Source organism: Colletotrichum gloeosporioides, assembly GCF_011800055.1.
Source record: "Colletotrichum gloeosporioides strain Lc1 chromosome Unknown consensus_38, whole genome shotgun sequence".
In the NCBI taxonomy this organism is placed as follows: Eukaryota; Fungi; Ascomycota; class Sordariomycetes; order Glomerellales; family Glomerellaceae; genus Colletotrichum; species Colletotrichum gloeosporioides.
In genome coordinates this window covers 108,352-242,348 of record NW_025544683.1, presented here as the reverse complement: position 1 = coordinate 242,348, position 133,997 = coordinate 108,352, and the positions used below count along the sequence as shown (strand labels likewise).

Sequence of the window (133,997 nt, the reverse complement as noted above, 5' to 3'; positions counted from 1 at the left end):
TCGTCTGCACCATTGCAGCGATGTGCTCAACGCTAGGTGAGCGGGTTTTGGGGCACGGTGGCCAGGGACTGACAGGACCTGCCACGGTGCCACTGTGGTTCGTTTAAGTCTATGCTGCCCGGGCAGAAAACTGAAGATTAGTCCAGCGCTAGTGCCGCAAATACGGACGAAATCGTACATTCCCCCCAATTCTCCTTCGGGACTGGCTGGGTTCTGCCCGCCCAGAGACCTGCTGAGTCTTGGCACTGTCGCCCCTTGGCAGAGTGCGTCAAATGATGCGTGATCTGAAGGGAACGGGCACTTTCGGACCTCATCTACAGCGAAGAAGACTAGCGACGAACAGGATGATCGCAGAGGAACGAGGAGGCTCAAGAACAGCCATGCAGATAGGTGATGGAGATGGTTCTCATAGATAGTCGGCCGTTTCTGGAGCATCAGCTTTCGCATGTTCAGCCAGATATCTTGTCGGGGCGGTAGACATACCGAAAGCAATGGCAGTCCCCATACCGGATGTTGCGAATGGAGCCGAAACATTTGATCCTGTGACGTCACGCCGGGCAACGGCTCTAGTACCGCTCCTAACCTAGGTAGACGGCGGCGCACCCTTTGCCCCTGCAGTCATGTTTTCTTTAGGAAGATCTCTGGCCTGGGCCTGACTCTTGCATCCTGTATAATACAAGCTTCCTGTCTCATACGAACGAGGCGGCTGTCTAAGATCCAACCATCCAGGACTTCTCATTGAGGCCGCAGCGTCCCTTAATCCTATTTCTTTTGCACCCCTAACGCTTGGCGCTCTTATATTCTCCCATCCATCCCGCTACTCCGCCACACAGTTCATCATGGCAACAGAGCCAGAGTCCAGCAGCTCCAGCAATACGCAATTGCAGCCGGTTGAAACGAAGATGTCCTACTCCTATGAAGATGAGAAGGGATGGCGACGCTGGAGGGTTCTTCGTCCCGGACGAGGTATCTACCATGATATCAAGCGAAGGTTGCCATACTACTGGAGTGATATCGCCGACGCATGGACATATCGCACCGTCGCAAGTACAATCCGGATGTACTTTGTGAAGTAAGATGACGCTTTCCAACTGTTCCTATATCGAAATGTAGTTAACCGGTCCAGCCTGCTTCCAGCGATTGCATACACTCTCGACATGTACCGAAGAACTGGCGAATTCTTCGGTGTCAACGAAGCACTCTTCTCGTCAGCACTTGCCGCCGTCGTCTTCAGCACACTCAGCGCCCAGCCCCTGACGATAGTTGGCGTCACCGGCCTGATCTCTCTCTTCAACTTCACGATCTACGACATCATCAAGATTTACGACGTTTCTATCTACCCACAATTCATGGCTTGGACAGGAATTTGGGCTGCAATTTTCCACTGGCTGGTTGCAGTCTTCAACGGATGCGACTACATGCGTTACGTGACGGACTTTTCTAGCGAATCCTTTGGCTTGTACGTGGGAATTATCTATATCAGTAAGTCATCACCCTTGCTATACATGGCACCGTTTATTCACATCATTATAGTCAAAGGAGTCGAGGAACTAGTCAATGAGTTCACGACTGAGGGCAGTGCTGCTGGGTACTTGGCTTGCTTGATTGCCATACTCTATTTCGGAACAGTCTACGCGCTAGAAAAGCTTGGCTCTAGTACTCTCTGGAGAGCGGGTTTCCGAGGCATTCTTGCAGACTACGCCTATGTCGTAAGTCGTCTTCAGATCATCTTTCCTATAATTGAATGATTGCATGACGTCCATTCCCACAGTTTGCTACGGTTTTCTGGGTCGGCTTCTCCCACATTCCAGGACCTTTAAAGGACGCACACATTATGAGAGTTCCCATAGAGACAGCGTTCCATCCCACACAGCCCCGAAACTGGCTGATCGACTTCTGGAATCTCGATGTTAAGTGGGTGTTTGTTGCCATGCCTTTTGGTTTCCTGACCATGTTGCTATTCTACTACGACCATGTAAGTTGCGACCCGAGATATCGAAGAAACCATACTAACCACTTCATAGAATGTCAGCAGTATTACGGCACAAGCTCGCCAATACCCACTTCAGAAACCTGGCGGGTTTCATTGGGATTTCTTCCTTCTCGGGTGCACCACTTTCGTCGCAGGCATCCTTGGGCTCCCGATGCCGAATGGTCTTGTTCCCCAAGCTCCAGTTCACACAGACTCGTTGACAGTCTACAAGACAAGTCTGAAGATCATCCCGACATCAGAGGGGGAGTATACTGAGATCCGCCGTCCAATTGTCAGCGCAACTCATGTCGTCGAGCAGCGGCTGTCGCACCTATTGATGGGGCTTGCCCTGATTGGAACGATGACTGGGCCTCTTCTTGTTGTTCTTCACACAATGCCCGCCGCGGTCTTCGCTGGTGTATTTTTCGTTGTGGGAGTAGGTTCAACGTGACATTTCGCTTCTTTGGATGATAACTAACAAGGATCAGTGGGGGTCCATCGAGTCAAACTCCATCTTGCAGAAATTTGTGTTCCTCCACGCCGAGAAACGGTTCATTCAACGCGACGAGCCATTGCTACAAGTGCGCCGTCGCAAAATTTGGCTTTACATTATTCTACAATTCGTGGATGTTGCGGCGTGTGTAGCCATCTCGCACACCCTTGCAGCAATAGGGTTCCCGGTTCTGATCATCTTGCTCATTCCCATGAGAGTTGTGTTGGTACCAAGATGGTTCACTCAGAAGGAGTTGCGGATTCTAGATGACTTCACAGCGACGAACAAAATGGTGTTAGCGAGCTTAGGTGGCAAGCCCGGCCTTCCTGGTGGTTCTCGGGAGGAGGAATGGGGCTTGGAAAGACGTGTCAGCGAGAGCAAGCATGGTGTGCCAAGACAGAGAGCTGGGAGCTTGCACCGCTAAATTTGACAAGAATACGCGAATTATTGTTCCGAGCATCAGTAATCAGAAAACCAAGGTTCTGTGAAGGATCTCAACGGGGATTACATAGATCTGAAAAGGTTTGGCGTTGTCGGCAGCTGTGATCAGTGTAGTAGTTCACTCAATAGAAACGGACATGATTCTGCTCTTTCAGGAAATACCATATTAGGGAACATCAAATCCGTGAACCTTCGACAATTGCAAATCAGCGTCATTGTCTGTCTGTACAAACAGCAGAAAACGATTACAAACACAACGAATTTCAATTTGTTTCCTGCGCAGTTACGATCACAATCAATCTCTATCTGGCATGAGGACACTTTTGCTCAACTTGGAGTCCTTTACGAGCTGGAGCTTAATGTTGACCAATCATGGAATTGTTGGCTTCGCATGCAAACCAGTGGCCCGCTGCGCTACCTTTGTTCCTATGAAGACGTTTCTACCGTCTCAAAAGAAGTTGGAAGAATCATTCCAATCACATCAAATCACATGTGCCATCATCAATCAGTACCATAATTCAACATGTCTTATACTCCGACTACCCACAGCGCAAGCTACGCGGCAATTTCTGCTACAAACCCCTCGATCTCCACCGCCGGCAAAGTCGTCCTCATAACTGGAGCCGGATGTGGGATTGGACGCTACTTCGTTTTCATTCGCTACAGCCGGAGCAAAAGCATTGATTCTCCTCGGCCGTTGAGTGGAGTTACTTAAGCAAGTTGCAAAGTCAGTTCATGAGAAAGGCCTCAACACTGGAACATCCTGCTACGTTGCTCATATCTGCAACGAACAGGTTGTAAAGTCTACGCTGAGCCAGATAGTTTCCGAGTTCAGACGCATTGACATCTTCATACACGCAGCTGTAGCCCTCCCGCCCCTGGGCCCTCTAGCAACAGTGGCCCTCGACGACCTCTAGAGGGCATTCGAAGTAAACATCAAAGGCTTCCTGACTTGGGCTCAGACTATGTTGGCTGTTACCACCTCGGATCAAGAACGTCCATCTCAACCGGTCCTTATCGTCCTCAACACTGCCGGAAGCATCATGCCTCCGCTACCAGGCATGCGACGGGTATGCGGTAAGAAAGATGTCCTCTTTGAAGCTATCAGAGTAAGTTGCTTTGGAGAACAAGGACAAGTTGCGAGTCATTTTGATGCACCCAGGTCTTACCCAGATTCCGATGGCTGAAGAGCTTGAGAAGGCAGGACTCAAATTTCCGTATGACGACAGTACGTGCCGACCGACTTGAAGGAGCTCCCCGTCGCTGAAACGTTCAAGTCTCTCTTCCCGCAGACTTTCTCGTCTAGGCCGCCAGCCAAGAAGCGGCTTTCCTGGATGGGAAACTTGTTTTCGCCAACTGGGATTTGGAGGAGCTCAAAGCCAGTGCTGGGAAGATTGAGGGTGGTGCAGGCCCCAGCTTGATGCTGCGAGGCCTGTGACGGTAGCCATCGACGTTTGGAGGATCGTCTTGTGAAAAGGTTACTTACGCTGATGCTTGATACTAATGCAGAATTCGCAGTATGCCAAGCTCGAACTCTACGCGTTGGGTGTGGTAACCATGGAATTTGTCGAGACACTCTCCGCCGTACTGCCCGGGCCCTCGACTCTTCCCGGAAGCCGAGTGGGTCCTTGGTCGCCTTTCGGCGGCACGGGCTTGACGGACCGGGCGGCCGGCATCAACCAGTTGAGGTCACATCTTGTTCGATGGACCCGTAGCGCGGAAACCATCCGCGGATGTATGTATCATATATACCAACTTGAAGCAAGTATCCGTCATTGCAGGCGCTTTTTCTGGGGATACTTCATTCAGTCAGACTTTTCAGTGCCAGTGAGAGAATTAGCGCCAAGGCGGCGTCACTGCAAAAAGCACCCGCGGCACCGTCAGTGATAATTAGATGTCTACCAAAACATCCCCTCATGACGCCTGAAGTGAGATTCAGCGTGGTTAAAATTGTTGACCCGATTGGCCGTGAAAAGCGTCTTTCTTTGAAGTCCGCCTGGTTCATCGTGATTCGCGACCCCTGAATGATAAGCGGCGCTAGAGAGCATAGTGCCGGACGTCAAAGGCATCTATGGATGTCTAAATCCCTGGATTACGATCAGCACTGCAGTTGATTGGCGCCAATATTTAGACTGCCAACCAACCAAACGGTAACATGTAGCGGTTCGCAACGGTTTCGCGCATCTTACTTACCGAGATCAACGGCAAGCCGTTTTAGTGAAGATTGTAGATGCCTCGTATTTCTCTAGGTAGCTTGCAGCTCACACTAGCCGCTTACCTACATCTGTGTTGCATTCATGTTACACGACATTGAAAACCCCGCGCTGGGGACGCATGAACACAAGATGGGATTCGTCAAAGTCAAGCAAATGCAGCAAGGGTACAAATAGCTCACGAACTCATCCTTGAAGCAATATATGCAACCAAGAGTTGGGGTAGTCCGTTGCGGCTGTTGTATTCTCATCAGGCTCCCTTCGCCCTCGCATTATCAACATGGATTGAGTTTGCAACGACTCAGGCCGAAAGGGAACCAGAACAAACCGGAAATCGGCTCCGAGTCACAGCGTTGACCTACGAGGATCTCCGCGCCATTTTCTTTTTTGCTTCTGGTCTGGTGCCTGACTATTGGCACCGTTGTGCGCCACATTTTTCGCGCTTGGTCGTTGAGCTGACATCAAGCTGAATATGCCGGCCGACGCTTGATTTTGCGGGCTAGGGCGAAGACCCGCGACCCCAGGTCTAAAATCTGACCGCATCGAGCGAAAACTTCCCCGAAATTGCCAGAGCACGGCAACTACAACCAACGTGCATGGACTAGTGTTTTTCGTTTAACCAGTTTGCGTAGTCGGAGCGCTGCTCCTTCGCTCTAGAACGAAGTCATCTGCCGCGTCAACGCTGGGACACAGCAACCGTTACCGTGGGGTTGGAAACTTTTTTATTCAAAGCGATGCGTCCTCCGGAGAAGGCTCAACACGCAACTCTCTCAGCCGCAACAGAATCCACAATCCTGTTCGGCAATAAGCTGCAGTAGCCATAATCCGAGGCCGCATCTGAGCTATACATCTAGGCCGCGATAGACCCTCACAGCAATAGCTGTATATAAAGAGACAGGAACCTCCTCCTCGTCTCTAGATAATCGCCAGCAACACACTTCTTCAACTTCTCTTCTCCGATCTTACAAATTGACACATCAGCCTCAGGTCTCAAGGCTTTTACTCCAGCCCGACAGCTCAATCCCAACTTCAACATGAAGACTTCCACCATCACCACCGCCCTGGCCTTCGCCCTCTCTGCGGCTGCTGCTCCCGGCGCTGACAGCTACGGAAGCAAGAGAGGCAAGACTTGCCCGACCAACACCGCCCAGCCTGATGGCACCCTCGGCAAGTCCTACGTGAACACCAGCCTGCTGGTTCCCATCTCCAAGAACCTGCCCAGCGTTGCCTTCCCCGCCACCAAGATGGCGATTGTGACCCCCAACGACGTTTGCACCGTCTTCAACCTCGACTTGCCTGTTGCTCAGACCCAGGGCAAGGTCTGCAACCTCGTCTTCGATTTCCCCTCGTACGACCAGCAGGCTCTCGGAAAGTACCTATTCCACGGCCCGGGTACATTCCAGTTCACTGGTTACGCCATCGGCGCCGGCGCCGTGGCCGGAGTCACTTCCTACAACAAGCAGCCTGCGCCTGGCCCGAGCCCTCCCAACCCTCCGCCCACCATGACTCCCGGTCACAGCTACGTAAGTCCTGCACTGTCGTCCGACATGGTTCATAAGCTAACATCATAATCTCAGATCGTCAACAGCGCCCCTTGTGGCATTCCCGCCAATGTTCCCGGCACTGTTACTGTCTCTGGCAGCCTTTGCTCCCCCGACACCGTCTTCTCTTTCCAACAGAGCAACGACGGCTGCCCTCTTGGCTTCTATGTCGTCCTGACCGATGCTTAAGTCTTCTAAGGCACATGTTGAAGCAAAGGTCATGACCATGGATATAGATCGAGCTGGAGTGTGGTATGCCATGTATCATATTGACAATACCTGTACATATGGCCTTCTGGAGGGTAGATAGTAATTTGTAAGATCTGGTTATCTTTGTTTGTCATTGGCCTCGCAAATGGGAAGCTTTCATGGAATGTCTCTTATGACAAGTTCATAACATACTCTTTTTTGTCTGACGAAACTATTCAATGGTGGATTTCACTCCTCCTGGCCACGGTCTAATTGTAGCTTACAGACGTGATACATGTAAGCCGAAGGTATCACTGATACAGCCAGATCCAAGACCGCGACTTATTGTTTCCCACAAATATTATTTTCGAGCTCCAATCGAAATCTCTGTTCAAATAGAAAAAGGGCGAAAACGAAACTTGGAAGGAAAAAGCACTCCGAAGCCCGAGGCTTTCCACTAGGCTTTCCCCCGTGTCTCGCAACTCTCAGATCGTTCTGTGATCAGAGCCTAAGAAGACGCAGCAGAGTGCATGCACCGTGGGGCGTAACTCGTATTCATGGCGCGGAGCGCATAGTTGGGGAACGGGTCAGGGTCGTCGGGGTTCGCATTGTTCTGCACGCGATAGACCAGCGACTGTGGATAGAACTGAGCTCGGCGCCCGCCGAGTGAATCCGTAAGATTTAGGTGGTATCCATGCGAGTCGTGATCTCTTCCCGAGACAAAAGTGAAGTTGTAGTAGCCATCGGTGCACCATCCCGTCCAAGTGGGCGGAATCGAAGGGCTGTGGTAGTTGTCGCCGCTGCTGGACCTGCAGGACGCTTGGTTGATCATGGCGCCGCGTTCGGTAACGATTCCGACTTCGAAGCTATAGCTTGTAAATGAAGATTTTGGCCCTGATCCAGCATATAACTCGTCAATTTTGTAGAATGTGGAAGCTTGGCGTTGCTCGCTTGCAGGTGCGGCGGAACCAACAGCACAGAGTACTATGAGAAAACCGATGTGCTTCATTTTATCATTGAACCCGAAGGTGGTTTGGGATGGAGTATAACTGAGAAGTCTGGTCTCTGAATTGTATGAAAGGCAGTGACGATGGACGAGATTTCTGGCTATTACATATTCATGTTAGAATTTGACAAGAATACGGCCAGATCATGTCAACCCTCATTTCTCTTGCCCTTTGGTCTCTTGACTAACGTAACGTCTTTGTCGCGGTACAGAGTGAGACTGTCACTCGTTGGTTGCAGGCTGTGACGTTATTAGTGACCGCTAAGTTTCTCGGGATGGCCGATGGTGGCGATGTTCAAAACACAATACGAGAGTCGACAAAACAGCTGCATCGTCTATGAAACAACCTACATCATTCCAGAACTTCGTCACATATATAGAACGGCGGTGCTAGGTAAAGGGCAATGTTTGTGCAATAAGTGAGACTGGAGTAAAGAATTTGCCTACTCAGTTTTCGAAACTGTGGAACCGGCTATGATTAGTTATTGATTGCACCGACTCTGAAGATTGCGTGTGCCCTAGTTGAGCTGCACTGAAATACCGCACGCTCACTCAACAGCTTGGTCACACTATGCGAGATCGTAGCACGCCCACGACTCGCTTAAGTCGCGGATGACATTACTTCAAAGGTTGTTCCAAACCACACCTGATTACACAATACTTGACGTTACACGTCAAGTCCATAGTTCATCCCCATAACTATAGGCCGGTAGACCAGCGATCAAGTAGTTATGAGCTATGGAAGGTTACATATAGTGGCTTGTGATGCCAACTTTCAAAATGGGGTGCCTACTGTGTCATCGCAATCATTGACTGTACATATACCAGGCCCTACCCTTTTGGGCCACGACAGCCTAATAGCAATCAGCCACTTTTGTAACACATTTCTGACTGTATTTTGAAAGTGGAGAGTGTAATCATGGAAAATGGCTGAGCGTTGCCGATGCTACTCTGTTGGCGGGTAAATGTGTAGCATGACACTACACAGAGCGCCCCTTCCCGAACCGCTGGGGTATGATTGAAGCGCTTTTTCTATGTCGATCATTGTCACGAAATGGCTCGCAAATCCCCTTTTCCGGACTGAATTGACAAGAAATTCACAACATATCATTAGATCAAGGTAATCTCTATTGGTGGGATTTGTATTTGAAAATTCACGGGAGTCAGCCCTGTCTGTCCTTTTATGGCGTTCTTCAGGTTAATTGACGTTCCCTTGCCGGCACCCGAGTTGCCGACCTCGCGACCCAATGATGCCGGTGCAGAGTCCGATAGCCTCGCATCAACCGCAAAGAACCCGAAAGATTCGGTCATGGCCAAGAAGTACTACATAAAGTCAGAGGATATTCCCTATGACATGAATGATGTTTGAACTCTGACTTCCATCACACCGGCTCTTATTTGGGGATCTTCACCCTTTACCACTAAACGATGCGGTCTTCTATGCTTTTTTCGGTGGTCGTGATGGCACTCTGTGCCATGGCGCAGACCTTCACCAATCCAATAATATGGGAAGATCTCGCCGACAACGAGGTCCATCGAGTGGACGATACTTTCTACATGACGGCTTCGACTATGCACTACTCGCCAGGTGCTCCCATCCTGCGGTCCAAAGACTTGGTCAACTGGGAGTATTTCAGCCATTCGGTGCCTTCCCTCGACTGGGGTACCAAGTACGACCTGGTCGATGGTCAGAGAGCTTACATCAAAGGCATCTGGGCATCTTCCTTTCGTCATCGGGCGAGCAACGGTCTGTGGTACTTTGTTGCTTGCATCGAATTTTCAAAGACGTACATCTACACGGCTTCGAACCCTGCCGGTCCCTGGACAAGAGCGGGCACGATCGAAAATTGCTACTACGATGTGGGTCTGATGTTTGACGACGACGACACTCCTTATGTGGCTTACGGCAACACGGCTATTTCGGTTGCCCAACTGTCGGCCGACGGTCTTTCCGAGGTCCGCTCGGAGGTTGTATACAACACTCCCAGCAGCATCGCTGCTTTGGAAGGCTCTCGCATGTACAAACGAAATGGCAACTACTACATCTTCCTCACCCGACCGCCTGATGGGCAATACGTGCTCCAATCCTCCAGCCCGTGGGGTCCGTACACGGTCAAGGTGCTTGCTGACAAGCTAAGCCTTACTGCTGTGCCTAGTGCGGGCTCGCCTCACCAAGGCAGTTTAGTTGATACACCCAACGGGGACTGGTACTACATGGGCTTCGTGGATGGATATCCAGGAGGTCGCTTTCCAGTTCTTGCCCCAGTTACCTGGGGCAGTGATGGATTCCCGTCTCTGACACTAGTGAACGGCCAATGGGGAGACTATCCATACCCTCTCGCAAAAGTTGATGTCCAAAGTTCTCTCGGCACAGATTCTTTTACGGGAACGACCCTTCGTCCTGAATGGGAATGGAATCACAATCCTGACACAAACGGCTTCACGGTAAACGATGGACTTACTCTCCGTACTGTCACTATCACGTCCGATCTCTATCAAGCCCGAAACACTCTCAGCCACCGCATTCGAGGCCCCATCGGAACTGGCACACTCCGTCTTGATGTCGCCAACATGGCTGACGGCGATCGTGCTTGCCTCGCAGCGCTGCGCGATCTGTCTTCGTTGATCGGAGTTGAGCGTTCCGGCAACGCGTACAACATCATTCTCATGGGCGGTATCAACATGAACTCGGATTGGACGACGTCTTCCACCGGCACGGTGGTGCAGCGGCAAAGCATCACGCTAAGCAGCTTGAAGGAAGTCTATCTGAGAATGGAGGCAGACATTCGGCCTGGCGCAGCTGGCAATGCCGTGTTTAGCTACAGCACTGACGGTCAGACCTTTACGACTCTAGGGTCGTCGTTCTCTCTTCACAACGATTGGCAATTCTTTATGGGTTACCGGTACGGAATCTTCAACTATGCTACGAAAGCTTTGGGAGGCTCTGTTCGAGTTGTGTCGTTCACCACCGCCGCGTAACGAGCAAATGACTCGGGCTTCAAGAGCGCAATTAATCTTTTCCCACTTCATGTACATATCTTATCGGATTTTCCTGAGTAAATATCACTGCTTCTGTCTCAGTCAATCAGCGTTGCACTTGCGAAGTGTGCCGATCACCCAGATCGATGCCACCGGACCACGTTGTTGTCCGACGATCAGCAACTTCAACGTCTCGGCCCGAAGCGGGATCATTCGATTCATCGTCCTGGAATTCGAACCTCGGCCTATGAATCACCCCCGAATTTAGGCGCGCGGGGTGCAGTCACTTTCTGCCAGGGCGGAGAACGATTGTGTCATTAACAGATCCATCGTCAATTTCCAATGGCTAAGCTGCATCCATACTACATCTTGTAAGCTCATAGAGCCCGTAATTCAAGCTGTCAAATAGCACGTGAACCCATCGGGTTTGACGATCCCCGGTTCGCTCCGAAAGCTTCACAAAGCCTCATTGGTGCGCATCCTTGATTTACTAAACCTTGACTAGGTTCATCCCCACCTCAACCCCAGATCTCGACGGCACTTAGCCATAAACGCGGGGAGGGTAACATTGCTCTCGGTCGAGCTGTCCCCGACCCAACGGCTATTCTTCCACGCACGCAGTATGAGGTCACATTGTCAATTGCGCGAAAACAAAGCACCCCAGACGCGCCAATGATCACGGGGTCGTACCTGCACATGCCGCTAGCTATCCCCAACAGGGCCACTCTACCGGCTTGGGGGTGGATTCCAATCAGATGTTTACGAGTCACGAATCAAGCTTCCTCCCATACAAGCTGAGCTGGTGATGATGTTCTTGATTGATGCTTGCTTGGCATGACGATGGAAATCGACCCCTCTCAAGCTTCAATGGCAAGATATATAAGCTACCCCGCTGTGCGGAAGCTACGAGTTCTGATCCCCTTGCAAGGCACTTGACTCCTCCCCGTCGGCCCTCCCATTGTCTCGAATTCAGCCCGGTCAATCCTCTCCGACCCGACAAAATGAGGTTTTTTGGTGCCGCCGTCGCTGGCATCGCCATTCTCCTGTCCCTTCAGGTTGCAGCGAGCCCCCTTCCTACTCCTGTCGAGGCTCGCCAAGCTACCGGTACCGTCTCGAACAAGGTCATCTTCTCCCCGCCGACCGACGCCGGCTGGGTTGACCCTCGCGTTCTGTACGCTCGCACCATCCAGCTGAACTCGGGTGACCTGATCGCCACTTGGGAGAACTACTCCCCGGAGCCTCCGATCGTCTACTTCCCCATCTGGCGCTCTTCCGACGGCGGTAACAGCTGGTCGGAGATCGGACGCGTCCAAGACACTGTTAATGGCTGGGGTCTTCGCTACCAGCCCTTCCTTTACGAGCTCCCCGAGGCCTTTGCTGGTTACCCTGCTGGCACGATCCTGCTCGCTGGTAACAGCATCCCCACTGACCTCAGCCTGACCAAGATCGACGTCTACGTTAGCACTGATGGCGGCGCCAACTGGGAGTTCCTGAGCAGTGTTGCCAGCGGTGGCGAGGCCCTCCCCAACAACGGCCTGACTCCTGTCTGGGAGCCTCATTTCCTGTAAGCAACAAGCCACTGGCATCCCACCCTGAAAACACTTGCTAACGGCGCTTTTCTTACAGCCTTCACAACGGCGAGCTCATCATCTACTACGCCGACCAGCGCGACCCCAATTACGGCCAGAAGCTTTCTCACCAGGTTACCTCGGACCTCAAGTCTTGGAGCGACCCCGTCGACGATGTGAACGACCCCAATGCCTACGAGGCGCGCCCCGGCATGCCCGTCATCACCAAGCTCCCCAACGACGACTTCATCTTCGCCTACGAGGTCTGCGGCACCGACGGCTGCCGCGTGCACTACCGCTTGACCAAGGACCCCCTCAACATTCTCGCGGCCCCAGGCATCTCCCTGGTCTCCAGCGCCGGCACCCGCCCCGTTAGCTCTCCCTACGTCGTCTGGACCCCTCTCGGTGGCGAGAACGGCACCATCATCCTTAGCGCCGGCAGCCAGTCCAACATCTTCGTCAACCAAAAGCTTGGTGACGCCAGCGCTTGGGTTGAGCATGCTGTTCCTCAGCCTAACGCCTACTCGCGTGCTCTTGAGATCCTCGGGGATGGCAGCCAGCTTGCGATCATTGGAGGCGGAAGACTGCCTCCCAGCAGCACCAACCAGGTCAGCATTAGCGTTGTTGACCTTAATGAGCTCCTTGGCTTGTAGATGCCATGGAAGTAGCGTAATATCATTGTAGAAAACGAAGAGACGCGATATGATATTTATACATAATTGGCCCATCGTAAATCATCGGGGGTATCTCCACACGTGCGACATCAAAGATCTACCAGCATCTCAAAAAGGCATACCTAACATTACACCCACAATGGCGGCGAATGTCCAAGCAGCGGCAACCATTCCGACTCTGCCACCAGAGGTTGTGACTCTCAAGCCAGCGGCACTGCTCGAGCCTGTCTCCGTGGGACCAGCCGCGCCACTGCCTGTCGTAGAGCCCGTGACATCAGACGCTCTGTACACCAAGGTAACACCTTCTCTTGCTGCGATAGGAGCGTACATGTCCGTGTAGTCACGGTCACGGTCGAAAATCGTTGTGGTAGTCGAGTAACTGTCGTCCGGCGGATATGTTCCAGTGTAAGTAAGAACCTCAGCGGTAACAATTGTGTTGTTGTAAGTGAACGTGGCGTTCGCAAATGTGTAATACTTGTCCTCGGTAGCCAACTGCGCGTAGTTGCACCCCGTCATCGGATCTCCAAAGAGTGACGAAGGCACATTCGAGTAGCAGCGACCCCCGCCCATGACGTCTGCTGTGTATCCCCTTGGCTCGATGTTAGATAATCAAAACGGCTCTCCTGATCACAGGGAGGAGAGCACTTACTCGGGACAGCATACAACAGCCGTTTCCCCATCCCCGAGGGCCTCCATCAAAACATTGTTTGGTGGGTTCGATGACAGCATATCCTGGTACCAAGGGTCGGTGACGACCGGAGGCACAAACGCACCAGAGGAGCTGACATCTCCAGCACCGTTCTTGGCGGCCACCCCAGCAGTCGTGTAACCCTGTGGGCAAGCGCTTGCTGGTGAAAAGTAGTAGATGGTCCCTGCATTGGCGAGGTTGCTGGCACTGAAGGCGGAAGACCATGCAGTGTCAATGGCCTTGCCAGAAGGGTAGCAGTCTCCATAATTACGGGTTTCGCATTTTTGAGCCCATTGGGGCCATACGAGGCCAGAGTCGTTGTATGCGATATAGAGCTGGGGCGACAGCGTGGCACACGATGCTGGCGGTGTCCAAACAGTGGTCATGGGTCCAACGTTGCTAAATACATATTGAGAAAGCTGTGTCGAGGTAGCGGACGGCATGCTGGGCGACTTGGGCGCGAATCGTCAGTGCTCTCTGAGTTTCTCTGAGTATTTGGATGAACACTGAGATGTCGAGAAGAGCGGAGAAAGGTTTCTGCAGAGGGAAGCAGGACAGTGTCTTTTTAAGCTGTAGATTTAAGCATGAAAATTAAAGAACCAACCGGGCTTGCGGCAACCCAAAGCTTGGCAACGATCAAGCCAATCTCATCGCCCAGTCTAGTTCATATGATCGTGCCCTCGCCCGAGAAGGAAAAAAGAGACGCATTCCGGGCGAAGAACCCTTGCTCAGTCGGGCCGCTAGCCGCTGTGCCGCACTAAACATGCCAACACCACAGGGCTGTGTTGGTTCTAAATGCCTCGTGACACATGAATTAACCAACCGCGATTCGGATTTCCAGCTCAGTGAAAACGCGTTCGGTGGCTCGGCGATATCGAAGCTTTTTGCGACTCTTAAATAGTGGTCGATTCGACGTAAGAGACCGCGTTTCGGGCGCAATATCAGCACTAAACTGCTTTTCGAACAATCAAGTGCTATTGATGAGACCTCTCTGGAAACTGAACTCAACTAAAATTTTAGAAACCCCTCTTGCCCAACCTGCGGCACAGCCGTTAAGCGAGATGACCTCGGAAGCAGCGCTTCAGGCTAAACTCGTTGCCTCTGCTGCTCGTTGGAAAGACGAAGACTTTGCTTCTTACATAAGCTTGAGTCAATCACGGATACGATACCCGAGCTTCATCATTCTTGTTTGTTATTTTTCGCGTCCCCTTGTCTCCAGTATCAGTTGTGAGTTGAGAGCAAAGCCAGGCTGAAGTAGGTTCGCGCAAGTCCGGAAGTACTGTTTGAACTGTTTCGGAAGATTCGGTATCAGGTCAAGGATTTAAAATGTCATTCGAGCTCGAATGTCTACTTTACAGCACCGTTCTCAGCGCGATTTTCCGCTTCATGTCTTCGGGCTGAGAAAGGACATGAGCCTCAATAATCCTCTAAACTTCATCACTCCAATTGGCGTGAGCCTTTGGAAGTTTACAATGAAGCTTTTGATTCCAGTGTAATATCTGACGAAGCCTGACCGATGATGGTCGAAAAGGGATCTTGCAGTAATTCAGCCTCCGTGGTCGGCTTTTGGCAGCTCTTTTGCTCTTGTGCGCTGCATCATGAAAGGCACGACTTGTTATGATGAGGCCTAATTCCTGCTGAGCAGTCCTAATTTCACTATTACCTTTCACTTAATTTAAATCACGTTGCGACAGCGATAATCAAAGCCGACCTATAGAAGCTTCCGTCTCAACTGGTGAGCAATTTCCGCCTTGGGCGTTTCATTGAGGTTGAGCAACTTCTAGTTTGGATGTGCATGTAGTGTTTACGGGAATAGATCTGTCGTGGCACAAGGAGCAATTGCCAAGCGATACTTATGGTATTCTTTTCGCGACAAAAGCCCACGCGTCGCATCATGGAGATCTAAGAGGCTCGTAGTCGAGTAAACAACGAAGGGCCACGAACGTGGCATGCTTACAACAGGGGACCCAATGTTCCATTCCTGCTCAGCTAGCCCGTGCTTGGCCTGCAGGAACTATTGAAATATCGCGGGGGAATGCCACTCGGATTACTTCTCGTCTTATACGTGCAGCGTTGTGGCTGATGTCAGCATGCTCGCCCCTTTGCGCTAAGGTGACATCGGACTGAACACGAGATCTTGGCTTGAGCTGAATCGACCCAAAGGCAACCTTTGACGAACGCCAAGTGCGGAAGGAGCCAGGAGACCAATTGCCGTTGCAGCGGCCCCAGTATTGTATGTCGATGTTTTCTAGCGGCTCCGAGGGGACTGCATTAGCGACGCCCACGTCGTTCCATTGCCAAGAGTATGGCGCAAATCTCTATTTTCCAGGTAAACATGTCGTGATCTCACTCACATATAGGATAGACGGTCCCCGTCGGTCGGCGTGAAGTTTGGGCTTGCCAGGTCAACCACACTCGCTACCAAAGCCTCGACTTGGAAAAGATGGTATACTTCAAGGCACAATGTCTGTTGGCGGCGGCATGCGGCGCAATCTCTGCCGCCGCGGCGTGTACTGCTGACCTCCTGGTGGATGATTTGTCCAACTCATTCTCAACAAACCGAAACAATCTCGGCTCGTGGACGTCAGGTGAGTATGCGGACTATTTTTGAACCTTGCAATTCACTGACTTCAATAGACGATGGGAGCATGGCCAGCATCTCCGCGTCTGGCGGTATCCTGAGCTTCACGCCCAAGAGCGGAGCTTACTACTACGAAACGTTCCCTTGCCAGGCGCTGCAGACCGACTCGTACTCTCATGCACAGCTTGAGATCAAGGCACCCGTTGCGGGTGCGGCCTTTACAGTCCAGCTCTCGACGGCTACTAGCTGCTCGGCAACGACTAACACGAAGACATCTTATCGTGTCACGAGTCTTACTGGCGGATGGCAGACGCTCCGCATCCCACTGAGTAGCTTCACTGGGGCGAACCTGAACGCGGCTGTATCTATTGTCATCGAGTCGTTCTTGTCTACGGAGCAATGGCAACTTGACAAGGTTTCGTTCGTTTGCGGCCAGACGCCAACAACCTTGACTAGTGAGCACGAGTCGACTTAGTTTTGGTGTTTCTGATATTAATCATATGTTCTAGCCTCTACGCCTGCCCAAGTCACTACTACATCGACTCGATCCACAGCTATATCGACCGCTTCTTGTTCGCCGCTTCTAGTGGATGATTGGGCATCGCAGTCGCGCCTTGACTTCCTCGGGTACAACGCCCTTCTGCTGCCGACAGGTGACGATGATACCATGCAATCCAGTGTCGTCAGCAACAACCACATCACACTGACACCGAAGTCTACCGATGCATACTTCTTTTCGCAAGTCGGATGTGTAGATGCTACAACATATGGCGGTGTATCGGTCTGGATCAAAGCCTCCGCCGGCACGACGTTCAAAATCGAGTTGACTTCCAAGACGACTTGCGACGGTGCGATTACGGCAACATCTATTCAGACGACAGCCCAATTGGGTTGGACCTTCGATGGAACCGAGAAGCTTTACAGTTTCCCCTTCTCTAAATTCAGCGGACTCAACTTGAGCAAGCTGAGATCAATCGTTCTCTCGGCGCCCAGCAACGCGATCACCTTGGGCCCGCTATCACTCTATTGCGGAAGTACCCCGAGTGGTTGGGTCGTTCCCACGGCCACCAGCCCAGCAGGACCAACATCAACTGTCCCGGCACCAGCCGCAACCGCCTCTGCGCTTGTCATCGACACCTTCAGCAGCTCTAGCACGAACTCACTTGGTTTCTGGCACGGAGGCGAAGACATGAACCTCTCCTGGGGCTCCAGCCGCCTCACCATCAGTGCCCCAGCCTCCGATTACGCCTTCACATCACTACTTAGCAACGGTTGTCGTGACTTGCGCGGCTACAGCGGCTCTTACTTGCACATTGCGTACTCTGGTCACACGAAATTATCAGTCGCGCTGCAGCAGCACAACTCTCAATGCAACTCAGGTGTGGCACCATACCCCGAGACCCGGGACAGCCTCGAAGCCGGCCGGTACGCGAATGGCAACGATATTTACATTCCCATTTCGCACTTCAACATCAACCTGCAGCGTGTCAGCAGCGTTGCCATCAGAAGCGTGTACAGCACCGAGTCCTTTGTCCTGACCAAGGTCGAAATTGTCCCTTCGATCCCCTCGGGCGTGAGCATACCTTCAAAGCTTCCGTCGGGAACGCTCGTCTTTTCCTGCACAAGGCCCAATTCGTTTGCATTCGGCATCGATGACGGAAATCCAAGGTACTCTGCCAGGCTGGCGCAAATTATTCGCGACGCAGGCATCAAGGTGACCTTTTTCGCGCTCGGCGCGGTGCTCGAAGACGACTCCACGGGTATGGCCACCCTCTACAAACAGCTGAAAAGCGAGGGCCACCAAATTGCGCTTCATTCCTACACGCACCCGAGGATGGAAGAGCTTCCGAGCAACGCTGCTATCGACTGGGAGTACAACGAGGACTACAGAGTAATGAACAACATTTTCGGCGAGAAATCCAACTACTTCCGTCCACCTTACGGTGTTGAAGGCGCCCGTATGCGTCAGCGCTGGGCAGCTGCCTCGGGATCAGAGAAGCCCGCCTATCTCATTAACTGGAGCGTCGATGTCCAGGATTGGCTGTGGGCCGAGACGAGCACGCCTGAGAAGCAGGTGGACGCGTTCAACTCTGATGTTGCGAAGGGGGGCAACTTGGTGGTCATGCACTTTTCATACAACTCAACGGTTGAGTACTTCCCTGAGTTCATCAGGCAGGCCAAGGCCACCGGCAAGCAGATTATGCGGATCGATCAATGCATGGAGGACCCGAACGCACCCCCGCTGTGATTGGTGTGCAGAGCCCCAGGTCTCAATGTAGAGGACAACAAAATACGGAGTTTAGTATGGAGATAATGCCCTATGTTAGTCACTTCCGATAAATATTTATACAAAATGTTTATGGTACAATCATCAATGAGAACTATGTTGTTTCGCTACAATTTGAAGTAAAGCTTTTTCGGAACATGTCACTGCCCCGTTAGCGAGCGAGAATTTATTAAAGGTATTGATCGATCTTTTTTTTGTCGTCCACTATGGATATACGCATAACTACCTTGCTTTGAGATCCTTTCAATGCACGAAACGCTCCCCGATATGCTCTTGTTGTATTTTTCCTACTGTGCATTCTCTCACAGGGTGGGTTATGAAGCTCCCTCAACATATTTACACATAACTGAACGCTTACGTCTTCTTCTGAAATTTCATGCAAGAGTGTGATCACTGCGCCATCCATGGACATTGGCTCGTTCGCCCAGCTAGTGTGATAGACAACCAAAACAAACATACTTTGGATTAAGCCGCCAATTTAGTCAGTATTCAGAACTCTTGTCAAGCCAATACGCCTTTCCATTGATGGCAAATGTCCCCGCCGCCAATCCACACTTCGTCGTGGCCTCATCGTTGCCCGCGAAACTGTCCATTCATCTTTGCAGTTCAGGTGGGCCCGAGCCGACGCCCGAGTGCGGAATTGCGGCACAAGGCCTTGACGCAGGACATGGATGATGGAGGCAGTTCGCAGCCGAAGCGACCTTGGCTTCTTGGGCAAAGATATTGCCAGGCTGAACAACGAAGATACAGGCAGGTTCTGTGCTCGTATGGTCAGCCTGTAATTAACTATAAATAAGGGGCCATCTTCCCTGGAAGTTGACTTCTCTGTTCTACCAGCAAGACAATCGGTTCGGTTTCACTCAGTCCTGATCTATCTGCTTCATTCTTCTTCGTAAAAGTCTTCAATATGCGCGCCTTCCATCTAACTGCGTTATTGCCTGCCTTTCTGGCAGTTGAGGTGAGTATCATCTATTCAAACGCTTCGGAAGTTAGGCTGACCACGAAATGTCTAGGCAGCAGTCCTCGAAGCCCCTATCCCGGGATATCAAGTCTACGTCCCAGAATGGGAGGTCCAGGCTACCCCGGATGGCCCGACCATCCGTCTGAACGGCACTGTCGAAGAAGTCGTCGACAAGCTTCATGAGATCAACCCCGACTACGAGGAATTTCTCAACTCAACCATTGAGCAGTCCGCAGCCTTGCAAAAGCGAACCGACTTCTCAGGCACTCAAGTGTTCTGCGGCAACTTTGGCGCGGCTGAACGTGACAGATTCTTCGCCGGAATTGGCTATCTCCGGGGCATCGGAGGACGGCCCTCGAATGGTGCTGGTCCCGGAAACTGCGGCCGCGTCAGTTGCTCCTGGAGAGCTGCAATCTGGTGGTGTAATGACGTAAGCATTGAGTCCAACAAGTCCAACATGGTCTAAATAGTTACTGACGCTTTGAAACGAACAGGCCCGAAGCCAGAAGACTCTTTCTTCGTACTCCTCCATCGCCGACGGTGCGTCGCGTGTGCTTGAGGTGTGCAGGGGAGATCCCCTCAGTGGTCAAGCTTTCCACCCCACCGACTGGAACGTCGTTCTTCGACAAGACTCGTGTTGATTCGGCTTGCGTTACCGGTCTTTGTCAAGTATCGATATAACCATTTGATGCGGTCTGCTGCGCCAGCAAGCAGTTCACACCTCGTCGGTTAGGCTGATGGAGAGTTGGGGATGTCACCACGACAGCGAGAGGCCTGGACTGAGATGCAAGGGTGTGACTCGCGCTAGGATTTCTTGTTCACACACTCATTTATAAAGAGAATCGATGTAGCTGCCGAGATTCCTGAAATTATTGGAGATTTGGGCAGTGATACATCTTGAAAACTCTTCAATTACACATTTTCGTGGTAAACAACCTTCGCTATTTGATATATTATATATCTGACCGGGCAATATACATTCATTTCAATGACATGACGCTCATTAACTTTGGGTTCGATGCCACCCATTATGCCGACAGAGTCGGGGATGCGGTACACAGTTACAGACGTCAGTTCCGAACTTTGACTGTTCTTCTCCATTCCGCGAAGCTTCTCTCTCCAGGCCTTCATGTTGTTGAACTCCATCCTGTAACATTGAGTCGCGGAGGTTTACCCTTCGAGTATGGCTGGAGCATTTGCCGTGCAGGGTACGATTATTTCCGATTTCCAACGTTACGCTTGTTGTTGTTCAGGGTAATTGGATGCCGCAGAAGGCGTTGACGTAGGAGTCATTCTGCATGAGAGTTGAATATGTCTCAAGGAAGATTGCCAAATCAGTTGACTTTATTTTCCATCATCACAATCAGATTCGAGGCACCTTGATTTCTTGAAGACAATTGGAACCATCTTTTGCTATTCAAGGGACCAACAGATCGGGAAGCTAATCACTTACTTTCATGCTGTACCGCCAACCCGACTTAAGTACTCTGAACAATCGGCGGTGAGCGACATTGAATGGTATCATCAAGCACGCCGTCATCAGCGCTAATTATTGGTAACACGCCCCAATGCCAATGGAACTCGTGACTGCTGACTCCCTGCAAAAACTAGACGAAACAATCCCTATGTCGACCCGCAGATTGATGGCTTGCACCACCACATGAGGAGTTGAAGACTTCTAAAGACATTCCTTATCGATCATGCTTTGATGCAGTTGGAGGATGTCAATGATTACAACAAGACCCTCATCCGAGAACGATGTTAGTGGATGAAAAATGCGACCTGCGAAAGGCTGCCGAGTCTCGTAGAGAATTGATCATCACTGGGCCGCGAGTATCCATACGTCTCTTGGGCGCCCAAAGTTTCCCGACTGGATTTGCATGAGGGTCAGGGGGGCGTCAGTACAATGTGAAATGCAAAGCAGTACTCGCAGGTAGCCTGACTTGGCACTGAATGCTTCTTTGTAATTGAATTATCTAGTCGCAGTGCGCCTAACACAGAATGGATATCGCAATGCTTTTTCTGCTGCCAGAGTCCCATTTTCCAGATATTATCCGTATCCGACCGACATGGTGATGAATTCTTCTTCCCTTCTAACTTTTCCTTCGCAGTTTGCCGTTTAGAGGTGTACCTTTTTGACGACAGTATAACTCCAACGGGAAATTTAATAAGCTGTAATCGAATGATTTCCCGTGAGAGTCATACGGCAGTCAAAAAGGGGCGCCTTCAGGCGGCAAACTGCGAAGAAAAAGTTAGAAGGGAAGAAGGACCCTCACAAATATTGTGGTGATGAAAGGAGCGTCGTGATTGAATCATTAAATCGGCCGTGTGTGCATGACCATGCATGCATTTTTGTCCCACGCCTGTGGGTCATAACCCCAGGCACCTCAAAACAATCCCATCGCATAAAATCTCAAATTTGCAGAGCGCCGAAGGTAGCAGCAGAGAGCAGCAGGGCGCCAATGGTCATGCCAAGCGTGCTCACGCCAGCGGGTGCATACGCCCCGGGCGCAGCGTTCGCAGAGCTACTGGAGCTGCTGCTGGAGCCGCTGCCACTCGCGCTCGCCCTGCTGCCGCCGCCGCTGGCGACGATGCTGGCGCCGGCGGAGGCCGGGGGGTTCGAGTTGCCGGTGGCAGTGGCGGAGGAGCTCACGTTGCCGCGGCAGAAGACGCCGGTGTCGGGGGCGCCGTTGTCGAAGAGGCACTTTGTGAGTTCGGCGACGGTCTGGTCGATGGCGAGGCAGTAGATGCCGCAGTTGTCGTAGTAGCTGACGACGTCGGCGTCCTTGCAGCAGGCCTTCATGATGTCGGTGTGGTTGCCGCCGTAGGGCATCGCGCAGTTGGAGTCCTGGATGGGGGTGTCGTAGAGGTTGGAGGAGCAGATCGCGGTGGAGGTCGCGGCGGCGCCGGAGGAGGTGGCGGTTGCGACGGCGGAGGTGGACATTGTGGGCGGTTTGGTTTGGTTTGGTTAGATGATTAGACTCGTGATGGTGAGTTTGTGGTGTTGAGGGGACGCGTGAAGCTGGACAGCGACTGTGGATTATGAGTGAGTGAGTGATGAGAGGAGGAGATCAGTGCGGTCGACACAGAGGGGGTGACGGAGGTTTTGATTGAAAGGGCTCTTCTTTTCTTCTTCGTTTCTTTTCACCAAGTTTCACCCTGGTCAGGCGAGTCCGTTCGCATAGCACCTCCCCTTATTTAGTACCCCATTATTCTGATCAACACGAAGAGCCCGTCGAGCTCCTGTTGGATCCTTCTGGCTCCAGTCTGACGTGTGAAAGCCGCTTCCCCGGCAAGCCTTCAAGCCTTCAAGCCTCAAGCCGTTCCGCAGCCCCAGTTTTCCCTCCTTTGCCTATTAATATCGGTGTTGGTGATTGGGGGATTTGGGGCTTTAGCGTGTCAGTCGATCCCCCGTAATGGCGTGTTGTGGGGACGCCGCGTCTAGAGAGGCCTGCCAACGGTGCCACCGCGTCGTTTTTTGGGTGGTGGTGAGTTGACACAGCCACGGCTGCCCGGCAACCGGGGTACGTCGCCGTGCCACCACCGGCTTTTCTAGTCTCTTGGTACGAATAGAAGAAGGGCCATGTCTATCCCACCGCTTGCCAGGTCTTTGTCGTCCATTTGATCAGCCAGTTCGGTCCCCGTGGACTGCGCCGGCTCGTGTCGAGTATGGAGGCCAAGAGGCACCACCGCCAATCAGCGGATTCTGTTCCCCTGAGAAAAAGAACGGACGGCCTGTCATCTGAGACTTTGTCTCTCCCTGGGCTTGGGATTCAGCTGCCTGACCGGCTTGCAGCGGCAGTGTCGGGCAGTGCAGTGGGCGAAAGCCGGCTGACTACCGACGGGATGCGAGTACAGAGCACCGCGTGCGCGTGTGCATGCATGCAGGGCGAGAAAGGCTTTTTGCATCGCTAATGATGGGGTTGGTCGGGTAACCCCGAAAAAACTTGCTTTTGCGGTTGCGTGGCATCCAATCCTGCTTTGGCCCCGGTCGGCAAAATCTTTGGGGGTTTGGTGGAGTCTGCCGTTCATGCCGTGTGGAGCGGCAAATCGGTGCCGGGTCTGCTCTTTGCGTGTCCTCGGCACACTGCTCTTGCGCCGATACAAGCGGGAGGCGGCACCCGGCTGTTGCCGGATCGGCGGCCAGACGCAGGTACCAACTCTCGGGAGGGTTGGATCCATTCTCGGCCGGGACCGGGAGGGTGGGGCCGATTGCGGCACGGATGCGTTACAGCGCCGTGTTTCCTACACCCAGACCCAACACTCCTGCGTCTTTGCGCTTGATTGGTGATGAAGCTGATTGCAATGCAGATAATCCAGTTCCCTCCTGCATCATAGCATCGAAACAATACGGTCAAGCCCGTTGTCCCGACTTGGTCAACAGCCGAGCCTGTCCTGTCAACAGCGCGTCTTGCAGAGCTTTGCATTTGCATGACCTTGGCGCTCTGCTCCATGAGCAAGCTTATCTGCCTCAAGCGTAGACGCATCCTCGAACCGCTGTCAGCTCTCCGGGTGCGAAAAATTTCGAATGCCCAGCTTGTTTACCTGAACACTGTTCGGTTAGGGGCTGCCGGTGGCCTTCGCGTCCAATATGTTGGTTGCCGCATCGCTATAGAAAAAATTGGCCATTGCTTTGAACCGTGGCAGGAGCGTTTTTGGCTTTGATACCTCTGGTGAACTGCACAAGCAACATTGGTTAGCCTCTCGCAATCATAAAGGTAACGCCAACGGAGACCTAGGCGTCTGTGATTTCTCGCTCACCTTCTGCTGCTTCTCAATGGCTTTCCGCGCAAGAAACCCTTTCCGGCCTCGATGACCTCAAGGGTCTGGATATCGTCGACTTCGGTGCCATTCAATCCCTTGATCGTCTACAGCCGAAAGTGCGTAAGATGGGGACAAGAAAGACCGTGACCACTTCGATGATTATGTGTAATAACGCTGGGTTCCTTCACTGATTCGACAAATCAGCGTCTCGTAAGGTCTGACCCTGCGATAGAGGCAAGCTGCGGGAAGTCCGAGAAGCACGATATTCGATCGATGGATCATTCCTCTTCATCTTGCTAAGATGACTCTGGAGGGAGACCGGCTGGTCCGAGAACCAAGTGTAGCAACATGCTCCGCTAGTCAAGTCCCTCGCAGTACCTCGAGCCACCGTATATTAGACATCACGCAAAGTCTATCCCCGCAAAAATGTCATCTTATCTCCCACCCCATGCTTAGGCCGTAAAGAATTTCACGTCTGACAAGATTTTGCGGGTTATCTGGGGAATCATGGGGCATACGCGTGTAAGTCTTTGGGGTTCTTTCGGCCATTACTCGGCGCGCCCGCACTCGCCCCGCGTTGATATTGCATTAATGGAGAGTTGTCGTGTGGAGGAGATGAGGGGAAGATGGGGAGCGGGCGGGCGCGTCGATCCGGCCGCCCCGCCATCGGCGACGCCTACCGAAAGAGGAAATTCAGCTTGGAGGCCACATGCTGGACCCGAAATCGCCTCAGCTGCAGCGTTTCAGTTTTTACCAATGACGACTGGCGCGTTGTAAACGGCGCCTGGGGGAGCGCTGTACTGGGGCTATTGCGTATGTTTAGCCCTTGGCGTTGTAATTCCGTAGAGTCTGGTTGGCTACTAGGTACGCTCGTGTACTAAGCCCTTGCTTGTCATGGGCCACAGGATACGGCACATGGAAGGCCTTCCATAATCTGCAATGAACTGACTCGGGTTCTTTTCAGCCCCCCTCCTTTCCATTCTTTCGGCATCTACGTGGTAGATTCGTCTAAATTTGACAGCTGGGCTTGCATACGGACGGATAAGTAATGTCTCCGTAAGGCACCTCATCACGGCCGGCCGCTCCAGGAGGTCGAGTAGCAGTGGACATCCGTGTGTCCGGGGAATGCGAGATGCGTGCATGCACTGAAGTTCATCCCGAATGACCTGCATCGAGTCAAGCACACGTGGTATCATCAAAATTCACAATCTTGAAGAAAGATGTTTCTTTGGAAAAGTGGTATCTTTGATTCATGTCCCGTAATCATGCCATCCATCGCTATTGGTACAAGCTGTACTCTGTAATCAAACACCAACGCCAACCCCTGAAAATATTCTGCACACATGTCCTGATAATGATGAACGCTGTAAATGACTCAAACATTGAGCTTGGTGCTCTCCATGCCGCCCGCGCCCAGCGTCTGCCCGTGCCGCGCCGCAATCTGCTGCCTGATGATCTCCTTCTCCTCCTGCGCGGACGTGTCGTGGAACACCTCGTCCATCTGCTCGAGCGTCTTGCCCTTGGTCTCCGGGACCAGGTAGAACGCCCACACGGACGCAAGGAAGCACCACGTGCCGAAGAAGACGTACGTGCCGAAGCCGAGCTGGTCGATCATAGGCGGAGTTGCGACGCCGACGATGAAGTTGCACAGCCAGACGGTCGCGGTGCCGAGCGCCACGCCCTTGGAGCGGTGCGAGTTGGGGTACACCTCGGCGGCGAGGATCCAGCCGAGCGGCGAGTAGGAGATGCCGTAGAGGAGCACGAAGAGGAAGGCCATGGCGACGGCGCCCCAGCCGGCGGCCGGGTTGGCGGCCCAGTCCTTGGAGTAGACGCCGGTGAGGATGGCCATGATGGCCCAGGCGGTGCCGCCGCCGATTCCGCCGAAGATGGCGAGCGGGCGGCGGCCGACCTTGTCGATGATGAAGAAGCACGCGGCGACGGCGACGAGCTGGAGGATGTTGAAGACGCCGGACATGATGAGGGACATCTCCTCGGACTGGCCTAGCGACTGAAAGAGGGTGGGCGCGTAGTAGATGAATGCGTTGATGCCGCTAGGATATCTGTTAGTAAGGGGAGTTGATTTGTATTGCTTGTTTTGCATACCTAAACTGCTGGAAGAAGGCGATACCGACGGCAACGGCAGTGCGGCGCCACAACTTCTTGCTGAAGAGATCGCACCAGCCAGCAAACTCGAGAGCGAGGAAGCTCTTGCCCGGGTGATTGCGCTCCTGCATGATCTTCTGGACCTCGACTTCGGAGATGATGCCACGGTGCTCGGCCTGGACGCGGTGGTCGTCGGCAGGGAGGCGGCGGAGACGGGTGAGGGACTGCAGAGCCTCCTGAGGTCGGTTGACGAGGGCGAGCCAACGCGGGGAGTAAGGGTAGAAGTGGATGCCGATGCCGAGGAGGGTGGAGCAGACCATCTGCAGACCGAGGGGCAGGCGGAAGGATACTTCACCGGCCATATGGCGGGTGCCGTAGGTGATGAAGAAGCTGATGACGACGCCGGCGACGATGGAGATGGACTCGAGGACGAGGAGGGTGCCTCGAAGGTTTGGTGGGGCGATTTCGGAGATGTAGATTGGTGAGCCCTGTTGAGTCAAGTGTTAGTCTTGTGTGTTATTGAATCTCACGATGAGTGGTTTTGGTGTTTTGACCAAAGGGGTTCAACTCACCATAGCCAGAGTTCCGACACCGATGCCACCGATTGTTCGACCAGCGACCAAGACACCATACGATGGAGCCGCCGTCTGCATGATGGCTCCGATGTTGAAGATAGCCACGACGACAGTCAAAGCCCTTTTACGGGAGATCTTATCGGCGAGGGTGGGCATGAACAGACATCCGAGGAAGGCGCCGAACTCGAGCATGCCGGTCATGAAGCCCTTCCCAAAGGGGGTGGCGGCATCAGGGAAGACTGCGTGGAACTGCTCCATCACGTTAATGATGGAGATGACGCCCTGGTCGTAGCCAAAGCTGAAGCCTCCGAGGGAGGCCAGCAGGGCGGCGCCGCCGACGAAGGGCGAGTCGAAGAGGCCGCGGACGCCGCCCCGGCCGTATGAGACATCCTCGGCGGGGGTGAGGCTGATCTCGACGCTGTCGATGAAGTCCTCGACGTGCTCGCCGTGAGCGTTGTCGATGCTCTTGACCTTTTTAAGGGTCTGTGAGTCTGGGCTGGTTGACATGATCGTCGTCGATGTCGTGGCACTTGAGGGGTGTGTGGTGATGATGATCAGGATGGGATGGTGTCGATAGGGTTACACCACAGGAGGTTGTGCTCAGGTTGAAGGAATGGATGGGGGAGGGAGCGTGCTTAGAATGAGACGAAACCCAAATGTCAGGTGAGACGAAGAAGAGCGGCTCTTATATATAGTTGTGTTCAAGACTTGGTGTTGAGTAGTCAAATGAACAACCAAGAGGGGGATACCAAGAACAGGATTTCTGGGCTACAGACGGGACCCATCCGTTTACAGACTAGGGGGGCAACGCAAGTGAGGGCGCGAAGGCAGTTCGTGCCAGGCTTCTGTCATTTCCCGGCGAAGAGTACACTACGTATGGACGGACGGCACCAGCATTAACCCTCCCCACCGGCAGAGTGGAACACGGTCCTTGTCGACTGCATCCTCCCCCACGGGGAAGACACCAAAGTGTGGAGACCAACCACAACCTTCGCCAACCATCGGCGAAAGAGACATTACTACGGGAAAAGGGAACGAGAGGAGAGCACGACTCTCGGTCTGAACGTGGTGAGCAGAGAGGGTTAAAGCGAGCCACCGTAACAGGGGTATCTGGTTGGCTGCTTGGGCTGGACTGCCCACCGGCGAGTTTAGCTGCGGCTGGGCGTCATGACTGCGGACTTGTAGCCGACGTGATTCCTCTTTGGGAACCCATCGGCGAAGGCCTGCGCTTTTCTGTTCGTACCCCGGTCCGTTGTCACACTAGCGGCCATTCTTAGCCATTTTCCCACTGAACTTCTGAGACGCCGAGGACCCGGACAAGGGCATGTGGTTGGTTGGCCTTGGGGATGCTCTGGGCGCAGCGTTCACTCAGCGGAACATGGGGAGGATCAAAGATAGCCCGCGCTGTGCGTGGTTGTTGAATCAATCGCGCCCCGAAAAAAGCCTGGGGAAATCTGGTTTCTGGGGCTGACGATTGTTGTATCTTTATGAATCTGCTATGACGACATGGCCCCATAGCTCGTTATTCTTGACCGTTGTCTGGGGCCGGGGTGAATCGGGATGCAGTCCCGCGCTGGCGTAGAGATTCCGGAGGTTCAATTGTCACATTATGTGAACAGCGCAGCCAGTCCCCCTAAAGGCCAAGCTCATAACCCTCGGAATTCGCTAGTGCGTCGTGTCCCGATCTAGGCATTGATTGGCATAACCCGCGGGATTCAAGGTCCGACGACAGGCATCTTCAATGCACTCCCTTTACACAAAAGGAAGGGAAATCCCATTGACAATTGGCAGCAGAAGAGGTCACCCGCGGTCAACTTCAGACGCGATCAGCTGGAGAAGTGATATGCAGTTTTGCTAGGAGTATTTTCCCCCATTGCAAGTCCCCATCGCAATGCACAAGCTAATCAGGGAATTCCACAGATTCAGGCACGATTCCCCAGCCAAGGACAATCCCTCCTCCGATCCCGTCCGCGTAAACCGCGCTCCAGAATAGGTAATTTCCCGATTTACCCTTTGCGGAACAGGGGGGATGAACAGTCAGCAAAAGAACCAAAAAATAACATCGTCTGACTTACATGACACACACAATTGGCTGAGTGATCTGTTGAATGATGGGGCCACAACGACGGCATCGCAACTGACCAGGGCGTACGTCGGCGATGGGATCATTTGCGCCGACCCAGCTAAGCCTCATCTTTCAGTGACCCGTCTTGACCCGTGTCAGCGCAGTCAATTCGACCAGGGACCTGGCGCCTACGTCATTAACGAGCGGACCCAGCTGCGATAAGATTGCACCGCTGCGAATAGAACGCGCAGGAACAGCAGCGAAGAAGAAAGAAATGAACGACCGGGCGCAAGTTTGGATCAAACATGCGCCATGTGACCACGGAAACTGTCCGGACCATCGTGACAGGGGCAGATTATGACGACGAAACACGTTGTTTTTCCTATTCTAACGTGTCTACAAAGAGCCTCGTGACTACATCGGAAAACCCCCACGCATCTAGAACATGCAGAGAACCAGGGGTGATCTCTAAAATTTCATCATCGTAAACATTTTCCCTATTCATCATGGGTTATCATCCACGCGCCTGCCACCTGCTTGCCTGCATCTATATAACACCGCCTACAAGCGCGCACTCTCGATGCGCTTGCCCGACTCGTCAAAGTCGATCTTCTTGCCCGTGATCAGACTCTCCTGCAGCGCGCAGCCGATCTTGACGGCGTTGACGGCGCCGACGAGCTTCATGGGCGGCGCGGTGTTGTTCAGGCAGCACGCGGTGAACTCGTTGGCCTCAGTAATGAAGGCCTCGCGGAAGCGGCCGTAGTAGTCGGGCGGGATCTCGCGGCGGATGCCCGTGGGCTCGTACAGGTTGACGAGGTTGAGCTGCGGCTGCGTGTTGACGGCAATCTTGCCGCTCGTGCCAAAGATCTCGGTCGTGTCCTCCTGGCCGGCGGCCATCATGCGGGAGCAGAAAAGCTGCGCGATCTTGCCGCCCTATTTTTCCGCATGTGTTAGTCAGTCGACCTACAAGTGTAGAGAGCTGTATGGGGTGGGTTTGTTTACGTAGAACTCGACAACTGCAACGGCGTTGTCTCTGTCGTTGTGCTTCCTCAGACCCTCCTGCACGGCGGTGATGCCAATGGCGGAAACACTCTTGACGACGCTGTCTTCGCCAAAGAACCACAAAGCCAGGTCAATGTCGTGGATGGAGCAGTCGACGAAGATACCACCGCTGAACTCGGCGTAGTCAACGAAGAAGCCTGAGGGGTCGAGCTTGTCGCAGGTCTGGGAGCGGAAGACGGACGGCGTGCCTACGTCACCGCGGGCAACTCTCTGGTAGGCGTCGCGGTAAGACGCATCGAACCTGCGGGAGAATCCGCAGATGACCTTCTGGTTGGGGTTCTTGACGAGCGACTTCTCGTAGGCATCGACGACGGATTGCGACTGTTGCATCGATGGTCAGCAATGCGGAGCTCGTATCACATGGTTGGCAATAGTAGACGGGAAGATGAACATACGATATCGACGTTTGTGCTCAGAGGCTTCTCGCACAGAACGTGCAGGCCCTTCTCAATGGCCTTGATGGCCTGCTCGGCGTGCACCGTGGTCGCGCTCGCAACGATGACGGCCTGCAGCGTCGACTCCTTGCGAAGCATCTCATCGTAGTCAATGTACGTCCTCAAAGGACCGAACTCTGCGACGGCGGCATCGAGCTCGGCCTGCACCGGTGAGCTGACGGCGATGAGGTTGGCCTTGGGTGTCAGGGTCGCAAAGTGTCTGGCGTGTCGCAATCCTGTTGACCGGTGTTAGCGAGAACAGCTCACATCGGCTCGATCTGAGCCCATGAGCTTCCGCTTCGCCGAAGCTGTGGGAGCTCCCTTGAGCTCACGGGCTCGGGGGAATGCGGGGCGAGACATACCCATGCGACCAAGGCCGGCGACGGCAACGTTGAGCTTCTCTCCGGACATTTTGTGAGATTTTGTGGCTTGAAGAGAACCGAAAAGATTTCTAGAAAAAGATTGAGTCTTCCAGAGTTCAATTGATGTTGTGAAAGCTTCAGAATGGCGCAGAGACGTCTATGATGATGTAGGAGAATGACAGCGCAGTACAGAGCTCCTCCAACTCAAAGACCATGGGCGATGAAGGGTCTCTTTTAACATCGGCGGCTCCTTCCCTTCCCGGTATCTTTTGGCAGGTTCAAAACAGCTGCAGACCACAAGATCAAGCCGGTCTGAACTCCGTCACCCAAAGATGCCGAATGCCATCTTGTCTTTCGGCGGTCTGGAGTCTCGCAAAGCTGGCCAAACCGCTTTCGAAACAACACGCTCGGGATCTACTATCGGCACCACCTACCAGATGCAGTAATTTCCATCCGCTGCCCCAGATATGAATCGCCCCAAGGCCGGCGGCTGGTTTTGCGGGGGAAAGACAGCTTTGGAGTGCGGGGTAAATTGGACACTTAAGACGGGTTGGTCCTATTCTGTGAAGCGTTACAACGAGTTGTTTTCTTCTCCTTCTGGGCGCTTAATGCACGTTTTCACAATCTGAGCTTCGCCCGACCACGTTTCAACGGGGACGCGGAACCATCGGCGAACAGCGAACCATCTTCCCCACATATCAGCCCTTGCTTTCTTCTTCTTCAGCAATTCCCTCTTTGAGCAAGCTTCGCCGATGAGGCTGCTCCGCTTCCTCTCCTCCTCCTCGCTCGTCCGCCTATCCCAGCTCCCGCCACCCTTATCGACCTCCACCTCCTCGCCGAACACGGGCCAGCGACGACGGCGTAGGCGAGACTTTCCAAAGCGAGTTCGACGGAGGAATCCTGCTGCTCACATCGCCGCCGCCAGCATACCGCGTCAGCAGCAGCAGCCGCAACAACAGCAGCAGCCGCAGCGTGAGGGCCACGGATCCCGCTCACCCCACAGGAGATGCCAAGCGGTACGAAGCCTTGCGCAAGATGCAAAGGTACGTGCGTCCCTCTTCGCGCTTGGATTTGGCCTGGTCGCGCGTGACCATTTGACAGGTTCCACTAGTCTGACGTCAAAGGTGTGCAGAGAGACATGAGAAGTGTGAGTTTGAGGCCCGTTTCCTTGGGATGGAGGAGGCTCTTCCCGGATGAAGACCGATGGAATGCCGATAGCGTTCTCGGCCTTGACTCCGGCTGAAGATTCTTGGCGTTTGTCCGGTGCCATTGAGCTATGCAGGTTTCCAATTCTGACTTTGGTTCGTTCAACATGCAGGTGACGACCAGCAGCCCCGCTGTAGTCGATGTGAGAAGCGTGGTGTTGAGTGTGTTCGCCCCCAACGAAGGCCTTCTTTCCGCCAGGGCTCGACGGCCAACTACGACGGTGCATTCTCTCGGGAGCAGCGGTGGGTGAACAGCAAACCGAAAGCATGTGAGTCATGTTCTCCCTTTGCTTGTCTTCGCCAATGAGTCGGCTGACGCTCTCACGAAGTCCGTTTTGATAGCCGCAACAACAAGACAGGCGGGGGGCCACAGGCTCAGGATGCCAACAATGAGTCTCCCATCAGTAACACTACATCTCTCCCCGATCGCATAGCTGTGAACACCGCCCTCCACGAAGCCGTCCGCAACCTCTCAGAAACACCTGATGTATTGAATCACGAAAGGAGACTTGACGATGTCCAATCACAACGCCTACCAACTCCCACTAAGAGACGAAGAACCGAGACTGTTCCTCATGATGGAGGTCAATTCCTCCCAGCATCGCCATCAGGCTCCGGCACATCGGGTGCATCCCCATGGTCGACGACAGCTCTGCCCACTGGCAGAATCCGTCTGAACGAGGAACCACATGTTCCCAGTCCACACGCCACCGGTCCCTCCGTCACCGTCGATCAGTTCTCTCCTTCAGCAGACAGCTACCATCAGCCCAGCGAACACGACCCCGTCGGCGGCCTGCACACCCACCCGCCGAGCGACGGCATCCAAGAAGCTTGCCTCCTGCGTTACTTCACGGAGGAGCTCTCTCAATGGGTTACGTGCTTTCAGAGACGCCTATGCCGTGGGAAGTCCAAAGTATTAACCGTCTGGTGTAGTTCGATCTCTGCGACGAAGAGAGGCACTTCCAGCTCATCGTCACCCGCCGCGCGCGCGCGTGCCAGCCCCTACGCGACGCCACCCTCGCCGTCGCCGCGCGGCACCTCTGCCGGCACCCGCGATTCCGCACTGAGCCCGGCGGCGTGGTCATGTACCAGAATCAGCTCCTGCCGGACCTGACGCCGCAGAGCGCGATCGAGTACATGCTGCGGTGCATACCTGCCCTGCATGAGGTTTCGCGGACGCAGGACGAGGAGTACAGAGAGAATCTGGCCGCCGCCGCGCTTATTCTGCGCCAGTTTGAGGAGATGGATCCTGAAGAGGCGCAGAGCGCGACAAACTCCGATTTTGGGAACGGTATTGGCCATGTCAACTTTCTCGATATTACCAAGGCGATCTTGCGAGCTGCGCCGTCACGGTGGTCGGGGCTATTGAGTGCAGTGTACTGGGTAGCGGTCCGGCAGGAGATCTACTTCGCCTTGACGCTGGAGCGGTCTCCACAGATAACAGCGCAACCGCCAGACTTGGACAGAGATACTTGCTTCGCAAATAAGCTCATTTGGTTCATGTCTGAAGTTGCTAAGTGGAAGATGGGAGAGAGGTCAGGAGCTGAGTGGGGTAAGTCTCCCGTAACTGTTCTTCAACTGGGATGAGAATATTCATGGGTGGATCGCAGCTCTAACGCACATGCTTGCAGAGAGGCTAAGAAACGAGGAGAAGGTTTTGATCGTCGAGGCAGCCCGTCAATTCATCCCCATTGTGCAGCGGCCTGCGGATAGGTCCCAAGGTGAGATCTTTCCATTGGTATGGTACGGGTCGGACATCGAGGTCACTGCCCTGCAACACTTCATCTTGGCAAGGATGATTCTGGTGGCCGAGGATCCTAGTTTACAGTATGAAGCCTCCCAAAAGCCTGCTTTGAGAACCCTTTGCCGCTTGTTCGTTGAAAGCTAATGTACCCGGCGACGCAGCGGGCAAGTGTCCAATCGACGCGCGCAGAGAGATGCGGAACACCAAGTTCGCGCCATGATCCTCGAGCTTTGCGGTCTGGCACTGCATCACCTCAGAGCCCCGCCCAGCTTGACCACGGCGGGAATGGGTATCATGCTATATGGCGACTACTTTAATGACCCATGGGAAAGGACAGCATTGCTGGGGGTTTTAGAGGAATGGAGAAATCAGCACGCATGGCCTGTGAGAAAGGGGTATCAAGCTTTAGGTGTGTCCAATGAGTGTTAATCCAAATGGCTAGCCGGGAGCCCGGGAGACACGACGTCAGCTGCCCGGGCAACGGTTGAGGCCCTCTCAGCTTTTCCTTGTCCCGAGTATCCTTGCTGTGCCGCTTCGTCCGGGCAGTTTATTGAACCGATCCACTGTTGCAAGTGGAAACACAGTTGCAGCCCGGCCAATTGAGTCTTCCATAGGTATGCGTGTGTTGGTTACCACACCCACCAATTCCTCTCTGTGAAAACTCCCCGGAAACAACAACAGGAAAAAGAAAATGGCGTTTTGATCCAAGCTCTTCATTCATAAAGAACGAGCATCACAATGTGTAGAGTTTGCCCTCGTCCCCCTTGGTCTTTCATTCCATCGAACGGACAGGAGGAGGTCCAGCAGCAAATATGCGACGAAGACCTGGTGGAAACGGCAGTGGAAGCGGGATATTTTCATCCGCCAACTCCATGGAAGACCGTCGTCCAGCCTGCGCCCAGTCATGACGGCGCTCCAACCTTCGCCGCGTACCAAGTCTTCGAAAACACCCCAGAAGACTTGAACTCAGAAGACTTTGAAGCTACAGTCCGGCCTCTGCGTCCCCCGTTCGGTATCGTGGTCTACGACACGACGTACACCGCTCGCCCTACCCGCAGTGCGCGGCTCGCACGCGCCGTGTTTGACCGCACCTACTGGTATCGTAGGAAGCGTAACCACAGACCGGACCGGGTCGAGGTCGTCACGCTACCCCTGCCCCAGTCGTTCACAGATGCAGAGCGCGCGGAGGCTTGCATCCGCCACCACGAGGAGGAGATCCGGAGCCGTTTGTTAATACCTCACGAGCCCGAGGCGGTCTCCTGGTTTCTGCCGGGGCGTATTATGGATAACACCTACGCGCGGAGGATCCTTGCTATCAACCGCTTGGAAGAAAACGATAATGACGAGGAAGTCGAGGTAGCGTCCTGGGAGGAATCGATAAGCAACGAAGAATACGCTATCGAGTGTGAAGCTTGTATGAATCCCGAGGCGAGCCGTACTGGCAGTTTTCTTTGCATCGACTGGCAGCCCCGTAAGGAGCTGTGGCGTTCACACACGGGTCGAGGTTATAAGCCGGATATGGATAAAGAGATCATCACCCCCTGCTATGGGTTTGAGATGTGTGGGAATATCTGTATGGAGTTAGTGGATGCGGTTGAAGTCTTCTACAACCACTTTATACCCGATGGCGTACTCGACCTACAGCTAGAGATTGCCAGACGAAACTGATTATGGTGCTTTCAATACAAGACTAGTTCGTATCGCAAAGCATTCCTGCTAACTCGACTTGTTATTCACTCATTCACTCAGTAAGACTGGGAGAAAATACTGACGATGTGGGAAAGATTAACGACACGGACGAGCACGATGGGGACAAAATAGATCACATGTGGACTCCCGTCTGCATAGAAGATATCTCTAGTAAAACTATACAAGAGTAATAAACGACAACTGCGAAGACTAGATCTCCGAGGGTCGCGTCAACCCTAGGGCGGTCTATCTACAGGAGTGGCAAAGACGCAAATTACCTTAATCGCTACTGATGCCGAATTTCCGCGAGCCCCGCATACACTTTCGGGTCGAGAGATAGCAAATTGCCCTTGCTGTTGTCAATCCTTGCCGATTGATACGTTAAGCAATCCAAAGAAGTGGAATTAGGTAAAAGCCCAGCCCACCCCCCGGGACCGTCGAGCACACTCATGTAAAAGCCGATCTAACAAATTACACGAAAGGCAGCATGTGATTGAGGACTTATGTCCTTACACTTGTATTGCTGAGAACTGTCCCACACCCCATCTCATCTTCTGCACACGAAGGGAATGGGAAAATCATGTACAAAAAAGTCATTTGCCCCGCTGGCAATGCCCATTTTGCGAAACCCAAGATGCAAAATACGATACAATGGAGAGTATAGGTAATCATCTTCAATTTGATCACAAAGACGAGCTCTCTGACAACTCCCTTTCGACGCTTCTCTCTTGGTCTGCAGTGCAGACATTCGGAATCAAGTCCTGTCCCTTGTGCTCTTCATGTGGACCGGAGGACTCGCCGGAATTGGTCGACCATGTATTGCGTCACACCTACGAATTCGCACTCCGAGCTCTTCCATGGCCACCACCCATCTTACATGATCTAAACATACCACCCGGTAGCTTCAATTCGTCAAAGGGAAATACAGGTGAGATCCCACGTTGGATCAACACAGTGGCTCACGAGTCTGCTGCACGTCCAGTTCTAGATCTATGCCACTATGATAGAGCAGACCACTCCACTAAAGCAAATGTCAACATGCCTGAGCATAGCAACTATTTCCTCATAAACAGCTACTTCGACGATAGATCTGAGGATAAGTCTTCTCGTCCACAGGCCAATCAAAGCATCACTTCCAATCGGTCAGCATCTACTCGAGCTTTGACGATAAGCTCGGTAGCATTTTCTCCAAGCCTTCTTCTAGTTGCGTATGCATCGGACGACTTCGTTATCAGGATTTGGGACATCAAAACAGACGCCTGCGTAATGGCGCTCCATGGACATGAAGGTCTGGTCAGCTCATGAACGTTCATGCCGGGCAGCGGGAGGATTGCTTCCGCATCATACGATAAGACATACAGACTCTGGGACTCTGTAAGAGGCATTGCAACAGTAATTCAGGACCACAACAACGAAGTCATCTCAGTAGAATTCTCTCCAGACGGCAAGGTGCTTGCCTCTACACCAGCTGACGCGACAATCCGGCTCTGGGATGCTATAACAGGCGCACCCCGCCAGACACTTGAGGGACATTCTGATCGGGTTGTCTCAGTAGCATTTTCGCCGGACGGCCAGTTGCTTGCCTCTGCATCGACTGATAAGACGGTCCGGCTCTGGGATGCTATGACAGGCGAGTGTATTCGGATGCTTGTAGTTGCATGTGAAGAGCTGTCTGGTGGGAATATACCCGTTATAGTTCACCAGGCTCAAGATACCACGAAAGATCTTGCACAACTCTTCAAACGCACAACGCAAATCAGACGGCCAGAGGGTCAAGATCACATGATGTGCGGATGTGAGAATTGGGTGGTGGAATATCGGATTGGGAGGTATCAACGAAGATATCCCGCGAATTTAGCCGTATATCGGGACTCGAAGTAGGCTGACGGCATTTTGATGCCCTCTGAACAACGTCAACAGCCAGGCGAGAGGATTACAATTGAGCTGGAACTGGGTAGCGATCCGCCCAAGCAGGATGAGAACTCCTGCGACTTGATTACGTTTGCGCCTGCGGCATTCTGGCGGACCGAGCAAGAAGACGACCGGGAACGCGAAGACTTAGGTCATGAAGACATGAAAACCGAAGGCATGGAAGCAGTATGGTTTAATGGTCTTCATCCGACCCATACTATTCCTTTCCCTCGTGGCGATGAATACCGGAAATTTGTTGCATTGGTAACACGTCAGGAGATCAAGCGTAAACCTTTATCCAACAGCACAGAGTTTCGCATTGAGCGCTGCGTCATGAACGATCACACTTCCTACATACACGGTAATGTTCAGCTGTGGCATCTGCTCTCAGAGCAAGAGTACGACAGTCGGTTCGGACGGACACCTCTCTCTCCTGCCGTAGGCAGACGACCCAGCTTTGCCAACATAAAGCCTAAAGGCCTTACTGACTGGAAGCTGATGTTTTGGGTGCACCATCCGTCAACTAAAGACAGAATCTGCGTGGTTCTCGACATTGGAGAGAAGACTTGGAAGCTGAGCGACAAACCCGGCAGCCCTCGAGTCATCATCAAGCAAATGCACTTGTTACCTCTGAAACCGAGAATTCGCGCAACTGTTTTTCTCCAAACCGTCTCTGAACGACGAACAGTTGAGGAATACCCATTCATTCCCATTGACGCCCTAGAGCTTCAAAATGCTCTCCAGGAGAAAGTCGTTAATAAGATGGAGATAGTGTTTTCTTCTGCAGAAGGCAAGTACATGTCTGGAATTTCAATTTCTCTTGGCATGAAATCAAGCTAACTCGTATTCACTTTCTAGAAAAAGCCGAATTCCTACGCCGGCTGAAGCAATCTGGATTCCTGCCGCAGTAGGAAAGTCCTCAGGAAATATGCGCATTGAGGTATAAGACACATTATAGCAAATAATCGTCTCAAGACGTACTGGAAGTTCAGCAAGTCAGTACATAAACACTCCTATGTAGACTATTCGCCATTAAAGTATTTCATTCAGTCTCAACTTTCATCTACAGCATTCCTACTGGATCTCACTATCAAATGGCATGGATACGAGCATAGGAACGGGTGATCTCACTGGCCTTGGGATTTGTGGTTCGTTGGCATTCTTCAGTAATCTCACTTATCTTGAATGTCTGTTTGAAGTATTGAATTTGCTACTGCTTAGCAAGCATCCAAGCTTCTGTGAGTAGACACCGCTTCTATAAAGAGTTCTCTCTGTTATCGGACGGAATTGACCATGCCTGAGGTATTCACTCATGAGGCAGATGTGTTGCTCGGGAATCGGATATCGACTACAAATACGGCTCTGGATGACTTTTCATTCTCTATCTATGTATTCGAAACGGAGTGGGAACAACGACAAATTTGAGCCGAACCATGGCCACAAAATTTGTCGTCTCAGTCCTCGTGAGGGCTGGAACTTTTATCTCCCCATTGCGTCCTTGGCTGGCATTTGGCGCTTTTGATCTTGCAATCTAGTGGTGGTGCCCACCATTTAAGAGTTTGTTCACGTTGCGAAACTGCTCAAGACTCTGTAGCAGACTTCAAGCCTGTTCAGATATTCTTCCACTTCTAGGCAGCAACATGCGTGGGAGTGGATCAGTCCGTTGGTCCCCGTGCAGAGCAACGTGAAGAGAGACCCATCAATCCGTCAACACGTTTCCTCTGCCTATAAATTGACACCACCAACCAACGAAGAAAACAAAAACACCTTCACCACAAAACAACAACACCGACAAGCACAAACAAACCCCTCAACTTCTCACACTTACACCTCAAATTCAACCATGTGCCTAATCTGCACCCGCAATATCCGCCGCAACGACGGCTGGAAACCGCCCCCGCTGTCCGAAGACGACGAAGAAGACGACAGCCCGCGCCCAGGCTCCTACACCATACCACCCCAGAAAACAATCGTCCAGCCCGCGCCCAGCCACTCCGCCCACCCAACCTTCGCCGCCTACGAAGTCCCAGAACCAACCCCTGAAACAGAATCTGCCCTCCGCCCCCTCCGTGCCCCCTTCGGCTGCGTCGTCTATGACACAACCGCCACCGCCCGGTCACCCCGCACCGCCCGCCTCGCGCGCGCCTTATTCGACCGCACCACCATGTGCCGCCGCATCGACAAGTCCCGTGACTCGCCAGACCGGATCGAAGTCGTCACCTTCCCCCTGCCAGAGACCGCATCAAACCAAGAACGCGCAGAGGCGTGCGTCGCCCACTACGAGCGGGAGGTTGAGAGTCGTATGGCCATGGCCGACAAGGCCGAGTTGGTCTCGTGGTTCCTGCCTGAGCGCTTTATGGACAGCTATTACTCGCGAATGATCCTGGCGATCAAGAGGTTCGAGGTGGACGACGATGACGACGTTGAGATCGCGTCTTGGGAGCCGGCGCTAACTCGGGAACGTTTCGCCATGTCGGTGAGAAGGACTGAGAGCCGCTATGGCAGCTATCTCCTCATTAAATGGTTGCCCCAAAAGGAGCTATTTGCTGAAGTCGACAACCCGGGTTATACCGCCCAAAAACGTGTTGTCTGCGGTGGTGAGTTCGCATTCGAAAATATTGGTTCAGGCCTCAGGGACGCGACGAATGAAGTTGCTGTGTTTTACTACCACTACGTCCAAGATGGTTTACTCGACCAACATCTAGAAAACGCAAGAGCGACTCGACAGATTTTGTCAGATAAGGCAGAGGAAGATCATCACCAACAGGGTCAAGACATCAAATAATCAAGCAGCTGATGGCCACGGAACAGCTATGAGTGAGACTGAAGCAACAATCAATTACGTTATCTGAGTTCAAGCGGTATGACATGTTTCGTCCTGAACCCGTAAAGTCTGTACTGCTGCTCTTTTGCCAAAACCCACTCCTCCAACGTCCATAATTCATACATGTCAGTAACGTCGTGATAACATTAGACCCTTCGACTCTAGGCCTTCGCACCAGCGCAGCCTCCGTTGTGTCCATCGACCTCGTCATTACAGTCAGCATCATGATCCGCGACCGCACGGCGTCCTATGATCCTGCTGCGCTTCATGTACCGGTTGGCCATGCTCTTCTTTGCAGAGCCATACCCAGTGAGCCCCTCAGGAGGAATGACGGGACCCGGCCCCATAAGCGGTCCAAGATCGGGAAGACCGCCATCACCGTTGCCGTTGTCAGTACCTGCGGGCGCGTTGTTGCCACCAGCCCCAGAGTCCCTTGCTCCCAGACCGCTGCCGTATCCACCATCCGGGCTTCCTTTTGGCAAGGAGTTGATGATGCTCTGAAGAAGAGCCTCCAACTCTGCCTGTGATAATCCAGGGGGAGTGGGCGTTGGTGGAGGTGTCACTGCAGCTGGTGGGTTACCTGCGGGAGCTGGTGCTGGTTGGCTCTGGGGAGATGGGGCTGCAGGCACGGGATTGTTCGCAGGCGCGGGGGTGCTCGTGGGTGCCGGTGTATTTGCAGGAGTCCCCGCGGGCGGGTTGCCTTGAGGTGGAGATGAAGGGTTCCCGGAATTCGGGTCGCCAGCGCCACCATTGCCTCCAGAACCATTGCCGCCGGAGCCGTCGCCAGCATCGCCATCAGATGGCATGCTCAGCGCTTGACCATCGGCACTGTACACGGTGGCGGCCCAGTCACCTCCGCAAATGTCTGTAGACAGACCGTCGCAAGGCTTGTTGCACTGCTCTCTCGGAAGACGCTCTGCGATTTGGAACATGTTTCCACACCAGCACTCCGTTCCGTACTCTGTACCAGCAAGCTTGAAGCCCATGGAAGCGCAGTGCTCAATGCACTTCTCGTTGGACATGCTACCAGCAAAGTAGTCTGATGGGTCGCCGTCGAGTGTTCGGATGTTTGAATCCTTGAAACAGCCAAGAAGCTTCCAACCAGAGCAGTCCGAGGCAGCTTTGGGTGCAGCATCGTTGGGAGCGGCGTTGCCCGAACCTGCGTTGGGATCTCCAGCACCCGCACCCGCACCTCCGTTGCCAGTTGATGCCGGTGAAGCAGGACCAGTGTTGGTTGGTGTTCCATTGCCAGTCGGTGCTCCTGAACCAGAACCTGCGCCTGCTCCATTGTTGGGGTTACCGTTGGCAGGGTTTGCCGGCGAGGCGCCGTAATCAGACAAAGGTTTTCCGTCACCAGAGTTTCCTTTGTCGTTGCCGGAACCATCTGCAGGAGAGCCACCATTGCCAGCGTTGCCTCCAGAGCTGGCGTTGGGATTGGGAGGAGATTGTGCAGGGGACGCTCCATTTCCATCAGGGGAGTTGGCCGGTGCAGCATTGCCAGAAGTGTCAGGCGAGCCGTTGCCAGAGCCATTCCCTGAGCCATTACCCGCGCCGGAATCGTTGTTGGGATCAGTAGGAGGTGCGCTACTCGGAGGTGCTCCAGCCCCAACACCGCCGGTAGGTTGGCCACCATTGTAAGTTGTGCACGGCGTCGTTGCGGCGTTGGCAGGACCAGCATTCGCGGGCGTAGCAGCGGGATCTCCGGTACCAGAGCCTCCATTTTTGTCACCCGAGCCATTGCCAGAACCATTGTTGGGATCCTTGGCTGGTGGGTTGCCCGTACCTGCGCCATTTCCAGATCCATTGCCCGTTGGCTGACCTCCGTTTGCCGTAGAGCAGGGTGTCGAAGCAGCGCCATTGCCGTTGCCGGAACCGTCGCCGGGAGGCTTCCCGTTGCCTGGGTCGCCATTATTGGGACTTCCATTGCCGTTGGCAGAGCCATCATTGGGGTTGCTTGCTGGGCTACTGTTGCCATCTCCATTTCCAGATGTGTCCGTCTGCTGAGAATCTTTTGCCGTGGAGCAGGAAGTTGATGAAGCCCCATCGCCATTGGAACCGTTACCGGTACCGCTTCCAGAACCGTTGCCGTTGCCGTTACCATTCCCATTGCCATTTCCGTTGCTGTTGCCATTGCCATTGTTGGAGCCGTTGCCAGAACCGTTGCCGCCATCTCCGGGAGCTGCGGTAGGTCCAGGAAGAACGAAAGCAGTCACGGTGGTGATGACTACATTGGCCGGCCCGTTGGCGCCTCCAGATACCATGCCTGCGTCCGAAGGGGCACAGTACCAGCCACCTTTGCAGTGATAACAAGGCCAGCCCATTCCGCACGGAGCAGGTACCATTGGCGTCTCCTGAGGGGGGCAGAACCAGCCGTCGAGGCATTCCGAGCATGAATATCCCCTTCCCGGACAGGGACAAGAACCAGAGGGTGGCTTGGAGGGAGACGCTGGGCATGCTGGACATTGAACCACTGCAGGGCAGTCGGAAATGGGGATGACCGGGGTGGATGGCGGAACGTTTCCCGATGGTGCAGGGGCTTCTGGTTCTTCAACAGAAAAGATGCCGCCGGACTGACTTGTTGGAGATGCTCCAGAGTTGTTGCCTCCACCTGGCGTCCCAGCAGGAGCTTGCGAAGGGGCTTGCGAAGGGGCCTGTGAGGCGGCTGGCGAAGTTTCTGGGGTGGCGGTTATTGAAGGGCTCGCTGCAGGTGCTGAAGGAAACGCAGGAGCAGGAGCAGGAGCAGCTCCATCCGACTGGCCAGGGTTCGCAGAAGCAGAATTGGCTAGGAAATCATGTTAGCTTTGTTAGTTACCTCCGCGTGATGACAATTACCAGGTGCAGGCGGTGTCGCCGGACTGCCCGATGGTGCGGGTGGCTGACCTCCTCGATCGGTGTTCTGCGGTTGGCCGTTGCTCGGGCTTGAAGTCTCAGGGCGAGATGATGATGCCGTGGGTGCAGGACTTCCACCTCCGGCAGAGGACGGAGAAGCCGGCGAAGACTGGCCATTGCCAGCTGATGGAGAGATGGGTGAGGACTGACCACCGGAAGACGGAGCAGCAGATGGGGCAGCAGAAGAGGCAGCAGATGATTGTTGTCCGCCAGCAGCACTTGCTGTCATTGAGGAACCTTGAGAGGTAGCTCCGACAGCTGGAGATGACGGAGAAGCACTGCCTGTGTTTCCATTCGCTGGCTGAGAGGCAGATGGCGCAGACGGGACTGATGTGGATGAAACAACAGCACTTCCACTTGCCGGCGTCGCGTCCGACGCAGGAACTCTTGACGACCTCGAAGGAGCAGCAGAGCAAGGGACGGCAAGAAATGTTGGAATACCCTTGGCGATGTTGACGACAGTGCACAGCTCAGACTCTGTTGCATCTCCCAGAGTAGTGACCGGGCTTGGAGCATCTCCCACAATTGGGATCGCAGTGGTGGCCTCGCTGACAGCTTCAGAGACGGAAGCTAAAACACTTGATAAGGCGGTTGAGTCGTCGGGAAGCTGTGGTGCGTTGAGCCCACCGAGATCCGTAGGAAGTGTCGATGACTCTGGTAGGATGACTGTGGCCGCACCCAAGTTGCTGCTCAAATCCGGTATGACGGGGTTGGTGAGAGGATCGGAGCTGCCGATAGGGACCATAGAAGTCATGATATTCTCAGAATCTGTCACAGCAGCGACAGCTGATGGCACTGAGGTAGGTGGGTTGTTCAGGAGAGATGTCGCGGCGCCAACAGGTTGTGTAAGTGTGGCCATGATGGTGGGAAGATTGCCGTTACCAGGAGCCTCGGTCACGCCAGGAATGGGGACTGGCAGTTGACCACCAGCTGAGGATACGGGAGGATTAGGTGGTCCTGTAACGCCCGACAGAATTGACGGCACGACTGAAGCTACACTGCCGCCAACGCTGGCAGCTGCATTCACCAGACTCTGGACTGGTGTTCCATCGATGAAGGTGCCAACAACATCGCCAATGTTGACTGTTGAAGCTGCGGGAGCGGCAGCGCCTCCTGCTCGTCTAGAAGTCAGGGTTGCGATGATCCCACCAGCATGGCTTGTGATATGGCTCAAAGCGCCGTCGACGACGCCACCAATAGCACCGAGAGGGCCTTGTGGTCGATTGTCGCCAGCTGTAGGAGCTGCAGGAAGAGGAGTGGTGATGGCTGGCTGGTCTTGATTGGGAGCTGGAGCAGATGGACGAAATATGCTACCTGGAAGGGAGTCGATGCCGAAGAATTGTCTGCGTTCAAGATCTGGATTGCTTTTGGCGACGAGGTTGGAGTGGTCTTCCTCCAGAATTGGCTGGACTGCCTGGGTAACGGCAAAGGCTGTGAGAAGAGCCAGGACGATCAGACTGATGATGACTGTCGTCTGCCTCTGTCGAGGCGTTGGTCCCGAAGGACAGGTGGGCCACATGATGGGCGATGGGGGCTATCAAAGCACGAATGGAATGAGTGAAATGACGAGATTTGTTCTGATGAGGACTGCCAGTGGGAATGAAGGTTCCAAAACCGGGTTCCAAGAAAACGAGCCAAAATTGTAGCGAGAGTGGGATGTGAGGAGGTCGTGTGGTGATGTTGATGGGAGAAGAAGAGGAGACGTCGGGGGGATGGAGAGGCAGACGGATGATATACTCTGCCATGACCGAACCTGGCAGATTCCAGGTAAGAACGCTTTCAGGAAGGCGTCATGGAGGCAGGGAAGCTATCCGTGACATGATGGGAAGGGGGTGCTGCTCTCTTCCCTGGGGTGGTCGGGTTAAAGAAGGAAGCATTGCGACCAAGGGAAGGAGACGGAGGTTGTACCTGTTGCCATGAAGGTCAGGAGGTAGGCAAGCCTGCATTTGCACCTGCTTGATGTCATCTAAATGGCTACTGGGGAAGTAATTCCTCCGCACACTTCCCATTCTTTGCATTCGTCAGAAGCAGTAATGCCTCGTTTGATGTTGCCCTGTTTATTGACTCGAACCGCCGGAATGAAGGCCATGACTGCGTGGTGCTGCGAACCCTCATCCCCGCCGCCTGCTAATACCAGCTCTCCTATATCTCCTCAGCCAGCTCTGCAGATGATGAATCTGAAGGTCACTTACAGAATTCAAAGCGGCCTTGGAATCGTACAAGGCAGCACGATTATCGACACTTATTGAGTAACAATTTTTACTCAACCGATGCCTTGTCCAAAATTTCGTAGAATTCTCACCGTCTATCCGAACTGTCGTTATAATCGATGCTTCGCCAATGCCAACATTGGATGCCTCCCATAGTCTTGATAAAGTCTCTCCAGCGCGGTCTCTCTCTCATCTTTCGATGTCTGTCTCGGCTTCCCCGGATCTGTCGCCAGACGCGCTCTACCCCCGAAAAAAGCAGCACCTTCCGTGACGTCTATGCCTTCTCTTCCTTGCCCCATCTCTGCGTCTCGTCGCCGCCCTGCCAGTCCTTCTCGACGTAGCCAATCTGGCTCTTGACCTTTTGCACGGTGTCCTTGTCACCGGTGTTCTTTCCGATGTTGTCACTGCAAGACTCATTAGCATCAACACCCCTGAAGCCTCTCTTTCCCGAAGCACTCACCTAATCTTGATGGCCGGCTTCCCATTTGCGGAGCTCAGCTTAATCACAATATTCAACGGCACAGACTTGGTGCCCGTCTTGAGGTGCTTAAAGTCATTAGTAAGGAACGTGCCCACGCCAAACGTCGGCGTGAAGCCCGCCGCCTCGGAAATGGCCTTGTACTGCAGACACTTGTCAATGTCCAACGAGTCGGAAAACACCATCGTCTTCTTCTCCGTGATGCCCTGGCTGTCGTAGTACTGCCGCAGCATCTTGACGTAGTCCGCCGGGTCGCCCGAGTCCTGCCTGACGCCCTGGAACAGCTCCGCGTACGTCTGCAGCGTGCCGTCCGCCTTCTTGAACGGGCTGTCGTTCTCCCCGTCCAGCGCGCGCACCGGCTGGCTGAAGGAGCGCAGGAACTCCTGCGTGCCGAACGTGTCCGTCAGCGCGATGCCGAGCTTACCGCCGAAGCACCCGACCCAGTAGCGCAGCGCCAGCTCCGTCGCGGCGCGGTAGTCGTCGTGGATGGCGGCGATGCCCATGAACCACTCGTGCGCGACGGTGCCGACGGGCGGGATGCCGAAGCGCATCGCCAGGTGGACGTTGCTCGTGCCCGTCAGCTTGCCCGGCAGCGCCTTCTTCTCGCCCTCCTTGCTCGCCTTGACGAGGCCGCGGAAGACGAGGGCCTGGGTGTGGTAGTCGCGGCGGCGGCGGGTGCCGAACTCGGAAAAGGTGCAGCCGGCCTCGAGCAGGCGCATGCCCTTGTCGAAGGCCTGCTCCTCCTGGCCCTCGTAGCTCCAGTCGGTGTCCATAAAGCGGAAGTAGGCCTCGGAGGTGAGGGCCAGCAGGGGGATCTCGTAGAGGATGGTCTCGAGCCACGCGCCCTTGATCTCGACGTGCAGGTCGCCAATGTCGGAGTCGGCGCCCGTGTCCTCGCCGACGGGGTGGAAGGTCGCGATGGCCTGCTTGCTCGGGTGCAGGCGGAATTCCTTGAGGAAGTTGACGTACTCGTCGGTCAGGTAGGTGCAGTGGGTTTTGAGGAAGCGGTACTCTTCGTCGGAGAGGGAGATGTTGCCGAGTTCTGGTGTTGCGCGTGTGGTGAGTCAAATGTTCAATCGCGCATCATGATGGAGGGGCAGGGAGTCACTCACTTCGGATTTGCTCCTGCAGCCAGTTAAAGGCGGCTCTCGACAGCTTCTTCTCGGGTGTGCGGTTTGTGAAGGCATAGGTGACGGGAACGTCTCTGAAGTACTTGAAGACGGCGCATTGCATCGTCAGCTTGTACAAGTCGGTATCCAGGAAGGATATGACGCCCTCGGGGAAGGGCGAGGAGCTGTTGAAATCCATGGTCGCTGGTTGTTCACAGACGTGGCGCGGGGTTGGCGTGCAGAAGTATCGTTGGTCAATTCGTCGTCGCTGAGGGGATGCGACGAGAGCAAAAGTTGGAGTTTGCGCGCTGTGCAATCGGAGAAGAATCTGCAGGCGAGGTCGGACTCCGGGTGTGACGAGCGGCGCGCGATCGTGACAAAGCTCGGAGGGGGTGGAGGGTGGAGGGGTGGTGAGGAGGGGGAGGGGTAGCACACGCAGCGGTTCAGTGTTTGGTTTGGCGGGAGGATGACGAATCGGCGGGACTCGGCAAGCCTGAGCTGGGAAAGCTGCAACCGCGAGAGAGGCTAGCCAAGGCAGTTATCCCTAGCTAAGCTTGCTGATTGATAAGGCGGCGGGCGGGTTGGCAGGGGTTGTGAAGTTTCAATGCGACTTTTAGGTGTCGCAGTTGAGATTCAGACAGCGGAATGAGGGGCGGAGGGGGGCATGAATCGCCCTTTTTTTGTGGTTGGTTTTAAGAGCTGTATGGAGACACGCTGATGTAATTCTGAGGCTCGTTGTTTTGAATCCAATGTTTTCAGTAAACCTTTCCTCGCTACCTTGAGAGTCTTTCAAGTTAGTTGAGGCAAGTCTTTGAAGAGAGATAAAAACCAAGAGGTACTTTTGCATTCTGACAATTGACACAGGCCATTCAAGTTGCGGAGATGGCCGCATTCAATGACAAGCTCGGCGCTTTCCACCACCTGCATTCCAATCGTTGAACAGTCAGCCCGCAGCTCGCATTCAGAACTAAGGCGACTTACCTAAGATATGGAACCTGAGGTGGTGGCCGCTGCAGAAGGGGTCCCATTGGCAACCGTCAACTGGTGGAAGCCCAATGACGCGCGGCACTGTCACCTCCTGTGTTTGCAACGAGAGAGAACACTATGCCGTATGACACCATGCTCAATTCCCTTGCTGATAACACTTAAACCAACAAACAGAAACTCCCGATGGAGCCCAACACTAAAACAGTGTCCGTTTGAATAAAGCACAGCCGCAGCAATGCACGCAATCACCAAGGCACAGAGAGAATCAGCCAAGTCCCTGCTTGGCCGTTGCTTGGCCCTCTCTCGGTCTCATCCTCTCAGATGGCCTCCCGCCGGCGGGGTGGAGGGGCACCCCGTGCACAGACCACACCTTAATTATTTTTCATCGCTCCGAACGCCGACAAAATTTTGGCAGCCGTAATTTTTTTTATTTCTTTTTTCCCCAGACCAGCGACGAGGCAGAGCTGCGAACCCAAAAAACATCGCCAGCCTCACAACCCCCCACGACGACGACGAACCGCTGCCTCACTCTCTACGGGCAACCCATACCCTCGATCGAGCTCAATTGATACCCTCTCTACTTCTAGTCGCCCCGGCCAGGAGGCCAAACCACACACCACAATGGACCTCCACCGCTGCCGCTTCATCGCGTACCCTCCCTCCGCCATCAACGCCCTCGCCTTCTCCCACCCCTCCGCCCGCACGAAGCAACACTCCGCCCTCTCGCGCCTCGCCGTCGGCCGCGCGAACGGCGACATCGAGATCTGGAACCCCCTCAATGGCGCCTGGCTCCAGGAGACCGTCCTCCGCTCCGGCGCAGACCGCTCCGTCGACGGCCTCGTCTGGGTGACCGACCCCGACGACACCCCCTCCGCCCCCGGCGGCACCGCCATCCCAGGCCGCGCGCGCCTCTTCAGCATCGGCTACACCTCCGCCGTCACCGAATGGAACCTCGAGACCGGCCGGCCCCTGCGCCACGCCTCCGGCCAGCACGGCGACATCTGGTGCCTCGCCGCCCAGCCCCCAGCCTCGCCCTCCGACCCCGTCACCCGCCTCGTCGCCGGCACCATCGACGGCGTCCTCGCCCTCTACTCCGTCGAGGACGGCGAGCTGCGCTTCCAGCGCATCCTCGTCAAGTCCCCCACCAAGAAGGTCCAGATGGTCAGCATCGCCTTCCAGTCGCGCCACACCTTCGTCGTCGGCTGCTCCGACTCGACGCTCCGCGTCTACGACATCAAGCGCGGCTCCTGCCTCAGCAAGATGACCATCGGTCCCGAGAAGGACCGCAAGGACGCCGGCGCCAGGGAACGCGCCGACATCATCGTCTGGAGCGTCAAGACGCTGCCGTCAGGCGATATTGTGTCCGCCGACTCGGCAGGCCAGATCTGCATCTGGGACGGCAAGACGTACACCCAGGCGCAGCGCATCCAGGGCCATCGCCAGGACGCCCTCAGCCTGGCCACCAGCGCCGACGGCTCCGCCATCATGAGCGGCGGCATGGACCGCCGCACCGTCCTCTACAAGAAGACCTCCGGCAACGGCGCCAGATGGGGCAAGGTCTGGAGCAGGAAATACCACGAGCACGACGTCAAGGCCATGGCCTCGTTCGAGAGCAGGAGCGTCAGCATCGTCGTCACAGGAGGTAAGCTTTCACATATTCCCGTCACACATTCCATTAACAGAGTCGCTAACTGAACCCCAAAAGGCCCCGACGCCTCCCCCGTCGTCCTCCCGCTCAAAGAACTCGGTCGCGAGAACCACAGAACCCTCCCGCACCTCCCCCAGACGCCCCCCCTCGCCAGCGCGCCCGACGCCCGCCTGCTCATCAACTGGTGGGACAACCAGGTCGAGGTCTGGAAGCTGCAAAACTCCTTCGACGGCCTCTTCGGCGACGGCGTCGCCCCCGCCGACAAGGACAAGGACCTCGACGCCAACCGCAAGCTCCTCAAGACCATACTCGTCAACGGCGACTCCTCCATCTCCTCCGCCGCCATCACCCCCGACGGCTCCCTCTGCGCCGTCGCCACCCCGACCGCCCTCAAGGCCTTCCACCTCCGCCACGACGGCAACCCCACCAAGCCCTCCGACGTCGCCGTCTCCACCATCCCCGTCCCGGCCTCCTTCGCCTCCAACGGCGCCAGCAAGGTCATCCTCTCCCCGGACGGCGCCTGGCTCGCCGCGGTGCAGGACGGCTCCAAGGTCCTCGTCGCGCGCATCACGCGCGACGCCGACTCCGGCGCCGTGGCTATCGAGAAGCCCCGCGCCGTAGCCCGCCTCCGCCGCAACGTCCCCAAGCACCAGTCCCACGGCGGCCTCGGCAGCTACGAGAGGACCGTCGCGCACCTCGCCTTCTCCCCGGACAGCCGCATGCTCGCCGCCGCCGACCTGGCCGGCTACATCGACACCTGGGTCTTCGGCACCCCGTCCCCGCGCGCTGAAGACGACGAGGAGGAAGATTCCTCCTCCGACAGCGACTCCGACGATGCTGCCGCCGACGCCACGGAGCGCTGGATCCGCAACCCAACCGCCTCCCTCCTCCCCAAACTCCCCGCTACCCCCGTCGTCCTCTCCTTCTCCCCGGACCTCGCAACCACCGCCAGCAACACCCCAGAGTACACCCTCGCCGCCGTCACAACCGCCTGGCACATCCTCATCTTCAACCCCGCCGCCGGCTCCCTCAACGCCTGGTCCCGCCGCAACCCCGTCTCCCGCCTGCCCGCGACCATCCGCGAGACCCGCGACCTCGCCAAGGGCGCCCTCTGGCAGGGCCCGCGCGTCTGGATCTACGGCATCAACTTCCTCTTCATGCTCGACCTCTCCCAAGACCTCTCCGCCCCCGTCGCCGTCGCCGACCCAGACACCGCCGTCGTCGTCCACGCGCACGCCGCGGGCACCAAGCGCAAGCGCAAGGGCCCCGACTCCGGCGCCGGCTCCAAAATGTCCATCGGCGCCATCGTCCCCGCGCAGGTCGACCGCTTCGTCGCGGCCAAGGGCACCAAGGAGTGGCAAGACGACATCGAGGCCCGCGCCCCCGCGGACGCGATGGACGTCGACTCGGACGCGGACTCCGCCGACGACGCCGCCGCGGGTTCTGATTCGGAAGAGCCCGAGTCCGGCCTCGCCACGCTCCGCGGCCGCCAGGAGGAGCCGGAGACGGAGACCCAGGACGGCGCCGGCAAGACCCGCTGGTGGCACACGTACAAGTACCGTCCGATCCTGGGCATAGCGCCGCTCTCCGGCACCGGCGCCGCCTCGCTCGAGGCCGTCCTCGTCGAGCGGCCGCTGTGGGAGGTGGACCTGCCCGAGAGGTACTTTGGCGCCGACGAATGGGAGAGGTGAGAGTGTGTGTCCGACACGCTCTGCCCTGCCCCTCTGGCCGACCAACCAACCTCCCCTCGTGGGCACGCATCTCAGCGGGGCGCTCATTTCCCGGGCAGCGTCATAGGCACAGCTGGGAAGACAGGACCTCCGAGGAGGAGGAAGAGGGTGGAGGGAGAGAGGGGGGGCTTTGTTCGGTTTGCCGAGCGAGTACGAGCCCCCAAAGATGTGGACGCAGAAAGGCAGGTCAGGTCAGGTCAGTCGCGCAGGATGAATGGCCAGATCGAAGCCCACACAAAATCTCGGTCAACTTCGGCGCTACCCTTTCCTCCTCCTTTGGTGCGTGTTTGTCTATCTCTCACACACCCACCTCGATGGGCTGGGCTATGCCTCTCTCCTCACCGCCAATAGGCGAAGGTGAAAAAGAAAAGAAAGGAAAATCAGGCATAGGAAAACAGGAGGGAAGTTTAAAGGATCGCCGTTACAATTACTCATGTTTCTTCGTTTACTTTTACGTATCTAGTTCGTCTCGTTGCTGTATCATACGGTTGTCTACCAATATCCTTCTGTAGACCGAGAGACACACAGCTACAAATGTCGTCAAAATTGGTTAGTCATCATGGACAAGGGAGTTTTTCCTCACTTTGGGAGTAAATATGCAAGAAAAGAAAAAGAGTGGGAGATGTACGCAAAAAAGGGTACGAGGCGTCGGAAATCCTCGAAGGGAGGCCGCGTAGTCTTGCAGTCTTGGCGGTGAAAGGGGGGAGGGCCAAAAGTAGTTGTGTGCTTGGCTCCATCAGCCTGCCTGCTCTGTAGGTGGCCCATCCAACCCCCCGCATGATCTCATCCGCGTCTGTTAGTAGTTCTCAAAGATATGAGGGTAATGGCATTAGAGAAAAGTCCTCTTATTTTGAAACATTCTCAATAAGATTGTCTGCCTCCTCGAGCTCAGGCCGCTGAGACTGAGTGCGAAGTTCTCGTGAGATGTGTGCCGTTTCCCGTCCGGAAGATGGGCGCAGACGGACGACAACACTCCAAGTGGGCGAGATGTCTGATTCGGGAATCCAACGTTGGCCATGAACCTACTACACAGGCCCTTCCATAAGACACAGTGACGCTCGCCTAGGCCTGACCGCCCCGCGGCGGACGCAACAGGTGCAAAAGCTTGTCTCGCCGTCCCGGCGTCCACAGACGGATGGAACAGAGGGGGAGGAGGCCAAGCCCTGCGTAAACCCCCATCACCCGGGCTTGTCCCCATCTCCCCCGGGCGAAGCCCGATGACAAGTCGTCTGTGGGCATTGTCCGCGGGAAAAGAGCCAGGTTGACAAGCTGCTCGCGCGTAGGGCGCCTGCCTCGGTGTGTCCATCCCGCTAAATCGGCACGAGATCCCGCCGTAGATGGCAGAACTCGCGTTCACCGTGATAAGCCTGGGCAGTCGAAAAGATGATCATCCCATGTCTGGCTCCGGCCAAGGACCACCACGTAGGCCATGGGTCCCGGAGGCGGCGCAATCCAAACGGACTATCAAGGGGAGCTTACGAGTTTAAGCTTCAACCTCGCCTTTCTCCAACCTTGACGCCGCGTCCTTGTCGATGTTGACAAGCTCCCTCTTCCCGGCACCTTGTCATCCACCTTCGATACTCTGACAGCTAGAGTTAAACGAGGCTTGCAACGCCCGGGAACCCCGTGCTGTGCCGGGATCTCGATACACTGGTCCGAACATCGTCATTGCCGTCCGTAGCGAAGAAACAAAATCCGCTCTCCCCCTCCCCCACGATTCCGGTCTCTGCTGCTGCGTCATCCGTCATCTCAAAAAGTTCACACCGTCGGATACAGACGGCAGACGGGTAGAGAGTCAGAGGCCCATGCTGCCGTCTACGCGGTGAAATCCATAATCCGACGATCAGTCTTTCATTATACGGACGAGCGTGCTCAGAAAACGGGATCAAATATCCGCTTGGCGTCGCGGCCAGTGTGGGGGTCGTAATCAACCCGTACGTCTGCCTGTACTTAGTACGTAGCGAGTCCGAGGCACCGGCACCGCCGCGTCCTCCCACCGGGATGTATCCGTTTAAAGAAGATGACCAGCTTAGTCACACTTTGAGAAGACCAGATATCTGAAGAACCAAACGAAGGGGAACCAGGGACAAGGGCAGGGAGTCAAGTCTTTTGCCCATGTTGCCATGCTGGCTTGTCCTCAAAAGACCATCTTCCCTTGTGAACCGATACCTTAACATTCTCGCCAACGAGCGAAGCGAAGAAAAGGCCGCCGGGAGCGGGTATCGACGAGGCTAATACGGATAGAGCAAGGTAGTCTACGACTAGCAGACTGTTGTGTCTCTCTCGCTGTGGTCCAATGTCTGATCTGCAAGGATGAGTAGGAAGGGAAGGGTCTAGGGTACGCGCGTCCCGCCTCGAGCTTTCTCTGGAGCACCCCCCTCCCTTCCGTCCTCCTTCGCACACAAACCGACGACAAACGAACCGGCCGGGTCAGACCACGCAAGCCAGCCCCGATAGGCTGGGGCCGAGGACAACGAGATCGACGGCCGCAAGGTTTCGCCGTTTCCTTTTCCCCCCTCGGTAGGTAGAATAGGCAATGTCGCTAGACATGATCCCGTGACTGGGGCAGACCGAAAGGCTGTGAGACGCCAGCGCGGTTACCGTACCATCCAACACCAAAGCGAGCCCGGAAACTTGGGGGCGGGTACTCCTTTGTGGGCGGTTTGTGACAACATCGTGAAAACAAAGAACAGAAGGAGAAGTTGGGATGAGCGTTCGTCATCTCGATGTTTGAATCGTGACCTCCCGGTTTCACGGATGAGAAGAAGGGGCGAAATGGGGGCCAAGAGGTTGTCAGAATACGCAGCCCGGGGCGGAGTCCAATCTGGCTGACATCCTGAGGTTCTGGATAGACGACACGTCTTTATGGACATGAGTCGGCGTCTTGGCACTCGCGTCAAGACCGCATCCAGGCGACGGAAAGAAGTTGACGTCCTTCTCATTTAGAAGTTCGCGTAACTCGGAGTCCGGCTCGTGATTCCCAGGGAAGTGAAAGAGAGCGCAATCTGTACCTGGATTAATCGGGCTATGCCGACCTGGACGGACTAGGCGACTTTCCATGCAATGCCTGCATCTCCGTAGGGTCGGGGGACCATGGTCCACGGGAGTGAGGTGGTTTTGGGTCGTTCGTCCCATCGTGGGCCACCTTCAGACCGCCCAACACCAACCCTCACCTGTCGTTCCCACCACTCTGCTGTTTCGTTTCCACCATACAGCCCTCGTCACCAAATGCATCCTGCTATTGTTCCTTTCAACACAATTGGAAGTCGAAGATGCCGCCCTCTGCAGACGGGAGGTGGGAGAGGCACTATTGGCCGGCTCGATGCAGGGCCCCTTGGCAAGTCTGCCGACAGCCGACGTGGACTGATGGAATGAGAGGTTTCTGAGCAGCGGGAAGCTTGGGCATTTCTGGCCCCTGGCCAATCAAGCAACACCTTTGCTCTCTAATTTGTGAATAAGGCGAGAATGGGGATTCGACAAGTCGCTCGCTACGCCTTTGTGGCAGTTCGAGACGAGAAGGAGTGCGGTCTGAGGTGGGGTGGCAACGGGTTTGGAACAACACGCAAGCCACCATTGGGGAGAACCGACGTGAGACAAGGTGGATGACGCGTCACTGAGCCGCTAAGGCCCACACCAGGGGTGTTGACACATCCAGCCTGCACCCAATTTGGGTCGCCCGCGAAAAGCATCGTGGTCGCCGATCAGGGCCTCTGTTCCAGGCTGTGGGGAGTCTCTGGAGAAGAGTCCCAGGAACTGTATTGAGATTTCAAATCGCCAGGAACCGGCCTGCAAGAGAGACCCTTGTCGTTCGTGATGGATTCAACTTGTCGAGTTGTGAGATTGCCAAGAACTGGTGATGAGTTGACGGCGGCCAGATTGTGTTAGAATGGCGGTTGATAGCGCCAGTGGCTACGGCGCGCGGCCAGGCCCTCTTGAGCCGACTTGGACTCGTGCTCTAGTTTTCGGCCGCTGACTCGTCATCATGGTGCCGGAGGATTATTGCCCTCGTCAGAGACCGTCTGAGAAAAACCAACTGCTCGGTTCATCTCATCAAACCCAATCACTCCGACTGGCGTACAACCGCAAGCCTGAGGTTGAAAGTGTGCAGACTCAGGTATCAGAGCAGTGTAAGTAAGGACAGACGCGACGGGCATTTGACTTTGCGAGAACGATTTGACGAGCCCACCGTTGACGCAAGTCCACGTAACGTAACACAAGGCTTGACGTGCGATCAGACCTTGATCGGGTGAGGATCTCTTTGGATTGGAGAGCTTATCACCCATGGTTCAGGGCGACCGCTAGAAGATTTCGGGAAGAAATGGCCCGCAGAAGAAGCTCCAGAGGTGCTTGTCGGTGTGTGTTGTATTCGAACATTATTACTGAGTGCCAGTTTGCCCCATGGATGGGCTAGGGACAGTCAAGCTTTGGCGGATGAGGCTACCAAGCTGCCAGCTGGGCCAAGTTTCGCGGACTGTGCCTCGTCAGCCGCGACTTTGACGAACTGGCAGTCGGCTGGCCAAGGGTATCTGGCGATTATCGCAGCGCGCGATGCGGGGATCGGGGAAACGAGTGCAGCTAAAATGGAACTGTTGGATGAGCGTCCGCGGACCGGAAGAGACCAGGACCGGGAAGGGGAAAACGAGGCTGAGTGGGAGGCGAAAGAGGCAGGAACCTTGAGTCCGGGGGGTTTCGAAGACTGGGAGTACCTGAGTACTTTGACTCGTTTTTGAGTGTGTACCTGACTGAAGTTGAGTGCAGATGGCCGTCAAGCCCCTGCCGCGCCTTTGCCGATGAGAACGGATGGCCAATGGGAGATGGCGCAAGCAAAAGAGAGTGTGAAATAGAGGTGTCGCACTACGTGTAAGCTTTTTTTGTACAATGGGATGCGGTCACGTAAGTTTTGGGGGGAGGGACTGAATTGAGTCGTCGTCGTCGTGTCTCTCCTTGGCTGTCCTCTGTTGCCGGAGCTGGCGGCCTAGGGGTTTCCGGAGGACACCAGCCACAGGCGAATGCAGGGCAGCAGAGAGTCCAAAGATTGCGCAGGAGTTGTTAGACCAGGGACAGAGTTTTAGGGGTCCAAAGGCCGACGAGACGCGAAAGAAGCGAGATGGTGTGGTGGTGGTGTTATTGGAGAGGTGCAGTCGCAGCGACAGCCACTAAGGGGGCGGAAGGAGCAAAACGTCCCTTATCACGGAATGCTAAGAGAAGCATTTTTGACCGTTTTTGGAGGGGATCTGGAGTGGCTGCTAGTTTGATGAGCGGTTGGTCTCACACGGCGATCATCGTGGACGCTTGCGCTTGCGATGTCGTGCTGGCCACAAGCATCCGCAGGAAAGCCAGCTGTGGCTTGATTTGATGGGGCTCGTTGGCGGAGCGGACAAAGGTGCCGTATGCACCGTGGTTGAGATGGTTGTGGTTGCGTATTTGCGCAGATTGCGGACGGGAATGCTGGGATAAACGGCAATGATGTGCAGCGGCGAAAAGGAGCCTGAGCCTCAGGAGGTAGTAGGCTAGGGTGGAAATGGAAGAAACCCATCGTCTGTCTGTCTACGTCTGGTGCCGTAGGTAGAGATAAATTGTTAGTGTCAGGTGTCTGTCGCTGCTGCTGCTGTTTCTGTTTCTGCCTCGCTTGATGTTGCCACAAATGCAAAAGATGGGAAAGGAAAGGGCAGCTGCGAAACAAAGACAGCCAGAGCAGGAGCAAGAGGCAAGAGCAATGCCAAGAGGTGCAGCCGAAGCAGGAGCAACAGCAGCAACAGCAACAGGAAGGAACATGCTACTGCTGCTGCTGCTGCATGACAACTGCTGCACTGCAAAACGGACAGTGGCAGCCGGTGCTGTCGTAATCGGTCACGGCCGGCAGGCGCCTGGTGCCGGAGCTGGGCTCATCCGTAGGCCTCTTCCCTCCCCAAGGTTCTCGACCCAGTTACAGAATGGATGGGAAGCTCCCCCAGCACACCAGCACCGTCTCCCGCGCTCAGTTCGTACGGGACGACACTCTGTGACTACCGTAGGAACCCTACCTACTGTGGTACCTAAGACCAGGGACGCAGCGGGAGGGAGGACAGGTGAGGGCTGAGGTGAGGCGCCGGGGCCAGCTGAGCCACAGATCTGGGACGGATGGAGCCAATCCAAAAGGCTAAAACCGCTGCAGGTGGCCTGGGCTGCCGCTGGCTGCCGCTGGAAATAGACGGAATAGGCCTCAGCCACGCCTCGTCATCGCCCTTATTTTCCATTCACACGGCGACTCCAGCGGGAAAAGTGTGTGAGGGGAGGAGGGGGGGATCTTGCTCTGGCCAGTGACAGCGCCTTTAATTAGGTACATGGTCGAGGTACCGGTACATGCTGCTGCTCCCATATGGCGTGGGTGCACTGAACACACAGTAGGTACAGTGTTGAAGATGTTTGGTGGTGCTGGTGTTGTTGGCGATGGTGCTTGTTTGCTGGTGTTGGTGATGTCTGTTGCTGCTGCTGCTGCTGCTTCTCATCATGAGGATTCCTCCTCATCCAACTGCCCATAACCCGTTCCTGGAACAGAACAGCTGATCATCCATCACGACAAAGACACGATGCCAAGACAGGACTCGACATTGCCATCGTCGTCGCAATTCTCAGCCTCGTTCGGTCTCGCAAGTGATTCGTCTTGTATGGGGAAGACAGAGTCGCAATCTCATTTCGATTCAGCATCCGTACGCACATGCTGCCTGCGTCTTGCGTCTGCGTTGCGCGGATCTCCTCCGGCGGCGGCGAGTCGGCGACAACAACCAGCTCAGCAGGAGGAGCACTGGAGCAGAGACACCTCAGAGTGTATCCGTAAGGTAGTGTCCGTCCCGGCCTCGTCACCGGGAGGATTGCGTTGCCGTTGCCTGGGCTCTGCCAAGATTGCGTTGCTCGTGTGGGCGGCTGCGCAAGAAAAAAGGACTGCCTCATTACCTGGGGCCCCTCCAAACGTCTCTTCTCGGCCTGGCGCGTCTGGTAAGTGGGAGGCGACGGGATTTATCGATAAGAGCATTCGTCACTTGGCGCATCCGTAAGCTGTCCGTCGGTTGGTTTGCTCGGGACGGGATGGGATGGGATGGATGGAATACATGCCTGCGAACTGAACTTCGTACGTACCACGCAGTACACTCTGATGCCCGGCATCACCAGCCAGCCCTGCGAGAAGTGGACTGCGGGCTGTGGTGGACGGCGGATTGTCGACTGTGGGTTGCTCTTCATGACCCTGTCCAATTTGGCCGTCTTCTGTCTGGGTATTCACCAACCTCGGGAGGCAGATCGTGGGCTTTCTTGTCGCTGCGTGTGTCTGACTCTGTGTCTGACTCTGTGTTCGTTGTCGTTGCTCGCTGTCCACCACATCGTCTCCAGTTGGCAGGCAGTCGTCTCCTCAGTCAGAATGGAAGGCGCTGCTCCTTCCCTACGGGGACCTCCAAGAGTTGCAGGGAAGGCACGGGTGCTGGGGGCAAGTACCTGTACGCAGATACCTCCTTCCCCGGCACGCTTGCCTCTACTTGGGGGGGCACTCGGGTCGTGGTACGTGCCGGGGCGGATTGAGCGGACCCCACTCACCACCAGTCTGGCGCCTGCCATTGGCTGCTGCCACACAGCTTACGCGTAAACCGCCCATGAGGAGCCAGCCAGAGAGCAGCGTGCGTATGCGACCTTACGCTTCGCACTCCTCCCGCTGGCCGCTCCCACCCCCCTCCCCCCCCNCCCCCCCCCCCCCCCCCCCCCCCCGTCCACCATCTCTCTCTCGAGGCTTTCAGTGTCGTCGTCGTCCTTCCCCCATGTCCACGACTCCGTCCGCCCCCCTCTCGCTCACTTTTGCTCGCACTTACGCATACGCAGCACGCAGCGCAGTCACGCTGTGGCAGTACCAATTAGAGTCTCCCGTCAACTGCTGCGTACGCTCTTTATTCAGTCCCCCCTGGGCCCTGGCCCGTTATCCACTCTCACTCCCCCCAATTGCACCCTCCTCTCCGCCCGCTACCAACCCTTTCAACACCCCCATCCCCCCCATCTCATCCCTTCCTCTCAACACCGCACTTCGTCGCCCTACGAAAACCCGATTTCGATTTCTACCGAACGACAAGCACCCGATCCTGTTCTTCTAGATCACCTCTCGCGAGACTGGTCACGATCGCTTCGACTTCGACCTCGACTCCGGTGCACGCCAGCCAGACAAAAGACGGCCATCGCCTCTCCGACCGACCGATCAAAAGTCGCCAATTTCTGGGCTAGGACTACTCTCGAACGCTGCCGAGCCGGGACGCAACGAACTAGCACCACACTCGGACTCAATAAGGAGGAAAACCAAACACCACAGCAAAAGGGGACAGCTCCAGCTTGACAGTGGCACTCGACACCGACGACGTTACGAATCATTCACACGACAACCTGCGCTGACGACGACGACCGTGGTCTCTTCTTCGCCGGCGATTCCCACCACATCCACTCTTTTAGCCAACTCACCCGCCGCCCTGATCTGACACCACCCAATTCGTCTTTGACGACCTTTTGGGAGAGTTCTGTCGAAGACTCTCCTCCATCCAATCCTCTCTTCGACACTCTCGACATTTACTCTTACCTACCACCGACAAGAACTTCAAAATGGCTGGAAACGGATACCCGCCTGGCCCGCCCAACGGCAATGGCGAAGACTACGGCGAGGAGTGGGCTCGGGACTTGAGGGTAAAGTTCGAGTCTCTCCTCCGCGACAAGCGAATGAACGACTTCCGCTCTTCTCGTCAAGGCACTCCCCAGCCTAGAGAATCTGCGAGCAGCGCCAACCTCCGAGGTCTCGCTTCTCCCGGCAGACCCTCAACTTCTCACAGCAACACCGGATCCATGACACCAACACCACCTGCTTACTCTTCCATCCGCCATCTCCCTATCGTCCCTACTCCGCCCGCCGCTGGCGACCGCGACTCGCAAAAATTCCGCAACCTCCTCATCAGCTTGTCTCTGACCCCTACTAAGTACGAGAACCCCGGTTTGTTGGATGAGGCCCTGCAGTGCATACCGCTCGATCGGATTTACGGTGAAGCCGAGGAGGAGTGCCAAGTAATGCAGGCCGAGGCCATGAGTATGGGTGATGGACGTAAGGCTACCTGGGGTTACCAAGATTGCGTTATTCGGGCACTTTTGAGGTAAGTTGATTCACACGGATCCATCCGTTCTGTTCTAATTCCTCGCCAGATGGTTCAAGCGATCATTCTTCACATGGGTCAACAACCCCCCTTGCCCCGTCTGCATGTCGCCTACTATCGCCCAAGGCATGACTGCGCCAACCCCCGATGAGAGTGCCTGCGGCGCACTCCGAGTCGAACTCTACCGCTGCTCTGCTGGCGAATGCGGTGCTTACGAACGCTTCCCGAGGTACGGCGATGTATGGAGGTTACTGCAGACCCGCCGCGGCCGTGTCGGCGAGTGGGCCAACTGCTTCAGCATGCTCTGCCGTGCCGTCGGAGGCAGAGTTCGTTGGGTATGGAACGCCGAGGATCACGTCTGGACCGAGGTCTACTCGGAGCACCAGAAGCGATGGGTTCACGTCGACGCCTGCGAGGAAGCCTGGGACAACCCGAGGCTCTACACCGACGGATGGGGCAAGAAGATGTCCTACTGCATCGCCTTTTCAATCGATGGTGCCACCGATGTCACCAGACGCTACGTCCGCAAGACCGAACACGCCTCAGAGAGGAACAGGTGCCCCGAGGAGGTTCTCCTTTACATCCTGCAAGAGATCAGGAATATCCGCCGCCAGAACATGGGCAAGGATGAGCGATTCAGACTCGAGAAGGAGGACAGCAGGGAAGATCGCGAGCTTCGTGGATACGTCATCAAGTCCATTGCCCAGGCCGTCACCGACCTCGTTCCGGGCATGCCTAGCCCTTCGACCAACGCCCCTGTCGCGCAGCCTCAGCAGAGGCGCGAGGACACCAAGCTTCCCGCTGAGCAGCCTGGTCGCCAGACGACGGGATCCGCAGAGTACCTTGCGGCCCAAGCCCGCGCGAGGAATAACCAGTTCCCCCCGCACAACCCGAACCAACACCACTGAAGTGTTGGCTCTATTGTCTGCGAACACTACTTGATCTACTGGCGGCTGAACCCCAACGTCTCGCCGACCTGAGGCCAATTCTTCTGTGACCTGGCAATATCCGCTACTTTTTTCAAGATACCCAGCGGGTGCCGGGTCCTTCACCTCTCGGCCTCATGGTCGTCCGCCGTTCGCCCACGATGGTGAGTGGCGAGTTGCACGATTGTGCACTACCAACAATCAGGACAATGATAATATTTTCTATGTCTAATCTACCTAAATTCGATACATCGAAAAAAACGCATTATAGACCGGCGCTCCGTGCCTACGTACCAAACCACAACGCCTCCGTCGAACCTCCACTGTCACTTTCACCCTATCGATACCCCCTGGGTCTCTCGGGTTCGGAGTACGGACTGTATCTACTACCAAATCATTTACTTGTTTTCACTTCTTTTTTTCTTTGTTCAAAAATCCACTTGGATGTTCGCTGGAAGCTGGCGGCACAAGGCGCAACCATGGGAAAGGCAGGGCTTGCCTGGTCATTTTATATACAACCAACCCCGCGCGTCACGGGGTCAGAGGGAAGGCGAGAGAGCCGGCGATCGGGGGTTGGAGCCGCGGACAGTACTGGCTCGCCCAAACAACGACGCCGAGCTCCTCCTGGGGGCGTTCAGGGAGCTACAAGTGTGCTGGCTTGTCTTGCATCTTCGAATCTTTTGCATGAGCGACGATGGGCACCAGATGGACTTGGCATCTGGCCGAATGGAGTTGATGAGTCGAAGAAGTTTAAAAAGATTCTTTGTATTCTCCGCCTGCTCCATTGAGACGGGCGAGAAGATGGGAGGCTTCGGACCGCGAGCTTGAATAAGCCATGTCCGCAGGATTAGAAGCAAAAACAAAAATCAACCCAACGTTTTCAACTTTTACATCATTGCACTGCACCATCTGGTGATGATTGAGTCAATCTGTCGGTGAGCAAACCGCTTGACGGGCTGACAATCTCCGCAGCGTGCGCCTTGCTCCGTTCGCTGAGAGGGGGCGAGTGTGGATTCCATGTTTCGTTAGTCAGCGCGCAAAACAAGCCAAGACGGGTTTGAAGCCTAGAAGGCGACGGACAGGCGCCCCGGTTAATTCTTGTTTTCGTCCAATGTTTGGGGCTCCGTGGCCGCCTTTGCCCGTTTATTCTTGGGATTAGGACGTCTTGGCCGGCTGCTGCTGTTGGCTCGCTTGGCGCGGGTGGCCCCCTCCCCATCCCCTGGTTTAGGGATCTTCTTGGTTTCTCAAATAGCTGCGACGGTATGGTTGTTCTTCTGCTGCGTGCCGTGCAGGAGGTGAGGAACGGCCGGGCTTGGCCGGGCGGAGGGGAGGGTTCTTGGCTGTGACGGCCCTACGTGTTACGATTGGAGATGCGCAGCAAGGTAAGTGGTGCACGGCGTCGATAGACAGGAGACTAGGACAGGTCTTGGCCTTTGAGATTTGGGGGCAGGTTGATTGACGGGATTGCGCAAGCTTGGTGAGCATCATTTCATCTCGTGAGCAGGTGGTCTTGGCGGAGGCACGTGTTGTGGGAGGCAGGGAGGTTTCGATTGGGCGCAGGGCTAGGAGATGAAAGGCGGGAATTTGGGGGGGAGAGCGTTGTTTCTTCGGTCAGGATGTAGTCAGCAGGGCGGGCGAGGAGGGAGGAGGACAGCCGCCGCTGCCGTTCGCCGGCGGAGGTATGTAAGGAAGGCAGAAGGAACAGCCAAAATGCGACAAAGATTGATGGAAAGTCGGCGCCGGATGGCGGCTTGGCAATCCGGCAGTGCAACAGCTGCATATGCACATATGCTGCTGCTATGTAAGAGACAGTGTGTGTGTGGGGTATCGAGGGGAGGTTGTGTGTCTGAGGTTGTGGTTCGGATAGATTTCACAGGAGGTGCTCTCCTACTGTGCATTTCCTACCAGCTTGAGAAGGTTTGGTTTAAAGTGTTGGACTAGTGGTGAGTGGCTTTATTGGCATGATTTGGGAGATGAACAGCCAAGCGTGAAGCTTGCGGTGGAAAGCCACCGTGGTGGTTTACGACCAGCGGCAATTTTGCACGACAGGGAAAGGGGAAAGGAACATAGGCGCCGATGAGTTGATTCCCGCGCGGATATCTCGATCTGTGTCACGTGTTATATTCGGATCCGAAACTCATTACAGAGAAAGAGCCGCCCCAGTCGGGATAATTCTGGACCTCGGGTTCGCAAACTTGTCCGAAGGGACAAAAAAAAAATGCCACGCGGTTTCTGTGTCGATCATATGTTATCTACCCTTCCCTCGATATTAAAGAAAAAAAAGGAAAGCGAGCCAGCCCACTGACCAGACGGGAATACTCAATAGGGAAAGGGAGGATGACGAGGAACTGGGTCGGAATGTGGGGGATACTGGGGACCTTTTTCTTCCCTCGGGGTGGAGCTTTGCAGCGTGGTTTGCCGAACGGGAGATGCGCTAGCTGGAGCTGGGTTTCCAGTGTGGCTTGTGTGCAGCCAGCTTGTCTATCCGTGGCGTTTTTGGCAAACCAAAACCCAAGAGTGTGGTACAGTAAAATGAAGGGGCCGGGGTGGTGGTCGTGATGTGGGTTCATACGCGCGCGCGCGCCCGCGCGTGTTCTCTTCTTCTACCCTTTGAGCCCAGCCACATCCAATTTGTGGAGGTTTACGCCACACTATGAAAATTCTGTTTATACTTTGATAGATGCCTACTAAGCATCGTGATCCGCGCGTGTTCTCTTTCTTGGTGACGGCACGGGTAGGTAGGCAGACGTGTTTGTGCCAGGATAGAAGAGAAAATGGGGTTGGTCCGATGTTAGATCGTTCGGTTGATGGTGCAATCAGGTACCCGAGACCAAAAGACGACACTAGACTAAGAACAAAAGGTGTGTAAGGTTGTATTCTCCTTGCCCCCGTCACGCCTATCCCAAATACGAAGCCTGGCCCGGGGGGGCAGGGAAATGAGGATGTGCTGGATGTGGTTACGTGGTTGGTGGCGTTTACGCAGAGGGGGCGTAAGACGGGCACACATTGGAAGCTTTTCGGGTTAAGCTTTCTATGGGGCTTTTGCGAAGGTGTTCCTGGATGTCTGGCGTTTTGGCGTTTCTCGGCTGGGGGTTAGGGTTGATGAGGATGGGCAGAAGAAAGGGGTGGGCTGTGGATGTGAGAGTTCTTTGTCCTTGGGGGACCTCCACAGTTCGGCTCTGATCGTACGAATAGAGAGGGTGGTGTTCGTCATCTTTGTATGGGTATTTTCAGCAAGTTATTAGCCTTGGTGTTAAGTTGAAGGATCTTCTGTCTCTTGTATTCGCAGATGAGATGTCAACTTCAATTTGCGTGATGTGAGCAGTACTGCGCATCGAACGGACGCGTACGATGTAGTCGGTGTTTCCGAAGGACTCAATCATGTCGTACCAGAGCCCAATATAGTTTAATATGCTGATTTTGCAAAAGATGGCTTTATTTATCATGTTGGTTCCCGGCCGTATTTTCGCACGTTGTTAATTGTTTATAATTCCTATCGAATCTTCCCTGTTTTGTCAATTACTGCCCCAAAATATTATCACGCTCGTAGTGTGTTGCCTGAAACAATTCTTCTTGGCTTGAAATTGAACATCGTCAGTCGCGTCTCAAGTTTCTCAGCATTGGGTAAATCGAATGGAATTCCGTGCGCCAGCCTCGAGCGGGCCATGGCAGAAAATGCGATTGCGTTTGTGGCGCAATGTGTCGTATATCACAGCAGCATCTCAAATACAGCAACAATACCAACTGGCTCAGTGTCATACGCCCGAAGTCTGCGCGGCAACCCGTCAATGATAGTGACAGGTTTCAACAAGTCATCTCTCACTTACTCTCTGCTGCACATGTGACATGTACAATCCATTATGTGCTCCTTAGTACTGATGCAAAGTTGCCGCCGTCAGAAACTCACAAACGGCCTAATTTTGAAATTAAAAGGGACACACATCATGTAACCTGGCGCCTGATGCCGACTTTTATATCACTGCTATCGGCCTTGCACGGCCGTAGATGTCCGCCGGGCCGCTGACAGATGTGGGTCCCGCGGACTTTACTCGGCCGGGCCGGGGAGATAGGAATCGGCCCCGGTCACGGTTCTCCCAGATGAACCAATGGCATCTCACTCAATGGTCAAGCAAGTCTGGGCATCACCGTCAACCACACTTCTATGGCTCCATTCTCAGCACAGCCGAGTCTCTCGTAGTTAGCTCGGGTCGGTGTCGGTCCCCGACATTGAATCATGGGACGATCCGGTGGTCTCAGCAACGCAGATCACTCAATGCAATTAGACGGCAAAACAGCATGTGCAGAGGGAAAGAGACAGGCAGAGTTGCCGTTAGACTCTGCCGAACCCCGTCATCCATAATCCAAAACTCGGTGGGAGCCGTCATACTCGGGCAAGAGAATCGCAAGTTCTGACCGATGTAGCTTGGCACCATGTGTCTCCGCGGGGCTAGCCGCCGGCGGCGGGGAGTGTGGGGTCCCGGCATGTCCACCACAGCATGCAACGCGGGGAGTACCCGCGGCGGTGCCTTCGCCCAGAAAAATGCCCGTACCCCGGACTCTGAGAACAACGACTCAAACGGGAGGCGAATACTTTAAAAGGCTAGACTTTCTCTCCTCAACGGAATCAAACCTAAAAAGACGCTCCCTCAAGACACAAGCAAAGCCAACCCAACCGATCACCCCCCGGATGTTGATAAGGAGCTTTGGACACCTTCCAGTCTTTCCCACCCACACCTCGTCGCTTTTCCGCTCTCGCTCTCGTTGCGTTGCATTGCGATAGCTGCCAATTTTTTATCGCTGCAGCACCGATTTCCGCTCACATCAGAAAAAAAAAACATGGCCGGCCACTTCCGAGCTTCGTTGGCGGCTGCCACGGCCCCACCCTCCAAATCCTTCCCCGACCGGCCCCAGTTCTCGGGCTTCATGAAGCCGTGCCGGTTCGAGGGCGAGGTCCGCAACCTCGAGATTGCCGGGACTGTGCCGACCGAGCTGGACGGCACTTTCTACCGCGTCATGCCGGATCCGCAATTTCCTCCCTTCATTGATAATGATCCTGTAAGTTTTAGTGAATGACGTTTTCTTTTGGTTTTATCTAGTTGGTATCGTTGCTGATTTGTTGTGCGTCTTTGCATAGTGGTTCAATGGTGACGGAAATGTGTCAGCGTTCCGCTTCCACAATGGCAACGTTGACTTCCAACAAAAATACGTCAGGACGGAGAAATTCGTTCGAGAACGAGAAGCAAATCGAGCGTTAGCAGGTAAACTTGATCCTTCACTTGATTGCCTTCTCACCAAAGCGGCACCACTTTCGCTAACATAAAAATCTACCCAGGAAAATACCGCAACAAATACACCGATGCGGTAGAATTCAAAGTTCGCACAACAGCAAACACCAACGTCTACTACTTCAACAAGTCCCTCCTCGCCATCAAAGAGGATGCTGCACCCTACCTCATGGACCCCGTTACCCTCGAGACAAAAGGTCTCTGCGACTTTGATGGCCAGTTGCCCAGCCTGACCTTCACCGCACACCCCAAGCTGGACCCTGTCACGGGCGAGCTCGTGTGTTTTGGGTACGAGGCCAAGGGTGATGGGACGCCCGACGTGTGTTATTTCAGTATTGACGCAGATGGGAAGTTCAACCAGACGGTGTGGCTGGTGGCGCCCGTCGTCGGGATGATTCATGATTTCGCGGTGACGGACAACTGGGTATGTCGAAGTTTACCGGGTCCTCATGACTTTGCTAATGTCATTCGCAGGTCCTATTTCCTATGATACCTCAGATATGCGACATTGAGAGACTAAAAGCTGGAGGCGAGCACTGGCAATGGGACTCGAACGTTCCCATCTACATCGGCGTCCTGCCCCGACGCGGAGCCAAAGGCAGCGATGTTAAAGTAAATACAAACAACTCCTCAGCCTGCCACGTAACGGTCTGACTGACGACTTTCCAGTGGTTCCGCGCACCAAACGCCTTCCCAGGACACACCACAAACGCCTACGAAACCCCCGCCGGCAAGATCGTCTTCGACCTCCCGCTCACCGACAAGAACGTCTTCTTCTGGTGGCCCGACGCCGAGGGCAACGCGCCGGACCCGCACGACATCCACGCCGAGTACGTGCGCTTCGAGTTCGACCCCACGGCCACGGAGCACTCGCTCGACCTGCCGAAGCCGACGGTGATCCTCAAGCACGACATGGAGTTCCCGCGCATCGACGACCGCTTCGCAACCAAGGCGCACCGGCACAGCTGGTTCGACATGATGGATCCGTCGCTGGGGACCGACTTTGCGGCCATCATGCCCGTGCTGGGCGGCGGACACCCGCTGTACAACGCGCTGGGTCACTTGGATCACGAGACGGGGAAGCTGGAGGTGTACTATCCTGGATCCACGCACATGGTTCAGGAGCCGGTGTTTGTGCCGAGGGGGGAGGATGCGGCTGAGGGAGATGGGTTTCTGGTGGTGCTGGTCAACAATTACAAGACCATGTCTAGTGAGTTGCACGTTATTGATACACGGAAGTTCACGGAGGCGGCGGCAGTGGTTAAAGTGCCTATGAGGCTGAGAGCAGGGCTGCATGGCAACTGGGTTGATGCGAAGGAGCTAAGGTAGAGACTGTCTAGGTCTAAATGATGGTTGTTCGAGATGATGACTGTGTTGAAAATTCCTGTGAAATCAACCACGGTAGCGTAACTCATACCCACATCTTGTTCTACTGATTCTATCGTCATGGAGAAGGTTCCCTTCCCCTCGTACACCATCAGATATCGATGGTAGATCCAATGGGCCCGAAGCGGATATTTGACCACGCGATCTTGCTACATCGAGATCAGCCAAGGTTTTGGGTGCCTAGTAGACATGGGCAATTCTTACGCTTTCGACCAACCCCACTGCGTGTCCAAGTCATTCGGGTCATTCTCCTGCCATGGACAAGGACCCCGAATTCCGCCAGGATCATTGCCTCTGTCGACGGGGTAGGTGGAATCGAGCCAAAGGTTCCAAGCATAGTACTGGGAAGTACCAAATCAGTTGGGTTCAAATATCAAAGTTTGGAAAGATAGAAGGTTTCGTACATCATCCTGGATGGACAAGGCCATCACCATAGGCCGGCGTAGGATGTCGTTCTGGCGGGCCACGCCTCCAAGAGCCTCAAAGGTATCCGGCTCACTAAACTGCCAGGTCTTGGCCCGGCAATACTCCTTACTCAACCCATTGGCGTCAGGGAAGTTCGGCAGAGCCGGGGATGGAGCATCGATTCTCTTGCCGTCCTGGATGAAGAACTTGGCGATCTTGTCCTCCGCGAACTGAGTGACGACTCTGAAGAAACATCAGCTTAGACATATTTCTCAGTGAGAGAAGGGCACGAAGAGTTCATACGTAAACTTCTTCGACGTATCCACGTCCCCTCCGATCCCGTAAAAGTCCGTGACACCAAGCCTGTACGGGTTATAATCGCAGCCGCCACCGTCGCACTGCCGCAGGCGTTCCTCGCCACAAGCCTCGTTTTCGCAAACGGAATAGGAGTTTATGCGGCTGCATATCTTGGACGACGTCTGGAAAGCTCTGGAGTTGGAGTTCCTACGACGATGAGCCATGTCAGGTCACGAATCAAGGGCCCTTACCAGACATCAAACTCGGGACAGCATGCGCCGCGGTTGCCCTCGCCTCGAAGAGGATCCCAAGCGGAAGGATGCCAACCGTCAAAGTTAGCCTGCAAAAACGTCAATATTATTACCACCCATGACTTTCACTTGCAATGACCATGAAGGACTCACCTCACCGCCGACAAATCTCACCGATCTCGTACACGACGCATCACAATACCCCGTCCCGTACCTCGCACCCGCCTCATTCCCCTCATATCTCTCCAGCCCCCCATCAGCGTCCATGGCCAAAAACGTCAATGCGCCATTCAACCCGCACGGCACCGTGCCCAAGTCAACATCGAACGCAAGCTCGTTCCCAAGCAGCGAGAACGTCTGATACTTATCCCCGCCCCCCTCCATCAAGAACACCCTGGAGTTTCGGCTCTTGCTGAAATCGATCGGCGTCTCATATTGCTGGGAGATGGAATCGCCGTTGGTCACGATGCCGTAGCCGGGGTAGTAGGCGCCGTCGACGGCACAGCGCTCGGTGCACGATTGCGTCGAGTTGCAGTAGTCCGTCTGCCATTCCTGGCGCTCAAAGCAGCTGTGCCAGTCGTCGACGACGTGGATCCAGCGGTACTCTGCGTCGATGGTGATCTCACCTTGGACTGTGTCGCAGGCGGAGCTGGTACATTGCTTCCAGGAGAGCTTCGGATGGATCTCTTGCTGCAGGTCGCCCACCTTTTGCGCCTCAGCGAGAAGCGCCAGAGATGAGATAATTAGCACTGGGCGCATGATTCAATTGTGGTGAAGTTGCTTGTGAAACACAGTCATGATAGGATCTTTTCAGAATGCAATCACGGCACCACCTTCAAGACATTTATATCCAATTCACCTGGAACTCGGGAAGTACTCTTCTCCGACGCCCATTGTGATAATCCAACGCTCCGCTGATCGAGACTCCAAAGGTCCGTATGCATAGACCGAGTAATTAGTCGTTCAGCATTGGTCGGGCGCAGGTATTGATCATGTGCATTGGATTATGGCCAAGAAATGGATTCTACGGAGGGAGTTTCTCCTTCTGGATGCTTTGATAGTTGCCCTGCACCCAAACACCAGGCTGCAGATCTGATGGCTGCTGACGTGGGAGTCGGTTCAGTCCGAGAATGCGAAGGCCAGCCTGCTTATGCGCTCATGCTCCCTGAAAGGCTGCTCCCTTGGCAGAGGTCATGTTCGTCTCATATCAGAGGGCCTGGTCAATCAAACGATTCCCCAAAATACGTGGTTATCATACCAATGAAAGCTAGCTCGACTTTCTCATGCCACCTTGCTAAACACGTCAAGACCTCTCCATGAAGTCAGCTTTCTGAGGTCTTACAACTCGGGTGGCTTCTATCAATGAGTGAACACGGCCACCATGGCTGCCTGGCAATCAGTCGAACAGCCCCTGTGTTGAAAAGTTCGTACACATTTAAACATAAAAAACAAACACAAAAACCATCTTTGTTTCCCTTCAGAGTACCGGCCTTCCCCTTGTTTCAATTCTTTGAATTTTACAACATCGGTACTTCTCAACTGCTCGAATTCATCACCTTGGGATTGGTCCACATTTCGGTGAAGCAGACGAGAGGCAACCAAGCGAGGCAGACCAGCAGGCCCGACCCCACCCAGGAGGAAGACTTGTCATTCGTTTGTTTACTCGATTTTGTCCCCTTGAAATGGGTTCAGATTGCAGTGGAAAGGGCAAAAAACGAGGCGACCGAACCGAATTTACCTGCGGCTGCGTGCGACCCATCCAACCCACTGAGAAGGACTGCTACGACCTGCCGCATGCTCACCCATCGAAGGCTGAGAGAACGCACCGTATGAGCTTGGCCGTGACAGATAGGTCTGGAAGTTGAGTTCTTGATTTCCCATTTAAAAACCGCTGCCGTCGAATTTGAAGCGGCGGATTGCTTTTGTTGCAACTGGTAGTCATGCAACTAGATCGAATTGAATAGAGGATTGTTCTCTGAGTCTTACTACTTCTAGTTGAAACCTGATGCAAATCAAGCTACCTAGATGTAAAAGCGACATATGAATGCTACCTTGATCGTGTACTTCTGTCCGGCGAACTAAACAGTCCTTTGACACCGAACCTATACCTCTTGGTAGATAGAGCGTGAGCATCTTTCTGTGCTTTTCTAGGGTGCCAGACTTCCTCTGCACTGCTATGAGATACTACAACAATGGCGGGTGCCCATTTCATCAATCAGTCGACTTCATCCTCTTTGGGTGAAGCTTGAAATCGCAGCGGAGGACGGCTGTTGGAAACAGGCAGTCGAACTGCTGCAGGCTACTCAAGTTCATTCCCTCGGGATAGGTTTAAAATGCAGTGAAGATTTAAAGGATTCAAGGACAGCTTGGCAGCCATGCAAAGCAAATAGCTGGCGTTGATAGGTCGCCTTACTCAATAATATCCATGGATGCAGACAAGGACTGAGCGGGGAACACAGCCTCGGAGCTTGGCGCTGTAGGCACTGGAGCAGATTCATTCCATCGGGGTGGGTTTAAATTGCAGTGAAAAGGCAACGAAAGGCAACTGCGCTAACCGACCCGAATCCAATGGGAGTAACGACCTATCGCATGGTTCACTCACAGCTGAGACAACGCAGCGGATGAGACTGGCCGTAGTAGACGGGTCCAGAGTTGATTTCTTGATCTCCAATCATTGTTGTGGGTTTCCACACGCCGAGGCGGTATTGCTTAGAGGTTAACTGAGAGGCAACCAGATCATATCAAACGAGGTCCTCATTACTTGAGTCGCACTGCTTCCAATTCGACGCCACCATGATTCGATTCAGCAGCTATTGTGGTCCTTTACGACCTGGAGACTTCTGAAATATGGTTGAGAAGCTGACGGATAGTATTCCTTAGAGTTGACAAGACGAACTTGACGTCTTCAACGAAGATCACGACTGAGAAAACGAAACCCCCAGGGTCTGAGGAACACAGAAGCTGGTGTCATTCAATCTGAATAACGCATAATTAGAGCGCTGTACTAGATTTTGAACGGATCCTCAATATGATAGAATCACTCATATCCCAGGAAGTATTTTCAAAATCTGTAAATCTTACGACGGTTGGTGAGAAGAGAATGCTCCGTCAGCTCTCGGAGTCGAGGTTCGGGGGTGGCATCTGCCTCGACGTGTCGACTCATGAATACACCAAGTGTGGCAGTGCTTGACATTAGTTGTATTGAGTCGTCACTGTTTCTGTTGGTTGGGCCACCGACAGAAGACCCAGATTCTTGATTCTTGAATGGCTGAGACCCATGCAACCTTAGCCGCTGAACCCATGCAGCAGGAGAGGAGCGGCCCGCAGCGCCCGCCGCGACTGTGCCGCTGGGCGATGGCAGGGCAGAATCATGTCTTTGGGGCAAGAGGAGGTCTTTCGGCATTTCATTGCAGGTTTTGTGGCATGATGCCTCTCATTCTTCAATTCTGCCTCCGATCGTCAAGAGTCGTTCTGCATTTCGAGGGCTGGCGAACGAGTTCTCACAGCATATTCCGACTCTCAAGTTGTGTACGCTTGATGTTCTAACAGACCTGCGAAAGAATCATGGAGATAGCAGCAAGTGGATTTGCCTTCGTCCAAGTTGGCGTGGGCGCCGGCAAAACAATCGTCCAAGCCATCCAGCTGTGGGAGCAGGTCAAACAGCTCCCACGAGAACTCCAATCACGCATTCACAAGTTGAAACTATTCAAACAGATAATCATTCAGATTGAAGACGAGTTTGCGCGCCACCCCAACCTGCGCGCGCGCCCGGCGGCCCAGCAGTGCCTCGAGCACGTCCGCGATGCTGAGGCAGCGCTCCTTGCGCACGTTGAGAAGATGAGCGCCTTAGTCCAGCAGCCGAAACGCAAGCTGAGGCGTCATGTTAACTCGTTCAAGATCATCTCCCTCAAGAAGGAGGAGTTGGCGGCGCTCGAGAGCGAGCTTGCCTGGGCGATGGAGTTGATGCAGCTGGCGATTTCCCTGTTTCACCTGTAAGCTTCGTGGTCTTCTGTGACAGCGCGTCTGCTGATATGAGTGTGTAGGGTAAAAGCTGAGCTATCCGAAGAGATCATTGTCAGCCAAACGTCGAATCGAGTCAGAGAATATAGCATTGCTTGTCAAGAGGATGTGATACAGAAGACGGCGCAGGCTGTAGTCCAGATGATGAGAGCTGAGTCGTTGCCTATGATAGACAAAATGTCCTCTGGCACTATGGTCTCTCAGAAGGACGATTCCGGTCAGATGGATAAGGGGCAAAAAAGTCGGAATTGGCCGTCATATTTCGAAACCACCTTATTTGGAAGATATGCATTCCGCCGCTCACGAAACGATGAGGGATGGATCGCGTCCCTACAGATTCCCTGGTCTCAGCGCGTCACAGAATTGCGCTGGACAGGGTGGCAGTATCGCTTCCACTCTTACAACATCCGACCGAAGACCGCGCCTGTCTTTAAAGCTGCCGAGCAGGGGGACATCCGAGAGTTAACAAAACTCTTCAGAACGGGGCAGGCCTCGCCCTTCGATAGGAACGAGGCGGGCCGCTCCTTACTATACGTGCGTGCTTAAATGTACTCGACGGGGCTGAAAGCTAACACGCACCCAGCTCGCCGCAAAAGAGGAGAGGCTGGAGGTCTGCGAAATGCTCATCAGAAAGGGTGTGCCTGCCGACGATGAGCGCGAAAAGCATGGCTAGTAAGTTGTCCGACTCATCAAACCATTGAATCTCCTAACCATAGAGCCAGCAATCCTATAGACGCCATAGTCGTCTCCCGTCAGAACTTCACCGGAGCAGATGACGAAAACCATGCATCCCTCGTCGCTCTATTCGAGTCGGCCGCGTATACTTCAGACACTCTCACAGTTGAGCGCCTGTTCAACTTCGTGGCCGAGTTCTCCCAAAGTGACGACTTCCTCCGCGTGTACCAGTCCCAGTTCCTGCGGAACTACCAACGTCTCCCGATACGAGACCGCGCAGAAGCCGTCCGCCTCGGCTCGTTTCTCGTCCGCGACGCGACGACATACAGACGCTTGCTCAACCCCGTCACCAAGGCCGTCACGCCCGCGGACACACGCGAGTCTGTGAGCGAGAAGCTCTCGCTGGTCCACTCTGCCGCGATAGCGTTGGGCAAGAGACTCGCGGACGAGCTGCAGTACGACCCGAAGGCTTTCCGGGCGCGGTCGTACACGGATTCCTGGAGCGACGTCGTGATCGAGACGGTCGAGTCCGCGGATAGCGAAGACTTGCACGGCGTAGAGACGGTTGTGCCTTGGGACTGGTTCCGGGTGCCGGCCTGGAAAGGTACACCGTTGACGTCCCTCCTCGGCGGCGCTCTGTGTCGCCTGGCGCCCGAGATTCCGGATTCGAAGTGGGACAGCGTTTTTCAACGGGTCCTTGGACAGTGGCTGCAAGATTTACAGGAAGCGGGCGTGGACTTGTTAAAATATGGGAAAGGCGAGGTGATGGCTCAGAAGTTGTGCCCAGAGGTCAAAGGCGCATTCGACAGCGACGCGATTAACGCTTCCCGAATCACAGTACGCTATGAGCTGCAAGAGCCGAGCAAAGAGTCGTGGATGAACGCGGTCGACGCGGAGTTCGACCGGAGCGACAGATACTGGATGCCCATTCGCATCATTGCTCTAGACTACGGTCCTCACGCTAAAGATTGGAGGGTTCGATGGCTGGTAGAGTGGGAGGCTTTTGCGGGGGAGTTCTGGAGGACTGTGGAGGCGCCGAGAGTTGTCATGCCTGGCAGTTGGGTTGATTGAAGCCATTCGGTTCTTTCACTCGCTCTCTCATTATCTCTGGCCCAACATAGATTTTCCCACATCTTCTGAGTTGACGGTTACAACCCTGGGAATTTAAGCGCTGCGGAGGGGCTGCGTCGGCGCTTAAACCGGGCCATCTCGGGGCAGGCCGGGCGGCTTTATCGGCCCCACTGGGTACCCCGCCATAGGTGGGCAGGAGCTCCCCCCGCGCATTCGTCATAGCCCGCCCTGATATGCTTCAAGCTCCCGCAGTGCGGGGCAAGGGGCAGATCAGGTCACTCAGCTGTCTGCTACTTCCCAAGCTCTAGCTGTCTACCAGCTATACCTTTTAGCAAGCAACATTTCGTGGGTTTCTACAACCAATCTCTCCAGCGCCGAGGTCTACTCTACCAAACTTCCATTCAACACGCAAACATGGCTTCCGGCAGCACACGTCGGCCCGGAAAACAGGGTGAATGGTACACCGGCGACCCGACCAGGCTGTCCAAGCAGCTCGACGGGTTCTTGTCCGACGTCCCGGACCAGATTGACGGCGACGGCTTGCCTGTCCCCGGCGCCAGGGTCATCATCGCGCCGTGAGTCTCTTCCTTTCCCATGCCAACTATCTCCTCAAAACTGCCAGACGATTAACCACCATCTCGCCAGTCATGCGGGCTACTCCTACTCCGGCCCGACGGCAGCCTGGGCCTACAAAGCCCTCGACCTCTCCAAAGCCAAGCGCGTCTTCCTCCTCGGGCCCTCGCACACCTACTACCTCCGCGGGGTCGCCGTCACGACGTACAAGAACTACGGCACGCCCTGGGGCACGCTGCGCGTCGACGAGGAGGTCACCGCCGAGATCCGCGCCCGGGACGGCGTCGCCGACATGCCGGTCCGCAACGACGACAAGGAGCACTCGCTCGAGATGCACCTGCCCTACCTCTTCAAGCGCCTCCAGCAGACCTTTGGCGCGGAGGAGAACTTCCCCACCCTGGTCCCGATCCTCGTCGGCGACAACAACAAGGCCGAGGAGAAGGAGGTCGGGAAGTGGCTCGCGCCGTACCTCAAGGACCCGGAGAACGCGTTCATTGTGAGCTCGGACTTTTGCCATTGGGGCAGCCACTTCGACTACACGGTGTACTCGCCCGACGGCACGGTCGAGGGCATGCAGCGGCTGCGCGGGTACAGCGCGCCGGATGGGCCGCCGATCCACGAGACGATCAAGATGGTGGACGACCTCGCGATCGAGGCGATCAAGACGGGCAAGCACAGCAACTTCTACGACAACCTCAAGCAGACGAAGAACACGGTCTGCGGGCGGCACCCGATCGGGGTGACGATGGCCGCGCTGGAGGAGCTCGGCGAGGGGCACCCGGTGTTCAGGCTTGTGCAGTACCAGCGGAGCAGCATGGTGACGGAGCCAAGCGACTCGAGCGTGAGTTATGTCTCGGCGTATGCTGTGGTATGAGGGTCGGGGAGTATCGCGAGAAGGCTTGTTGAGAAATGAGGAGTTTTCGGATTTTGGTGTTCAATCGGTCGGGAAAGGGGATGGTACAGGCGTGTGTGGCATGAAGGAGTTTTCTGAGGTGGGTTAGACACGGGTTTCAAACCGACGATATGGCAGGGAGAGCATGACACGCAGAGAGTTGAATAGACAAGCTTTTTGTCACTGTGTAATGCGATGGTGTGGTTTGTGCACCTATGCAGCATCTAGTTCTTTCCGAACAGACAAGATAGATTGAGAGAGTTTCTCCAGACTCATGTTGAATCGTTCATATATCTTCTCATGTTCGAAAACTTGGGTTCGCCAAAACTCTTCAGCTAAGTTCGTGAGCGCACCCCAGTTCTGAGAGCACGATAGCGTCAGACGGCCGAAGCAGCTGCAGCTTTCCATACCACAGACATACTTCATCACTTGGTAGGCACGTGGGCTCACAATCCCACGACCAAAACCACTGACTACATTTCATCCCAAAGTCACCACAGAGGTCAAAGACACCACAATGTCGCACACGGCCCAAAAGAGACGAAAGGCCAGATATGGGGTGGTATAAGTAAAACGGCCGCCGGCCGGCTCGCATGAACGCGACGGCGCCGCTCGGGTCTGATCTTATTCAAGCCGATATTCCGTACTATGCAGTCGGGGGAGGGGAAGGGGAAGGGCCGTTGGCTGTCCCGTTCGGGATGACGAAGCAACTCAGATCTTTTCACGGTGTGGGAGGGAAGGTCCTGGTGGGAGAATGCTGCACAGCCCTATGGGACTGTCCTTTCCTCCCTTGGCGCCAAGGGATGGGACATGTGGTGTAGCCAGCAGCGTTCTTGGGCACGATAGGGCTAAGCGTTGCGGGCTTGTTCTGGGTATTCTCGGGATACTTTGTGGACAGGCGGAGAGCAATGGAATGCGTGATCAAAAGCTTCATCGAGGAAGTTGAGGGGGTGGGAAGGCAGACTTGCTTCCCCTCCTCGGAGATACTAGCGTACCCCGCGCGTCGTGGCGATGCCAACGCCGGCAGCGAACAAGATTTCTTCTTTTTTTCCCTTTTCTGAGAAGAATGCTCAGCATTGACTTTGGCGCAACGAGTGTCCAAATGGGATATTCCCAGTCTTCTGAAGGGGGCACAATTCAGAGTTCTTCGGGCCAAGGATCTGGACCGCTGCTTGTGGCCGGACTGCAGCGGATTCAGTGGTGCATTTTCAAGGGAGCACCTGGGAGGAAGTGCTTCGTCCCGGCGGAAGGCGCAGGTGTGAGGCGGGATTGGGAGCCGGCCGGTCGATGTAAACGGGACGGTGTGGAAGGCTGTGTCCGTTGGGTGGGAAAACTCCGTAGGACTTTGAATTGATGTCCTTGGCGAGCTGAGCTTGATAACCCGCGCCTCTTCGTGCGGCTGCGGATTTGATCGAAAGCTCCATAGTAAGCAAAGCTGTTAGGCACCTGTGTTTGCACGTACGAATACCCCCGGTATGGCGGGGATCAAGTCCATCGGCGACGGGGCTGAACTGGTCGGGTGGGCTCTAGCCGTTCGCGGGCAAGTTCGAACCCGCCCAGCCTGCTGACGATGGGGACCGATGGGCTTACGGCTTGCAGCAGACCGAGTCTAAAAGTAGGCGAAGGAAGGTGAGCGGCCGGGGGTGTTTTCTGTGGTGTTCCTGACGTCGGGGGTTCTTCTTGGGAGCTGGCTACATCATCATTGCTCCCCAGGCGGAAGAAACATGGAATACCGGATGATGGGGAAACCCCAGAGTTTACCGCACCTTTTTCGGAGAAGCTGATGCCCAGCTTAGCTTGAAGTCTTGGATGAGGGTGAGGCTAAGCTCAGCCGTACAGACAGACACATGTCCACGGAGACGGACGGAACTTTGGGAGAGCGGAGGGGTGAGGTGAAGCGAAGGGGGGAGACAACACATGCAGATGGCAAGCCTCTTTTTTTCGTGTAGCCTTAGCTCTTTTGGTGGTTTTCCGAGACCGTAAGCTGGAGAGCGGGGTGTGTAGGTGTAGGAAGCTGCAGCTGTCTGGTCTGCTGCAGCACAGTGGCCGGAAGGATTCTCTTGACTGGATTGTGTTAATTTGGGTTGGTCTTTTTGTTCCGTTCTGGCCCAGCCTGATTTTCCTTTTCCTTCTTTGGGGGGAGGAGGAGCTGTAGATGAGATGGTGTGTGTGGATGGTTTAAGAGGCGGCGTTCCCATTTTCTGGATTGCTGACGGGGTCTTCTTGGTTTTTATTCCTTTTCCCAATTTTTCCCTCGAAGTACGTCTCGATCACCCAGTCTTCAGTTCCAGCATCACCACTGCCCCCGGTTTCTTGGTGTTGCTTGTTTTCTGGGGCCCGCCCATCGCCGAAACACACAGTCACCACCACCATTCGACTGTCACTGAAAAAGAAAGAAAAGTCCAATCAACCGATTGGAAAGCAAAAAAGTCAACGTCTCAGAGATAGGTGAAGGTGGTTGATTCGACTCGCTCACAACGACCGTCGTGGGCATTGATCGACCCGACCCGTCCACACACACACCACACACCACCGAAGGCATTGAAGCCAGGCATCACCACTGCGGGCCAACACGAACACGCAGTGCACCACCATCGGCACGCCAGCAGCGCAGGAAACAAAAAAGAATCCCGCGAAACGAACCAGTACTGTCAGCAAACTTGATTGGACAGCAATCTGCGTGCGTGGGTTTCAACAGCACCCTCAGCAGCGGCCTTTCGTTGGCCGGTAAAAAAAGACGCTGCGACCGAAGCAAGACGCAGAAAGCGGCCAGACGGGACGCGATTCGATTCGCTCACGACTTGGGCCGTCGACGACATCCCTGCAGCGGCAGGCTCAAAGTTGCCTCCTCCCCCATTGCCCATTGATACTTTGCCGGCGCAGTGTCGTCACGAGACCGCTCGAAGCCGCAAGTTCAGCAACGTTTGGCAGGCTGTGCATTGGTCAATCAGCACCTCAACAGCGTTAGCCTTCTGGAGTCTCTGGGTTTGCACATTTGGCACGAACGGTCAGTCAGCGAGCAATACAGCCAGAAAGGAAGCACCTTAGGCATAACGGAGCATCAAAAGCCAAAAGTTGCTCAGGCCTTACCTCAGTCTTTAACAGAGAAAAGGAGGGGAAATTCAGTCAGCAACCGTCGCCCAACGTCACCAATAACCGCTTTTTGGAGCTGGTGCATTAACTGATCGGGACGTCGTCCTCGCATCTCCCGCGCGGCGCCTCAAGTTTATTCGCCTCGGGCGTGTTACACCACACCCGAAAAAGAGCAGCGACTCGACGAAGTAACAACTCCCGTAGTCCAAGTAGGGGAGTGAGTCCAAGCTTCAGGGTCCATTCATCGCCCCGCCCTCCGACCAATCAGAGGCCACGCAAGTGCCCTGAGTCGAGACACCACCCACTGGGAGTCTGGGACCGTCCTCGCTCTTGGGAGGAGTTCCTGCACGCCGCACGCCGCACGCAGCACGCAGCAAGCACCCGCGCCCCTTTCCCTTGCGTGTGTTGCATTGCCCCTGTCGCTGTCACCACTCTGGACCTTAGCCGGTACCTTACCTTCATCATCATCAGTGTGTGCCAAGTATCTCGAACCATCAAAAGTTACTCGACCACGAACAACAACAAGTACCTTGCATACAAAACATACAACAGACTACAGCAGCAGCCTTACTCACGACGGCGGCCATCAGTCAGAAAAGGACGGCGACGAAATACGAACAAAAATAAACCAGCCCTCTGCAACGGCTGCCTCTCATAATCAACACGGACCCTCCATCATCTCTCGCTACCTAAACGGCGATCATTCCGCAGCCAGGGCCCCCCTTCCCAGCTGCTCACAGACAATTCGAATTTCTGCTACAAAGAAGCGCCTCAAGCCACACCTCCCGCGCACCAGCACTGAACCCAGCAGCAATACCAAGCAGCAGCAGCAGTGCACTTCCATCAGTCAATCAATCCAACGTGGAATCTAATCCAAAGGTGGCCCGGCCCATTCGCACCTCCTCGCCTCGTCTCGCTTCTCCCCTGAGCAATCTACCCACAGAAAGAGCCACCCCCGGCCCAGCGTCGCCTTCCCTGTCTCCTGGTTCCTCTCTTTTTTATCCACATCCACCACCAAAAAGAGACACCAAGACCTTTTCTCGTCTTCTCATCGCTGTCGCTGCCGTTACGCTGTCACTCTTGGACACTGCAACATTCCATCTGTCGACAAAATCCGTCTCATCTCCCTCCTTGGAAACAGCCCATTCTGCCCGTACTCAATTGCTTCTACCACCTCATCGATACTGCCTGCCTGCCTGCCTACCTACCAAAGAAATAAAACCAAAGACAAAAAGGCATTGATCGATCCGACTTCTTTCCTTTGCGTCGCGCGACCGACGACACCTCGACTGCGAGAAATCAATCCTCTTTGAAAAATCGCCCCGTCGTCGCGCAAGGAAGAAGCCTACGCGCTTCGCAGAAGCAGCCATGAGTGTCAGTGTTTCACCCCAACCCTCGCACTTCCGGCGTTTCGACCGCCGCCCTGTTCCTGTTCTCTCCCAGTCTCTTTGCACCCATTGCACCCACTGCCCTGCCCTACCGACGTTGCATTGCGTCGTGCCTTTCTCTGCCATTGGCCTGACTCTCTGTGTGTCGCGCTGTGTCAAACCCCCCAGAGGCACAAGGCACATGTTCTGGCCTTTCTCCCCCCCTTCTCGAAGTCGAATGTCCTCCACCCGGTCGCTCCCTTTTCCGCAATCGCAACCCAACCCAAACCCCCCAAGCACAAACATTTTGACTTTGGATCGATCACCAACCTTTTTCTGCACATCATTCATTCTTGCTTCAGCCTGGTTGCGTTGCATTTGTATGGTGTTGCTTGCTTTTTACCACTCTACCGCCTTTCTCTCGACCTCACCTCCCTACCTCTCCTAATCCAGTCCTCCTCCACTGGTGTCCGAAGCCGAAACTAACATCATGGCACAGTACGGGTATGTTTCTCTGTCTTCAGGAGCCGACGGCGCCCACGACGACGAATACGACCTCTCCCGCGGTAGACTAACAGACTCAACTAATGACAGATACGGTGGTCGTCAAAACCCCTTTGACCAGCGCGATGACTCCCCTTCAGGGGGCGGAGGCTACGGCGCCCCCATGAGAGGCCCTCCCCAGCAATCTTTCGGCTCAGGGCCGTCTCCCTACGGAGGATCTAGATATAACAACGGACCACAAATGGGTAGGGACCAATACGGTATGCTCCATGACCGCGACGGTCGTCCTCGCTCGCATCGCTCACACGCGTCCCTCGCAGGAACGAACGTCGAAATGGAATCCCTCGCCCAAAACGCTGGTGGCTTCGGCCAGTCCTCCGACCCTAACGCGATCCTTAACGAGTGCCGATCCATCGACCAAGGCATCGACCAGATCGAGCAGAACCTCAACCAGCTCCGCATGCTGCAAGAGCGAACACTCACCGACGCGGACACCTCCGCGAACTCCGCCACCGCCCGCCAGCTCGACGCCCTCTCCTCCGAGACGATGACCCAGTACCGCTCCCTCACAGACCGCGTCCGCCAGGTCAAGTCCACCCCCGAAGGCCAGACGCCCAAGAACTCGCCGCAGGTCGGCCGCGTCGACCGCCGCCTGAAGGGCGCCATCCAGCAGTACCAGCAGGTCGAGTCCCAGTTCCGCAAGCGCACCCAGGACCAGATGGCCCGTCAGTACCGCATTGTGCGCCCTGACGCTGACGAGCGCGAGGTCCGTGAGGCTGTGGAGGATGCCGGCGCCGGTGCCCAGATTTTCCAGCAGGCTGTCATGCAGTCCGGTCGCCAACAGCAGGCCAATGCCGTGCTGTCTGCCGTCCAGGACCGCCAGGCTGCCCTGCAGAAGATTGAGCAGCAGATGGTCGAGCTGGCTCAGCTCTTCCAGGACATGGACGTCCTCGTCGTCCAGCAGGAGGCCGCCGTTACGCAGATCGAGCAGAAGGGCGAGGAGGTTGTCGAGAACCTCGACAAGGGTAACCAGGAGATCGGCGTGGCCGTGAACACGGCGCGCAAGACCCGCAAGAAGAAGTGGTGGTGCCTGGGTATCTGCGGTAAGTGCTCCAGCGAGGCTATGTTCCAATTTGCCACTAACTCAGCCCAGTCCTCATTATCGCCATCATCGCCGCCGTCGTCGCCATCTACTTCGCCGTCATCAAGCCCGGCCAGACCGCTGCCGCCCCCGCCGCTGGCGCCCGCAAGCGTTCACTCGAGCTCGGCTCCCTCCCCGCCTTCTCCAACAGCGTACCCGTCGACGTCAGCTCCGTCCACCCGCAAAAGATTAGCCGTATCATGCGCCGAATCGTCACACCGGGCGCCACGTGGAGCCCCGACGCTGTACAAGACGCCGCTGTCGTCGCCCGCGTTGGTGGAAAGTGGGATATGCCCGCTGTCCGCAACTAGACGTCACACACTACCTCTCCGACACTGTACAAAATATACCTCCATACCACCTTTAACCGGCCGCCCCGCGGGGCCGCCATGTCTCCTTATCCCGCATAACCCGTCATTCCGACTTGACGTCTGGATCGATTTCTCATAACCGTTTACCACCATAAGAGTTACTCGCCTTTTTATAGACGGACTGGATCAAAGGGAAGGCAAAACTTCTTTTTTACTTCTGCAGCAGTACACACATACATGTCTCTCTTCCGGTTTGGGTGGAATAACAAAACCAAGGAAGGGAAGAGAGCAGATGATGATGGGAGAAAGGATCCCGGGAAACCCAGGCCTTGGGGATTTTGATATTTTCCCTTGTGTGAAGAGGCAAAACAAAACAAGGATCATTTCGTATAGGGTGTTTCTTTGTATACCCACCCGTAACCAGACTTTCTTTTACTGTTTGCCATGTTGGATTTTTACTTGCTGTCTGTGAAAGTGCGTCGCGTCTTTTGGATTCAACATGCTCCCCTCTATGAAGGAGAGGGGGCATGGTAGTTGTTTTGGCGCGAAAATTCTTTGTTTTGTTGCATTCTGGGCGTTGGCACGTTGAGTAAATATAGTCTGGTTCCGAATTGACATTATTAATATGATAGAAGAGTCTTTGCCTCAAGTGAAGTGTGTCGAGGTGTCCAGCATAGAAACATTTGGTGTAGTATGTCTACAGGCAAGTGGTATCTACGAGAGGCATAGCAAGAGGGATCGCGCCTGGGGAAACGAGGCTTTTGTGACGGCCCCCCAAAGTATGACATGGCAAGGTAGCAGGTGAGCTCTGGAGTCTCGAGGGTGGAAACTTCTTGATAAAGGACGCGGAGTTCTAGAATGTTGGTTCTCTAACAATGGGCCTCTCCAAGCCAATTTTCACAATGATGTCCCGTGACCATGGTTATGGATGGTTCTCTGTCGTGTTTTGGCGCGGTGAATGGACTGATGGTTGGCATATGTGGTTAGTGAGGTGAGGTGTTGGGATTGTGATGGGGCTCTGGTGTCCGTCACGCGGGGTTGGAGGTTTGTGGGTATTTGGATGGATTTGTGGGAGTGAGGTGAGTTTGAGAGGTGGGAGGTTAGCTGGGGAGGCGAGGTGATGGCAGTGTGTTCACAGCATTGGCAGTAAGGTGTAAACAATGGGAAGGTCCTGTTGCATTTGTGGCTCCTTGGAAAAGGAAAAACTCTTGCTGTTGAGGATGATGTTCTTTTATATTGGTTGCTTACTGCACAGCATAGCCCAAGGCTGGTGTGAATCTGTTTAAGGGGATCTTGATGGGGTTTGGAATTGTTTGACCGCGCAATGAGCAACCAGGAGCTGCGATCAGATGGCCTTCTTGGGGGTTTTCGGTGACGAATGTAGGAGAAGTCTGGATGGGAGGCTCTTTGGTCTCTTGCTTGTTGGTATTGTGAGGTGGTTGGTTGGGTGCTTTGAGGAATGGTGTTGTTTTTGTCCCGCGCGATGGTCATTTCTCTTAGTTTATTCACTGGGGGTATTCTTTTGAGGCAGAGCGGTAGAGAGGTTGTTTTTCATGGAACTTCGAGGAAGTTAAGCGCTCCAGATTCAGAGGCGGGATGAGCCCCATGTTCAACGCATCCCTCTGTAACTTCTTGAGGATCCAGTGTGAAGTTTTGCTAGAAAACACAAAGCTAGTTGTAGTACTACTTTTCATAGCACCTAACCTATATCAGAGCTATATTAATCACTAAGTCTAGTCTCCTCTCAAGCTTCTTGAGCTACCTACTCCGTAAGTTAGACCATGATAGTTGGCCCGCCCGACGCATCTTTGTGTTTCCTGATGCTCATCCGAGGCGCTTCAAAGGGTCGTGCCGGAGCGTCGTGGGACTCATTCGTTTACTTGATGCATAACCTTGTATGTGATGCTGGTCAAATGATTGAGTCGAGCAGGGGCGCGATCTACATGGTCATACTCACAGGACCATTTCTTGACATGTAGGTTTTAGCGGGATGGACCGCATAGGTTAGATCCAGTTCAGAATGCAGCTTTTGTGATCCATTTGTTCTTTCAATAGCAAGATGCCTCAGTTTGTAACGGCTATCTCAATAGCAATGTGCAAGTTATCAAAACGCCCTGGAGTTGTATGTGATTATGCCCGCGCGAACACGAAAGAAAACTCCCTAGCAGGGAGGTCTGATTTTGCGGTATTCAGACCAAACAACCCAGTCTCCCCTCTCTTCCTCATCCCACGGGACGAGGTTCTCTTCTTTAACCTCCCCAGAAGACTCAAAATCATCCTTCCAACCCCCCGGAATGCTCAAGACCGGATTTTCAACCATGCGCCAAAAGTCCCCGGCGTATTCCATGTCATAGACGGACCACCATACTTTCCACTGTTCAGGCAACGCTCCGTAAGTGATCCCAACAACTCTGAAATAGGTATACCGATGACCCGCCTGCTGAGCCCTCCGTGGGATTCTTCCCTCTCGATCATAGAAGCCAGAGCACCTATCTCTGTGGCCATACTCCAGAAGGTTGACCCCATTGGCGTACAAAATCTCTACCCAAGACCTTATAGCTGACTGCAAGATGCAGTCAAATTCCTGAGGAGAATTTGAATGGAACCTATACATTATGATCCAGAGCATCATGACAAGCGACGTCTCCTCCGCAAGTGTCTTTGACTTCTCTGACAAATCTCCCGGTTTGAATTTTGCAATTTCACCAAGTGCGTGATGATAACTGCCTTTCTTTGGGAGATGGGGTAGTTCGCCGTTTGATTGCAAAAGCTCCCAGCCTACTCCGAGCCCAACCAAATGCGACAGAGCGAGTATCTCTTCTGACATGAGCCGGAAAGACGTGATCACCTCGGCGCTGACAGATCCAACTTCTGGTAGTAAACACAAGACCTCTCCGAACGTCCAGTACTTCTGCGTCAACAGTTCCCAGCAATGCCACAGCCTAGATGAAAGCGGTGCTGAGGGCAATTCAGGACTCATGATCCTTTGAATCTCGCGATACTGCTCGAAGGTTCTTTTACGCACTACCAAGGTCCATATTTCATCATCTTCTTCAGCGATGTCTGGCGTGTAGTCCATAAAAATCCGTAAGATTTGATCATTACGTTCGAGTTTCCCGGAATGCCAGGGATCATACAGCAGCCTTTCTAGTGGAGTCCTTCAAATTCCGTCAGCCTACCAAGATTCATATTTGCCGGGATTGGGATCTTGTGTCACTCACCTGGCCTTGATTCTTGCCGAAATCTTGCTTTTCGGTGTTTGTGACCATTCACCGAAGGATCCAGGGTATAGACCGGCGTGCAAAAGCCATCGTGATATCTCGACAGCGCCCCATTTTACAGCATGCTTGCAAGTGGTTTTTGGTGAGCGGACCTGTCAAAGCAGAGGATTTGGTTCTTGCCGGGGATAGCAAGCCTTCTGGTATACTTACCATTAGAAGGTTACGGCCGTTTTGTTTATGAACATACGGTGTCAACTTTGCTTCATGAAGACGCCTCTGCAAGTCGATGACATCGTCGCCCTCCACGGCGTCTAGAATGCCATATGGGATTTCATCTACCACCGCGTAAGATGATAAGTTCAACTGCCAACCTGACACACTCTGCTGGGCCATCACAGAGTACACAGTATTTCCAAGCCAACTCGGGATGCGAATGGAAATGTGACAGGTTTGATAGTTGAGACCAAACAGGAGTCTGCCCAGGATGGTTGTGCCTTTAGATATCGCCCCAAAGTCTGGCATGGACTGCTTTGCAAGATATGACTTGCTTGGTCTCGGAGATTCAAACATGAACGTATTATCTTCTGAGACCGAGAAATTTTCCGATTGAGTTTCGGCCGTGTCGAATTCAAGCCGGGGCGGGAGATGAAGTCGCTGGGCGTTTATGGAAGCGCATGTTTTGCTAAACAAGTGTCAGAAGTCAGCGTCGTCTGAGCAGCGAACAATCTCAGAGGCCTTACAAGATGTAACGGCTCTCAGCCATTTTGTAAAGGCGCAGAGCATTGTCGAGTTTCCGTTCCATCGCTATCAAACTCTCCTTCTGAATCACAACTCTAGCGGCTGCGAACTTTCGTCTATGTCGTCGTTTGTCCTCAAGACTGCGATTATGCGCATCTAGAGTCATTCGTAAATCTTCCATCGCAGCGCGAGCCCTGCCCATGGCCTTCTGCATGATGGCGTCGTTCCAAGCCGGTGTCGGCAGCGGGTTGTTGGCAGCGTGGATCTCATCATCGCGGAGGATTTCATCGAGACATTGGAGTTCTTCCGCCTTCTCCAGAAGAGCGGCTGGCACGTCTTTGACTTCGTCCCAGAGACATTTGAGCTTGAAGGTTAGAGTGACGGCTTTGCCCGCCAGGTCGATCACGGCAATCACGCTGGCCGCAGTACCGAGAGCTTCTGCCATGACGATGGTAGAGTCCTGGTAAAGTTGATGCGCGATTGAGGGGTGATGCGATTCGAGTGGGATGAAGAGGGAGAAATCGTCCAACTTCATCAACGTTACGGGTCGTCCGGGTATGCCCACAGCCTGATCTGCCACACCTCCATGCTGGGCAGGGCTGCATGTCAGAAGGCGCAGTATTGGCTTAGGACCATCGCCCCCATGATCATCTGGTACTCGCGCATATGCAAGTAGACTGCGCCGAAAAACAGCTGCGCATATCATGGATGTCGACTTCGGGGGGAGGAGTCTTCTGTCACTGGGTTTGCGCGGTTGCATGGCCGCTCAACTGGAGCAGAACAAGTTGCCTGCCCATCAGTGGAATGCGCCTAGCTTACAAGGAAGCGGCTTACTGGGTATCTTTTCGCGAAGAATCACCTCCCAGACTTGCAGAAATTCTTGTGACTCTTCGCCTTGCGTCGCAGTTCAGCATCTGACGGCTTAGCAGGCCCCGAATGCGCGATCGTTGACGTGACTCCTGACTGACTTGTCTTTTTGAGGCCTTCCGCATTGCCAGTGGTAGCCGATCATGCTTCGGGCTTTGAAAATACTGCATTATTCTTCGGCTCTGCCAAATTGCATCCGCAATGGCGTCTTGCTGTCTTCGATACCTCATCCGGAGAAGACGTCTCTCCAATACCCTCATCTCCATGCGCACTCATCAGGTCAATTAGGCAACGAGTCACATCTTCCCCGAATCTCGACATTCAATCGTCGCTTGATTTCCTTGAAATTTATCTATGAATGCCGCTTTAATCACTTTCAGCTACGAAAGACTCCCGCTCTTCGGGCGGATACTAGGAGTCCGCCCGGTTAGCTGGAAGTACGAACTGCTGGCTGAATAAGCTCGCGGCTTCGCCAAGACGACGGGCGAAAAGAAAGAAGGCTGGTCTAGAACCATACAGATAAGAGACAAAGATCAAATTTATCTTAGAGAAGTATGTACTTTATCGGAACAAATGAGAAGTTCCAGACCCCCCCCCCCCCCCCCCCCCCCCCCCCCCCCCNCCCCCCCCCCCCCCCCCCCCCCGAAATCTAATTCCTAGGCCGTTCGCCGTACCGCGCCTGTGCATCTCGACCTCAAGACTAGACTGTCCCACAAACCAACGCAGGAAATCAGACGTCGTGATATAAACAAGAATGATAAAACTCAATTTGCAGGTCTGATCTTGCGATATTCCGACCAAATGAACGGGACTTTCTCCTCATCTTCATCGCCATTGTCGTCGTCAAAATCATCTGTCCAGCCTCCCGGGACGTTGAAACCAGACGTAGTTGAACCTGGATTTTCCACCAAATTCCAAAAGTCTGCCGCGTAATTATTGATATTCGGAGCCCACCACAATCTCCACTGATCGGGCAATGAGCCGTATGTGATACCGAGAAACGAGCAGGTGTAAGGGATCCCAATCATGTACCTATTTTCTGAGTCGGCACGCGAAATGGTCGTTTCTGATAAGTACCAGCCGAGATCTTGGTAGTAATTTTTCTCTTTTCGACCATAATACAAGAGATCAGCACCACTGTCGTAGAGAACGGTCGCCCAATGTGTAATTGCTGATCGAAGAAGCTGATCAAGGACTTCGGGCGGATTCCAGTTCCAGGTTAATCGCTCGAGAAATATAAATAATGGTGTAACTCCAGGCATGCCCAAATAATTGCCTTTGGGAGGAAATATGATGTCTTCCGGGTCCAACCAGACAATATCGCCCAGAACTCGATAGAAGCTGCAATTTACTGGCAAAACTGACCGTCTGTGGTGAAGTCTTACGAAATCTCGGGACAGACCTGTTGCTGCTATTGCTGAAAGCCCCATCTCCCACTGGTAACTTCTGCAGATTTCGATGAGGTGTTTGGTGAGAGTCTCGGCTTCGGGTAAAACCTTTTTGACTTCGTGCCAACTCCAATCGCTAAAATTCACGCCATCGGATGCGTGTGCATATCTCGTGGACAGATCAAAAGCGGAATAGCGAGGTTCTATCACCATTTGGATTGCTGTGAAATCCTCATATGATCTGTCCGAGATCATTGTACCCCAAATCTGATCATATGACTCAACCGTGTCGGGCATATAATCCTGACAAAGCTTGAGGATCTCAACTTGATGACTTCGCTTCTTTGAATCAAAAGTCGCTATATAAAACTCGACAGGTGACCTTTTGGGGCAGTTAGCAAATAGCTATTCAGCAAGCAGAAGGTATATTCTTGCACATACTCTGCCATTGAGACAACATAGCCAGCATCGCATTCATCGAATGAGCCTGGTTGCAGGCCACAGCTCAAGAGCCACTTTGCTGTCTCAACAGACTCGTTTGTTAAAGCAACCTGTTCATGACACAATCAGCATGCAGTGTCAGAAAAAGTAGAAAAAACCACAGAGAGAGATTATTATACTGACGTGGAGCAAGTTAAAACCGTAACTGTTATGGACGAATGGCGTGAGGTTGTTTCCGCAAAGATACTTTTGCAAAGCAGTGACGTCGTCTTCCTGTATTATATCGAAGACTTCGTCTTCGAAAAGGTGAATGGTCGGATACACTGAAAGAAAGGATTGCCAGCCAGCAATGCTCCTTTGGACCATTGCAGAGTAAACCTTCCCACCCAACCAGTCTGGGACTCTCATAGAGAAGCTGTAGATTTCATCGTAGTAGCCGAAACACAATCGACCCAGTGCTGAAGGACCCTCAAAAATGGCTTTCTTCCTTGGCTTAGCAGTCTTGACTGTAACAATCTGGCTCCGAATATAGCCTTGGGAGTCTCCTGGGTCGATGATAGGGCTCTTATTATGTGTGGAGATGACCACGGTACTCGTCGACTCAGCAAGTTGTTTGTAGATTGATCTGTTGTATCGGCTAACAGAGTAGTATTAGTCTCTATTCACAGCAAGCATTTGCATAAGTAGATCTACCCATAAACGACGTTATTGGCAAGCTTGTAGAGCTCTAGGGCCCTGTCAAGCTTCTGCTCTACCGTTCTGAGGCTGTGTTTCTGGATGACGATCTTAGCAGCCGCGATTCTGCGCCTGAATCGCCGCTTGTTGGCGAGTTCTTCTGTGTATTCACCGATCGTGTTCTGGACATCGTTCTTGGCAACGCGAGCTCTGTTGATAGCATTCTGAACAGCAATTGGCGTATGGTCTTCTGCGGCATCTTGTTCTGCTAGGTCAAGAAGCTCTTCGAGATATTGGAGATACTCTGCCTTTTCGATAAGGGTGGCCGGCATATCTTTGACCTCTTCCCAGAGCGCCTTGAGCTTGATGGTGAGGGAGATCGTCTTTCCAGCGAGGTCGGCAACAGCTATAACGCTGGCGGCAAGACCCAAGCCTTCCGCCATGGCGCTGAACAGACTGGGTTGAGGATGAAAGCAGGCAAAAGAGAGATTTCGGAAAGGTCTTGGGCCTCGGTGGGGATATTCATGGGAGGAGAGCCGCAGCCTGATTTCATATCCAGCTCACTAGGGTGGGGTTGGGTGTCAGCACATCTGAGATTGGCCGCGGAGCATGGAGTTTCTGACCATTCAGCATTTGGAGGCAGTGCCCTGCGCCTCATGTCGGCGGCTGCACAAGGCTACCTGCATGGCTTTCTTGTGCGCTCCTTGCATTTCGCGGTCACCGGGCTTGCCGAAAGGTGGCCAAGCTGTTGTATGAGCTGTCCCGTCAGGCCGGGCGGTTCAATGCAATACTTGTTGTATTTCTTCAATCGTTGTGTCCCTCGGTATCATGTGATGTATATACTAAACGCCGAATCAATCGCAGCCTCCCATCCAGAACGCCATGCCTTACAAAGTACCCAGCCTAAAATCCAAATAATCACCGCTCAGAAAATTCGCATTGATGATGTGGCCCAAGCAGGCGTACTCCCCGTCACCCATGACTTGCTGCCAGTACAATGTAAACATCTTCTCTGCTCTCCAAGGTTCGTGACGGAGCACTGCGAGCAGACGTGCTTCCCACAAGCACCGCAAGCGTTGCCTCCTTCGCACCCATCGACATCCATACCATCAGCGTCCGCCGAGCCAAGCCCTGCACCGCAGTCCTCGCAGCTCGTGGGGCTCAATGCTCTCTGGTGGACTGGCGGGCTGGCCGTCCTTAATACGGGAGGTTGCGCGGACTTGATGTTCCAGAAGCTGTGGAGAGACTTTTGTGTATTGCGTGCGGTGACGGCAGGAACGGGGGCAGGTGATAGTGATGGTTCGGTTTCCATGTGTTGATCTTGTTGTTGGGCGGAGTAAAGCATATTCAATGTGCGTTCTGTGATGCGATTGATCGTTAGTGCATCGTCTCACAGTCGTGGCGTCATTGAGTCTACTCACGATGAACCTCCTCCTGCGAAGGGCGGTTGTCGCGGAAGCGTTTCCTCGTTCGGCTGTCGAGATGTGATGGCGTCGCAAATGCGCGAGGGAAGGCCAGGCTAGGTGAGATCGGGAAGTCGAAGGACTCGACGCTGGAATCGGAGCGGGCGGGGGAGTTGAAGAGCGTCACGAGCTCGGAGGCGGAGCGCTTGCGCTTGAGGGCCATTGTGTTGATTTCGAGAGACTTGGAAGTTGCTTGTGTTCGTATGATGTTGGTAAGAGTGGTGGAATCGGTGAACACTACGGCGCAATTACTTTGAAAATAGATTGACGATATTTGTGTCTATCGGCTGTGGGAATGTTTTGGGACGGACAGGGTGGGTGAGATTCACGGCGCTAAGAAATGGAATGCGCATTGGATGGTCTGGTGCGACAGGCCTGGCGCGGCGCGTCCTGCTTTCGCGTTGCGGTCGCGACAGGACCCGCTGGGTGTTTAATGGGCCCACAGTGGTTTCCTGAAACGGGGCTGAAAGGGCTGAAGTCGCGCTGGAATTTAATGCACATCATCGCGAACGCCACTTTTTTTTGGTCTTGGATGTTTCTTGTTTCACACGCGATGGAATTTGAGGGGCAATGGCTCAAAACGTAGCCATTCTGATCTCTTGTTCCTGACCGCCGGTGTCGACAGGCCGGCCAGGTCCGGACCCGACGTGTCTCCACTCGCCCGCCGGCCCCGGGATCGCTTGGACCAGGGTCGCCCGCCGCCTTGGTTGTTTTGTCCCAGTCCATCTTGAACAGGCATCGCCATTCAAGAAGTTCTCATGGCAAAGCTGATCAAAGCTCGTTGGAGTGAAGAATCAATGATTCGCTCTGTCCGCTGACACTCATCTTTTGCCGGTTGACAGCGGTGACGAATTGCCGTTGCAAGTTGGATCATCGACCGCCGGGACTAGAGCGCACCCGAAGTCCTTGAACAGACTACCTGAATTATTGCGGTTCTTGTTGAATCCAGAAACAAAATGGATTAAGTTACGCCAAGAGCACAGAGGACCTGATGAGATGAACGGCCCAGAGGGCGGAGGACTTGATTCGTACAACTGGCCGGCGGGATGAACTAGTTCGGCTCTCAATGTATGGATTCGCTGTCAAATGGAGCACCTCTGTAAATGACCCATAACATGGTTGGAAATTCATCTATCTATGTCAAGGGTTGCATGGAGGTTCGGACAAATCGCTTTGTCCTTCGGCCGTTGACAAATGAACCATCGGCGCCTAGAGTGTAACTCGGCGCCGACTGTCGATGTCGTCTGCTATGTAAGACACTTCAAATGTGTATAAGAGGTGAATACATGAGGCCCTAGATGGGATTTGAGAACATTAGAAGCAGGCTCGCAGACAACAAGCTGTCGCTCACCAGTCAACAACACAAGATGAAGTTCACCTCTCTCACCGCCGTTCCCCTTGCGCTCCTCTGCGGAGGTAGGTCTTCTCTGCATGGATAGTCATCCAGACTCATTTGATAACAGTCTTAGTCGCTTCGTCATCTCCTCTGACCCCTCGCAACGAATCCAAGATCTTCGTTGGGCAGGTCACCGACACTTTCAACGCCTCCGTCAGGACCATTTGGGGAATTTACTCAGCCTTCGGCGCCGCCCAGCTGTACATGAAGAATGTCACCTTCAATGAGCTCACCGGCTTCGGGCCTGGCGCTGTCCGAGACATCACTCTGGCTGGTCAATTCGCTCGCGAGCGGCTGGACTGGGTCGATGCCGACAAACACTCCCTGGCTTACACGCTCTACGAAGCTCCTGGTTTGCCTGCGGTCAACATCCAGGGCACAATTGAGTTGAATGACATCGGGAACAACAACACCGAGATTGTCTGGACTGCGAGGGCTGATGCGATTACTGCTGGAGCGGAGGATAGTATTAAGGCTAGGGTGCTGGACATTTATACCAGCTCTATCGCGATTGTGAAGGGACTTGTCTAGTTTGTTGACAGAGTAGTAAAGCAGGGATCAGTCCTTCACCCTAATCAATAGCCTACCAAGGCCGCCTTTCCCTGTATCGACCTTTACGCACTCTTCCCGGATAGACTCAATGTCGGATAGTTCCACCGTACGAAAGACCGCTTTTACCTTGCCAGTAGCAATCATCTCGCCAGCTCTCTCTAGGTCTTCCCTAATTTCTGGATTACCCGACACGAATTCGTGTTGGATGTTCGTCCCTCTAAACTTGAAAGCGTACCACCACTGAACCAGGTCCAGCATCCAAGCTAGCCAGAGCGGAACCATGCCGGGCCCCATGATCTCCCTCACCAAAGGCGATGGAGGAATCGAGGCAATGGACATGATGACGCCTGTCTTGGGGTTGAGAAGGGGTATCGCTGGGTTCATGCTGTCCCATTGCGTGTTGAACATGAAATCCACGCTGCCCTTGGGAACAGCGTCTGTCAAGCTCGTCGTCTTGTAATCGATAAGTTGATCCACCATTCCGGGAAGGTACTCTTCGACAAGCTTCAACTTTGGGGTTGAGACTGTTGAAATGATTTTTGCTGCACCAAACACGTTTCTCGCAACCTGGATACCGCTAAAGCCCCCTCCGCTCAAGGCAGCCGGGACGTACACGGTCTTCCCCTCAAGACTCTCCCAACCGGCCAATTCTAGACCGCGCTTGATGGTTTGATACGCTGTCACAGTATACCCAGGAAGTGCGGCAGCTTCTTCAAAGCTTATTTGTGGCGGCTTTGGCAGCAGTAATCTCTCCTGCGTGATTGCATATTCGGAGCAGAAACCTGGGTCCGGATTGCTGAAGGCGGGACGGACGACGCCGTGGCCGTAGACTGCATCGCCGATCTTGAAGGTCTTGACTTCCGATCCGATTGCGACGACGACACCAGCGCCCTCACAGCCGAGTTTCACAGGAAATCTAGAGCAATGTCAGTCAATCTTGATCACCACTCTATGTGAGTACATGAGCACCAACGTCTCTTTCCGCGATGCAACGATCCGAGACCCCACAGCCCGTTGACAGTCGCCCTTCATAATCGCTCCGGCATGCACCCGAATTATCACTTCCGTAGGATTGGTTATTGTCGGGAGGGGCACTCCGGCAACCTCGAAGCCGGCGGGGGTGCAGTGTTGAAGCGCCACTAGGGAGCGCATCGTTTCGGGAAGGTTGTTCATGGTTGTCATGTTACAGAAGATACTGAGACAAGGAGGGAGCGAAACCCAAGTGCAGCCGGGAACTCTGTGGCTTTTAATGCGCAGATCCGGCCCGGCTGTTTGGAAGTTCGGTCGGCGGTTCGGTGGGGCTGTTCGGCGGTTTCGGTGGCATGGCCCCACCAACGACGCCGAACTCACGGCCGGTTGGACAGACTTACAATCTGCTCCAAACCTCTGCATTTTGCAAAACTCAATGTTACTTACACCAAGGTCAATCAATTTCAAGATTCTTGAAGTTCTACTAGTAAATTGCCTACACGTCGATCTCAAAGACACCAGCCTCCCGATGAGATGTCGCCCTTTAGTCGGCTTTGGTGGCGGGCTGAGTCAAGGGGCCTTTCTCGCCCTGGGAAAACCGGAGGAGGGGCACGCTGGTCGGAATAGTCGAGTTGGCAGAGCCGCCGTCTCAGACCCAGAATCTTGGAAACTGCTAGTTTTAGCTTGTCGAGGGAGGAATATTTCTGCAGCATTTCTTTTCTCAGGCTGCGCCGCCAATGCCAGGACCGCAGGAGAAGGTGCAGTCGCGATGGAGGGGTGCTCTTTCCTCTCGGCAAGTGCGGCGGGAGCGCGACTTCCATTTTGTATTTAGAGAAAGAAGGACCGACTGGATGGGAAGGAAGAGCTGGAGAAAATACTCATCATCGAGCCTTCTTTCTTCCTCATTTTTCCTCGGGCTACTTTTCTTTGGCGTCACTGGGGGTTCGGACGCTTCGATTTCATCAAAGTTCTGCTACTTTACGCGCATCTCTTCGACATTGTTTGACCCCGGCCGGTCTGTGGGATCGTCAAATGCGATCTTCGCCTCATTTCTCTGCTATTTACTCTCCGGTGCCAGGAAAGACGCAGTTCGCAATGCGTTTCCTTCTCTTCCTGACGTTTCTGAGCGGCGTCGTCTCGCGATGCTCGGGCTTCGACCCAAATTCCAAGAACAACGTTGTTGTCTACTACGTACGTCTCTTCACTCCATATTGACTGGACTCTCAAGCTGACTCCCACATAGGGGCAAGGACCTAACCAGGGCGACCTGATAGAGCAGTGCCAGCAACCCGAAATCGATGTCATCGTTCTTTCCTTCGTCCACCTCTTCCCGGCGCAAGCAAACGGTTACCCAGGCACGAACTTTGGCAACCGGTGCGGTGGGGAGGTCTACCCAGGCCCCGGATGGAATGGTGTGAACGACCCGTCAAAGGATCAGTTGCAGTCCAACTGCCCAACACTCAACGCCCAAATCCCGGTGTGCCAGCAGCAATATGGCAAGAAGATCATCCTCTCTTTGGGAGGTGGTGTAACGAACTATCAACTCACGGGCAGAAACGAGGGCGAAGTCCTGGCGACATACCTCTGGAAGATGTTCGGTCCTCAGAGCGCTGATTGGACAGGTCCCCGTCCGTTCGACAATGCCGGACAGGCAGTTGAAGTGGATGGCTTTGATATGGACATTGAATGGCCATCAACTGGTAAGTGTCGCCTTCTCCCGTATTTGTCCATACAGAGTGTAGGCTGATAGTCGACCCATAGACAACTCGGAGGGCTACATTGCGATGCTCACCCTTTTGCGTTCCTTTTTCCCGACGGCGTCGAAACCGTACTATCTCACTGGAGCACCTCAGTGCATTGTCCCCGATGCCAACATGGGCGACATGATCACTGCCATTCCGTTTGATATGATTTTTGTCCAATTTTACAACACTCCGGCGTGCTCGGCGGCGACTTGGACGGCCAGCAACCCGGCATACACTCCTGGCCAGGCCACACAACAGGCGGGATTCACCTACGACACTTGGGCTCAGTGGCTGTCGACTACAGCCAGTAGCGCTGCCAAGTTGTATATCACCCTGCCAGCTTCACCGGATGCTGCCAGTGAGGGTAACTACATCACACACGAGCAGGCTAGAAATCTGATCGATGCGTACTACTGCCGGTCATCCTTTGGGGGTGTTGCTGTCTGGGAAGCAACTAGAGGCGATGCAAACCCCTACAATGGCAAATCGTTCCAAGCTACTATGAAAGACTGGCTGGTGGAGGCTGCCGTGAACCCGTCGTTGACAACTTGCGATGTAAGTGCTCAAGCCAACAAGAAATGGCCAGTCAATAACTGATAATGCAGACAAACCCGGTACCAACGAACCCAGAGAGTCCAACGCTGCCGAACCCTGGCACGGGAGGATGCGGAGCCGGGATTGGATCCTGCGGCGCTGGATATTGCTGTAGCCAGTATGGATACTGCGGGACGTCGACGGACCACTGCGGAACGGGATGCCAGTCTGATTTCGGCACGTGTGGAACCAGCAGTACTCCTGATCCCGCGCCGGCGCCCTCCCCGGACCCACCCACCACCCCGTCACCCGGAGGCGGAGCTTGCGGAGTGAACGTGGGATCATGCGGAGCCGGCAACTGCTGCAGCATGTACGGATATTGCGGATCTGGCCTGGATTATTGCGGAACTGGTTGTCAGCCAGAATTCGGCACTTGTGGTACCGGCAATGTCGGCACCGATAGCGTGTCGGGACTGCCCGTATCTGCCGATGGTTCTTGCGGTGCGGGAGGATCGACTTGCAGAGGCAACGGTGACTACCAATGCTGCAGCCAATGGGGATTCTGCGGCAATTCGGCGTTGCACTGCGGCGAAGGCTGTCAATCTGGCTATGGTATTTGCAGCTGATCATCTTGACTGGACGCTGATGTACATAGGTATGTTTTTTGAAGCTCGTCGTACGTAATATGGGAGATAGGCCATGCGGCATAATTTGAGGGAGTCATCTGTTCGAAGCTAGCATCTGAGGACGTGATGGGATGGAACATGAGCGTCAAAGCCCAGCTGAGCTGATGTGCACTCCGAAGCACCGCCGAGTGTTCTGGCGGCGGAGAAGAGTTGAAAGTGGCGACGGAACGTCGTGTTTGACGCGAGTCCGGTCACGTGACGTTGCTGTCGCTTCCGCTCTCCATGCAGCTGCAATACCACATTTTCCTTTGAGCCGATCTCGTCTTCTTTCGTGTCAACCAACGACATGCGCGCATCGACATCTCTATCTGTGGTGCAATCTCTGGCTATTTCTTCGGAAATAACGGTCACGCAGGGAAGATATTCGCAGCAATCGCGCTGCTTTAGGATTGGCATTGCCTGCTACAGATCTAGGCACATACTTCTGGGGCCGACTGCGGGCAGAATACTCAAAATCACCAGCATGGGTTCCCGCGGGATTTGGGCCCTTGCGGTTCGGAACGCACCCCGACAAGCTCTCCCAAGGGGATGGCGCAGTCGCCGCATTCGCCGAGGTCTATCAGAGATTTCGAAGCCCTGAAAACCTTCTGGACACCGCGTCCGTCTGATCTAGACTGGTGAGCTGCTAAACGCCATGTCCTAGGCAGTCTAGTAGTGAGTTCGGTCAAATGACTCGTTCGGTGCAGGTGCTGAGAGAAGGCCTGCAGCATGCCGGCAGCAAGACGCTACAAGCTTTCGAAGCTTCCTCTGGATTGGAAGGTTTGCGAGGAATATTGGGCAGAAGAAATGTCAACGCCGCCGGAGGCGGGGGGACAAAGCTCACCACCCTCTCACCCAGCAGACACCGAAGTATCGCCCGATACCCGTCTTCTCCACATCGAAGCTTGATCGAAAGATGGTCTAAGACGCGTTATTATTGCCGCACATCAAAACCCGGCATTCTGCACGCTGCACCTATGAGAATTCACCCACGTCTCGCTGCAAACTCCGCCTGTCTAATCCTGTCGGAAATTTTCTGCTCACCTCCAATGCGTTCGGACCCGAAGCGCGATGACACGTCCTAGGCAAAAAGGGCGCGATGTAGAGCTAGCCATCATCGTGAAACCTGGTGCTCGAGAAAGAGTTGCGGGCCGCCCGTACTGGTCAGGGGCAATCTGTTCGCGGGTGGCTGCCGGCGAAAGCGCCGTCGGTAAAGCTTCAACACTCAGCATTCCCATGTTTCTGAGCCGAGGTTTCTTGCAAGAACTAGCCGCGCTCGATTGCCGCATCGTCAACGGGCCGTCATTGGAATATACTCGCTCGTTCCGGAAAGTCGATGACTCGGGCGGTTGTTCACATCGTCAAACCGATAGATCTCCAGCTGCAGGCTGTGGGATATCGCTGCGCGCGACTCATACGGCTTCATTGACGAAAGCAGCAAGCGGCTCGCGTCTGCGTTGCATGAGGAGTTTACCTACGAAGAGGGCTTGATGATAACTAATTTCACCGAGTATTCTGCGCCTCTGGTCAAGGAGAGGTTGTTCCTGGCTACGTATCTAGATGGAACGCTTCCAGAACACGCTTACGTTACGACGTCGACATTTCGGCACTCTAGCACCTCAGCAAGGCACGAGTTTACTGCCGAGGAACGCGCGTTTGATCACATATTCGCTTGTGTGCTATCCGTCGGAAAGTGCTGCCCAAAGAGCTGGCTGCAGGCAACGAAGAAGCGCCATCCGATCTGCCTGTCGCGAGCAAAACTGCGTACCCACGACTCGAAGGGACTGACACGAGGAGTCGGCGTCTACTGTAAGCGCACGGATTCCGCGGCCTAGACTCGGGCTGAGCCAGCCACGCATCTCAAAGTTGTCCTGAAAATAGGCATTTCCTTACGCACCAATGCTTCGTATGTGAGATGAGGCGCACCACACTGCGGTTTCGCGACGATCTGGCAAGCGATTGATCGCCATCTAGTTTACGAACGCAGATCTGACAAAGGCGTAGCACACAGGTTGTTTTCTCCTCCGGGGACGTCGTTTTTCAGATCGATGAAGATAGACAACTCACCAGGGACGGTCCGTCGACCCCAACCTTGGCCGACGTTTCACACGAAGCTTATGGAGACCATGCAATTAAGATCTCGGAATATAGCCGGAGGGACTCCCACTCACCTCCGCCATCCCCAGGCTTCTTCCAAGCAGCAGATCTAGACTCGTGTCTCTGCAAATTACTGCGGACTTGCTCTCCCACCCTCTTGGATGCACGTGCCACGTGCTCACGAAACTCTGTTGGCTGCGGACTATGTTCCGGGAGGGGCCGGCTTGGGGCGATCCCGGAGTGACTGACTGTTGTCTGCTCGCTTCTTTCGAAAGTGCGATATACCGAGTCGCTGGTAATATTACATATCCTCTCCGGGGTTAGATGGGGGACAACAACCAAGTTGGTTGCCAAGGTGTTCCCTCTCTTCCCTGGCTACGTCGATTGGTGTCATTGGAAGGGGGGAAGTCCCCGAGCGGCGCGACTCTAGTCTGGGATTAGACGCCAAGCCTTTCTGCCCAAGACCATTTCCTACGAATCCGAAGTCTTCATGGCCGAAAAAGCTTATTGGGGAATTGCCCTAATGCCGCATACGAGAGACTTTTGGCGGGCGTTGACACATTGCCAGCCTGGGCGCAGCGCACATCGCTCTCCCCCGCGGCGCCCTCACCGCTTCCCACCACACGGCCGATCTTGCCGGGGTATGTCTGTTTTCCTCTCTCCTCTTCTTCCATGTCGTTCAATCTTTGCCTTTTGGATACCCTCAGCGAAAAGAATCGGCAGAGTTCTGCTCCTCCACGTTGTGCACCATCAAGCATGGGCCATCTTGCTATGAATGAAGAAAAGGGGCACCCTGGATTACTTTGGCACCAATTTCTCACATGCCTCGCTTTATTGTCGTTGATAGGGGAATACCCTGAGGCTAGAAAGGAGAGACGTATCTTTGTACACTCTCTAGGCCAAACGGTCAAACCTTCCTCTCATCTTCATCTCCCGTCGGGCTAGCCGGAGCTACAGGACAAGCACGCATCGTTGGCACCGCCTAACCCGTCCTGGCCTCGCTGCAGTAAGGATGAAGCCGCCGTTTGCTTCCAGTGTGGAGTTGGAACCTGCGGCAGAAGGCTGGAAATTCCTTCTGCGCGAAGAAAAGAAACCAGGTTTTCCAAGACTAGCGCGGCGCTACGCTGCAGCTGCTGGAATGGCGGGCCAGATTAGAGCCACCACCAGCAGAACGGCGAACGCCATCCGCACCGTTCGAATGGTGTGTGTCCTGTGTGTGTGACTAGAGTGTGTGCCCGTGCCATGACTCGTTCTATGAAACGCGACGTTCGAAAGGTCCAACCGCCGCAACGCTAATCCTCTCTAGCCAAGAGTCTACCTCAAAAGCACCTGCGAGTCCTGCCTGCGCATCAGGCACTTTGCTACCCCATCCCTTCTCCCGTGCTCGCGCTTCCTGCGTTCTCGGATTTCGATTTGTGTGCCCCCCAATCGCAATTTTTTTTTCTCTTTGCCTCTAGAGATCGGGAGACCCGAGGCATTTTGTCCAGGTCGGGTCTTGCGGATGACGTCGTGGACCATGCCACTTGTAAGTAAATGGTCTGGTGTGTGTGTTCGCCTCATTCTTTTCTCACTTAACCCCTTTCCACACAACAACAACAAAACATCATAGTCTTTCCTCTGAAGACAATTTCTTTCGTTTTGCTGATAATTCGCAATCTTCGCTAACTTTGATTCGTTGTTGTTCGGAATGAAGCATCTTCATCTCATGGATTAAAGGCAAACCCCCATATACAAATTCATTTGTTGGATGTTTCAGGCACACCTGCTATGATGTCCTGGCTGGTTCATCATGAGCAATCTCCTCTCCCCGCACTTCAAGCTCGAAGAGGTCACCAAAGATGACATGGTCATCGCCTCGCTGGCCTGGGGCTTCACCCTCGGGTTCGGCTGGCTCACGACGTGGACGGCGGTCCGGCAGACCACGGCGATGTACAGGCGGCAGGGCGACCGTATCCTGCGGAATCCGTACATCTGGATGATTTGGCTAGAGATCCTGGTGTGCTCGATATTCAGCGTCATCTGCTGGTTGCATCTCAAGGGCATCATTCCACCAAGGTAGGCCAACTTTTGAACATGCCCGCCCGGCAGCAAGTACTAATCGTGGCGCGTCTCTAGCTTTGCATTCTACTTCACCATCTTGACAACGTGGGCACTGCAAGTCCAGTTCTTACTTCAAATCATCATCAACCGCTGCGCAATCCTCCTCACCAATAGGAAACTGGCCTGGCGCGTCAAGGTCGGCGTGGCGGTCCTCATTACCGCGATCAACATTTCCGTCTACAACATCTGGATCCCGGCCCGCCTGCAAGTATCGGATCGCTATGTTGAGATCAACGACTGGTGGGACCGCTGCGAGAAGGTCATCTACCTCATCGTCGACGGCGCGCTCAACATCTACTTCGTCCGCATCGTGCAGAAGAACTTGGTCATGCATGGCTTGACCAAGTATAAACGTTTGACTAGGTTCAACATGTTCATTATCGGGTTCTCGCTGAGCATGGATGTTCTCATTATTGCCATGATGAGCCTGAACAACACCTTCGTGTAAGTGCATTCGGTCATTAGCATCTGACTATCATTCTCTCCTGACTTCACGATCCTAATATCACCCAGCTACATGCAATTCCACCCCTTGGCCTACATGGTCAAGCTCAAAATCGAAATGTCAATGGCCGAACTGATCGGCAAGGTCGCACGCAAACGCGACATGGGCATCCTCTCCGCCGCAGACTGGAACGGCGACCGCAACTCATGGCATCCATCAGAGTACTCCCTCCAACTACCAAACTACAACCGCAACACACCCGCCGGTCGCCCCGCAAACCCCATCGAGCTCAACCCCAATCTTACCCGCGGCACCAACACCGCAGCAGTTAGCACCGCCCCTGGCTCCCGGCGAGAATCCATCGGAACCGCCGACCTCGAGGGCGGCCAACAGCCCAAGATGGCGATCTACAGAACGCGAGAGGTCGTGGTGGAGATCGAGCGCGTGCCCCCGAGCGGCAGCACCGTCAACCCGACCGTCCCCGCAGCGACGAGCAGCTCCCAGCAGCAGCAGCCGCCCCCAGACCTGGAAATCTTCAACTCCCAGATCCTGATAGACGACTCCGACGACGACGAAGACGACGACTCCTCGCAGAAGGGCTTCTCGCACCCCGGAAAGCCCCTCGCGCTGCCCGACATCACGGCGCCCTGGGCAGGCGGCTTCAGTACGCGCATCTGGGACGGGACGAACTGCGAACAGGACCCGACCCTGCCGGCGTCGGTAGCGAAGATCGGGTCGGGGTGGCAACAGGACGACGTGTTGCAGGCGAGCGGGTTTCCCGATTTGGGCACCAAGTGAACGGACAGCAACGCGCGAAATGTCAGAACCGCACGGAGGGGCTGACAGGGACAGCAAACACACAAAAAAGAATCACGGACTCCGATCGCTGCACGTATAACGTGATGTGTGGATCCTGACGATTCGAACGACGGCGTTGCGTGCGCGCTCGAGCTGATGGACCCCGGCGACGGTCGGACGCGGGGTTGAGGCTTTTCGGATGAGACGACGGGCGGACGTATCGATGTGCGACGAACGCCACGCCACGCCCCCGCCCGCCCCCTCGGCCACGCGCGCGGAAATTTTGGCTGGGCTTGGGGTGGCTTGGGAGGAATACGCGGATCTTTTTTGAGTCTGCAACAGGGCTTTGATGAAGCCATTATCAGCTGCCTCAACCGCCCAGCCGGAAATCGCATGGCTGGCTCTCTGCGTGTCCGTCCGGCTCACCACCCACGAGACCCTATTTCCGAGGGACACAGAGAGTCCTGACATCCGGTGGGATCACCCACGGATATATCGGCACATTACACAAACCAAAAAAAGTTTTGATATTTGCGCTACGTTAGAGCACGATACACGAAGCAGATCATTGGATACCCTGCTTTCTCAGAAGAGGCATGCATGGAGTTAGAGGAGCTTTACTACTTTACTGTGAACAAGTGAGCACGGCGTTCGAGGGCCGGGGACTGTGTCAGGGCTTACAAGGCAGGACTGCCTTCGGGTTTTGAGTACTGGTTACGTGGTCTTGGGAATGTCGGCTCTTAATATTCAGGAAATACCCCGAGTCAGGAAAATGAAATGATATCAATCGATGTGAATACTTGGGTGCCTTATCCTGCTAATATTAGTTTCTGGCCTGTGACATGATCGTCGATTGGCTGGCTTCGATGTCAAGACAGAATCAGGTATATCGTTCGCTAAAGAACTCAGCTTTCCAACTCAACGATACCAACGAAGTTTTCCCTATGTGCATCCAAGGATAAAAGGTCCAAAGTCTCACCGATACAGTGATCCTCCAGCAAGGCGAAAATGTGCCACGACTGCACGATGCTTCTGGCACCAGCAGAGATCCGATGGACCTCGACAAGCGTATTTGGGATAAGCTGGATAATGGATGATGACTAGTCACCCGACGTCGAAACTTGACGTCCGTCTTCCTCGCCGGTCAAAGATTAATCAGAGGCTAATCATCAAAATCCAAAGACGAAGGCGTCCACAAATTGTGTTTGTGTCCTTGGAATTCCACTTCCATCCGGCTGGAGACGGGGTTTTATCAGGCCATATCTCCCAAAACCAGGATACAAATACATTCTTCCTTGTTTTGAATCAGTGCGTCAGCATTTTCTCGTCCTTTCTTATATTGCCAGGACTTAACGAGATCTATTAGCATATGGTGGGGTAGTAGATGCCTGTTAGGTCGGTTTAGATGAGTGGAACACATGAGTCGGAGGTATATAGATAAGTAGATGAAACCGAAGCAGATGCACTTCTTTCAATAGTAATACAAGCCCTGCTCATGGTTTTCTCTTTCATTGTAGAGTTATAGTACAAGCAGCACTCTTTGTGCCCTGGTGAACGTAATCCTTTGATGTAGATCAGAATGCTCAACTAAAGGCTTTAGCTGGTAGATCTCCTGTCGTCCGTCTTGCGCGATGTTATGCAGTTTTATGCCCGTACTCAAAGAATAATACGCAGAACTCAGCTGCGTGGCACATTCGGGCTTGATGAACGGTTCTTGGATAAAGGATCTCATTGTAGTGCAGTGGCTTTGAGGATAGCAGAATCTAGTCTACCGCCTGAGAGCTCCTCATCTAAGCACATGCAGGCAGTAGCATTCAGCATCAGAAGCTTTATCAACGGGCCGTCAATGCTGCACTGTCATCAAAGAAGCTGGTTACTTCAAAGATTACATACCTCATGCAGACGGCTTGTGTCACTACAGGCAATACTCGTTAGCCCGCTCCTCTACATTCATGCCTTTACTACACCGATTGGCACCTTCAGGTAGTGTCTGGGTTTTAAGGCAGCAAGTGGTTCTGGATCTTCGCCGTCCGTCCCCTAAGGAGTTGGAGTATCCTTTCTTATTCATTGTGTCCTTAGTTTGATGAAGCTCCATGAACTGAACCATGTATGGATATGGAGGGTAACTTGTCTTGCCTTAGGAGATTACTTGAATCTCTCTGTTTGTCAAAGACCAGTGACACGCTGGCTAACAACAAATCTTCTTGTGGAGGAGTCTCTAAATGCAGAAACGTGTTGATGTATATAATCTCAGGGCATGTTCAAGTCTTCAGTCTTATTTTGGGGCCATGCCACACAGATTTTGTTTCTTTGTACCAGTTGAGCGAAATAGTGTATGAGCTCACATCATTACACCTTCACATTTGCCAACATGAGAAGATTAGCCTTGACTCTACCTACTTGCAGCTGCTCCGTTTGCCGCAGCGCCACCTCGGCCTGTTGAGTCAGGATCGGTCTGATGAATACAAACTGGTCACTTGAGCGCTGACAACAAATTCCGTTTCCACAGCAAATGAGCTTGAGGTTATGATGTGTCTGCTGTGAGCTTGAGGATCCTTACCTCATCCCATAACATTGCGTACATTTCGAGCCGAGGCGGTAGCAAGCTCACCCGGGAAACGACAAGCATGCTTGTTTCTTCAAGCTTATTCGCAAATAACAACTCTCAGATGACAGACGAAAAAAAGCAAGCGCAGACATCCTATGTTAGTGTATTGTGTGTTGTTGGTTGTCTGGGCATTGAATCCTGATTACTCCAAAGAACTTGTAGGTCTCTCTCACGGAACGGATGGACCCAACCTTCTCGTTCATACCGCCAAGGTCTATGCGGATACTTGGAATATAAATCACCAAGTACCTCTCTAGAACTGTTTGGTCTTCTCAGGCGTTTCAAGAGTGAGATATTCTCAGAAATTGAGGATGTCCAAGGCCTCAAATCTCACCATTGACGGCGCCACTATTCGTGCCATCCTCTGAGGACTTCAGTGTAGAACAGGCAGTCAGCTTTTACTTGATATGCTGTTGTAACTTCTTCTCGCCTTGAAGACGGGCAGGATTTAACGTCAAATGTAGTCTACTTCATTCCTTCTCAGTGCCATTTATCGCTAATACAGATTTCTTCGACGCGTTGCCTCATCCGTAAGATACTAACCAATGATAATAGGCATATCATACCAATTCTCTTCTGGTGATGGAGAGAGGCACACACTAATCGCGTTGAATTCTGTAGATGATTCTCGCTTTCTGCTAATGAATTAACCATGGAATTACCACAGCGCCCTTGATGCGCTACATAATTCATGAAAACATTTGCTTGTTTCAGGGGAAGGGTTGTCAGTGGAGTTTCAATATCTGCCTACTCATACAACTAAACTCCGAGAAATGATGAGAAACAGAAGATGAATGATGAACTGGCATCACCCGTATCACATCATGTTCTTTGGATATGTTGACGAAGCGTCTTAGCCAGAGCTTCCATATAGCTAAGACCTAGCTGTGGGATGGCAAGCTCATCACACGTCCATTGTGGTGACTGTGGCATTCAGGCACGACCTCATATTTGCTCTGTTTCAAGGTAAATCCGAAGTTTGCGGTCGTGATAAGGTCCAAGACGCATGCGTGGGCTTCTTGTACGTCGTGAGTCCGGTTGCCATCTTCGCCCGGCTTACCTGTAAGAAGAGTTCCATACGGTGAATGTTCAAGCTTTACGCCACACCCATTGAATCATTCGCCACTTGTGACTTGCATTGATAGTTACTTTTGTCTACCGCAGAAGAAAAGAGGCATCAATGATGGGAACCTGGTTGGGAGACTCACGTCTGAAACTATTATTCATTCCTCTTCATCGTCCTCTATCGTCCTGGTCTTATTCTGCCCACCTGTCATTCAGGAGAGGCCAAGAAATCTGGCATGCCATCAGAGTACTTGAGTTTTGGGTAGACCTGAAAGTGGGTTCACATGAATCATGGGAGTATGTTCGAGACTCATTGCTTGGGGTGAACGCGAAGCAGAAGCAAAGCAGCTGTTGTTTTTATATGAGACCGGTGGATGTTCTTAATGGCTGAATGATTCACAGCTCAATGAACCTTCTATCAAACAAACATCGAGCCTCACGCGCAACAGATCCCAGTGCTGCTCAATCACACTCTCATATCTAATCTGCATATATCCATAGAAACGAGCAGCAAGAAGTTTCACACCGCAGATGTTTCGCACCACAACAATCCTTCTTCACAGAAGGTTGCCTGCAATTAATTTCCTTTAGGATTTTTAAACGTCTCGCTATGAGCGCGAAGTTACACACTTAGTTATGTCAAAGGTGTTTCATATCTAGTACACCTTGTCATCGACCTCAGATTCATATACGAATACCCCTAAAGAAAAGATGGATAACATCAGCCAATGTTCTTTAGCAGCTCGAGGTCCCCAGCCGCCACTCCCAACGGTATTACAAATCGTAAATGTACTAGTCATCAGAACGGCTCTATAGTGCAGAGAACAGAGAAGTCTACACTGGCTTTTAGGGGTAAACATGCTGACGAAGCTTGGCTTTATACAGGAAAGCATCACATCAAAATCTGCCGGCAATGCTCAAGATATATGCATTCCCTTTTGTCCATATGGTCTCATAGATGTTAGAGAACAAAGTGTTTCTTCCAAAGGGGCGAGACGCGAGATTCCTGCCTCATTCTTAGGTCTGCCTGCGTCGTCGGGGCTAGTCTGAGAACTTCGGTCGCCAAGGCGAAACAGAGCTGTCAGCCTCTCATTTGCTCTTCGTGTTCTGTTTTGTCCTGTCATCGGGCAGCTATTCATGATGAAATTTCTGAGAAGGCTAGTTCCAGACGTCCCTAAAAATGCACCCCGGCATAGCTTTCGTTTCTACAAGTTCCGACGAATCGAACAAGCTGACTAGTCATTCGCAGAGTCTGACACCCGACCCCAATTTGTGGCAACTGCTGGTAACGAAGAGTTCCTTGTTTTTAAACCGATCTCGGCCCGGCATGCCATGCGAGCCAACCCATCATTTGCCCGGACACTACGAGCTGGCGCATGCCAACCTGAACACAAGAGCTCTGTGGAGTCGACGGCTCTATAAATTATTGTCATTCCCGAATGATAAAGCTTCCTCCAGGTTGAACAATGCAGTTCTTTGCGACGACCGCATGATCAATACCGTCAACATACGCAGATGGGGAAGTTCAGCTTGGGCACATCATATCGCTTGGAAACGGTGAGCACTTCTTCTGTCCTCAATCACCTCTCTCGTACTGGTCGTATTTTCGAAGAATACTCTGACAAGACGGTTCAAATTTGGTATGCTACGAGCGCGGCAGCTGTCAGACTTCTTGTGGCTCATTTAAGCTGATGGGAACCTACATACAGGCTTGTCGCATTGTCCATTAAGTACCTAGCACTTTCGATCAACACCACAACTGATTGGGTTGCATGCTAACTACTCGCTAGATCTTCATTAGTGATTTTATTCGCAGACGAACCTAAGCATTTCGAGCATTCTTTAACCCGTTTTAGTTTTCCTGAGATAAGTGAATCTAATTTCAGTTCACACACAGACGAGCGATTTACTATAAGAAAGCGCCTTAACTATCATCTCAGCTGACCTGGTCAAAAATGTAATGGTGGTTAATGTCATCCACCCCGCATTATAAGGGAATGCTCTGGGCGGAGCTGCTCCCTGTGGGAGCTCAGCGGCGTCCCTTTGGGAAAAGTCTCATCCGCAGAGAAGACGAGAAGTCGTACTAACAGGGTAATACATGACGAAAGACTGCAAGTAGAACCAGAGATAGCGTCCATAACACTGATGCAGGTATTGCGGCGACGCCTTCTAATCACTTGAGAGACACAAACTCTTAATTGTTCATGGCCTAAACACTGGCTGCAGAATTTGCAAGCGAAAGTCGCATCTTGCCGGCTTTCTGTCTGGTAAAGGAGAACAGGGGATATATATAAATATATGTATAGCTGAGATCCGTCTTACCTCCTCCTGTTCAGACGTGCGATGAGCCCACAAAGTGCAAGTCTGGAGGGCAAGTACAGATGTCTCCTTGCGGGAGCAGCTGCGATTACGGAAACATAATTATATAAATCGTGGTTTGCCATTTCGTTTTCGTTTTTCCGCAGACGGCAAATAAATGCTGACCGTGGATGATGCAGACACATACTTTGGTGAGCTTGTGCAAATGGAAAAGCCGAGTGCAATTGGCCATCTTGGCATCACAGCTGTCGCCATGCCCGCACGTCGTCTTCTATATTTGTCATCCTTACGATATTCCCATCGTAATAATGACAACTGGTGTTCTGAAATGCTACAAAAGAACCCGTGTAATGCAACAGCATGGACATCTCGTAGTGACTCTTTGACTTCATCATCAAAGAGAAACATCACCATAGCCCATCTATCAGAACCACTATTTGTGGTGTTATGACTTAGGCTACATGCTACATATTGTGCTTTTGTTACTTCACAGTATTAATGTGAGGGAATCTAAAGTGCCGTGCCTGTACTTAAAGCGAAAGGAGCTTCTTTGAGGCAGAGTTCCATCCGCGCACACAACCGATTACAAGGGATGCGCTTCTGGCCACCACATAACATCGCTTTTCACCACAACTCTCAGAAGGCTGCAAAGCCATGGTGCTGAGAAAGAGACAGTTGTTAGTTTCCTACATAAACATCACTTGACATCTTTTAATTTCTGCCCGTTGTTTATTCTGCTTCAGATGGAGATGGTAATGAAGGACGGCGCCGAAGCAGGCATGGAAGGCAATTGCGAACTCTAAGGCAAGAGGAACCAGACACAGTACCTGAAGAAATCTTCCTCTGTTACGTGGGAAGTATTGCAGCTTTCAATCTGTCCTGGACTCCTGAAGAAGTAGTATCTTGGTTTTTCCATCCTTGAGCAGAGGATGTTCTCTCTTAAATACATCTCGGTCGTGGTGATGGTACGCAAACCAGTCATTAGATGCTCCTATTGCTGATGAGGCATTGTTTGGGAGACGTTGGATCGATCAGGATTTAGTCAACGGGGACACCGGTGTACTGTCGCAACATATTCTATTCTTCCAACATGACCCGAAAGCTGGACCGCGAAGTCCCTTCTACCGATTAGGATAAACCCAAGCCATCCGCCCGGCCGTGTAGTAGCGTCTATAATGCCTTGCCCCAGTCGTAATTCGTGATTCGTTACTCATACATATCCATCCACAGTTTGATGCAGCGTCACGGCCGAATCTGTCGTCCGAACACGTCTGCGAGGCTGTCAGTGACCGTCACCATCCCGCCTCATGGAGTAACCTACCTCGCCGCAAACTGCGCGAACCTCAGCCCTGTCCATAAGCCGCTTCCAATAAACATAACAACGCAAACCCAAAACCTCATTACAGCCCTCACTCCTGCTCATCCCCCTTCCCCTCCTCGCCAGCACCCTTCGTCTCCCGCGCCTTCTCAGCTCTCCCCTCCCCAGCCTTAACAACCTTCCTCAACACACTCATCTTCCTCTCGAAATCTTCCAACAAAGGCCCGTACTCCTCCCCGCCAGACTTAGCCACTGCGCTATTCGAACTCGGCAGACTCTCCGCCTTATCCGCACCCCCACCACCGCCACTCCCCTCGCCCTCGACGCCATCAATCTTCAACACTATCCCGCCCCCCTCCTTCTCCCCCTCCTGGCGCTCAATACTCGCCTGCGTCACCGCAAAATCCGCGCTCAAACTCGCAGCCGAGGCCACCGTCCACCGCCCGTCCTCGCCGGGAACGACATCTAAGAGAATCGCGCGGTTGTTCGTCGGCGCTTCCGCCGCCGCTGCTGACGAGGACGAGGACGACGCCTGGTTCGCGGCGTGCTGCGCAGCGAGCGCGGAGGTGAGCACGTCCGGGTCGTCGTCGGCGAAGATGTACCGCACGGTCGGGTGGTGCGTCGTGTTCGTGCTGGCGTTGGAGACGAGGGTGAAGAAGCCGGCCGGGTCGAGCTTCGGGGTCGCGGGGGCGTCGGAGGGTGGGTGGTCTTCTGCGGGCTGTTGTTGCTGCTGCGGGTCGGCGTCGGTGTCTGTGACGACGGTTTCTACCGCGGGCGCAGGTTTGGCGTCGGCTGTCTTTTGCGTCTGCGATGATGATAGGGAAGCAGCGCCGGGAGCGGCGGGAGCCTGGTGTTGTTGGTCGGCGACCTCGGGGCTCGGGACGTCGGCCATCATGAGATGGTGCAGGTCTGCTGATGTCGGGTAAGAATTGGTCTTTTTGGTGTTATTGTTGCTAGCTCGGCAGCGGCAGTTGCGGGGGTAGTCTGGTGCGTCGTCGGGTTGGGGCGCGATGCGCCGGTTGGCATCTTTTCCCTTGTCGAGGTGGAGGGAGCAGGACTCGGCGATGGGGTCCAGGGAGGGACGGAAGTTGGAGCTGCTGTAGGGCGGCATGGTGGAGTGAGGTCGATCTGGGGTACCGTATCGCTTATCGCCACGTGACTGCGAGTAGGGGTCGTGATCTTGCATGTGATGCAGCCAACGACAACCTCCCCTCTGAGTAGGTTGAAGATGGGAGATGTCAACGAGTCTAGAAATACTTGGGGAGCATAATTGGGACGAAGGGAGTTATATCAACTATTTCATCGTTGGGAACCTTGTAAAGTTGAAATCTTTGTGACCACACTGTTGTCGAAGCTAAACTATTTCCCAGTCTCATCAAGGCCGGGCACAGAGGCAAAGGAACAAGACCATAAGTCTAATGAACCAAGAGGGACAATCAATACGCTGTGGCAGTTTCAATTTCAATCAATACTTTTCTTCTCGCCCACTCGTTGGTTATCCAACCAGATAAATCTGACAGGGTTTTCTTCTATGGCATTGCTTCATACCGACATCTCTATGGTGATGCAAAACGACCCTCTTTGTCGCCAGACTTGGGTATCTCTACTTTCTCTCGCAAAACGAAACGCCAAAACTCCAGGAAGAAATCAATACGGAGACTATCGCTCAATTCCAACCTCGGGAACCTGGTTCTCCCACTCAAATTCTGGAGCCTGTTAGCGATGCACACCGTTTAGGGGGGTCGACGATGGACTTACTCTGACGACACATGGGACATTGGCCCTTGGCTGAGTCTTGTTTGATCCACTCCATGATGCAGTGCTGTATGTTGTATTAGAAGAATGGCACCGTATAGCTGATGGAGATTGACTCACCATGTGGAAGTTGTGGCCGCACTTTCCAGACACTAGACGTGGTCAGTAATCGAAAAGAAGTCATATGAGTAGGGGCTATCTCACAAAGGCTGCAGTCGTCGCCAGGGTATTTGCATGTTGGACATGTGCCGTCAAAGTGGACTTGGCAGATGCCGCAGACGTCGTCCTCGGGGATATCCCACCGCCACGTCGCGACAGTGTTCCAGCGGGTAATCTTGACCTTCATGATGCTGGCGATTTATGCGAGATAGGTTCCAGTTGTTGTTTATGTTCTTTGTGTTTGCAAGAGGTTGGCATCAGCATTGACACACAAATTGGCGGATGTTAGGTAAGTCGAGCCGAAGCAGCCTGTCTTGCTGGCGTGCAACCGGCTCTTGTTTGTTGAAGTTGCGACGCGGGACACTCCAGCAGCAGCGTCTGCGGGGCAACAGCAGGGCACCCCCCAAGCCAGTCAATCACGTCGAAAAAAGATGGCGACATGGCCCAAGCTCCCCGCATTGAGCGTTCGCGTGCCCATGAACACCACACAGCAGCGACTGATTGCTGGTGGACCGTTGGCGTGCTACCATGAGGTAGGTACCTTCCAGGTTATTAGCTTGCTCCACTGCCCACCTAAGCAAAAAGCGCGGGCAGTCTGGCAGTGGCCATTGTCAGCCAACGACGGACGCTCAAGTCGCCGGCCAGTCACCGAAGCGGACCCCGACCACCTTCCGCTTATCTCTCGACGAGTTCAGAGGGCAGGTGCAGCCAGGGAACATGCCCTGGACCGTCGTGTAAAGTCCCATTGATGGGTTCCCATTGACGCTGAACTGGACTGGACCCGCCCAATGATTGCCCGCGGAGGAGGCGCGATGGCAACTGGAACCAACCAGTTGGCGCTACCTTTGTAGGTGGTCACTCAGATTTTACCGGACTGTCGCTGTTTCCCGCTTTCCATTGCGGCTTCCAGGTTTGTTGCCAACTGGTCGACGTTCATAACGACACCAGCCGCCGCCGCCCTTCTCCAAAAAACTTGCCCACCACCGGTCACCGGCCTCCCACCCAAACAAGACCACCATCACCCACCACCACAGACTCCTCTCCTCCACTTACGTCTTTCACCACCGCCAACCGCCTTAACAAAAAGGTCAAGCCTCATTCGTAGCTTCCCCTCTCTGAACCCCGCACGCAAACCAACCACATGCAATGCCTCTGCGGCTTTGGCCTTCGTGATTTTTCTTCCCTCTCTCCTGCCACCCTCTGAGGGCCCTGCGTTCCGGGCTGCCCGCCCTGCTGCCGTTGTCATCGACCGATAAACGACCCGATCCCCCGTCCGCCGCCGCAGTCATCGTCGTCGTCCGTCCCGTCCTGTCCCGACCGACCCCCATCTGACATCGCTCACCACCCAAACCAGGTGATTCAGGACTCCTAAGAGCAGGAAAACCACCACACACAACACACACGATGGCAACCGTCGCCATCTTCCGGTCGTCGCGCACTGCCGCGAAGCTGCCGCAATGGCAATGCGCCCGCCCCCTCGCCGCCTTCGCCCTGCGCCGCTCCTTCTCCTCCTACCTCGTCACCCCCAAGGAGCTCGACGAGGCCCTCAAGAAGAACCCGCCCTCCAAGATTAGCCCGGAGCCCCGCGTCATCCCCCTCTGCGCCTCCTGGTTCCTGCCCAACGACGGCCGCACCGGCATCGAGGTCTTCCGCCAGCAGCGCATCCCCAAGGCACGCTTCTTCGACCTCGATAAGGTCATCGACCGCCGCAGCCCCTACCCGCACATGCTGCCCTCCGCAAAGGACTTCGCCGCCGCCATGAGCGAGCTCGGCATCCGCAAGGAGGACACCGTCGTCGTCTACGACAGCAAGGAGCTCGGCATCTTCAGCGCCCCGCGCGTAGGCTGGACCCTCAAGATCTTTGGCCACCCCAAGGTCCACCTCCTCAACAACTTCAAGCTGTGGGTTGACCAGGAGCTGCCCACCGAGTCCGGCGAGCTGTACAGCGTCGAGTGCTGTCCCTACCCGATCCCCAAGCTGGACGAGAGCAAGGTCGCCGAGTTCGAGGAGGTGCGTGAGATCGCGCTGGACCACAACAAGGAGGGCGCCGAGGGCGTGCAGGTTATCGATGCGCGGTCGCCGGGACGTTTCACCGGAAAGGACCCCGAGCCGCGAGAGGGACTGTCGTCAGGCCACATGCCCGGCTCGATCAATATCCCCTTCAACGCCGTTCTCGACCCCGAGACCAAGGCCTTCTACCCGGTCGAGAAACTGAAGCAGATCTTCAAGGAGAAGGGCGTCAACCCTGAGAAGCCCATCGTCTCGAGCTGCGGCACCGGCGTGACTGCCTGTGTCATTGAGACTGCCTTGGAGGAGGCCGGATGGGGTTCCCCTGAGAAGCGCAGAGTATATGACGGAAGCTGGACGTGAGTTTATTCACTATCTGGGATATGTTTTCACCAACTAACATGTGCACAGCGAATGGGCGCAACGGGTCAAGCCCTCCGACTCGCTCATCAGGAAGGACGAGTGAAAGACCCAAAGAGAACCGCACTGCTCATAAGTCCATATTCAACCTCTCAACTCCACATCTACGAGTATATCATACGAGTATTTCAACTTAAACAAACAACTCTACACGCACACACCCGGTGGCTTTGCAGCGCAAGTTGCTTCTAGTTGCGATACCCTCCCAACCCCACTTCTGGTTTTTCTAGTTTTTCTCATGTACGATATCCGGCTCACAGCTCATGGAGTTTGCATTGCGCATGGGGGAGGTTCGTAAGCCCAAATTTTTCGTCGTTTGGAAGAGAGCACAGGCAATGGAGGCGGGGATCGGCGGTGACAAAGGCTGGTGTACATAGGCGGCCCACGATAATGATGACAACCCTGGGACATTGCATTTGGGAGCTTTTGCGCCGCGACGACGACTGCTGCAACATGAACTGGACAGTGACTCACATGAAAATGCGACTGCGCGGGGTTCGGTTTGGGTTTGTTTACTCAAGGCATTGATTGACCCTGGTTTATCAGTGGAGTGTGGTTGGAGCGCATTGAGTCTGCGACTTTGGGGAATTTCACCCACCATGCGCCAATAGTGGAGCCGGATGATATGATTTCGGTCTGTCTCGGTGAGCTGTCCCGCGGAACCCAGGACCCCCACCCTGCTCACCGAGCACGTCGAAAAGTCTGCCTCGGAGCTCAGGCCACCTCTTTCCTGCTCAGGTCCGTTAGGGCTCGCCAAAGCCCGCCTTCCGAAAAAGGCCGGTGCACAACTGCAAAAATAATGTCCTAGTCCGGCCCTGACAGCCACCACAGACCCCCGCAAAAAAAGTCGTGGGTGAACGAATCTCGAAATAACTTCCCCCCCATCAACCACCACTAACCGCAGCAGCAACTTCTTTTCTCTGCAACCCTCCCCTCACCTCACATCGACAATATGGCTGACCGTGGTGCAAGCGCCCCCCGTGGCGGTGGTTTCGGATCCCGCGGTGGTGACCGTGGCCGTGGACGTGGACGTGGTCGCGGCCGCCGCGGCGGAAAGAGCGAGGAGAAGGAGTGGCAGCCCGTCACCAAGCTCGGCCGTCTCGTGAAGGCCGGCAAGATCAACAGCATGGAGGAGATCTACCTGCACTCCCTGCCCATCAAGGAGTACCAGATTGTCGACTTCTTCCTGCCCAAGCTCAAGGATGAGGTCATGAAGGTGCGCGCACACAACACAATGCAACAAAATTGCTACAACAAACACCCGAAGACCGAAAGACCTACGACGAATTACTTCCAATCCCCCGAGATCGAAGATTATCGCAGATTATCGCAAACCGACTTTTTGCCCGACTGTGCGCAATTGGAGATCTTGGGGAAGGGCATGCAATCCGTCTAGGTCTACGGACACGACGGGCTCGTTTTTGTTGCAATTGAGTTGAGAAAGGGAAACAGAGGGACAGTATGCTAACCTGTGGTTCTTTTCCCCCAATTGCAGATCAAGCCCGTCCAGAAGCAGACCCGTGCCGGTCAGCGCACGCGCTTCAAGGCCATCGTCCTTATCGGTGACTCCGAGGGCCACGTCGGTCTCGGCATCAAGACCTCCAAGGAAGTCGCTACCGCCATCCGTGCCGCCATCATCATCGCCAAGTTGAGCGTCATCCCCGTCCGTCGCGGATACTGGGGTACCAACCTCGGTCTGCCCCACTCCCTGCCCACCAAGGAGTCTGGCAAGTGCGGTTCCGTCACCGTCCGTGTATGTATATCCCGATCGCTGCGCCATCTTCATCGTGGCTCTTGAAAGAGAGGAGAATCCGAAGTTTGTGGCTAACACGGAGACACAGCTCATCCCCGCCCCCCGCGGTACCGGCCTCGTTGCCTCCCCCGCCGTCAAGCGTCTCCTCCAGCTTGCTGGTGTCGAGGACGCCTACACCTCCTCCGCCGGTTCCACCAAGACCCTCGAGAACACCCTCAAGGCCACCTTCGTCGCCGTCTCCAACACCTACGGCTTCCTAACCCCCAACCTGTGGAAGGAGACCAAGCTCATCAGATCCCCGCTCGAGGAGTACGCCGACACTCTGCGCGAGGGCAAGCGCTACTAGATTTCTCCCACCGAGAAGTCTGGTAATGATGAGGTGAAAGCGGGAGGAAGAAGAAAACAGATTTGAGGCGCCGGCAGGGAAAGGATATCATGTTACGAAAACCTGTGGTGGCTTCTGGGAAAATTCTCTCTCAAATGGAGTTGCGCGTTGCGTTATACTGCATCGTTGGGTTGGCCAGGGCATGATGAACATTAAGGCTTTATGGGCAAGCTAGCTCGGATCTGAAAATAAAGATCAAAACTTCGACTGCAGACGGTGGTCTTTTTTTCGGGTTGTTTTCACGTTAATATTATGGGCATGGAACTCAATGGCTTGGAACTGGTGATGCGGTACTGAGATGCTGATGTGTAGGACTACGATTCACACATTATTGAACGCGGTTCATGAGCCTGGACCATGGCACGCCAACGACCAGGAGCCCAGGCCAGCGAGATACTCTTGGCGGAGGGTTCGATTGACTCGAATGCGACACGGCCACTTGCACAACATATTGAAACACCGCAGCTTGCTCTTCGAGTGAAGGGTGAATGATGATGGGTTGCGTGCTGCCGGTTTCAAAACTTTCCGCCCTCGAGCTCAAGTGAGCGGGCAACATGGAGCTCCAACTGACGGGATATCGATGGTATGCTTCGTATGCTACAACTCAGGGCAACATTCCGTGGAGCTCAGAAGAACACCGGGTCATTCACCCAGAAGCCTCATTTCACATGTCAAGTCCATGCTGGCACGAATACGTCTCTTGTCTAAAGCAAAGTCCACAAAAATCAACAATGCCTTCCCAGACTAACGCCGAATCCCCTTCACTCTCGCTGCTCAACCCTCATCCTCGAAATGCACCCGCCGCTGAACCTCTTCCGGCTCGCCATCCTCATGCGAATAGGCCAGTGAGGAGGTATCACTCATCCGCTCAGTATCCTGCGCGGCGGGCTCGGTCCGCGCCTGCGGCACTGTACTTCCAAACGGATTCCAGCCCCTCGCTAGGAAACCAGGCACGCTGTGCGGGACGTCTGGCGAGTCGACCTCCGGCAAGCTGATCCTGCTCAAGGACGCAATTCCCGAGCCTTGCTGGACATGTCCGCGAGGCGCTCGTCCATCATTCGGACCCATCTCTTCTGCAAAACACATCAGCATACAAGCATGTCACCGACGTAACGAAGCAGACTTACCGGCAATCAACCCCCTCACATGCGCCTCCACAGCCGTTCTCTGCAACCGGGTGTCGCCGCCCCAGTACTCCGCCGAAGGGAAGAACTCCGTGCGATCGTCTCCCTCATGGTACGGCACAGACAGCATCCTATCAACCTCCCTCTGCCGCAGCTCCGCCTCCGTCGGCCGGCTCTCCTCCTCAAGCCTCGCCAGCCTCTCCTCCACGGCCTTCCGCTCCTTCTCCCGCGCCCTCTCCGCATCCTCCTTGCTGTTCCTGATCTTCTCCTGCGTCCTCTCGCTCTGCAGGTGCACCGGCCACCGGTCCACCGAGAAGAACCGCCCCTTCCGCCCCGCGACCTCGGGCGCCGCCCAGTCCCACACCCGGTCCCGGTGCAGCGTCGCGACCTCCACCTCCTTTCCCCCCTCAACCTTCTTCGAGAACCGCGGCCGCGACGGCCACAGCGTGCTCTTCCCCTCGCTCAGCTCATCAATAATCCCCCTCCTCACGACCTCGTACGCCTCGGGCTCCGTCATGCCCGGCTTCCACTTCGCCGGGTCGCCCGCCCGCACCACACTCACATACGACACCGGCGGGCCCAGCCCGTCCTCCTCCACCCGGCCGTGCCGCTCAAAGTGGTCGCGCCACTGGCCCGCGACGTCCTGCAGCCCGACCGCGCGGCGGTCCCACGCCGCAGGGTCGGCCAGCTGCTCGCGGACCTGGCGCAGGTCGCGCACGAGGCCGTCGAGCTCGACGCCGACGCGGTACGCGAGCGCCCAGAGCATGGTCTTGGTCACGCGCCGGGTTGCGTCGACGAGCTTGAGGTTGTCGAAGGCGGTTTGCCAGCTCCAGCGGGCGTTTGGGTCTGGTAGGTTGGTCCGATGGTAGAAGTTGTTCTGCGGGTCCCAGGGGTCGGAGCCCGTGGGCCAGTAGACGCGGTGTTCCGGGTGCCAGTCGCAGTTTGGTCGGGAGATGGTGATGGTTCCGTTGTCGGCTTCGTATCTGTGGGGTGTTAGTGATGAGTTAGTTGATGATATCAAGGAGGGAGACTCACCCTAGGCGTCCATGCTCGGAAAGCACCTTGCAAAATCTCCCAACAACATCCTCCTTCAACTCATAATCGCCCTCTCTCAAGCCAACATTCAACGCCTCCGTCACGCGACCCACGTCAACCTTATCCTCCGCCCTCGCAAGTAGACTCCCCATGTCCATATCCCCAAGCAACCCCTCCATCCTTGCCACAAACACCTCAAACTCCCTCCCGAGCGCAGGCAACCTGTCGCCGCGCTGCGCCCTCACGTTCGTCGACGGCTCGCACATCCACTCCATCCAGAACAGTTCCGCGCCGATCAGCGGGAGATACTTACCGTGCATCTCCCTGTGCTCGCGCAGCTCGTCCCTCACATCCCACGACTCGCCCCCGGCAAACCCGAACTCGATGTTCTTCAGCACCCCCTGCAGCATCTCCCTTGGCGCCCGGTTGTACGCCCGCTGCAGATTGTCCCGCAGCCCGTTCAGCATCTTCATCCTCTCGAGCTTCTCCGTCTCGCCCTCGGTGAGGTAGCTCATCCCCGTCAGCGGACCGAGGTAGTTCCGCGGCGGGAGCACGATATCATCCCCCTCCCCGCCAGCGCCAATCTCCCGCAGAAACCGCCGGTGCGCCTCCTCCGTCCGGTCCCGCGTCGCCCTCGCCCTGGTGTAGTGGCTCTCCCGCATCTTCTGGTGCCAGAACGTCAGCCCCAGCGGATCGACCTTGGCCCCCTCGGGCGGCGCCTCGAGCGCGTGCGGCTTGTACACGATCCCCTCGCCGGCCGCCTCCTTTGCCGCCGCCTTCTGCCGTTTCGTCAGCGGCATGACAAGCTTGCGGAACGGGCCCTGGATCGCCACATTCTCGACGCCGTCAAAGTGCGTCAGACATTGCTGCAGCGCCGCGCGCTTTGCGCCGCGGTACCGCGCGAAGCGCTGCTGCGTCTCGCCCTCGGGGAACAGCGGCGTGACTTTGTGCGTCGTGCCGTTGACGGTCATCTCCTCCACCTCGCCGGGCACGTGCTCGTCAGACAGGATGTAAAAGTTCGCCTCGCCGCGGAGGCTCGCGGCCGTCGTCTCCGCGCCGCCGGCGAGGCACTTCCCGAACCACGCGTCCTCGGTCAGCGCCATGTTGAAGTCGGGCTCGTACCCGAACCTCTTCCCGCGGTCCCCGGAGCCGGGGTTGCTGTTGCCGGTGCTCATCCACACCAGGTTGCCGTCCTCGCGGAACCACGTCAGGAACGTGTTGCGCAGCAGCGGCGCGGGGATCTGGTAGTCCACATCATGCAGCGACTCAGGCACGCGGTGGAGGAGATACCGCGGGCGCACCGGCTCCTGCGGGGGCTCCTCGACGACGACGCCGCGGCCGCCTTGGACCTGCGGCAGGCGCGTGCTCGCGGCGCTCATCTCGGGGAAGTCGACGACGAGCCGCTGCGCGCCGTAGTGGTGCTGCTCGAAGAGCTGGTGCGTGTGCGCCATCTTGATGGCCTCGCGGAGGTCGTCCCACCAGCTTTTGTGTTCCGCGTCGGGCAGGCGCATGCAGTGCTGCAGGAAGAGGACGACCTCGGCGAACTTGGTGGCCCAGCCTATGGTGCGGTCGACGTCCTCGTCGGCGAGGAAGTTCTTGATGCGGATGAGCTGGATGCGCGGGGAGTGGATGCGCCAGCCGCGGTAGGTCATCATCTCGAGGTCGGAGGCGGGCACGCTGGGCTCGGCGCGGAGGAAGTCCTCGAGCCAGGTTGTTGAGGTTGGGTCGATGGAGGAGACGATTGAGGCGGCGTCGGAGTCGGAGTCGGCCATTTCGACGTCCTCGGCGGGGGATGGGAGCTCGTCATCTGGGATAGGGGGAGGGGGCAGTTCCTGGCGCCAGGGGGTGTGGATGCGTGGTGTTTGTGCTTGAGGGGCCTCGGTCTGCTCTGTGGTGGTTGATATGCGTCCGAAGAGGGGCACGGTGTGGGTTGTTTGGTAGGATGTGTCGGTGACGATGATGGACGGGTGCGTCACCGGCTGGGACGTCTGGGGGTTATCTGTTCTGGTGCTGATGGTGAAGCCCGGGATAAGTGGCCTCGCTGGTGATAATGGCACGAAGCGTCCGCCGACGAGCTGGATGTTACCCATATCACCGGTATTCGTCTGCGTGCCACTGCTCGGAGGTTGCCCCTGGGACATGGTCAGCATCATCACAAACACCACCAAAGTGTTGCACATACCGGAAAGGGCAGAGTCTCCGTCACGGTCGAAGAGTCCCCCCTCCTCAGCTCCGTAAACGTCGTGACACCAGCCTGCCCCGCTATCGCTTCCGGCTCCTCGTCCCCATCCATCTTCTCATCCTCATCCTGCACCGGCATCTTCGGATGCTCGTACTTCTTCGACCGCCGGATGAACTGGTTGCTCGTATACAACGGATCAAACGTCTCCGGGAACCTCTCCCCGCCCGGCGGCGCTCTCGGCACCCACTCAGTCGTGAACGGGTTCCGCGGCGCCTCCCCGCCTTCGCCAGGCGCCTTCGGCACGCCCACATGCGCAACTCTCTCCTCCTCCGCCGCGCGCACCCACGTCTCCGGGCCGTACTCGCCCCCAGGCCCGTCAATACACGCGCCGACCTCCACACCCCTCGCGACCCGTACCTCGCCCCTCCCGAAGGCAGGCCCTTCCGTACTATTCCCGCGAATCTCCTGTTCAGAAAACACAGCATCCTCGAGCCCGAGCACCCGCCGCCAGCGCTCCACGTCGCCGCCCTCCCTAATCTTGCGCAGCAACAGCGCCCTCCTCGCCGCGGCCGGATCTTGCTGCTGCGCCTGCACCTCGGCCGCGGCGCTGCGGGCCGTGAACTCGCCGTACTCCTCCCAGCGCGCCTGGCCGAGATCCGCGTCGCGCAGCCAGGGGTGCCGCGGGCCGTAGAAGTCGGCCGCGAGGCGGCGGAAGGCGGCGTCGGAGCGGAGGACGTGGTCGACGGCGCGCGTGGCGATGAGGTCCTCGACGTGCGCGAAGAGATGGTGCGGAGGGTGGTGGTCGAGCAGGGTGCGCGTGCGCTCCCACGTCTCGGAAGGGAAGCGGTGGTAGATTTTGCGGATGAGCTCGGTCAGCTCGGCTGTTGTTTGCCAGTCAGAACTCCAGTTCCCAGTTTGGAGACAGGCGTCGCGAAGACTTACGCATCCTTTCTTGAGCCATGACGGCGGTGTGCTGTGGCGCTCGTTGCGGCACTTTGCCAACCCTTCAAGAGCAAAGCTGTCAAGCGACAGGTCCGATGTGACGGGCCGGGAGGAAAGGGGGAAGCTCAGGCCGCGGTGGAAAGGTGATATCAATAAGAGGACCAAGTGGCTCAGGACCAGAATCATCTCTCTCTGGGGATGGAACACACAGAGCGTACGGGAAAGCAACTCAACGCCTTTCTTTCACAAAAGAGAACTGAGAAGAGTGAAAGACAGAGATGAAGAAGAAACTATCACAATCGTCTTTTCGAGATGCGAGACATGGCCGTTTTGAAAAGACCTTCATGGCGGCCGAAAGAAGACCAAGGCATATAACCATCCCAAAGGAGCGCAAAAGAATAAGACTGAAATTTTCATTGAGACATTCATACTGAGGTGCCACAAAAGTCCGAAGAAAGAGTCACCACGGGCATTTACCGCATGAGTTGTGACAAAGGGTCCAATGGGAGAGAATGAGAAAAGGGATAAACGGCCAATGCGGACAATGTGTTTGCCAGGGCAAGCTGATTGCCGCTTTCGGGATGATTTTTGAGCTTTGAGCTCTGAGCTTCTAAATTCGGTGCGTCTCTTTGTCCATGCCACTTACATTGAGCGCAACGGTTGAGCTTTATTGTCGCGGGTGGTGAGTGGTGTTTCGGGGCTGGATTCTGCGATGGATGGCGCGCAGCTTTGAGCTTGAGCTCTTGCGGTTTGATCTGCATTATTTTTGCGATGCAAGACATGAAGGTTTTTTAGACCTCTTAAGGCGGATACACTTACCGATCAGAAAGATCTTTGGAAGAAAGACTGCGGGCTTGCTGCATCTTTGCCAACTAGGCTTCAGAGACGTTGGCATTAGAGCCACAGCAGCAGAATTATGTCTGTCAACGACTCAGAGAGCGAGCGCGATACTCATGTCGAGGACCCCGATGAGTCTTCCGGCTTGCTTCAACGGGCAAGTCAAGAAGCTGCGGAAGCCAATGCCGCAGACCGAGCACAAGACGACGGCTACAGTTCAGCCAGCGATGACGACTCTCCACAACTGGATTACGATGCGGCCAAGGAGAACGAGCTCCAACTCATAGAGCAAGCCCGCATCGAGAGAGAAACCCAGGACATCGAGGCCAACTGGCGCCGACGCCTCCGGACATCAACTTCAACCCCATCTGATACGCCATCCCTCGTCATCGGTGCGCCCCTGGGTAAGAATCTCACGGCGATCGAAGCGGCATCACGTCTGGTCACTCAATGGGAAGCAATTTACAACCAAACCCTCTCGTCAGCCCCCGACGGCGCCCCCTCCGTCCTCGAATCCCTGACAGAAGCCCGCACCCAACTCGCCGCACTCCAGTCCAGCGTCACCGAGGACGTAGAAACGCCCCTCAACTCCCTCCAAGACCACAAACAGACCAGCATCGCATCTCGCATCCAGATCCTCGAAGCTGCCTTGGAAGAGTCTACCTTTCCCCCCGAACACGCAAACATATCCGCGGCAATCTCCCTCTACCGCACCTCCCGCATCCCCTACTCCTCCAACTGGGCTATCATCTACGCCGGCCACCTCGTCGACTTTGCCTCAACGTACACCTCCTTCACTGCCGACCGCGCCGAGCGCCTCGACCACTATGCGCGCATGCACGGTGAGGGCTGGCTCTGGTTCGAACCGCCCCTCGCCCGCGCCGCCGCACCCCTCTTCTCCGCCAGCCGCGGCACCTGGGTCCCCGAGACGGACACGACGTACGACATGGGCCACTACAGCGTGACCATGTCCTTCCGCCGCATGCGCAACCTCGTCTACCACCCAGGCCCTCCCTCCCGCAAGCGGCGCCGCGGCCAGTCTCAAGATGTGAGATGGCCCGTCGCCACGTCCCCTGTCGAGAAAGAGGAAAGCCCCCTCGACCCGGCCAACCCTCTCCCCAAGCGCAAGCCCAATCCGAACCCGCTCCCTCCATCGAACCTCCGAAGGTGCCGGCCCTCGCGACACCCGCACATGACGCCCGACCCCGCAGAGGCGACGCTGCACTTCCGCATGCTCCTCGACACCGGCGCCACGCTGCCGATGCTCCACAGCCGCGACGCCGCCGCCCTCGGCATCGAACGCAAGTCCTACGCCGCCGTCTCCTGCATCAGCGTCGAGACCGCCGGCCCGGACCTTCTCCGCACCTGGCTCTACGAGATGCAGGTCTCCGTCGCGGACACACTCACCTGCGAGCCGCTCGTCTCCGCCACATCCCCCGTCTGGCCTGCCGAAGAGAAAGCGCTCGGCGGCATCGTGCCCGTCATGGTGAAGCCCGCGAGCACGAGCAGCACCAAGTTCTCCGCGCCGCGGGGCCCGCAAGACGCATGCGCGGTGACCATGGACGGGGAGACGACGTGGCTGGAGAGCGCGACGGCCATCATCGATGAGGCCGAGGGCAGGGACTACGGCCGGCTGTCGGGCTTGTTGCCGGTGAAGTGCTGCTACGTGCAGGCGACGCCGAGCCTCAGGGCGCTGTGGCTGGGCGAGGACCGGCGCGACGTGCTGGGCGCGCACCGCATGCCGGGCCAGATGCGCTGGGCGCCGGGTTCGAACCGGATGTGCGATCCGGGACAGCCGAGGGGATTGTGGGAGGGTGTTTTTGGGCAGGAGGACGGCGGAAGGCCTGCGTTATTGAGGATGGCGCACGAGGGCGGCGAGGGGATGTTGCGCATGGTTGATGTGGAGGAGAAGGGGTGGAAGGGGAAGAGCGAGGTCATGGTCGTTGACGCGGACGGGGTTCGGACGAAGCATGTTATTGAGCCCAGGGGGTTGACGAGTCAGCGGGTGAAGCGGGTGAAGTTGTCTGACGAGGTGGAAGAGACATTGTAGATTTTGTGATTAACACTCGGTTATCACGGCCGCGTTTGGCAAAGTTTGATTTTTGATTATTCCCCCTGATTGTGTCGAAGTGCGAGAGTCTTGGGGGGATCGACGAGGCCGGAGAATAGCGAAATCGCCGACGGCGAAACGACACCAACCGCATGGCCCCACCCCCACTAAGCTCCGATCGGCCGGCCGCAGAAGTGGGTCCAATGGCCCGATCACTGGCCGTGCCCATCCCGTCTCATGCTGCGAATGCGAGGGAGGCATTGTTGGAGGCTTTAGATGAGTGAATATGTCATGTCGGTATAGGTGACAAGTTTGATGCCGTGCCGGCGACGCGGACCGCCAACCTGCTCGGTGAGACGGTGACTTGGACGGGAGTGGAAGTTGCCTCTTTGAGACGCCGACACGCCGTGTAAGCGGCACTTGAGATGGCCGATTTCACAAATCACGAGGCCTCTTGTTTCGAAAAAGATGCTATAAGATGCGCCGTTGCGACTTCCAGCAAGAGATTCTCTTTCAAGCCAAGTTGCTTTCCCCAACAGAGACAAATGCCAAGCAAGATCCTTTTCAAGCCCGCAATCAGACAAGCCCTTGCGATGGAGTCAATCAAAAAGGTACGCGGCATCTCTCGACCAACACAACATGTTACACATTTCTCATAACGTCATTTGCAGGTTACCATCATCGGCGCCGGCCCAGCAGGCCTAGCAACAGCCCTCCTCCTCCAACGAGACCACCAAATCAAATGCACAGTCTACGAAATCCGCCCGCAGCCAAGCACCCTAGGCGGCGCAATCGGCATCCCCTCCAACGGCCTCCGCTTGCTCGACCGCCTCGGCCTCTACGACCAGGTGGCAGCCAAGGGCGCCGAGACCGCCAGCACCTTCCTGCACTCCTCCAAAGGCGGCGTCCTCGGCAAGATGGACATGGTCTCGTGGAGCCAGGAGCGCACCGGCTTCAGCTACCTCCGCGTCCGCCGGACCGACATCATGGACGTCTTCCTCAAAGCCGCAGTCGCCGCAGGCATCCAGGTCCACTACAGCAAGTACTTGACCGGCATCCAGGAGCACGACCACCGCGTGACGGCCTCGTTCGACGACGGCACCTCGGACACAGCGGACTTCCTCATCGGCTGCGACGGCATCCACTCCAGCGTGCGCAAACTCTACGTCGACCCGGAGTGCACGCCCGAGTACACCGGCATCTCCAACGTCTTCTCCCTCCTCCCGACCGCCTCCCTCTCCCCGGCCGCGGCCTCCATGACGGACCTCAACGCCACGCTGACCGCAGACGGCCTCCTCGCCATCACGCCCACGACGCCCGCCCGCGACGTGCTGTACTGGTTTTTCTCGCGCGAGATGGCCCTCCCTTCCTTCGGCGACGTGCGCGACGGCTGGGAGACGCGCGGCAAGAAGGAGGTCGAGGGCTTCAAGGCGACGCTGCTCGGGCTGCTGGGCGACTCCGACGCCGAGTGGCCGCGGACGGTGCGCGACATCATCCGCAAGACGGAGGTGGTCAAGTTCTACCCGATCTACAAGGTGCCCACGGGCCGGCCGTGGTCGCGCGGGCGGTGCCTGATTATCGGGGACGCGGCGCACGCGATGCCGCCGCACGCGAGCCAGGGTGTGTCCATGGCGCTGGAGGACATTTTCCTGTTTTCCAACATGCTGGGCAGCTGTCCGGCTGCGTCGCTCGAGGACGGGCTGCGGCAGTTTGAGCAGAAGAGGAAGGTGCGGACGGAGCAGATGCTCAAGACGACGGAGAGCCGGGGCCAGATCCGCAAGAAGAAGGAGCCGTGGCGGTTGAGGCTGAACGAGATGGTTCTGTCGGGCGGTTTATGGGTGTATAACACGGCTGGGCTGAGCAAGTTGGGCATGGGGCAGAAAATGTTGACTTATGATGTTGGTGATGAGGTTTTTGAAGGGGAGGGTGTACAAGTTCCGATTCAGAGGGAGCTTCAAATTTGAGGTTTTCATAGTTGTACAGTCTTCTGCATATGCAATGCTTGAATCATAAGATAGGCCATAGTTAAATTGGTTGTTGTGTATTTTCAGTACTTCGGTACAATAATTGTAAGCTAGGTTGTTGTTAGACTCCATAGAGAAAGCGTCCCCTCTGCTACTAACCTTTCACCAAAACCAAGAGCCCGAACTACCAATTCTGTAGAATTCATTTTCCCTCAGTCTCTCAATATAGAAAGAAATCGTTGCCAGGAGGAAAGATGATGGCACTGAAAGACGTAGTGGCAGGCCTCAAGTGGATGCCAGCCCGGGCGCACGGTAGGAGCACCGGCAGCAACGCCGGGATTGTGTGGGGCGGCCACCGGAGGCGACGGGCTGAGAGGGGCAATGCACTGAAGGCGGCAGGGTCAAGGCCAAATTCTAAGCCGGCGGGACTAGCGTTGATTCGTTTGTTCTTTGTGTCATCTAATGCTCGAGTATGAAATTTGGTTAACAGATATCCGTTTTTGCCGCGTTAGCGTTCCAGCAGCCAAGTACAAGCATCAGCTCAGCGTGCCGCCCGCAAGGCCCCAATCGGCAGCCAGCGATCGGGGCGGAGAATTACAGTAAACTCCGGACAACCGCCCACCCGCAGCGGGCTGGTTACTAACCAACACTCAAGATCCATGAATCCAAACTCAACAATGCCTCTTATCCTGACGAGTCCCCATGAACGACCTACCCTCTTTTGTGTTTTAAAGTTTCAGTAACGTCTAGGGATCTTCAGTAGAGTCATCATTCGAGGAGGGGGCAAACGTGCCCTTCTTTATGGAAGACAGCGCTGAGGCGTAGGTTTGAAGACAGCTAGCTACTGCTGCTGCTCTCTCCGTGCTCGGACCTTTGTAAAGCCCTGTATATAAACGCCGGCCCGCCTTTCCTTTTTCATGATCGACAGGCAACTTTGTAAACGCCGCTCCTGCCCGCCGTTCGCAAGCAAAGCAAAGCAAAGCAACCCGATCCACTGCAAACCAAGATTGTAGCTCAGGAGGAAGAAGCTGATTTGATTCTCGAGAGAGCCAAAAACCCCTCTTCATTTGCGCATCACAATAGCAATGTCGTTGTCTTGGACAACGCCTACAAACGCCGTGCTGCCGCCGCCATCCATCTGCCGCCCTCACCGTCCCGAACCCCCTGCAAAATGGGGTGCGGCGTGTGCCCAGTGTGCGGTAGCCAAAGCAAAGTGCCTCCGCCCTGCTGGCTCGACGGATCCCAAGTGTGAGAGGTACGTCATGTTGTGCATCCTCTTTCGTTGCTTTTGTGTACATGGCTCAATATGTCGGTTCAAAGATGTCGAAGGCTGGGTAAGGATTGCACTGAGAAGATACGCGGGCCCCGCAAGAGGAGAGAGAATAAGCCATCGTGAGTACGCCCTCTTGTCTTCTTCATCTGCCTCTCTCATTATTTTTGTTGTCCTCTTGAGTTGCATCAAGATATATTCATGATCCGATGGCTCGGCTAACATCGGTCACAAGAAAAACGGCACAACTGGAAGAACGTCTGAACAGCCTCATCAGAGCATTGCAGGGGTCCAACGACATCACCGCAACGACCAACAGGCTGTCCATCGATGAAGTAAGTAATGTAAATCATTTTTAACAATCAACTACATCATCCAACTAACACCAAACAGACATCGCCAGCATCACAAGCCACCACCTCGGGGAGATCCCCAGAAACGTACGCAAGCACCCCATCCAGGAGCACCTACATCACCATCCCCCCGTCCTACAACTCCTTCGGGCCCTCAACATGCATCTGCCGTCCACCGCCCGGCCAGGTCCCGGGCCCGCTCGACTCGGATGCGACCCTCCTCTCCATCTACCAAGACTCCCTCACCCCAGCGTACCCCTTCGTCGTGATCCCCCACGGCACCTCTGCCGGCGACCTGGCCGCGACCCGGCCCTTCACCATGTCCTGCATCCGCATGGTCGCCTCCTTCCGCAGCCTGCGCTCCATGCAGGGCCAGATGTACCGCCTCAAGGCCCACGTCGCCGACGCCATGATCCTCCGCTCCGAGCGCTCGCTCGACCTCCTCGCCGGGCTCGTCATCATGCTCGGCTGGCACCACCACCACTGCTTCGTCCACGCCCAGATGCAGAACCTCGTCGCCCTCGCCGTCACGCAGGCCGCTGAGCTGGGGCTCATGCGCAGTCCGGGGTACCAGGAGCGCACGAAGCTGCTGGTCGAGAACCTCGGGGAGGTGAGGGAGAGGACGAGCGAGCAGAAGAGGTTGCTGCTTGCGGTGTGGTACTTGAGCTCCACGTAAGTCGACGGCCCCCGCGTCTACTGTTCGTTTTCTCATGTGTTGCTGACCTGTCTGCAGGGTGTCCGTCGGAATGGGGCAGATTGAGGCTATGAAGTTCACACCATACATGCGGCGATGTCTTCGCGAGCTCGAGATGACACAGGAATACGACTCGGATACGTATCTAGCCTACCTCATCAGGATACAGATCCTCTCCAGCAAGATAATAAGCCTATCCCAACGCAACGATGAAGACGAAGAGGAACCGGAAATAGTACCCAGAGCCCCCTTTGCAGCATACGCCTCCGCCTTTGACGCAGAGCTCAACAACCTCATCAAAAGCATGCCGCTAAGGTTACAAGAAGATAGTACGTTCCATCCTGCAGCCCCTTTAAGTGTCCCTTTCTCAACTCCTCTAACGAGACAAACAGAACTCATGCGTCTAACCATAAACACCGTCCGCCTGCGCATCCACGAGCCCCCGAAACTCGACGCCGCCCTCCTCTCGTCCCTCTCCAAATCCTCCATCGCCGCCGGCACGCCCTCCCCGCTCGACTCCTTCTACCAATCCAACGCCGCCCTCCGCGCCTGGTTCGACGAGTGGCTCAGCCAGCCCATCCCCTCCTACCCCTACATCACCCTCCCCGTCTCCCTCAACGTCATCCACGTCATTACCATCCTCGGCCGCTGGGCCAAGCTCCTCCTCATCGGCGACCTGCGCCGTCCGCGCGCCACTGCGTCCGCCCCGGCCCCGGACCCGCCCCAGGACCCGTCGGGCAACTACAACAACCCCTCGCCGCTTGACTCCGCCACCACGCCGGGCACCACGAGCTCGACGCTGACGGGCACCTCCTCGCTGTCCTCGGCGGCCTCTACGGAGAGCCAGCTGGCGCAGGCCATTGCCACGCTCAAAATCCAGCTCGCCACGCAGCCAGCGCTCAGCCTCGACGTGCCCGGCATCCTCGGCCAGATGGGCAGTGCCATGGAGCAGGCGAGCGCGTCGCTCGCGGTGCACAGCGAGGATCCGCCGGGGGTAGGGCACAACATCTGGTCCCTCACCGCCACGAAGCTCCGCATCGCGCAGTTGAAGATTGAGCAGTGGGCAGCGATGGTGGCCGAGGAGGAGGAAGAGGAGGACGAGTCAGGTGGAGAAGAGGAGGAAGAAGAGGGGGTATATGAAGGTGTTGCGGCGGAAGTGGGCCAGGATGATATGCAAGGCGTCATTGACGGTGCGGCTGTTGAGAAGACTGCTGTGCCGTTTGTGGGGTCTGAGAGGGACCTGGGTATCTTTGAAGACAGCTGGGGCGGCGGGAATCCCATGGCGGGCGCTTTTGACAATCTGGGCCCCTTTTCTTGGATGGATGGCGTGGGGGACTGGGGGGCCGCCATGATGGGCTCGGCGCATCAGAACGGGTAGAGGTGGTTGTTTCAATGTTGCCATGCTGTAAGATTATGTGATGTTTGATGTACACCATAGGAGTTGTCCTTAACGGACGGGCATGCTAGGTTTTGCATTGTTCATGATTGGCTTTTCCATACATAGCTAGATTTCTCTCGCTCTATAACCCAGATGTAGCCGTATCCGCATAACCGTTTGACCAGGAACCCGCTGTTACGAGAGAAGAATGGAATGCTTCGTAAGAGAGCAAATACGCTTAATTTCATCAGCATTGAAGTTCCAAGTCCCGTCGTCATAATGGCTCCCATGCGCCAAGAGACCACGAATCGTTCGCCTGGAGAGCGTTGTCTGCAATAATTCAGACGGCCGTGGTCTCCTCATCTAGAGTTAGCAAGGAGAGAGGTGATAACTCATTGCTTACTTGTCGAAGTCGGCAAACGAGTTTACTGTTGCGATGTAAAATTGTCCGATTACCCGTTTCCGTATGTCTACCTCAAACCCGAAGCGTAATTTTGCAAGATCGTTCGTTTGGGGACATGAAGTTGAACGTTTGCGCGATAGAACATACCAGTGAAAGCATTTCATCATAGTCTGCGTACCACTATCACCACCTAAATATGTACTTCAAAGAAGCTGCCTCTATCTACTGATGAAGAGGCCAAATTATTTGTGTCCACAGTTTGTCGTGTAACAGAGGAAGCTCATCTCTAGGTCTATTGCCTACCTAACCCCTATCAGTTTCTTTCATGCGGCCCATTTCTCATCATCATTCCACTTCACCGCCTTAACAATGGCATAATGATCTGAGGCAGGATAAACAGCAGACAGTGAACAAAGGGAGCGAATGTGGTATGGTCAACAGCTCCCTTGCTGTCCCCATCTCAGTCTGGTGAGCTTGGCTCCTGAGAATTGCGCTGAGAAACGACAGCGACATCTGTTGAAGCAGGCTTATTTCAACCAGTGCATTTGTGCGCGCAGATAGGACTCTACATCAAAAAAAGCTTCCTTTGTTTTAAATACAGTCGCAGCAAGGTATTATGTCTATGTGTGACGATGTTTGAAAGGGTTCTACATTTGCAGTGCCTCTACCTCAATGGCATAAATACAAGGTCATGTACCAGGAACCATCCGCATTTCAGACAATAAGGCTCTTAGGACCAGCTTAGATTGATGCGTCACAGAACTAAAACTAGAAAAAGTTCACTGGAAGGTTTCTATGCTGCTCACTTTTGTGCAATTCCTCAACAACACCATCTCATCGCCTGCATTATTTCAGCGCGAATAAGATGAGGACGACAAGCGCTCCAGCCAGTGCTTAGATATGAGGAGATGTGGTGATTCGAGATAGAGTCTTGTTTAGGGTTTCCTTTCAAGAACTCACACAGTTGCAGAAACATCGACATTGACTGGCCTGGCCATTGTCTTTTGCTTCAACAGGAATGGAGACCGCTTTGCACTTATTTGTGGAATACCTCTTTTGTGGTACGGGCTAAATATTCATTCTAATAGAAACAGATTCGTCCGTATGTTTTCAACAATCAATAGATTGGGGAGCAACATGATATGAGTACGAGTCTCCAAAGCCCATCTTGAGCCAGCCTCAAGAGTGTATTTCTCTCTCCAGCGGTTACAGGTGCGGGTTTGAGAAGCCTGACGGCAAGACCACAATGAGCCTCTGCTCCCAGCCAGGTTCAGACCTAGACTTTTATCCAAACTTGGCGCAGAGCCGTCTCTGCAAAGGGTGCGTGAGGATTTTCTTGCTTTGACGAAGGGAGTACTTACGCCTCCATTCAAGGAAACACTTCCACAGATCACCTGCTTCTCGACCACCACCCAAACAATGCCTCCCGGATAGTGATCTACGCACAGTTGAAAGTAGATATTCCAGATAGGAGCTGGGTGGTGCGTTCCGAACGGGGAACCAATGTCCAGAATGCTGGGCCGGAAAGCTTCTACTGTCAGTGAGACCCTATCGTTGGTCATCTCTGCTACCTCTCATCCTCGTATTCTTTTCTCACTAACATACTCTATGATAGAAACTGCGCGATCTTAGCTTGAGAGAGCCTGCCGAACTCCGACGAGGGACAGTTCCCGCGACATCGCTTCAAGATCCAGACACCAAAGATTTCTGAGCTATCAATGCGTGTCAAGTTGTCTCGGGTGACAAGCTTTGACATCCAAAGCGGCAACAATAGCTAAAGTCTCTCTACGTTAATCCAGCTAGTGTCAGTGAAAGCTTGGACTGAAAGCCAAAGCTATACCTGACAGGCAGGGCGCTCAGTCTGTATACAAACCTATCTTTTCAATTTTTTCGAAAAAGCAGACGAGCCAGCGAATAGGTGCTTGGCGAATCGACAAGAAATGAAGGCAATTGACTTGAGGCGTCTGACTAACTTCTACCAGTGCTGTGGTCAGTATGTTGACAGCCGCGCCCACAGGATGCCAGCGTTTACCGATTTCATGAGAGTATCCTTCATGAATATATTACATACACTAACGGCGGTGTTCTAAGACGGTAATTTTATTTCTGATTTGGAACAGTAGGTGAAGCATCCATATGAGAGATGATGAATGCTATTGATCGACCGACACTGGCAACCGTACAATCTCCCATGCCGTGGGAATGAATATATCGACATTCCGCGATGTTGATCATATAGAAAGCTGTGGGGTAAGCGTGTGTTGAATCGCCTAATGTTCGGACTGTGTGGGATGTTCCAAAGACAATGCTTGCGATCTTGATTTCAAGTTCCTCTTACGGGTGTGAGACAACATGTAGAAAGAATTTGTTCTAACATAGTCTCAAACACTGCCCATCTTGAGCCCCCGTCACAAGAAGCAACGAATTTGACATGCATCAGTTAACGAGATGGTATGAAGAACCCATGGCATACATCCCTCAAGTATTACTAGGATATAACGTTTAAAAAATGTCCTTCCTTCTATAAAAAACTTGGAAACTTGCCGGTAAACTTACCTTCCTAAGCCCAAATCGTCCAGGTTTCTTTCGTACTTTTGCTACAGTACCTTTTCAGGGACTTTCCGCTACTTCTACATCATATAGAAGGGTTGGTAGAGTTTGGCTGCTCCCTGGGGGGCCCAGCCGCTTTGTTGTAACCCATGTGATGCCATCCCTCGTGTTCTTGGGGTCATTCCTCTCCAAGACCCAGAGCAAGACGAAGCAAGGTTAGATGCTAAACACCGGCCCACGCCCTCTTTATCTCAAGGAGTTCAAGGTCTTGGACCTTGACAGACCGTCACAATCCCGTGGTTCTCACTAACAATCTTGCGATTCGGAAAGCCTCCTAGCAAACAACGTCAGAGAGAATGGGGTATATACCTTTAAAAGACAATAATGACAAATGTTTTCCACCTCTTCGTCACCATTTAAGAATAAAAAATGAAACCAAAACGATAGTTTCCACCATGCCCTTTAAGTTACACGACCAAAAGGCCGTCCGTCTCTCACCCTGATGAACCCCTGTGTTCATCGTCAGCCTCACCACCACAACAACATCTCACGTACCGAGCTCAGTCTTACCAGTGGTAAACGATAATGCCCACGTCCATGCGACCAT

General features: G+C 54.5%; 39 protein-coding genes and 1 pseudogene across 40 annotated transcripts; 24 read left to right on the top strand and 16 right to left on the bottom strand.

Moving 5' to 3' along the window:
* Positions 1-839: 839 nt before the first annotated feature.
* GCG54_00013593 (uncharacterized protein) lies at positions 840-1,076 on the top strand (the record flags this gene model as incomplete). The annotated part of the gene is made up of 1 exon (XM_045413444.1): positions 840-1,076. One exon carries the CDS (start codon positions 840-842, stop codon positions 1,074-1,076), a length of 237 nt encoding a protein of 78 aa, XP_045265078.1.
* An 81-nt stretch (positions 1,077-1,157) lies between these two features.
* GCG54_00013592 (putative transporter) lies at positions 1,158-2,889 on the top strand (the record flags this gene model as incomplete). Its single annotated transcript, XM_045413443.1, has 5 exons — positions 1,158-1,482; positions 1,534-1,709; positions 1,772-1,975; positions 2,025-2,408; positions 2,461-2,889. The coding sequence occupies 5 exons, from the start codon at positions 1,158-1,160 to the stop codon at positions 2,887-2,889; spliced, it is 1,518 nt and encodes a 505-aa protein (XP_045265077.1).
* Positions 2,890-6,153: 3,264 nt separating this feature from the next.
* GCG54_00013591 (uncharacterized protein) lies at positions 6,154-6,849 on the top strand (the record flags this gene model as incomplete). The annotated part of the gene is made up of 2 exons (XM_045413442.1): positions 6,154-6,642; positions 6,697-6,849. The coding sequence occupies 2 exons, from the start codon at positions 6,154-6,156 to the stop codon at positions 6,847-6,849; spliced, it is 642 nt and encodes a 213-aa protein (XP_045265076.1).
* Positions 6,850-7,357: 508 nt separating this feature from the next.
* GCG54_00013590 (uncharacterized protein) lies at positions 7,358-7,858 on the bottom strand (the record flags this gene model as incomplete). Its single annotated transcript, XM_045413441.1, has 1 exon — positions 7,358-7,858. One exon carries the CDS (start codon positions 7,856-7,858, stop codon positions 7,358-7,360), a length of 501 nt encoding a protein of 166 aa, XP_045265075.1.
* Positions 7,859-9,331: 1,473 nt separating this feature from the next.
* Positions 9,332-10,834, top strand: GCG54_00013589 (putative beta-xylosidase; the record flags this gene model as incomplete). Its single annotated transcript, XM_045413440.1, has 1 exon — positions 9,332-10,834. One exon carries the CDS (start codon positions 9,332-9,334, stop codon positions 10,832-10,834), a length of 1,503 nt encoding a protein of 500 aa, XP_045265074.1.
* Positions 10,835-11,835: 1,001 nt separating this feature from the next.
* Positions 11,836-13,055, top strand: GCG54_00013588 (uncharacterized protein; the record flags this gene model as incomplete). Its single annotated transcript, XM_045413439.1, has 2 exons — positions 11,836-12,398; positions 12,461-13,055. 2 exons carry the CDS (start codon positions 11,836-11,838, stop codon positions 13,053-13,055), a joined length of 1,158 nt encoding a protein of 385 aa, XP_045265073.1.
* A 129-nt stretch (positions 13,056-13,184) lies between these two features.
* GCG54_00013587 (uncharacterized protein) lies at positions 13,185-14,207 on the bottom strand (the record flags this gene model as incomplete). The annotated part of the gene is made up of 2 exons (XM_045413438.1): positions 13,185-13,665; positions 13,726-14,207. 2 exons carry the CDS (start codon positions 14,205-14,207, stop codon positions 13,185-13,187), a joined length of 963 nt encoding a protein of 320 aa, XP_045265072.1.
* A 2,000-nt stretch (positions 14,208-16,207) lies between these two features.
* On the top strand, positions 16,208-18,593 carry GCG54_00013586 (Peptidoglycan-N-acetylglucosamine deacetylase; the record flags this gene model as incomplete). The annotated part of the gene is made up of 3 exons (XM_045413437.1): positions 16,208-16,352; positions 16,402-16,800; positions 16,855-18,593. 3 exons carry the CDS (start codon positions 16,208-16,210, stop codon positions 18,591-18,593), a joined length of 2,283 nt encoding a protein of 760 aa, XP_045265071.1.
* Positions 18,594-19,539: 946 nt separating this feature from the next.
* On the top strand, positions 19,540-20,234 carry GCG54_00013585 (uncharacterized protein; the record flags this gene model as incomplete). Its single annotated transcript, XM_045413436.1, has 3 exons — positions 19,540-19,590; positions 19,646-20,023; positions 20,088-20,234. The coding sequence occupies 3 exons, from the start codon at positions 19,540-19,542 to the stop codon at positions 20,232-20,234; spliced, it is 576 nt and encodes a 191-aa protein (XP_045265070.1).
* Positions 20,235-22,006: 1,772 nt separating this feature from the next.
* On the bottom strand, positions 22,007-22,537 carry GCG54_00013584 (uncharacterized protein; the record flags this gene model as incomplete). The annotated part of the gene is made up of 1 exon (XM_045413435.1): positions 22,007-22,537. The coding sequence occupies one exon, from the start codon at positions 22,535-22,537 to the stop codon at positions 22,007-22,009; it is 531 nt and encodes a 176-aa protein (XP_045265069.1).
* A 3,195-nt stretch (positions 22,538-25,732) lies between these two features.
* Positions 25,733-27,542, bottom strand: GCG54_00013583 (High-affinity glucose transporter; the record flags this gene model as incomplete). Its single annotated transcript, XM_045413434.1, has 3 exons — positions 25,733-26,417; positions 26,461-26,948; positions 27,033-27,542. The coding sequence occupies 3 exons, from the start codon at positions 27,540-27,542 to the stop codon at positions 25,733-25,735; spliced, it is 1,683 nt and encodes a 560-aa protein (XP_045265068.1).
* Positions 27,543-29,661: 2,119 nt separating this feature from the next.
* GCG54_00013582 (scyllo-inositol 2-dehydrogenase (NAD(+))) lies at positions 29,662-31,046 on the bottom strand (the record flags this gene model as incomplete). The annotated part of the gene is made up of 4 exons (XM_045413433.1): positions 29,662-30,033; positions 30,103-30,483; positions 30,558-30,832; positions 30,959-31,046. Coding segments are annotated over 4 exons (1,116 nt in total), but the record flags the coding sequence as incomplete, so codon positions are not given.
* A 1,224-nt stretch (positions 31,047-32,270) lies between these two features.
* On the top strand, positions 32,271-35,575 carry GCG54_00013581 (uncharacterized protein; the record flags this gene model as incomplete). Its single annotated transcript, XM_045413432.1, has 7 exons — positions 32,271-32,306; positions 32,363-32,432; positions 32,493-33,034; positions 33,097-33,715; positions 33,795-34,035; positions 34,069-34,316; positions 34,656-35,575. The coding sequence occupies 7 exons, from the start codon at positions 32,271-32,273 to the stop codon at positions 35,573-35,575; spliced, it is 2,676 nt and encodes an 891-aa protein (XP_045265066.1).
* Positions 35,576-36,247: 672 nt separating this feature from the next.
* GCG54_00013580 (uncharacterized protein) lies at positions 36,248-36,901 on the top strand (the record flags this gene model as incomplete). The annotated part of the gene is made up of 2 exons (XM_045413431.1): positions 36,248-36,260; positions 36,336-36,901. The coding sequence occupies 2 exons, from the start codon at positions 36,248-36,250 to the stop codon at positions 36,899-36,901; spliced, it is 579 nt and encodes a 192-aa protein (XP_045265065.1).
* A 6-nt stretch (positions 36,902-36,907) lies between these two features.
* GCG54_00013579 lies at positions 36,908-37,382 on the top strand (annotated as a pseudogene). Its single transcript has one exon. A coding segment is annotated over exon 1 (475 nt).
* A 1,968-nt stretch (positions 37,383-39,350) lies between these two features.
* On the top strand, positions 39,351-40,292 carry GCG54_00013578 (uncharacterized protein; the record flags this gene model as incomplete). The annotated part of the gene is made up of 1 exon (XM_045413430.1): positions 39,351-40,292. The coding sequence occupies one exon, from the start codon at positions 39,351-39,353 to the stop codon at positions 40,290-40,292; it is 942 nt and encodes a 313-aa protein (XP_045265064.1).
* A 200-nt stretch (positions 40,293-40,492) lies between these two features.
* GCG54_00013577 (uncharacterized protein) lies at positions 40,493-44,739 on the bottom strand (the record flags this gene model as incomplete). The annotated part of the gene is made up of 2 exons (XM_045413429.1): positions 40,493-43,113; positions 43,164-44,739. 2 exons carry the CDS (start codon positions 44,737-44,739, stop codon positions 40,493-40,495), a joined length of 4,197 nt encoding a protein of 1,398 aa, XP_045265063.1.
* Positions 44,740-45,704: 965 nt separating this feature from the next.
* Positions 45,705-47,216, bottom strand: GCG54_00013576 (putative nicotinate phosphoribosyltransferase; the record flags this gene model as incomplete). Its single annotated transcript, XM_045413428.1, has 3 exons — positions 45,705-45,834; positions 45,891-46,950; positions 47,021-47,216. The coding sequence occupies 3 exons, from the start codon at positions 47,214-47,216 to the stop codon at positions 45,705-45,707; spliced, it is 1,386 nt and encodes a 461-aa protein (XP_045265062.1).
* Positions 47,217-48,565: 1,349 nt separating this feature from the next.
* Positions 48,566-51,430, bottom strand: GCG54_00013574 (U3 small nucleolar RNA-associated protein 4; the record flags this gene model as incomplete). Its single annotated transcript, XM_045413426.1, has 3 exons — positions 48,566-49,345; positions 49,415-49,651; positions 49,697-51,430. The coding sequence occupies 3 exons, from the start codon at positions 51,428-51,430 to the stop codon at positions 48,566-48,568; spliced, it is 2,751 nt and encodes a 916-aa protein (XP_045265060.1).
* GCG54_00013575 (U3 small nucleolar RNA-associated protein 4) lies at positions 48,626-51,343 on the top strand (the record flags this gene model as incomplete). Its single annotated transcript, XM_045413427.1, has 2 exons — positions 48,626-49,646; positions 49,710-51,343. The coding sequence occupies 2 exons, from the start codon at positions 48,626-48,628 to the stop codon at positions 51,341-51,343; spliced, it is 2,655 nt and encodes an 884-aa protein (XP_045265061.1).
* An 8,559-nt stretch (positions 51,431-59,989) lies between the features above and the next one.
* Positions 59,990-61,436, top strand: GCG54_00013573 (Protein PNG1; the record flags this gene model as incomplete). Its single annotated transcript, XM_045413425.1, has 2 exons — positions 59,990-60,528; positions 60,578-61,436. 2 exons carry the CDS (start codon positions 59,990-59,992, stop codon positions 61,434-61,436), a joined length of 1,398 nt encoding a protein of 465 aa, XP_045265059.1.
* A 4,854-nt stretch (positions 61,437-66,290) lies between these two features.
* On the top strand, positions 66,291-68,068 carry GCG54_00013572 (Lignostilbene-alpha beta-dioxygenase isozyme III; the record flags this gene model as incomplete). The annotated part of the gene is made up of 5 exons (XM_045413424.1): positions 66,291-66,509; positions 66,589-66,712; positions 66,787-67,163; positions 67,214-67,351; positions 67,409-68,068. 5 exons carry the CDS (start codon positions 66,291-66,293, stop codon positions 68,066-68,068), a joined length of 1,518 nt encoding a protein of 505 aa, XP_045265058.1.
* A 148-nt stretch (positions 68,069-68,216) lies between these two features.
* Positions 68,217-69,837, bottom strand: GCG54_00013571 (Exoglucanase 1; the record flags this gene model as incomplete). Its single annotated transcript, XM_045413423.1, has 6 exons — positions 68,217-68,274; positions 68,330-68,466; positions 68,530-68,773; positions 68,834-69,034; positions 69,079-69,167; positions 69,232-69,837. The coding sequence occupies 6 exons, from the start codon at positions 69,835-69,837 to the stop codon at positions 68,217-68,219; spliced, it is 1,335 nt and encodes a 444-aa protein (XP_045265057.1).
* A 2,805-nt stretch (positions 69,838-72,642) lies between these two features.
* On the top strand, positions 72,643-76,291 carry GCG54_00013570 (Protein memo-1-like; the record flags this gene model as incomplete). Its single annotated transcript, XM_045413422.1, has 6 exons — positions 72,643-73,070; positions 73,122-73,632; positions 73,682-73,770; positions 73,821-74,835; positions 75,097-75,419; positions 75,490-76,291. 6 exons carry the CDS (start codon positions 72,643-72,645, stop codon positions 76,289-76,291), a joined length of 3,168 nt encoding a protein of 1,055 aa, XP_045265056.1.
* Positions 76,292-81,259: 4,968 nt separating this feature from the next.
* Positions 81,260-82,725, top strand: GCG54_00013569 (uncharacterized protein; the record flags this gene model as incomplete). The annotated part of the gene is made up of 2 exons (XM_045413421.1): positions 81,260-82,376; positions 82,427-82,725. 2 exons carry the CDS (start codon positions 81,260-81,262, stop codon positions 82,723-82,725), a joined length of 1,416 nt encoding a protein of 471 aa, XP_045265055.1.
* A 3,131-nt stretch (positions 82,726-85,856) lies between these two features.
* GCG54_00013568 (uncharacterized protein) lies at positions 85,857-87,129 on the bottom strand (the record flags this gene model as incomplete). Its single annotated transcript, XM_045413420.1, has 3 exons — positions 85,857-85,883; positions 86,157-86,628; positions 86,687-87,129. 3 exons carry the CDS (start codon positions 87,127-87,129, stop codon positions 85,857-85,859), a joined length of 942 nt encoding a protein of 313 aa, XP_045265054.1.
* A 1,186-nt stretch (positions 87,130-88,315) lies between these two features.
* GCG54_00013567 (uncharacterized protein) lies at positions 88,316-90,498 on the bottom strand (the record flags this gene model as incomplete). Its single annotated transcript, XM_045413419.1, has 4 exons — positions 88,316-89,321; positions 89,381-89,490; positions 89,564-90,005; positions 90,074-90,498. The coding sequence occupies 4 exons, from the start codon at positions 90,496-90,498 to the stop codon at positions 88,316-88,318; spliced, it is 1,983 nt and encodes a 660-aa protein (XP_045265053.1).
* A 482-nt stretch (positions 90,499-90,980) lies between these two features.
* On the bottom strand, positions 90,981-91,681 carry GCG54_00013566 (uncharacterized protein; the record flags this gene model as incomplete). Its single annotated transcript, XM_045413418.1, has 2 exons — positions 90,981-91,414; positions 91,477-91,681. The coding sequence occupies 2 exons, from the start codon at positions 91,679-91,681 to the stop codon at positions 90,981-90,983; spliced, it is 639 nt and encodes a 212-aa protein (XP_045265052.1).
* A 1,204-nt stretch (positions 91,682-92,885) lies between these two features.
* On the top strand, positions 92,886-93,445 carry GCG54_00013565 (uncharacterized protein; the record flags this gene model as incomplete). The annotated part of the gene is made up of 2 exons (XM_045413417.1): positions 92,886-92,934; positions 92,988-93,445. The coding sequence occupies 2 exons, from the start codon at positions 92,886-92,888 to the stop codon at positions 93,443-93,445; spliced, it is 507 nt and encodes a 168-aa protein (XP_045265051.1).
* A 27-nt stretch (positions 93,446-93,472) lies between these two features.
* On the bottom strand, positions 93,473-94,639 carry GCG54_00013564 (Dehydrogenase azaJ; the record flags this gene model as incomplete). The annotated part of the gene is made up of 2 exons (XM_045413416.1): positions 93,473-94,382; positions 94,440-94,639. 2 exons carry the CDS (start codon positions 94,637-94,639, stop codon positions 93,473-93,475), a joined length of 1,110 nt encoding a protein of 369 aa, XP_045265050.1.
* Positions 94,640-95,530: 891 nt separating this feature from the next.
* On the top strand, positions 95,531-98,008 carry GCG54_00013563 (Endochitinase A1; the record flags this gene model as incomplete). The annotated part of the gene is given in 6 exon segments (XM_045413415.1): positions 95,531-95,626; positions 95,679-96,135; positions 96,197-96,735; positions 96,786-97,326; positions 97,337-97,369; positions 97,815-98,008. 6 exon segments carry the CDS (start codon positions 95,531-95,533, stop codon positions 98,006-98,008), a joined length of 1,860 nt encoding a protein of 619 aa, XP_045265049.1.
* A 3,257-nt stretch (positions 98,009-101,265) lies between these two features.
* GCG54_00013562 (uncharacterized protein) lies at positions 101,266-102,819 on the top strand (the record flags this gene model as incomplete). The annotated part of the gene is made up of 3 exons (XM_045413414.1): positions 101,266-101,531; positions 101,592-102,020; positions 102,090-102,819. The coding sequence occupies 3 exons, from the start codon at positions 101,266-101,268 to the stop codon at positions 102,817-102,819; spliced, it is 1,425 nt and encodes a 474-aa protein (XP_045265048.1).
* Positions 102,820-110,220: 7,401 nt separating this feature from the next.
* Positions 110,221-111,240, bottom strand: GCG54_00013561 (uncharacterized protein; the record flags this gene model as incomplete). Its single annotated transcript, XM_045413413.1, has 1 exon — positions 110,221-111,240. One exon carries the CDS (start codon positions 111,238-111,240, stop codon positions 110,221-110,223), a length of 1,020 nt encoding a protein of 339 aa, XP_045265047.1.
* A 548-nt stretch (positions 111,241-111,788) lies between these two features.
* GCG54_00013560 (Anaphase-promoting complex subunit 11) lies at positions 111,789-112,230 on the bottom strand (the record flags this gene model as incomplete). The annotated part of the gene is made up of 4 exons (XM_045413412.1): positions 111,789-111,835; positions 111,888-111,951; positions 112,005-112,036; positions 112,089-112,230. The coding sequence occupies 4 exons, from the start codon at positions 112,228-112,230 to the stop codon at positions 111,789-111,791; spliced, it is 285 nt and encodes a 94-aa protein (XP_045265046.1).
* A 1,217-nt stretch (positions 112,231-113,447) lies between these two features.
* GCG54_00013559 (3-mercaptopyruvate sulfurtransferase) lies at positions 113,448-114,516 on the top strand (the record flags this gene model as incomplete). Its single annotated transcript, XM_045413411.1, has 2 exons — positions 113,448-114,409; positions 114,462-114,516. The coding sequence occupies 2 exons, from the start codon at positions 113,448-113,450 to the stop codon at positions 114,514-114,516; spliced, it is 1,017 nt and encodes a 338-aa protein (XP_045265045.1).
* A 906-nt stretch (positions 114,517-115,422) lies between these two features.
* On the top strand, positions 115,423-116,569 carry GCG54_00013558 (40S ribosomal protein S2; the record flags this gene model as incomplete). The annotated part of the gene is made up of 3 exons (XM_045413410.1): positions 115,423-115,686; positions 115,966-116,223; positions 116,312-116,569. 3 exons carry the CDS (start codon positions 115,423-115,425, stop codon positions 116,567-116,569), a joined length of 780 nt encoding a protein of 259 aa, XP_045265044.1.
* An 813-nt stretch (positions 116,570-117,382) lies between these two features.
* Positions 117,383-121,910, bottom strand: GCG54_00013557 (uncharacterized protein; the record flags this gene model as incomplete). Its single annotated transcript, XM_045413409.1, has 5 exons — positions 117,383-117,681; positions 117,736-118,715; positions 118,768-120,899; positions 120,950-121,830; positions 121,892-121,910. 5 exons carry the CDS (start codon positions 121,908-121,910, stop codon positions 117,383-117,385), a joined length of 4,311 nt encoding a protein of 1,436 aa, XP_045265043.1.
* Positions 121,911-122,807: 897 nt separating this feature from the next.
* Positions 122,808-124,778, top strand: GCG54_00013556 (uncharacterized protein; the record flags this gene model as incomplete). The annotated part of the gene is made up of 1 exon (XM_045413408.1): positions 122,808-124,778. One exon carries the CDS (start codon positions 122,808-122,810, stop codon positions 124,776-124,778), a length of 1,971 nt encoding a protein of 656 aa, XP_045265042.1.
* A 593-nt stretch (positions 124,779-125,371) lies between these two features.
* Positions 125,372-126,742, top strand: GCG54_00013555 (FAD-dependent monooxygenase bik2; the record flags this gene model as incomplete). Its single annotated transcript, XM_045413407.1, has 2 exons — positions 125,372-125,389; positions 125,450-126,742. 2 exons carry the CDS (start codon positions 125,372-125,374, stop codon positions 126,740-126,742), a joined length of 1,311 nt encoding a protein of 436 aa, XP_045265041.1.
* Positions 126,743-128,048: 1,306 nt separating this feature from the next.
* On the top strand, positions 128,049-130,437 carry GCG54_00013554 (uncharacterized protein; the record flags this gene model as incomplete). The annotated part of the gene is made up of 5 exons (XM_045413406.1): positions 128,049-128,134; positions 128,248-128,347; positions 128,406-129,037; positions 129,099-129,388; positions 129,452-130,437. The coding sequence occupies 5 exons, from the start codon at positions 128,049-128,051 to the stop codon at positions 130,435-130,437; spliced, it is 2,094 nt and encodes a 697-aa protein (XP_045265040.1).
* Between the last annotated feature and the right edge of the window lie 3,560 nt (positions 130,438-133,997).